Here is a 121,896-nt window from a genome sequence, read left to right on the forward strand (position 1 = left end):
CCAAGAAGCCTCCGCCGCCAGGGACTGCTCCGTGCCTGCGGCGGGCGGGGAAGGCGCAGAGCAGGAGGCTGCTGCAGCCTGCAGCAGAGCAGCGATGGGGTTTCACCGCCCACGGCGTGGGTGAAATGGGTCAGCACGCAGCGGGATGCAGGCAGGTCTGCAACGGCAGAACGTAGGCCAGCCTCAGAGCTTCCCAGTAACCCTGACTCGTCCAGTTTGGTGTTGCTAAAGGAATGCCCAGCATTGCTGCAAAAAAAGGACAGCATAGAAAGGCACTAGATTTATGGACAAGATGATCATGAGTGGAAGGGCTGACATGGAAGAAACGCCAAGAAAGCAATCCTGTCTTCAGCAGCACTGGTGAGAACTGTACATCTGGCTTCGCCTCCTGCTTCCCTGCAACGTAGCCCTGCACAGGCGGAGGGCGGCTGTCAGAGCAGGGAAAGGACAGGGCACTGCCTGTGCGCTGCTATGGCTGCCTCCCAGCTAAGGGGAGGTCTCTGGCTGCAGCCAGGTGCTCTGGCTTCATAAGCAGAGGTACCACGTACCCGAAACTGAGAGACATCTGCCACAGGGCTGACTCTTCTGCAGAAAGGAGAACACTTGAGAGGGATGAGAAAATTAAACAAAAGGGGCTGGTGGTCAAAATAAGAGGTGCTCCAGGTGGGGTCTCACCAGAGCAGAGCAGAGGGGCAGAATCACCTCCCCCGCCCTGCTGGCCAAGCTTCTTTTGATGCAGCCCAGGATACGGTTGGCTTTCTGGGCTGTGAGAGCACATTGCCGGCTCATGTCCAGTTTTTCATCCACCAATACCCCAAGCCGTTCTCCTCAGGGCTGCTCTCAATCCCTTCATCCCCCAGCCTGTATTGATACCAGGGGTTGCCCTGACCCATGTGCAGGACCTTGCACTTGTCCTTGTTGAACCTCATGAGGTTCACATGGGCCCACTTCTCAAGCTTGTCCAGGTCCCTCTGGATGGCTTCCCATCCCTCAGGTGTGTCACTGCACCACTCAGCTTGGTGTCATCTGCAAACTTGCTGAGGGTGCACTCGATCCCGCTATGTCATTGAGGAAGATATCAAACAGCATTGGCCCCAGTACGGACCCCTGAGGGACACCACTTGTCACTGATCTCCATCTGGACATTGAGCCATTGACCACTACCCTCTGGATGCGACCATCCAGCCAATTCCTTATCCACCGAACAGTCCACCCATCAAATCTGTATCCTTCCAATTTAGAGAGGAGGATATTGTGGGGGACTGTGTCAAAGGCTATACAGAAGTCCAGACAGATGACATCCATCCAAGGGTTTGTAGAAAGATGATATCTTTCACTAAACCAACTAATACCTTGGAAAAACCAGCTAAGCCTCTATCTCAGCTTGGTCTGAAAGAGTATTTCATCCTTTTCTATGTAATAAACGCAGCCTGTTGCATCTTTCCGAGACAGCAGGACCCCAGCATTGGCCTTACTTGTGGTAAGGCTGAAGAATTAGTTAAATTTTTCCTCCAATTTTTCCAAAAAAGAAAAAGATGAACAGTTTCAGAATAAGACTAGTGTTTCAGAACTCATTAAGATTCTTCAAAAATTTTATTAAAAGCTTAAACAATAGTACTGCAGTAATTTTCTCATAATAGTACCTCCAAGAGCTTTCCTGAACACCTACTTTTCTTAGCATACGTTTGGACCTTCCAGTACACTTGAACATATATATACAAAAGAGACCTGATGCTTAAAGTTTTTGTAGGATCAAGGATGTATCAGCACATACCATTGACATTTAAAGTTTCTTTATACTTCTACTCTCCCACAAAAACGAGAGTAGTTCACATCAGTAAAGCAAATGACAAAATCCCTCAGTTCCTGCAAAAACCACAGCACTTTCAATCCCTTAAGTCTGAGTTTGGGAAGGCTTTTGAAATCTAATTCCTCACATGCAGCACAGATCAGACTGTCAGGATCAGCTTCCTGTTTTCTTCTCAGCCCTTCTCCTTGTAGTCAAATGAAGAAAGTGATTTGCTTTTGTAATCCTGGGTATTATTAGTATTCTGAAGCACAACTCAGGTGTTTTTCTTTAGAATCAGAAGAGGAGTCAAAACAGTTTTAGGGAAGATTTTCCTTTCCGTTTCTCAGAGCTGTGTCGTTTGGGAGGGGAGAGAACAATGGAGGGAAATGGGTATGGAACTTGGAGAGGACCAATGACTATAACTTATAACAACGTAAAGCTATCCTATCCCTCTCTAGCAAGTCAGCTTTTGTGAAAATCACAAATCCATGTCTTAACTGATATGTATTGGCACGCCCTTCCACAGAAAGTCTGAACTAGTGCTTATAGGCAGAGTGTCTTTTGTGTGTCATTCAGGAAACGTTTTATCAGCTTTGCCGTTTCAAGGTTAGTTTTAAGCTCCCTGAACATACCAGGGCAGGCATCAGGTGCCAAGAAAAAAAGAAGTCGGGAATTAAAGATAGAAACCAAGGACGTTATGCTGACTTATAAATGCCTTTCTCGTCACGACTGTACAGCTTGGGTCGCCTTCTAATAATAAATGAGATGCAGACAACATACAAAATATATAGAAATGGAAGCAGACACAGAGATACAGAAAGGCTTCCACACAAGGAAAGATTAAATAAGCTCAAACTTCTCAAGGAGGAAGAGAGATGACTGATGTCTGAGGTTTATAAAATCATGAGTGAACAGGGTGGTGAACGGAGGATGAGTACTTGCTGGTTTTCATAATGCAAGAATTCAGTGTCAACCAGGGGGACAACCCAAAAAGTTATTGTGTAAAAAAAGGTATAAGCAGATTTGGGAACTCACTGCCATAGGATGTTTTTGATGGCAAAAGGATAAATTGTTTCAGAAATGAGCAGATGAATTGAAGGAAGAGAGCTGTGTTGGCTTTTAAGTGCAAGTGTGGATGCAGCATCTGGCTCAGAAGTCCCTAAATGACTAGCTGACGACAGCCAGCAGGGAATCCTCAGGGAAATAAGGTTAGAAATAGAGCAAATATACAGTCATCCCTATATTATTCATTGCTGGCCTCTGTCAGAGGCTGATCCTAGACTCTTTATCAAGGATTGCAGTTTTCATATTCTTGTATTAGCACGTAGAGAAAGGGAACAAAGCTGTGTACCTCTTCTTGTTTCTGGGAGGTTCCTACAGAAAGTCCGTCTTGGCCTGGAGGTTTGTATAACTGATTTTAGTCTTGTTCGTTCTAGCTGTCTCTGAAGATCTGGAAAACTGACATATCAGAGAAAAGAAATCAGATTAGTAGATGATGTAATTCATTTTGATAACTGTAAATTATCTGCCGATACACATGTAACACCACTACAGCATAACTACCTGTAGGACACACTGAAATTACTTAGTGTCTGATACTGCGTAATGCTCTTCAGGATCCAGATACCTCTTTACTCAATTTATTTCTGTAAAATACACCAAAAAGAGCCAATCAAGGTAACAATCCAGCTGAAAGGCTAGACATCCCTACAGCACAAAGCAAGCAGAAATGGTTGGTTTCTGGCCATTCATCTACCTTGCCTCCTTCCTTTAAAATCCCTGTAAGAATTCTATTTTTTTTATTTAAAAAAAAAAAAAAAAACCAAAACCTAAACCATCACCAGTTAGATTTTATTTTCAGGCCACCTTCAGCTAGTGTGTTCAGCAGAAGAAACAACATTTTGCTTAGTGTTTGCCATTCATTAAGAGTGGACCTTGGTATCATCAGCACAAAGCAAATAGCACAAACCCTCCCTTTCCTATTGTTTCTTTTAAAAGGGACTTTTTGAGGAATCCATTTTAATAGCCTTACTATAAATGCATCACTTGGTGAAGGTACTTGGAAGTAGTGCCCTTTACAACAGATACACTTGACTACTATCTGATCACGCATCTTGATGCGGCTAACAAAAGCCAGGAGAGCTCTTAAAGGTACCTGTGGCACAACACATCCCTCTCCACCCACCCCATAGATCTGCCACAGAGTCGCTGAATGGACCAGGGAACCTAAACTTGAAATTTTTAGTGTCTTCCCCACATCCTCCACCCCCAGGATTTTTTCTCTGAATGCCCACTGAATAACCTGGAGGAAGACACATGTATTGTGGTTTCCCATCTTCGCAGCAAAGTGAAATTCCCTTTGGTTAACCACCTGCTAGCTGTCTAACATGGCATTTGCTTCACAGTTAACCTTAACCAAAAGGCACACGGGCACCACAGCCGTGTTCGGCTCCCAAAACTCCACCGCTGGAGATTTTTACTTTTGAAAATCCGGGGACTTTGCATCTATTTGCTTGAGAGAAGGAGTCGCTTCCTGCAGTTCTTTGAGCATGCCCTCCCCACCCCCCTGTTTTACCCGTGTACTTTTGACCATGACCACGCAGAAGGACAGAACATTCACTTCCTTCTCCGGCCCGCTGAAATTCCCTGATTTCACCACGCGCAGCACGCTGCGGCGCCCGAGGACGCGGCGCAGGAAGCCGAGAAGCTCGCGTCTTAACGAGAGCCAGAGGACAACACAGCTGCCTGGGAAAGCATAATAGCCACTTCAATTTATTGAAGCAAGTTTTGCAAGTAGCCATGACCGAGGGCACATGCATACGCACAGGGACAAGCAGATTTATCATGAAGCCTGGAGTGACAGCTAGAACAAATGTTTACTGCCACAGCTACAAAGTTTTCCTAGAACATTGTGGTTTTAAACTTTTCATGTCACAAAGACTTGCTGCAATAGGGAACACTCACCACATCCAGCTTAACTTCTATTTGACCAGCGGTTTTCAAACCATCCCAGGAATGAAACAGCAGCATTAGAGTCCCATTAGTCACTGCAATACCATAATGCCTCTATGTGACTTAAAGTGGAACATATTTTCTGCCTATAATAAATAGGTTAAAAAAGTCCTCCCAGAAGTTAGAAGAGAATTACCTCAGGTGACCTATCTGAGTATTGACCCGGTGAAACTACCAATAACATCAGGAACTGAAATCCTGAAATTAGGGCTGAGGAAACCTTTTTTTTTTTTTTATTTAAACAACTTTAAACACATCCGCATAGTGCATCAGAAGAGCAGGAGTGAGTCTTGAGGTGTCCACCTTTAAAGCAAACTACCAGCCACACAAACCTCATGCAGAAGTGTCAACTGCCTGTGTTATTACCCTGCTACCTACCGCTGAGCAGCTCTGCTCATGTCTGCTCAGAGCAACCAGAAACAAAATCACAGCAGCATTACTGGGAACTGCAAACACAGAGAGTCATATACAGCTCTTCATTCCCAGAATATAAAGCCCGCCTCTGGAAGTGCTCCAAAGAGCATCTCTAAACGCACCAGGCAACATGCCGTTGCAGGGGCAGTTTCATTCATTCATTCAGAGAGCTAACCAAGCCCTCTCCTCTCCCCAGCCTCCTCTGACGATACAGGAACAGGAGAGGACTTCTCACATTTCCTGGACAGGAACATGGAAACGTCACTCAAATCCAGTCGTGAGATAGGAGTGCTGATGTCCAAAATAAAATCCCTGCACGTTAAAGGTTGTTACAAAACCGTCAGCGTTCAAGTAACCCCAAAGGGCTGGCGTCACTCTGAATAACCAAGAGGACCCAGAAGCAATGTGGAAATTCCATCCTTAAGTCATCGACTGTGACATCCTCCGGCAGTTTTCATCACTGGTACCTCACATCAAAAAAAAAAAAAAAAAAAAAAAAGAAAAAAGAAATCTTTCATCTCGCAGTGTGGCCTCTTTTATGGCTTGTTTCTTGAACTGTTACGTGTGCAGGTTTTTTCTGGTTCAGCGTGCAGCCAGAGGGCCAAGAGCTTTTTTTTTTTTTTCAAGCAGATTTATAATTCTTCTGGGTTTTCCCCCCTGTCTCCCCATCCAGCGACTGAATTATGTACCTGTGGTCAGAGCTGCTGCATACCAGACGTTATCTCGCAGTCATGCGGCTAGTCCGCCACATCGCACAGCCATGTGGGTTGTGTCACCCCTCCTGAACAGGCTCCTGGTGCTGCTTGTCCCCCCTCCGTGACCAGGGGACTGCTTTTCCAAAACAATGCAGGACCACATACAGCAGAGGTATGAACCATGAAGAGGCTTCAGATGTTTCTATGAACAGGTTGATGGTATGAGCCATGAACCAAGAACAAGCTTCAGATCATCTTCCTGAGATCATCTTCAGATCATTTTTCCAAGCCCCAGAGACAGAGGTGTGAAGGCTTTAGAGATGCAGGACAGCACTGAAGCAATGCATGGACAAAAGAAAGACCACAGCTGCTACGTTCACTACATCAAATCACCCTTCTTCCCCACAAATCTTTCTCCTGCCCCAGGATGCTCCACATACTTTTAAACTGTTTCCTTTTTCACTCCGGCACGAGCCACCAGTCCAAGACAGAGATGTACATGGTAACAACCATCAACCCTGCAAAAACTCAAAGGGAAGGATGAGGGAGAGAAAAAAAGAAAAGACCATGTGTTATCTCTCCTTACATGCATCATAGCACTTAGGCTTCTTCACCCCATAAGTGTTAAATCCAACTGGTTTTGGTCCCTTTCCTTGCCAGCAGAAGAGAGGACGAGACTTTGGAGCTTGTGGAAGACGCTGACTGATAACTGCGGTGGAGACCACAGAGCAGGCATGACATACGGGTGAGCTCCCACCTGCACCCCTGGTGACACGAGGGAGAAGGGAGGCTGCAGTCGATGCATGCAGAGAACGCCCATCTCCAAACCTGCCCCAGCCCTCAAGCGCTGAGGGCTGAGAAGGGTCCTCCAGGTCAGCGAGGTCTGCCCATGGGCTTACCGCTTATTACTGCTCATTTCTGGCTCGTGAAGGCAAACTGAACAACCACCCCATCTGAGATTCTGCCTGCAACAAGCACCAGCAGGGCAGCTGTAGGATCGGCAACCATGCCATACCCATGCAGCTTCTTTCCCATCTCCTGGGAAAGAGAGGGGAAAAAAGTTGTGCTTCAAGGAAGGTATGGACAAACACAGAAAAGACACTGCAGGAGAGGAAAAAAAAAACCAAACCCTTAATGCAAATATAATTTATTCAGCATGCTACAAAAAGATGCAGTATAGTGACCAGACCTAAAGAGATTATAAGAAAGGTATTATTTATTATAGGAAATAAATACTCATTTAAAAAGGGTAGACAAAGTCATTTCTTATGTGGTCAACCAACACTAGAAGCAGAATTTGGCCTTCCACTAACTTGTTACAAATCTTGACAATAAAGGAGAGAGGTGGAATTAGTTCAGACAATGAACTGCGAAAGCTGGATAAATCAGAGGAAAGTTGGAAAATTCAGATAAACTTGAGAATTCTGAGAAGACCAAATTAAACAAAAGGAACGGCACAGGAAGAAAGCCTTCCAGTGGATGAGCTGGAGTGTCACGCAAACCCACCGTTTCTTATTTTATCTACAAGGCCTCATTGTTTTATCAGAAAAAGTTACGTTATTGTTCTATGAGGATGTTGTCATTTCTGTGGAAATATTCCTGGATGTGAGAGAGAAAACAGGAACAGCTTCAGGTGCTTGTTTACTTCTAGACAAGACAGGGTCAAGACTCTTCCACATAAATTCCAAGTTTCAGTTCTGACTCGCTGCTATCTTACTATGGTACCTCCTTTGGGTTTTGTTCAAATGATTCCTTGTACCATGAAATGGAGCTAATGAGTGATTACCATCCTTTAACAGCCCAAAAACTGAATACGACACAACTTGTGATTTTTTTTCATGCTCATAAAATAGGCTATGGCACAGGGAAAACACAGAATTTTGTTTCTCCTGATCCCATGGAGAGTTACCACTTAACAGCAGTGATACACATCTTTTTGCTAAAAAGTAGCATTTAAAACTAACTGAGTTCAATCAAATAACACCATTATTGAGATGGATATCTTCAGTGATCTTTTGTTTGTGCTCAGTACATGACTAGCCAATATAACAGCATTATCTAAAATCAGAGACAGCATGTTGAAAGAACGCTTGACAGGTAGCACTACCTTTTAGCAGAAAAAACCCAAACCCAACCATAAAGGCTTGTGGAGGACAAAGATGAATAGAGAATGCAACTACGGATAACCGGCAGACGCCCCAAGCAGGGCATCGCTAGTGTAACTGAAGGAATCTCTGATTCTGTACTGATGCTAAGTGAGCTTACATCTTAGTAAAAATGAAAAGCCATCAGGCATAGGAAAGAGAAGGATCGTGATGGCAGGCAACAAATGGCAAGTGCAAAAAGGTTCCAACTGGTGTCTGAATTTTCAACCGCTCTAGTCAAAACCCAGCATGACCTCGACACATGACCCCTTCAGCGCACACACAACCTGGAAAGGAACTCCTGCTGTTTTGAAGTGCACTGTGATGAAGGTAGAAGCACTGTCCCTCCTCCCCTCACCCCAGCAAAAAAAAAAACCACCCCCAAGCCCTAGGAGGAATGGATATGAGCCTAACGAGTGCTGGCCCTTTGAGGAAGAGTCAGTGGAACGTCTTGGGATTTCCTACCCAGCGTGTGCATTCCCATTGCAAAGCAGTGAAATTCTTAGGGCTGTGAAACTGTGCCACCTATGTGATCTTTCAGACAGTTTTGGGGAGGGGGGGTAAATGTGATAATTCTGTTGCTGTGGTTTGGTTAAAGATGGTTTCCTGTGAGGCTGGGCCTATAGCATAAAAATTTCAAAAGAGAGAGAGAGAGAGAAAAAAAAAAAAAAAAAAGGACTGACAAGCAAGCTACACGCAAGCTTAGACTCTCCAGGAAACCACAAAATAACCCCTCTGAAGACTGCAGAAAGTGCTATTTCTGTGCCTCTATCATCTTTTAAGGAGACAAGAGTGGAGGAGGAAGGGCTAGAGAAGAGCTGAGCAAGAAACCAGAGCTGAACGTGTGCTGAATGAACGTAGGCACGAAGGAAAGAACAACTGGGGAATGCCAAACCCTACTGAAGTCAATGGGAATTTCATCAGCAGCTTCATGGAGCTGGGGCTGCACCCAAAGATGAAAATCCTTCTAGACAGGAACAAAGACAGACACCCACTGTCAGCATGGGAGCCGTGCATGGGAATGCCCCTGTCGAGATGAGCAAGCTACACATGAACGGTGGGCTGGAATTACCGAGCTGGCTAGAGCTATTGCAAGGTTAAGCCACCACAACCAGACCGTGGTTGAGGGATGCTGATATTCTAAGCAGGTCTTCTGCATAGCAGGGAAGACAAATGAGGTGTGGAAATTGTTAGCGGGATACCGTTTGCACATCATTAGCAGTACTAGCCTTCACCACAAGGGTTTGGAAACCTCATGGTCAAGAGCAGAGGTTAGCGTCAACGCTGCCTGCAGCCGAGGTGCTCTGTCTTTGCTCCCACTCAAAAGCTGTAATTGAGAAACACACAGCTTGCAGAAATAAAGCAGGGGTATGGTTCGTCTGCTTCATTCGGTTTTAACACTTAAAACTGGGAAACATTTCAAAAGAGATCAGCTAGAAGAACGAAAGCATTTATATCAAATTAATAGCTCTTAAATGACAATGAACTGATCTTCCCCTCTGCCGTGCCTCATGGCTCAAATTCATTTTCTAGCAGTGAAAAAACACAGAACGCTGCATTCATTAGGCTGAACTCCAGCTTTACATTACACTTGCGCTGCTGGAAACCACAAGCACCTAACAAGCTTCAAATTATGATTGCTCTGCTAAGAACTGGAGCAGAATCAAACACTAAAAATCGAGAAATATCGTTTGGTTGAAAGACCTTCATCCTACCAAGGCAAAACAGTGCTTTGCAGGAAATTATGAGACAGTTTTTCCCCATACTACCACTTTTCAAAATATTAAGTGAGAAAAGCTCACTTAAATATTAAAATCAAAATATTAAGTGAGAAAGTCTTCTGTAGCAGGTGACAAATCTATCCTGTAAGAAATGAAGCACAGAGCATTTTTCAGCATAATTAACACATTTCTTAAACATGTTTTGAACATTATAGTTTTTCAATCAAGTGACAGATCCTGATTGTAGTTCCAAATATATTCACGTTTTGCATTTGAATCGTATGAAATTTTTTAAAACTTGTATTTGCAACTGTATTACAGTAGCAAGGTAAAGTTTGCTTTTAAAACAATCTTTTGTTCCAAGTGAAACAATAAAGCTATGGGGGGAAAGGAGGAAAAGTACCAAAAGTAACAGGAAAACCCTTCTTAGAAATAACGATTAGCCCATACTAACACACACAGATATGCCACTTGCTTGATGCATGAGCAACTTGTGTGTTTCACTATCGCTACAAAATCATTTAGTCCATATTTAAATGGGTCTCTGGTTTGAAGACGGAGAGGATCCCATGGACAAGGCAGAAGTGCTCCAGGCTCTGACAGTGACTTACTGTATTGCTTTCAGCGAGTCATTTGACTCTGCAGTTTACCCTCCTGATGACCTTACAAATGCCATGCGTGCCCTCAGCATGAATGCGTATATGAAAAGTGCAACCTAAGTGCAAAATAATCTTATCAGAGCACTTTTTTTTGGTACTTGTTTACTAGCATGAACTACAGTGAAAGGTTATTAGGGTTGCAAGTATAAGCACACTCAAAGTTAAGAAATGACTCTCTCCAGCAAAGCACCAGTTCAGCTCCTTTGCATACATACTATGGCTGCGTATTTATGATGATATCATCAAGAGGAGACTCTTGTTTCACTGAAAGTGTAAGTGGACTTAGCTGGGGGCAAGACCACTGCAGCGAAGGAGACATCGGTACACCAGGCATTCTCTACACGGAGGCATGAGGCATGCTGCAGAGAAATAAGAAATCCTAAGGCAAGTCCTTCCTCCCTTGCTGGTACTCCCTGCCTTTCATCTCCTCAAATATAGCAGCTCTGTATTTGCTTCAACGGAGGATGAGCTGAACCAAGGCTGAAGCTCAGGTGTATTGTGCCTGCAGCAGAGAGGCCGTCCGAGTTTGGGCTGCCTCTTTATTCCTTCAGCCTTCCACTGTGGCTCAGGCCTGCTTTCCACGGCACGGATACGCTCTCTGGCAGCTGTGTTTCCTTCCCCACCGAGGGGGGACATAAGAGAGGACAAAGCAGCAGGGTGCCGAGAGGCGAGGCCATTCCTCTGGGCACCTCCTCAGAGACCGATGCGCCAGGAGCGGAGATATGCAGCTGATGCACCAGGGGCTCAGAGCGGAGGGTGAAGTGGAGGGGGGATAAAGCTTAACTTAGCAGTGGGTGCAGAAGGGTAAACACACACGGGAGACTGCATGGAGCCAGAGCTTGCTTTGACAGACCTTGGTATTTGAAGTTACTTGGGACCAAATACCCTGTTACTGCAATATGGTCACCTTTAATTTACATGATGACTTGTTAGATGATGTTTTAAGGACCCCACAAGTGGGAAGAAGCCAGAAGTTTGATAAAACATGAAAAAGCATTAATCAAAGAGGAGGAAAGGAAACAACAATTGTTTGTGTGTAAAGTCTTGGTGCCTGTATTGAACATGGGACAAGCAGACAAGGACAGAGTGGTCATTACATAGCAGATCAGAAAATGAAGTTACCCAAAACACTACTCTGGTAATCTTTCACAACAGAAACAAGAAAAACACATTACTATGATTTCATCAAAACATACATGCCCTCAGATAAGTGGTAAGCTGAGGAAGTTACAGGAAGAGATTCTTGTACTGTCAAAGCATGTGAAAAGGTCTACTCCTTGAAAAGGAATCCACTAGTAACAGGCTCTTTCCATCTTCCCATCTGTCTAGTGACAGGCTGCATGCAGTAAAATGACACAGCAAGGCACTCCATCCCAAGGTTTTACAGCTGCCATCACTCTCCAGTCTGCTTCGTTGCAATGTTTTCGCCACAACCAAGCCCTGCAAGACGCAGTCCCCTGGCTATAGGCAGGTACAGTAAAGGAGAGCTTAAAACTGAGCAATCTGGTCACAGCAGCTGTATAGTGCATGGAACACAGCACAGCTATAGGTATGACAAAGTAGACAATTACTGTGCTATAGAAGCACAGAGTTCAAAATATGTTACAGAACATGGAGACATCTCTTGAGTTTTAGCCAGCATAAGAGAAATCCATTTGACAGTGGACAGAAATTTTTTTTTTTTTTTTGGGGGGGGGGGCGGGGGAGGGACACATACACGGACAACGACACACGGACAGGACACGGACACACGACGCCACAATGACTGACTAGTTTCTCTTTTGAAAGAGTCTCTCAAATTATGTATAGCAGAACCCTCTCGGAGAAAGGCCAGAGAGAAGTTACTGAGATACTACAGCCATTGAGCACATCTTAACTTCCACAGCTATGGAGAAGTGCTCAGGGGAAGTGTGCACTGAGCTCCTAGCAATTGTTCTAGGACAGTTCCTCTTCAGATAGTCAGGGCACAATTTAGGAGCTATCACAGCCTGGGTGGAATTCACCTGAAGAACCCTGGACATGAAAAAAATGACATCTGATCATCAATAGTTGTGCACATCTGAGCAGAGATGAGGATGTGGGAGGAGGGAACTGCAGTCTTCCAGCTTCTGAGAAGAGGAGGAGGAAGTACGGGCCCGACACCAGCCGATTCTGCTCCCTTACACTGGAGAGTTCTTCCTCACTGGGGGCTAATTCTCTAATCCCCTGTGGGACAGTCAGAGTCCACCATATGGAAAAACATTGAAGAAAAGCAAAATCTGCTTGAAGAAGGCTGAACAGAGGTTATCACAGACAGAACATACACGTACACACGTTTGTGCAAGTCTATTAAGTAGGTGAAAGAATGTATTAAACGTAAAGTTGTCTGGGATTTAGCATATTTGCAAACTGTCTTAAACAATGCCCAAACCATCAGAGGTAGACCAGAGTCATTCGACAGGTACACAAACCCGCCCCATGTCATAGAAGTTGCATGCAAAACAGCCAGATGAGAAATGCCTGTATCGCTATGTGCTCACTCACCTGATCCTGGAAAGGTTTTTTCCCAGGAGGTAACAGTTCCTGGGAGCAACATTCTTGGCATTTCCTACACAAGCAGAGCAGCTCCTGTTCTTCACAAAAAGATCAACACTGTGACACCAGAACCAGTTCCATGGAAAAGGAAAACTAAGGCACAAATAGTAGCCAGTGTCCCTAATCTTTTTCCGAGACTCTCACCCTCCCACTCTCAAGGTGTATCACAGAGGGCCTCTCAGAAGGGCCTGTACACAAACAAATGCTGCAAAACAAGAAATTGGAAGTCCCTGTGCAGACACAAAGCTATATCATCTCAAGGATTAGAGATGCAATGGGATGGTTTACATGACTGCAGTGCTGTGGTGGATGGATGGATGATGGCTCTTCAGGAAGATAAAAAGAAAAACAGAGAGCTTGGGGCTGTGCTCTATGCAAAGAAATTACCCGAACATGCAGAGCTCTGCAAAGCAATAGGTGACAAACTGGTCAAAAGCTTATGGGTCAGGACAAGAGAGGAGGCCAATGAATGTAATAGTGTGATAGGTGTCTGCTACAGACCGCCAAAATCGAGAGAAAGTGGATGAAATCATCCATAATCATCTGGGAGAAGCCTTTTGATTGCAGGCCCTGTTTCTCCCTCCAGTTTTCACCACCACAGTATCTGCTGGGAGGGGAACAAGGAAGGGTGCAAGCAATCCAAGACACCAATCTTGGAGGACAACTTTTTGAAAAAACTGATAGACAGGTAAATTTGGAGAGGCACTCTGCTCAATCGGCTACTCATTAATCAAGATGAACTAGTTAAAGCTGTGAAGATTGATCACAGCCTTGGCTGCAGCAATCATAAGATGGCAATACAAAAATCCTGAAAGAAGTGAGGTAGGCAGGTAGCTGAATATAGATCTTGAACTTTGGAAGAGCAAATCTAGGCTTGTTCAGGGAACTGGTAAGGCAGAATCCCATCGGAGGCTGAGGCAAAGGGACCTAGGAGGGACGGCTGGCCTCCAAGAACAACCACTCAAAGCAGAACAGCCCGTTCTGGTGTGCAGGAAGTCAAGCAAACCTGGCAGGGGGCCAGCTCTGCCCAAGGGGGAACTCCTGACTGAGCTCAAACACTTAAAGGAAGTGTTCGGGAGGTGGAAGTGGGGACAGGCTGTTTAGGAGGAATATGGAGACAACGCCTGAGCACACAGGAGGATAGGAAAGTAAAAGCTTGGCTGGAGTTGAAACACAGAAGGGGTGCAGAAAGCAACAAGTATCTCAGTAGCAAGGAAAATGTTGGTCCATCAACAAAGGGCACAAAAAAAGGCCAAGGTATAAAACATCTACCTGACTGGGAAGGTCTGCTCTCAGACCTCCCTGAGGTAGTGGCAGAGTCTGTGCAAGTGAAGCATGACCCAGACTAGAGAACAAGTGGATTAGGGACCACTTCAGCAAATTAGACATCATGAAAGACAGAAGAAGGCTGGACTAGATGACCTGCAAAGGTCCCTTCAACCTGAACTAGTCTTGATTATAAATTCCCAGTGATCACCATAAACTCTTGCTATCTAAAGAAAAGTCAAGGCAAGAGTGTCATCTCAGCCTATCATCTTAACCACAGCTGTGACAAAGCTAAAAAGCTGCTATATTTAAAGACAGAAGACATATAACAATGCATACTAGAAACCGTCATTTTGAGTTCACTAACAGTTCTCATCCATATACACTATACTGTCAGATGCTGACATCCCTAGAGTTATGTTTTCAGACACCAATATCTCAGCCTCTAAACCATATCGAAAAAGCTTTTAGCATCATTGCTTCCCCCTATTACCAAGGGGTTGACATCAGAGATTGGTAGCTGAATATTTAATCCTATAATACTCCAATATTAAAAAGCCCCCAAGCCCTTACAGCAAGCACACCCATTGCTTCAGCAGTAAACTCATTTAGGGTGTGTGCTGGCTTTGGCTGGGATAGAGTTAATTTTCTTCACAGTAGCTACTATGGGGCTGCGTTTTGGATTTGTGCTGGAAAAAGTGTTGATAACACAGGGATGTTTTCATTACTGCTGAGCGGTGCTTACACAGAGTCAAGGCCTTTTCTGCTCCTCACCCCACCCCACCAGCGAGGAGGCTGGGGGTGCACAAGAAGCTGGGAGGGGACACGGCTGGGACAGCTGACCCCAGCTGACCAAAGGGCTATTCCATACCATACGACATCATGCTCAGCATAGAAAGCTGGGGGAAGAAGGAAGGGTTGGGGGGGACACATTCAGAGTGCTTGCATTTGTTTTCCCAAGTAACCGTTTCGCATGATGGAGCCCTGCTTTCCTGGATATGGCTGAACACCTGCCTGCTGATGGGAAGGAGGGAATGAATTCCTTGTTTTGCTTTGCTTGTGTGCGCAGCTTTTGCTTATTAAACTGTCTTCATCTCAACCCACGAGTTTTCTCACTTTTACTCTTCCGATTCTCTCCCCCATCCCACTGTGGGGAGAATGAGTGAGCGGCTGTGCGGTGCTTAGCTGCTGGCTGGGGTTAAACCACGACAGTCCTTTTTGGCGCCCAAGGTGAGGCTCAAAGGGTTCAAGATAATGACAGATTTAATTGAAATGTGCTAGATTGAATTTATAGCTGTTATTGCTGGTCAGCTATTAACTGACAGGCTTCTGTGCTTGCCATAGGACTTGCTTGCCTTCCTGTATATTAGAGTCTAGTGCTCATTAGTGGCTGCTTTTTGCTTTCGCTGCTTGCTGTGCTGCTTATCATCTTACTGTGCTGTGCCTGGGAACATTCTGATAACAGCAATGGCCATGTGCCTGGGCTGGCAGATGGCCAGGGCATCGCTGCTGTTTCTGTGCTGCTGTACTGGACAGGCTGGAACTCCAGTGTGAACTGGAGTCAAAGGGACTGTGACCTGTGGATGAGTCCATGCCGGAGCAGGACACCCCAAAGTGTCTGTGGCCATGGATAAGCACATGCCAGAGCAGGTACATCTTGAGGCATCTGTGGCCATGGTTGTCTGTGCCGCAGCAGCTATACCTCTGAAGGGATTGTGGCTGAAGAATAAGTCCATGCTGGAGAAGGTACACCTCGAAGCATCTGTGGATAAGTCCATGCTGCAGCAGGTACACCTTGAAGCATCAGTGGCTGTGCATGTGGTCATGCTGGAGCACCTCAAAGCATGTGGCCACAGATAAGCCCACAACAGAGCAGGTACAATGCTGGAGAGACTGCAGCCATGGGCAAGGCCATGTTGGAGCAGGCTTACTTCTGAAGGGACCATGGCTGTGGTAAGACCACACTGGAGCAGGTCTATCTCTGAAGGCATTGTGGCCCATGGAGAAGGCCATGCTAGAACAGGCGCACCTCAAAGTGGCTGTGGCTGTGGATAAGCCTATGCCGCAGCAGGAATGCCCCTGGAGAGACTGTGGCGCATAGATAAGGCTCCACTTGGAGCAGGTAAACCCCTAAGGGACCGCAGTCTGTGGATAAGTCCAGGCTGGAGCAGGGGCAAGGGGAGGAGTCCATTGCAGTGTTAAACCCTATGGTCTGGTCCAAAGGGGCCAGGGGTGGAGATTGCAACAGAAATACCTTTAAATTGTTATAACCTGGGATTTGAGTTGCATGTTGTGGCAACTACTATAGCAGGAACCACCTGAACCAATGGAGGAGAAGCCTTCCAAGAAGCAGTGCAAGTGCAGCAGTGACCTGATATGAGCTGGCTTTGGTGCTCAGTAACTCCATGCAACACACCACCTCTCCTGTCCTGAGTGACCACCATAACAGATGGAGCCCAAAGTCATGGACTAAATGAACATTTATGGACATTTTACAGGGGTGGTCCATAGACTAAGGGAATGATATCTGTGTATTATAGCAAGAGATGGGAGGGGGGGGTGGTATTGGATAGTGTGGGACCTGAGCATGACGTAAATCGTATGGAATAAGGGGTGGAGAATGTGCTGGCTTTGGCTGGGATAGAGTTAATTTTCTTCACAGTAGCTACTATGGGGCTGCGTTTTGGATTTGTGCTGGAAAAAGTGTTGATAACACAGGGATGTTTTCATTACTGCTGAGCGGTGCTTACACAGAGTCAAGGCCTTTTCTGCTCCTCACCCCACCCCACCAGCGAGGAGGCTGGGGGTGCACAAGAAGCTGGGAGGGGACACGGCTGGGACAGCTGACCCCAACTGACCAAAGGGCTATTCCGTACCATATGATGTCATGCTCAGTATAGAAAGCTGGGGGAAGAAGGAAGGGTTGGGGGGGACACATTCAGAGTGCTTGCATTTGTTTTCCCAAGTAACCGTTTCGCATGATGGAGCCCTGCTTTCCTGGATATGGCTGAACACCTGCCTGCTGATGGGAAGGAGGGAATGAATTCCTTGTTTTGCTTTGCTTGTGTGCGCAGCTTTTGCTTATTAAACTGTCTTCATCTCAACCCACGAGTTTTCTCACTTTTACTCTTCCGATTCTCTCCCCCGTCCCACCGTGGGGGGAGCGAGTGAGTGACTGTGTGGTGCTTAGTTGCCAGCTGGGGTTAAACCACGACAGGATGGAAAAGGCACCAGCAACTTCTATGTGGAAGATGCCCTATCCTGCTGTTTGTGTTTGCTAGCTTCTCCAAGAGTATCTGAGCTCCCTTTAAGTCTGGTCTGTAGGATGCAATTGCTAATGTATTAAGAAACCTCTCCCAGGGGTCATCAGTATCCTGCTGCATTGTCAAGTGGCATTATTTTGATGTAACGTCAAAGCAGCCATTAGAGCAAAATATGGAAAAAAAAGCCCCTACAGGGCCACCATCCAGAACTACTTGAACCACAGTAATAACCAATTTGAAGGAGCTAGTCTGTAAATACAGACAGGGATGTTAGCTCTGCAAAGAGAACAAACCAGACAAATATTAGGAAAATGAGTAAAACATGAGTATGCCATCAGTTGTCTCTAAAGGCCCCTTCACTGAACCATCAGCCAGATAATGATGAATTTGGAACATGTAAAAGAAGTTATCTTGCAAACACAGAAAGCAACCATTCTAATTATTATTTTTAAACAAAGCGAGGTGAAGCAATAAAGCAAGGCTGCTGCACCAATCAAATAGCAAGTACACACTTAGTCCCAGGGCTACAGCAGGAGGGAGCTGAGCTGGAACAGCCCGTGCCTTCAGACAATGGAAGCTTTTAAAGTTCAAGCCTTTTTCAGACCCTTCTTAGAGGCTGAAACATTCTCAGCTGAGCACACACACACATAGATGCTCGCTTTAATGAACTGAAAGTGTCGACTTCCCATTGGTGCGTCAGATGGACTTTTTCTCAAGCAGTGGAAACAATTGTCTAGGCAGCACTTGCGTGGGGCTGCAGATACCACTGAGCTGCTAAAGTACCTTTTGTAATAAAATTGAAACTATGAGGAGAGACCATTCATTCTTTACCTCTGAATCAGGAAGTCCACTCATTCAAGCAATCATCGGCTCATGTAGCAAAACACGTAACATTCACACCATCCCCGCCGCTCCTCCTCCAAACAGTAACTCACAAAAAGCTGCTCAGAGGCTTCCTCAAGCCCACCAGGAAAATCAGCGGGGGCTTTTTGTAGGTACAGCTTATGGTAGTCTAAGGTCAACAGCTAATTTCAGCCAGGGAAAGCCCATTGCCATTTATTTATTATTTCCTTAATGTAACTTACTCAGAGTGAGTAGGTTAAAAAGGGAAAGGCCTGAGGCAACCATGATGTAGCCAAAATGAAACAAAGCTCCTCATCAACAAAACCAGCCTGAGACAATATTAACAAACACATCACACCACATGCCAGAGCTAATACACTATTCCACCACGAACAAACACTACCATTGCAAAGCTTGCACCATTATTGTCACATGGTGGAACAACCTGCTGCAAGAACATGGTGTCTACCTCAAGGCTGATGTAAACCAGGTGCTTCACCATCCAATGTTCAGCATTTGAAATACCTTATATGAATAAAAATTGTCATGAAAAGCTGCTTACTGCAGTCCTTAGAAACAGGAGATCTGGATCCTGTTCTGCCATCACCCCCATCCTTCAGTTCCTCAGGAACTGAGGTAAGACCTAGCTTACTAGAAGCACCACCAAATGGTCTGAGGTATCTAAAGGTACTACAGAGGTTGAGCAGCAGTCCAAGACACATGGAAAATGGAGTCCTTCCTCCTCTACCACTGTCACAGGGGTGGGTGGGGAACCATGTAAGAAGAAGCAGGAAAAGACAGTGGGGGTTTTAAACAAAGCAGGGAGGGAAGATACTTAAAGAAAATGGAAAATTGGGAATCACAGTGCTGTTTCACTTGCAAATTCTTGAAATGCATGGGTTAATCCCCACTCTTTCCCCAGAACTTGCTTAGAAGCCATGAGATTGCTTTTACCAATACAGACAGAAAGCTTAGAGACATGAAAAATGAGCCTAAAGGCTAGAAAATAAATTAACAATAATGATAAATAAAATGTCAATTTATTACAACCAATAAATCAATGAACAGATTGCCCAGAGAGGTTACACTCTCTGTTCTAAAAGGTTTCCAAGGCCAAATGGGATAAAGACCCAAGTAACCCAGTCTGATCTCAAAGCTGACCCTGCTTAGAGCAGGAGGTTGGACTGGAGATTTTCATAAGTCCCTTCCGACCTGAAGTATCCTGTCCTGCGTTCCCGTTCTGCAGCCTTCCCGGATGCGGCCTCTGATTAAAGAGACTATCAAACTCTTCAAGCCTGGCAATACAGACATGTTCATGTGCAGCCTTCATAACTAAAATTCCCCTTGCAGGCTTTCCAGCCTTACAATATTAAAGAGAGGAAGTCATTAACCCTCCTGGCCCAGTAAAATGGAAACATTAACTCTGTGATCATCTATTGCCAAGTAGTGCAGCTGCTTTGAGAGAGCACCAGAGAGAGCTGGGCAACAGCCCTGGAGGTGGCACAGGGAAGATGCTTGAGAGCATCTAAATGGATGCCCAGGCTATAGCATGTGTGTTAGACTTCACTACCCCACCAGATTTCAGGGCTCACTAGAAACCACAATCACCATGAAAATCGCAGCCCATACTTCACGTCTGTAACCGGGCTGGTGTATGAGTGCAGCAGGCAGGGATGTGGCATCTTGCAACAGACATGGCCGGAGCCCATCTCCTTGAAGTGTCAAACCAGACTGAGTCATACAGAATTGAGTCAAGTTCAAAATTTGAAAGGGAAGCCAAAACCCCTGCAAAATGCCGGTTTCCTGATTATCGGTGGCCAGCCCTCCGCTGGGTGCAGCCTTTCCCCGACTGCCACCTCGTGTCTCCCGAAAGCCCTGCCAGCAGAGGCGGGATGCTGCACCAGGAGTCCTCTCTAGAGCTACCAGTCTTCACTGGTCTGTGCTAAACATTCGTTTTCTTAATTAACACAGGGAGAAGTGCAATTAAAATTTCAGCCAAACTCTTAAAATGTATCTCTGTTTCTGTCACCTGTTTTTCTCATCTGTTCCTCCTGGCTAGCAGCACCCCTGGCTAATTGCCTTAAGGAACCAGATAGAATTTATAGCACTCTTTGATGCCCCATTGGTTGTCCCATTTATTTTGACAGGAATAGCATCAAACTGCATTTGCAGCGTTATTGTTACCTGAAAATTCACCACTTTTTTCCCCGCCTGGAGAGTGCAGCTGCTAAGTTCTGCTCAAAGAATCCATTTGTCCTTCGAGGTATGTCCACTGAGAACCATGCATGGGGTAACAGGGACAAAGAACTGGAAATTATTTAAAATTTTGATAAAATTTAAGACATTCCTGATGCTGATCCCTAAACATGAAAAAGCATCTAGTGTTGGCAATGGAAAACAGCAGGGGAAGATAACAGTGAACATAAAAGGGAAGCTCGCTTGGCCACGAAGCATGTGAACTTCTGTACTGGCCACACCACTCTCACTATGGCCAAAGCATTTCCTTTCCTGGGCGGCTTCTCCAACAAGGGACTGCCAGAATGCTACTATAAAAGGGAGCAGAAGTATTTCAGCAACTCATCCTAGAGGAAAAAAAGCAGGACATAAGCTCCACACTCCAAAAGGACAGGATCCACACAAATTATTTTTGTTTCCAACAGGTGAAATTCAGATCTACTGTTTTGAAACCTTGGTTTCCAATGTAACCAAAGCTTCTGCCTTGGTTACACAGACAAAACGCAAACCAAATTGCACCTAAGTGAACATTACCTTGAAAAGCCACTTTAACCTTTCAGGTTGGCCTTTGGGTCTCATCACCACTAAAAAAGTTACAGCTTTTGCAATCCCGACAAGTCCACTTTGGCTGAAACACAGCAACTGATATGTTTTAATCTTCTGCACGGCTTAGGGTAACTCTTAAGTGATCTAAAAGTATCACACACTCCTTACAGAAATCTAGCATCCAGTATCCTGCCTTGCTGGTTAAAGGGAAGATTATTTTCTCACCTGAAGACCACAACACTGGAAAACTACTGTTGGTTTTTTTTTTTTTTTTTTAAAACAAAGTGTCAAATTTCATAGTGAATTCTCAATAAAAAGCTTTAAGAGGCAACTTTTCATTCTATTGGAATAAAGCTATCCCACCAGACCAAGATGCTTAAGCACACTTGGCCAAGCTCTTTGCATACACCTGGTCTCCTTTCCCTGCGTTTGCACAGCAGGAGACGATTTCAACTCTCTCTACACTTCTCGGCAGGAAATGGCAGATTTAGTAGCTGAATTAGACAAACCCATTCTGAGCTGATCATTGGAAATTGCACTCCCATGCAAATGAGTACATCTGCTATGAGACAAGGATCCTCACTCAATGCAAAACTTGCTGCTGCTGCTGAAAGCTCTCAGTTTCTTTCTATTAGCAAAAGTAAGGTGAACAAAATAAGTCACGTGCTTTCCTGGAAATTCATTTCTAGTGGGTAGAAACCATCGCCATTCTACACAGCAGACAATCACTGCTGGAGATCCCATTTATAGCATAGCTGAACTACATGAGGTCCTGCACCTTTAGAGTTTCTTAAGCACTAAACATGTAAGCCAGCTGATTCACTTCCTCACACACAGGATGGTGATACTGCACCAGGTAGCCAGTCATGCAATACTGATCTCGGAATGTATTCTACACCATTAATTAGTATTTAACGTTCCCATCGCTTCACTTAATAGCTGCTGCTAAACTTCTGCGTGACACCTTTCAGATGAAAATTCCCCCCATACGCCTGTTCCACGCTCTAAAGACCAAGCACCCTTCAAGGGTATAAAAGAAGTATTTAATAATGACTAAGCCATCTTTCAGAAGTACAAAAGTGATACTTGGTTTTAGGGTCACTTCACAGTTCCTATTCCCACATGGAGATGTGGTCACATGTGATGGATAACAGCAACCAGATTAACCTGATACCCTGACATGGTAAGACAAAAGACAAATTTACTAAAGCCAGGAGCAAAAGGGAAAACCAACCCATAGAAAACTGAGCACTAAGGGTCTGGACTGCAATCTGGCCACAGCTGTGAGGTACATGCTTCCTGACTTATGAGAATCTACCAAGAGAGGTTACAACAGACCAGGAAATCCACAGCTCCTATCCATCTCAGCAATTGCCTCCTTCAGCACAGGACATGCTGTTACTGTGCCAGGAATGAATGAGCTAAGAAACAAACACCAGAGCCCTCCTCTTTCTCTCATCCAATGCTGTTTAGACAACAATGAGGAGTTTTACTTCACTCTGACCCCACCGAGCTTACTCACAACATGGTCTGACTACAGCACGGGGCACTCCATCCGTTTTCAGCCACGCAGCTGTCCACACACGATAAGAAACACTACAGTGTGATGTTGGCATTTCAGGCGTGCATGAGATAACAGTTTAACTGAACAAACTAAAACCCATAGTATTAATTCCTAAGTTCTGCTGTCAAAAAGCCTCAGGAGAACATTACCACTTACACAACCCAATCGCTCCTCAGGTATTTCCACAGCCACCAGGTCTGTAGGAGCAAGATAGATCAAGGAGATGGTCTGGGAGGCGGTGTGAGTAAACAGATGAAGAAGAGAACATTTAGTGCAAAAATTGCCACTAAGCAAGAGACTAGTGCTTCACAGTGCTTTTCCTCTTTTTTATCCAGTGATGGTTCTTCTATAAATCCTCAGGACAATCCTCAAGACAGGCTTGTAATTCAGCCACAGACTCAGGCCTCTGGATAACTGGGTTCAGTTTCCAACTCTGTTTCAGACTTGCACTGTAGCTGGGGCAAAGCTGCTTCATCTCTGTGCAGATGCTTCTTATGTAAAATGGAGTAAAGTTGTAGTTGCCTCACATCTTTTCTGCCTCATCTATTGCAGTTGTACACCAGTGTGGGACACCAGTGTCAGCTTGGAGACATCTTTACCACAGTTCAGATATTCATGAGCAACGCTCCTAAGGAAAGACCAATTCTCCGTGCAGTGATGAGCTACTGAGTTACGTGGATAACAACAAACCAGAAATACTGTCAGCAGGTTAAGGCAAAAGCTATTTAAGAAAGTAAGTGGATTAAATCAGAGTCCTTTACCAAAAGAAAGTAACACATTTCCAAAGAGTTGTAGAACACAAAAGCTTGCACTAAAGATTTACAATCTTCTTTTACATACTTTACAAATCAAGTTAAAATGCAAAAACGAATTGCTAAAGACCTTAGGATGAAGAAGAAAAATACCTTTAAAAAAAAAAAGTATTAAAAATAGCTCTTTTTTTTTCCTTCTTCATTTACCCACAGCTACTAATTTTGGTTATCATACAAGATACAATGACTGAAGTTGTGCAGAGCACAACACTTGCTCAGCATGGTCATGAAATCACACATCTAAAGTTTAGGCCTATAAAAATGTTACCATAACAAATAAACAAAAAAAAAAATTAAAGAGGAAGTGGATTTTAAGAAGTCATCTATGTGCAACATTTAAGCCTTACACATTTAAAATGTTACCATTTTAGACCACTGCACATTAAAATAGGGCATGCACATTTACACACAACTAACATGCTTGGTTTTCATACTTATGCTGCATTATCTCCTGCAATCTAACATACAGAATGCATTCCAGGCTATACCCAAAAAGAATAAGGTTTTGTAGTGGTTTTTTTTTTCCTCCCAGTCATTTCAAAACACTATCACTTCCACAATTTCTCAACCAGCTGCGCTGTTTCCTCATTGGGCTACTTTTGTTTGGGTGATTCGGTATTACAGCAACATTCAAAGATTGCTTAAGTTGCCAACGGCTAAACATTACAAAGTGTCAATTGGCATCAAAACCAATTCCAGAGTACAGATGATAATCTCCCAGTTTAAATATATCCTTTCTTTGTTGTTGTTGTTTTTTAATTATAAAAAGAAACTGGGCAATAAGCAAAATCAGCCAGCCAGCCTAGAGATTGTAATCTAAAACGGTATTTGGGTTCCAGTTCTTTTTAATAAATGCTTCTCCCACATCATCATACCAAGTCATGCTGACATATTGCTGGTGAGAAAAGGGAACCGGCAGCAGGTCATGCCAGACCTTATCTGTCCCTGCACCACATCATTTAAAGGATTGCAACCCAAGGACAAACATACCTTTGTATGGGTAATGACTTCAACATTTTAAGACTTCTCTTCCATGTTTAGTCTACTTGCATGCATCACACAGATTACCATGTCCTAATTCAAGGCATTGCCAAAATCTAGATCTCTGCCAATGCCCCTGACTCCTACACCTAAGATGTTCCAAGGCATGCAGAGATGATGCTTCTATTGCACAAGTCTAGATCAGTGTCCAAAAAAGGCACCTGCATGAAGAAAGAGAAAAACGATCAGGCTATACTGGCTAACATTGACAAAAGCAAGAGATTGAAAGTTCAGACCACATGAGAACATGCCAACTCTCTCCTGTAACTCAGCTGTGACCAGTTTGAATTGCCCAGTTGTTAAGATGGGTTAAAAATGGATTTCAGAAGAGGGGTTACCATAATGATCACAATTGGTGGTCTTTGAATGAACAGAAATGAAGAAATATTTTGGAAAAGAGTAACAGTTCTGATGTGGCAAGATGGTTGTTTCTCACACAGCATAATCAGTACACTGACCTGCATAATTCTTGCATTTCCACTTGTTCACCTCACTATCTAGCATTATGTCCCCAGCTGTAGGCTCAGCAGAGATTTCAGAAACATCTGAAACCTCTTATGACTTTACATGTGCATTTACGTAACTCTTTCACCAGTGCCCAACTACCAATTACATTTTTCTAACACTTTACGAAGCAGCAAAACACAGCACGGAGAAGCTGAGTGACGTACTTACAACTTTCTCTGGCAGGTTGCTCGATGAACTGCTTTGCTAGGTGTTAAACAACATGAGTAAGTATGAATTAGGGGTAACACATCACGTAACAGACTTAAGCCTTTTACCTTACAATTCTGTTCTTACCCACTCAGTTTATCTTCACCAACATTTTGCCAGCTCCTCCCAGAATTACACTTGAAGACCACAGGCAGTCCCAGAATTTTTTTTTTTTTTAATAAAAAAAAGAACAGTCAATACACAATTTCATGCCTCTTGACTCGAAGAGCATAAGTCATGATACAGAAAGGATAGGATTTTCTGCAAGAAAGCCTTCAGAAAGTTTCCCACCTGGTAAAATATGTAAAGTATGAGCAATGTAAATGACACCAAGGCTCAGAGGCAGCTGAGGAGGATGAATGACAAACAATTTCACTATGGACCACAAAATGGCTTGGGCAAGTGACATGCACCACAGCTACATTACTGAAAAGGTTCATTAATTCTTTAAATGGACTTTTCAGACATGCACTCCGAGTCTAGGAAGGAAAGAGACATTACCTTTTAAAGCTTCTAAGATAGACTGATGGCACAGAAAGGAATAAGTAGAAGCCACATATAAGATACATGATAGCAAACCGCATTTTAATTACTCTCTTCAAATGGAAAAGTTTGTTTACTTTTTAACTAGAAGACAAAGACTTTATCTGCAGACTGTTACAGAAAGTAAGAATATACCCAATTAAGAAATCCAAGAGGTGACCTTGCATGAAAGGATAAAGGCAACTGTTATTGTTGCTACATTAGATACTAGTGTACTAGGGCACTCTCTCTTCCCCTCCCACTTTCAAGAAACAGTTCCAGCAATCACATCTGTCACAGTCAGCAAGACTACACAACTATCTCGAGGCTTCCAGCCTCGAGAATTCACTCACTAGAGCAAAGAGTTCATACCTTGATACAATCAACATATGCAAGTGAAGAGGCTGATGTAATGTTACTTAAAACTTGTCTTTCCATGTTAGTCTGTTAAAATTGTCCCAAGAAGACCTCAACTTAATAGAAAACAAACCAACCAAAAAACCCCTGAAAACCTCAACTTAACTGCCCTTAGTAATACCGTAGAATCCATTTAGTGGTCAAGCAGACAAAAACTTGTACAAGGTCTTGAAGACAGATGGCATGAGACAAGGTATATATGTTCAAATATCTGACTTCAAGTGACTTGATTCCTGCTTTTTTTCCATTTTGTAATAAGAGGGCTTTGCTGATTATGTATTTCCAGTTAATATGGAACCACTCTCCCATGAGCTGATGCAGATGAGTGGTTTGCAGCACGAAGTCTGTTGAAGCAACAGCAGGCAGCAACGCTCATCTGGTCTCATGAGTTCAGCATTCCAACTTTTCCGCTCTAGATCCTGGATTCAAATCTTGTATTTCAGCCACAAGCAAAAGAACCTTAGACAACATCATGCTGCTTGCATGCCAAAAAAAAAACCAACCAAAACCAAACCCCCAAACCAGCGCAAAACATTGTACTAACTTGATTTGAGTCAATACCCTGTTTAAAGGAAACTGAATCGGAAAACAAGTCTAGACATCTTTCCCTCAGAAAAATCAAACTTGTATAAGCTGGTTGAGTGACATACTTGGTGTGGAATGCATGCTAGTTTATGCAATAAGTGACATAATCATCTGTGAGTACATCAGTATAGATTTTCATTTATTCTTCCATGTAATACTAGACGCCACTTTTTCTTCACAGGTATTACTTCTGCCCACTGCCTCCTCTCTTCATAGATGGCAAGGTGGACATAAGTATTATTTGCAGCAAAAAGATTACCTTCACATATGCTCCTTGCCAGTTAACAAATCTGAAATTGTCAGCTTAGGGGTATTACAGCATTGTGAAAGAGATGTTGGTTTTACTTTTCTGTTCAGCTTCCAGAAAATCTGGTGAAGAAAATGGAGGTAAAGAGTTGACATGAGATTCCCGGATGCTCATCACTGGCGGAGGTTTGTCTCTGGGTGATTTCTAGAAAAGAACTGTCCAGTAGATCCCTCTTGACACATTGTGTCTATGCAGATCTGTGGATTGCTGTACTTCTGCAACACAGATGTACTGGAAGGAAAATTTAGTTTAAACAAACATCCAGACTACATACAGTTCCCTCTCCTGGCAACTTTGCCTAAAGAGCCACTAATAAAACTACATATTTCTGACCAAATAATACCTGGTGAAACAGCAATGTTAAAGGCTACGGACTTGTGACTGAAGTGTGAAAACATGCTTCAAGCCATCCTAAAACAAAGACATTCAGACTAATAGAGTTTGGTTTTTTTTTTGTTTTGTTTTTTTTTTTGTTGTTTGGGTTTTTTTTGTTTTTTGTTTGTTTGTTTTTTGTTTTTGTTTTTTTAAATCATTAAGAAAAATGTATCAGAGAAGTCACAATCAATATATACCTTCTCCCCTTTTGTTTTATGTCTTCTACAGAGATAGAAATTGGACACCATCCACTTTAAAATCCCATTTATACCTATCATCTTTATAAGCAAACCAGTAAAAACCCAAGAGTACAGTTACGGGAAAACACAGGCTTACCTGGCATGTTTTTCAACAGTTTACGTAGATCTGGAGTGCATCAGTAGGTAGTTTCTTCCACATCTCTAAGCACCGCGCTGGGAGAGGCCCAACTGTGCAGCTAAAAGAAGCAGCAAAGCTGAAACTAAACAGAGATCTGTGAAGAATAGAAATGAGGCCCAAAGATTTGGTATTGTTACTTCTCTGTTCAGTGGGGGAAACAGAAGAGAAGAGAAAAACATCCTCCTTTCAATGACAGTTCACTTACATCAGCTGCCTGTAGCAGCAGTACGAGATACAACATTTTTATGATTATTTAACATTTTCAGTTAATGATGAATGGGGTAAACAGAGGGACAAGTTGTTGGCAATTAGGAAGGCATTTAAAATTTGTAAACTGGAATTTTTTTGAAAAGTTCTTTCTGATGGACAGGAAGAGGAAGGGAGACATCCCAAATCAACACTTCTGTGACTTCACCTCAGAGAATTCCCCTACCAAAAGTTTGAGTCTTCAGATTTCCTGGAGGTTTAAACACAGAGAAAGAGCCAAAGACAACAAAGATACTACACACTTAATCTTGCTCAGATGTATGTTACAACATAGCAAACAGGTTTTTGGGTTTTGTTTGGTTTTTTTTTTTTTTTTAGAACAGCTTCTTCCATTACAAGTTTCACACCTTCATTTGTACTGAGAAATGTTTGAAATAGTGAACATTAGTGTAAACGTTTACCCCAGTAAACATTAAGCACTAATTTCTCCATCACGATACAACAGGATCCACACTAAAGTAAAGGTGAGCCAACCTTTCACTGAAACAGAAAGTAACTTGCAAAGCCTTTTTGAGTAGCAATAAGCGCACCGAACGCCTACGCACTCAACAGTCGCTATGTGAATTAATTTTTAACACATCAATCTTCTTCTCAGGCTATGGTGAGATTTGTGTTGCCAGCATGCTGAACCTCAGCTACACAGTTTTAAGTACCAATGACACCACACCAAAAAAGCATACTGAAGACTTTTGAACTCTCAGTTACATTACCTCAGAAAGCAGCAATAAGTGAATGCCAAGCAGAGATGAGACATCCCTGTGTAAAGAGCTGTCTTAGAGCACCCAATATCAACACTGATCAAGATACAAACGTTTTGTGCAATTATGCCCTCTTCCATTAAGGAAATGCCTGAAAAACTACCACACACTCAGATTCAGCAGCACTGATATCAGCAGACAGGCCTAAAGTAGATATGCCACCAGTCACCTCCAGAGCTTAGATATTCATCTTTCCTACAGGTTGAGTAAGGAATAGGGGGACAAGTTACACTACAGTTATCAAAGTAGCCCACTGTCAAAGGTGGAAGTTTTCCCCCTTCCAATTCTCATGAAGAACTCAAATGTACTCAGTCATGACGGAGGTCTCGTCTACTCGAAGTTACCTTTGAACGTGTTTTATCTGGATTGAACGCACCTGAACTACACAAATACCGGTGCAGAACATTTGTGCTTCCAACAGGAAGTTATAGTGTTGCACCTAAACAGACTTCACATCGCTACTTATTTAAGCGGTAAGAAACTCGCTCATAATTCAGCAAAGCCCTAATACAACCATTTAATTAATGGAGTAACAGTAACTAACTCATTTGCCCAAGGCCACAAAAGTGGTAGAATTGATGCCAGAACTTTCAAATCTCCTGGCTCCCAGACTGGTGCATGCTTATCTTCACTTAATTATGAATTTAGAAAAATGCAACTCGCCTTTAAGTTCTCATCAAGGTGCAACAACAGCAGATGCATGGAGACCCTTCTTCATGTTTTCTGTGTAGTGTATGGAATCATATCAGTTGTATTGATATACCATGATGGAGCATAAGGCAAGTATCTTTGAAGGATATTACAAACACATACATGTACTCCTCAAATGCAAAAGGACTTCTTCTGTTGTCTTAACCCAGGATTCCAAAATAAAGAGAAGCACATCATATTCATGTATCACTCTTCGAACAGCTTTGTTAGTAGAGATTAAAGCTGACCTTCTTCCCCATTTACTAGTGAAAACAAATGCTATGAAATGAGTTTTCTAGCATCATTAAACATATCAGTACTTTCAAAGCGTTCCTACTCTAGAGAAGCTGGGATCTGCACCAATATTTGCTAACGTGACAGCAACCAGTTTTTCCATCCCATGCCTCAATTTGAGCTCACTGACGTAGAATTACTAGTGATGACATACACTGCCACCTTGTGTTACGGTTTAGAACTGAAAAAGCCTGAAAAGTTGGATTTCACACAAACATCCAGCTTCAGCTGTTTTAACAGCCTTTTTTCTTTCCACAACCACTGTCCCACATGAGCAGCCTCTCCACTTTTACATAACTAAGATCTAACTCAGGCTGCAACACATGTAAGCCTCCATGATCTCAAGAAACAAAGTTCATTCTTCTCCACTAACTGATGCAGGTACTTTCAACAGTACATAGCTTTGCAGAGACAGTTCGCGCTAAGTGGCATAGATACTACCTTTTAGGTTTGAGATGCTCTTTCTCCAGCACGAGCAAATAAATACATACGTTACAATACTGCATTGACAAAAAAAGGAGGCTAAGCTATTAATCCCTTCCTCAGCCTAAACCTGAAGAAGAGTAATAGTTGTCCCCTTTACGTCCCCAGACTATGTTTTTAAACCAGGTATTGTGTCATTCCCTCCTGTACAAGGGGAGACTGAGGGCTCATTGACCTACAATGGCTGGGTACAAGCTGAGCAACTATATTCTGTACCAGCAGCACACACTGGGATAGGAGCTCCAGGGCCAACAAGATGGACGTGAAGTTGTAGATATCTCAGCGGTCTGTAGCCAGCCCAATCCTCCTGCTACACCTGGGCCTCACAGGGGACATGGAAGCAATCATCCATTAAACCATCCCAAGTCCAAAGCCAAGTGTAATTACACTGTGTCTTGCAAAGCAGTCCCAAGCCCAGTGGGTGTATCAGAGAAAAATATATGTTAACAGCTAGAAGAAAGAAAAATGTGGAGTGGTTCTGAAAAAGGACGTTAGTGGACTTTGAAGGCATATTGTCCTTCTAAATACATGCTGAATGGAAGTCCTATTTTCTTAAAAAAAAAAAAAAAAAAAAAAGGAAGACTGCCTTATAGTTTGGGTAGGTATGGTCATCTAAAGGTAAAAAGAAAGCTTTTGTTGTCTCTATTCTGAATAAATAGCACAGTATCAGAAAAACTTCTACAAGTGCAATATCTTTACACAGATCAAAGTCCTAAATTACCAGTTTTCTTCCATGCCAGGCAATACTATGCAACCTGTAAAACATTATTATGTGGTTAACTGTTTACCTGATAGTAGCATTGAGCCTACCTACTTAATTTCTGCACTGACATTAAATTTGAAATTTTTGTATTACCTCGTTTCTCACAAATTACCTATCGAAATAGAAGCATTACAGTAATTCACAGAATTCACAAACTAAATTGTAGCATTCAGCAGGAGTCTTTCTTGCTCTAGCAGATAGCAGTTTTTCTCATCAGGTGAGCTGGCAAACAAGTGTTCATAAAGGAATATGCTAAAGTTAAGTAGCATTCACTGACCAATTCTGACACAAGATGAAATTTAGTTTAGAAGACCATTATTTTTTTGGTATGTTTCTTTCTTCCCTTCCCCCACCCAAGCAGAAAAAAGCAAGAGACAAGTCTTCTGCCATACTAATGTATTCCATCTTTCAAAAAGAAAGACATGATTTTAATATTACTTAACAATATGTTAAAAAAGTAGCCAGTTAGGCTTCAGTGTTAATACAATTATACACTCTATAACAGATTTGATAGTGTGAGTACTGTTCTTTTTTAAATTTTCTCATTCTGCAAGTATTCTTACACAAGCTGGCTACAAGTCAGGAAAAAAAAAATCAAAACACAAATAGCGTAACTTGTACACTCTTAAACAGTAGATTGTGAAAGAACTGAGGAAATACTTGTCCCATAAGAGCCTCTTTTTCATGAAGTCATGTCAGGAGAATTCTGGAGCAGATGAAAGCACAACTGACTAGGTCCATTCCTTTGTCAGGAGTCAGAATGACAAAACATAGCTAGATGCAGAAGTGACAGGAGCCACTGCAGATGATGCAAACTAGTATTTTTGGCCTCCACCCAAGCCTAAGCAATTTAAAGTCTTTGAGGCCAAGGCATTCAGAAGGAGATGGAAAAGAGCTATTGTTCCAACTCCAACGGCATACAGCTACAATCAAGTAAGTCTCACTCACAGACTACAAGCACACAAGCTAACAAATTCAGGTAGAAAGTGGCAATTTTTCAGTCCGCAAGAATTATCAGGCCAAAGGGTTCAGTGCAGATCCACACAGCACTGGGGACAAGGCAAGGCAGCACTGGCTCAAGACCAGATAAGCTCTCAGCACAGCAGGACAGGTAAGTGGAGTTGTCGTTCATTGATTCCTGCAGGGTTCCCTCCCCATATTGTGTCATTTCAATGTGCAGCAAAGGTGGTTTTTTTCAAGCTAAAATTGGACCAGTTGATGGACAGTCTCTGCCTTGTCTGTCTGGCAGAATCCAAGCAGAATCTGAAAAGAAAAAAGCGATAAAGTAAAACCAATATACTTAAAATCAAACTAGAGGTGTTACCCTCTTTTGAAGAGAAGCTCTTATTCAGAAAGACAAAACCTCTTAAAAAAATCATACCTAAAGAAATCACTTGTCCATCACTCAAATACATCATAAACCAGTTACTTTACACACCACCGCATTATCGAGAGTAAGTGAATGAAGTAGCAAAGAACACTTGTGTATTTAGCAGCACAGAAGCTAGCTGAATGTTAACTAAAAACAGAGCTGACATTGTATTTACCAAAAACCTTGTAACAGCAAGAACGAGCGGTAGGTAATGTGTAAAGCAGAAACACCAATAGCATGGGACACTGCGGCTTCTCTTCTGAATATAGCAAAGTTATGTTTAAGACAAAGACCTAGGGAAAGGAGGTTTGGTTATAATACAGCAGATAAGTAGCCCATATGCCTGCAAAAAGCACCTTCAGAACAAAAATCCACTTATTCACTTTCACTGAACCCAATTTATGGAAGAACTTTTGAAAAAAGTTGGCATGTGCAGTGACAGTTAATTCACGCTGAAGTCCTTTACTCAGGCAAGGTGTAGCTTGTTTAGGCCAAAGGCTGCATGACAGCATCAAGGTAGTGCATGCCCCTCTCTGGAAGGCTATACAGCCTCCGTAACAACTGAAAGCCAAAAAAGGGGAGCAGACAGCAGGAGTGAAACAGAAAGGCACAGAGGAAGGTTCGAAGAACTAAACTCATTTGTTCTTTCTATGCTAAAGTTAGAAGTAGCTTGCAAAATTAATTCTGAAGTCAGGGTGTAATTAATGTATCCATCTATTATGCCACCACAAAGCAAGAAGAAAAGATGATGAATTAACAAACCATCAGTAAAAAGCATGAATTCAGTCAGCCTGTGCAACTCATTGCCATGAAGGGTTATTAAAACAAGCAATGTTGCTAGCCTTCTAAATATTATGTTGGAAATCATCAAATTATAGAAAACATGCATTAAAGGTGTCTTCACGGCATTAGAGTAGCTGTTTTTCTCCCCTAGAATAGCACCTATCAGGGCATTTCAGACACCTTTTCTAAACAGGTATACATAAAAAAATTGGACGGTTACACACACTTCCTAACAGGTGACAGTAAAAGAGTAGATTACACCAATTACTGAATTGATTATAAAACAGTACAGTTAAAAGTTTTAAATCTTCATTTGGAATCACATTTGACAAGTTTATCTCCAAACTTCAGCTGCACTTCCACAAATATAAGACACTGCTTCATTCGTCCTATTGAGAGTAGAGAGCTAATGAAAAGAACTTTCCTTTTTCTTGCTACAGATACTGCAAACTTGAAGGAAACTAAGAATATTCTATGAAACACATAACAAAGGCTTATGCTATACCAACACTAGCTAATATATGCCACATTTCACCTATAAAACCTACATTTTGAAAAAGTCCTTTAATTGGCATGATTCAAAAATAATTTTTAAGAATAGAGAGTATTTTTGTATGTACTTTTGAAAATTTCATCTTCTAAGTATATTGTAACCCCATAAATAATCACAGAAATATGCATTTTGTATAGTAATAATAAGCAGCACAGAAAAGCAGTGGTACTCTGTCCTTTGCAAGCCCCAGACATACATTACATCCCAGGCACACAGACTATCAAAACTATATAAATCTAGGGAAGAACTTGAAATCCATACTGAAAGCCCTTTCTTTAAAACACCCACCCTTCAAACAAATAGCTTTAATTGTTTTGTGAAATACTACTGTTGATTCCTAAATTATTCAATTGTAGGAAACTGATTTATTCGTAACATTTCAGATTTGGCTATCATGATGAAAGGCTTACTAGATGTATTCATGGGAAACTAGCACACCCAGCCACCATTAAAGAACACAAATTGGAAGAGATTTCAGTATTACGGAAGAACACGTGCTACATTATTTAAACATGTGCTGTCTGCTCATATTTGAGGAATTTAAAAGGCAACTAATGTGATGCATAAATGCCAAAAGCAACCAAAATGCACAGACGAAAAAAGTTTCATGAGCACAGGTTCATATTATTCTTTTACTGTCACTGCGCTAGCATAAGCATCCCCTCTCTACGATTGGCATAAGCGGATATACCACAGTCGCACCATCTCTACTCCATGTACAGTATAAAATTCATAGACTCATACAACCGTTTAGGTTGGAAAAGACCCTTAACATCATCGAACCCAACCATTAACCTATCACTGCCAAGTCCACCACTAAACGATGTCCTCAAGCACCACGTCTACCCGCCTTTTAAATACCTCCAGGGATGGGGACTCAACCACTTCCCTGGGCAGCCTGTGCCAGTGCCTGACTGCCCTTTCGGTGAAGGAGTTTTTCCTAATATCCAACCTAAACCTCCCCTGGCGCAGCCTGAGGCCGTTTCCTCTCATCCTATCGCCTGTTACTTGGGAGAAGAGACCGACCCCCACCTCGCTACAGCCTCCTTTCAGGTAGCTGTAGAGAGCAATAAGGTCTCCCCTCAGCCTCCTCTTCTCCAGGCTAAACAACCCCAGCTCCCTCAGCCGCTCCTCCTAAGACTTGTGCTCCAGACCCTTCACCACCTTCGTTGCCCTCCTCTGGACACACTCCAGCACCTCCATGTCCTTCTTGTAGTGAGGGGCCCAAAACTGAACACAGTACTCGAGGTGTGGCCTCACCAGTGCCCAGTACAGGGGCACGATCACCTCCCTGGTCCTGCTGGCCACACTATTCCTGATACAAGCCAGAATGCCATTGGCCTTCTTGGCCACCTGCGCACACTGCTGGCTCATGTTCAGGCGGCTGTCAACCAACACCCCCAGGTCCTTTTCCGCCAGGCAGCTCTCCAGCCACTCCTCCCCCAGCCTGTAGCGTTGCATGGGGTTGTTGTGACCCAAGTGCAGGACCTGGCACTGAGCCTTGTTGAATTCCCAGCTAATAGCTCCTATAAACAAGGCAGAAAACATCATGAACAAACCTTTTTGAAGTATCTGTTCTGAAATTTAAAACCAAGTTTTATTTCTTCAACACTTAACACCTAACATAGAATTTTTTAATGTATTTTTTTAAACACTAATCAGTACTTGGTCTGTGTGGATAAGAAAAGAAATATTCATGCAAACTTTACTTATAGAAAAAAATGCTAACTGAGGATATTCTGGAAGCCTTGATGAGAATCTGGGGGACACATAAATGATTCTGGCACTCATTTCTGTATTTGTGCTACTCAGCTATGATCTGTGCCCATAAATCTACAGCTTTGGTGATTGTTACAGTATTCAGAATGTCAGCTCTAACAGGATTTGCTATGTTACAACACGGGCTTTTCTAGTAGGAGTTAGTTTTTAAGTTGTGGGTTGGTTTTTTTTGTTTTTAAACCACAGCATATGGGAAGAATCACAACAGCTTCTGCGTATCCCTACGCGTAGGGATTACAGCACTTTACCTTTTAAAATACTCCACTTCTCGCTCTGTTTCATCCATTTCCACGCTGTCTAAGTCGATGTCTTTGGGTAGAAACACATCATCTACAAAGGAAAAAGTATGATACTATGTTAGATTCCATGGGGAAGGGGGCAAGGAGAGAGGAAGAAGCTTGAAGAAGCTGCATTAAAGGTATTTTTGGAGAACTGCCTGAACTTTGTAGACTATTGGTTATTTATGTTTAAGGTGAATTAATACAGACTTATTAGAAAGACGCTTCTTAAAAACACTGTACTAGTACCTCTGCTTAGCCTTTAAGGAGTTACACTGGGAACAAGGAAGAGATGAATCAACAGTAAATTCACTGATCGCATGGGTTGCAAAAGATGCCATAAACCTGGGATACACGAGGGGTCAAATTATACAAAGGGCTCAATGAATCAGACAGTGAATGAATAACGTGTGACTGCCTGAAATTTGTTGGCCTTACTACTAAAGAGTTTTAAAACTCTTTTAAAAATGGTATTTATAAAGATAAATATTTCAAGAATTCTGGGTTTGTGGAGCTGCTGTACTCCGTTTGGGACATGATCATCAGGCTATGTCTGCAAGAGTCTCTAAGGCATGCTACCTACAGTCAGGAATTTTTTTTTAAAATGTTTTTTAACATTTTAATATGGCCTGAATTTAGGCCTCAGCTATAGCGACAAAGTCTCTTTAACGTCTGTTGGTATATCGTACTGTCTTCAGTGTATGGTTCTCTCTTGTACTTTAAAAAAATGCTTCAGAAAGTATAAATTTTTGTAGAAACCAGTTTGAGCATTTTCCTCTTAAAGTCTCCTTTCTTACTACATATATATTTCAATCCCATTTCTGAAGCAGCTTCAGAACCCGTTCCAAAAAGGGCGAGACAAAGAAAACAACCAAAACCACTGCGTACACATCAGGACTCTCTAGAACCCTTGAGATTACGAGAACAAGCAACTCTCTTCTAAAGGCATTCCTGGTAGTTCAGAAGTTGCACGTCTTTGCCATGCAACTTACTTCTGAAGAACCAGAAAGCCCTATAAACACAGGGCTTCCCTATACTCCTAGTTTTCTTCAGCCTCTTCACAACAAGGAGTTAAAATACCCTGCCACAATAAATTTCTTTAAGAAACAGAGATCAGCAATAATGTTCACTGCCTTAACACTTCATTTTAAAACTTGGTTAAAAAAACCCCAAACTTTGTTACCCTCTTTTCTTGTTCTTTCAATTACCGTAGTTACAGTTTTTTTTCTTAGTGCTTTTTTTGTGCCTTTGCTAATTTGGTACCTCAACCCTATGTCTTTAAGAAATTACAGCTAAATGAAAAATTGTATATTACAGTATCTTTCTTGCAGTTCTAAAGTCAGAACTACTCAAAGTGGCGATCCAGTCGGGATCCAGTCCAGCACAATTATCTCTTCATAAATTCAGAAACATGTCCCTGTGTTTTCTCACATTTAAACATCGGTGTTCAAAAATTGTAACTATACTTGATTTAAGCAGTAGAAAACAATGGTGAGGGGCAGGGAACGCAGGAAGCTACCTAAATTCTCATACAGCAAACACACTCCACCTCCCCACCCCCCCTTCAACAGTTTCTCCTTCAAATGTCTCCAGTCTTCTCTTTCTGCTCCTAATTCTAGAGTTTTGTCTTATTGCAGTGACTGGAGTACATTCTTCTCAGTAAATTAAAAAAACAAAACAAAACAAAACAAAACACACCACAACACAGTATGCACAAGAACTAAGGTATCGGAGAAAAGGGTTCAATGCTGTATTGCTGCTTGACTGACACGGAATGGAAACATTGAACATAAGAAGAGTTAAAAAGAAAGACTGGTGGGCTGAGTCAGCCTAACCATGAAACCACAAAAACAAAGTTGGGCTCTACACCTAGCACTTGCAACAACCAGGAATTTGGCTTACACTGTTGTCACAAAGCTTAATAAATGTAAGTATTCTGAAACACAAGTATTCTGAAGCACTGGCAGAGACTGCCAAAGGATTAAGGTCTCATATCGTGATGTGCTTACCAGACAGAAAGGCAGCGAGAACTGCAATATTAAGTCATTCTGGTGAACAGACATTTAATTTATGCACCATTACCACTCAGCTACTGGGTGATCTCAGGGGAATGACCAGGTGCTCTGAGCAGACAGATGTCTGTACCGCAGAACTGCCATCCCAACTGGCAGTCCCAGTAGGGACCAAGCACGCGCAGGAACAAACTGGTGCCCAGGAATGGCAGTTAGATTAGTGTGCTGACAAAGCCAACCGGCTAGCACTCTATGTGTTTCTCAGCTCTGGTATTAGCTGTTAGATGTTTTCAGAAAAAACAAAAAAACTACGTTGGGAAGAAAATTATCCAAGTGCAACTTGTTTGAGTTGACTGAATCTTCTATGGTCTTATTATTTCTATCAGATAAATAAAAAAAAAAACAACCTGTTTACTAGCACAAACTAATATTCATGTGGAGAAAACACTCAATATTATCAACTAATTAACATCCCACTGTAAGTTTCACTCTGGCAAATAAAAAATAGTAAATTAGTTTTTATATTTACTTCAGCTGTAATGTAATTAATATACAAAAGGAATTATTTCCACTGACAAAATGTGTATTTATGCAGGAATGATCATTCTTTGGCTGCAGAAACCTCTTATTTTCCTTGCCTAAAGAGTAAGACCAACTTTAGACTATAGTCTTAATGCTGTATGAGAAACAGCCTTCCTTTTAAAGAAGTTCAAAATGGATTTCAGCATACTATTGAATTATTTTAAATATTTTTTTAAGTATGATAGGCTTTACAGAAGAAACTGGCTTTCTTAACTGAAAAAAAAAAAAAACCCAAACCATACAAAACCAGCAGCATATGCTAGTTTATTCATTCTTTAAAGTATCCTACACCTCTTTACTAAAACTACATGCATCTCCTAATTGTTATAATTACAATTACTTGAGTTTCCCTGACACCAGTTTTTCTGTTTCTCTAATTTACATTGGCAGGAATGACTAAAGATAAAGATATCAAACTTCTGTATTTAAATGGTAACAATAAAAAACAACCCAAGTTCTTCAACTTTCTTATACACTTACCAATGGAATTGTTGACTTTGTCCCCTTTTTTCTTCTTGTTCTTCTTGTTCTTGCCTTTTGGTTGAGGAGAATCTGCAAGTATTAGCTTATTATTTTGTTGCTGTTCACTTGGTGAAGGGGATTCACTTGTTACAGGTGCTTTCTCTTCCTTTACATGGTTCAACTGTTTTTTGTTGTTATTGTTTAATTTCTTCTCCTCTTTTTTAGGTTCTGCAAGTGTTGGGACCTCTGCTGCTTTTGCTTTGGATTCTATTTGGTTTCTGGTTTTAGTCTGAATCTCAGCTGCTTTGGGGGATTCAACAGGCTTTTTCACTTGTTCAGCACACGGTTTGTTTATCTGCTTTAGTTTCTGCTTGCTGTTTCCTTCTTTATGTTGATGCATAATATCAAGCAGAAAAGAGAGGGGTTCATGCTGCTTTACACTTCCCTCTTTCTGATAAAGCAGCTTTGAGTCTCTAGTGTTTACAGGATTGGACAGTTCACAGCCTGTCTCCGAAACCGGCCTCTGTTCTGTATGATTCACGTGTCTTGACAGGGAACCGGAGGAGGTTTCTATCTTTTCTGATTGCTCAAGTGTACCATTCTGAATGTCTTCGGGTGCGTTTGGGACAGATTCCTTCACTGCCTGGCAGTTTCGGGTAAGCATGTCCACCTTCTGACAGTCTTTACTTGTTCGTTCTTTCTTCTTTTTCTTTACAGCCCGCAACTGCTGAAGTTCTTGAAGCCGTTGTAATTCTTGTTTCAGCCTCTCTTCTTCTTCTTCCTCTCGCCGCCTCTGTTCCTCAAGCAACTGGTGATGCTCCCTCTCCCTGGCTTCTGCTTCAAGTCGAGCTTTTTCTTCAAGCTACAAAATAACAACAGGCTTATTGAAAGTGACAAATATTTTGGAAATTAGAGTTTTATGGGTTATTACTACTTTTCTCTATGAATGTTACAAATCCTAGAATATTAACATATAAACATCCTTAATCCAGAAGCCTGTGCAGCAAGCAAATAAATATTTATACAAAAGCTGCACATTAAAGTACATTAAAATCCTTTCTATATTTCTATTTTCCATGTTTCTGTAACATATTTGACTGTTGTTAATACCAACTGTTGATCTTCTCTTTGCTACTAACTCCATATCAAAGTTTTCTACAGGCACAAAAACCTGCTGCGAACAAAACAGTCAGCTTCATTCTCAACATCTGCTTGTATTGCTAAGATAACTCAGGTTTGCATCATGTTGCATCGTTTACCCATTCTCTTGCTATCGAAGCAGAGTCACTGTTTCCGTGTTCATGAACATTAAGAAAAGCAATCATTAAAAACATTTTACAGCAGAACACTAAGCACATTAAAGCTACATTAAGAGTTGTCAAAAATAATAAGGATGGTAAAGTTTTCTGTTGTCAGCCATAAGTTCATTAACCACATGAAACAAAGATGCAAGGGATTTTTTCCAGCCATTACTGCAAATGCCTAAAACTTTGCTGTGCAGCATTGATCTTGCATCATTAGCAAAATGAAAGAAAGTCGTACACTGAGAACAATCATGTCCATTTATTTTCTTGTACATTTAGAAGTGCCTGTATGGGATTCCTTTTTCATAGTTACAGAACTCATGCAAAAAACCCTATGAGTATCCTCCACTTCTTAGGCTCAAACTGCATTGCAAGAGCAAAAAGAACTTTGCAAAGTAGATTTTATTTATAAATAACTCACTAAGCCCTCAAGTTGCTGAATAGTGCTACAACGTGAACATAAAGAGTGTAACTTGTGAACATCAGGTCCTCCAAACCCATGGAAGCATTTAAAGAATACAGAATTAGTGCCAGCAAGCAAATCCACAAACAAGAAATATTTAGTGTGGTCACACAATGTGCTTACCAGAATTCAAAAACATTCAGCAATGAATCTCATTGCACCTTCAACTTTATACCTAAGGCTGATACTTGAACTGCAGTAAGAAAAGCCAATTTCCTGCTTGTTCAACTTAAAAAAAAAAAAAAGTATTTCCTCTATTAACTCAGCAAATATTGTTTTCAAAAAGTAATTTCACTGTTACACTTTATAGAGTTTTTTTTTAGAAATGTTTTTGCCAATTTCCATTTGAAAGCAACCTGTAATTTTTTCTTCCCCACCCCCTCTCTTCAGCTTGCCACTTCACCCCAGCCTGGGACAGCCCTTCCTGTCATCATGTGGCACAGCGCTTAACCTCCTTCAATCATGACAGCAAGGTGCCCAGTTCAATCATTCTAAAAATATGAAATCTTGACTTTACCACTGTCATAAAAACACTGACCTCATGTTTCCTGGCTTCCTACAGAGATACTTTAGCATAACCATTATCCCAACAAAGAAACACTGGTTTTCTAACTTCCCCGAATTTTAAATGTCAATTCTACAAAACAATCAAATTCTTAATATTTCTGACACTTAGAAATAGCTTTCTACAGTGTAGGAAATTCCAATATAAAGCTGACTTGCAACAAAACACATGACAATGACATTGTGGGGAATCTTCCCAGTCTACTACATAACTCCTCAGGCAGCATCAGACCAGGTACGCTAGCTACGTATATACAAACAGGCAGTGTACCACAAACTACACAGAAAACAATTATACCATTATAATAGAGTCAGTATACAGTGGTATACTTACAGAGAGTGCACAGATTCAAAAACATGAGGTCTAGGATAAACATACTTTTATGTCTTACCTTTCTTTGCTTATGTCTGGCTCGCTTGGCTGCCCGAGAACTGCTTACTGGTTTGGTTTCAGAGCTGTTTATAAATTGTAGCAAGTCTTCCACCTTTCGGTGGTCAACAACACTTTCCCTTTCAGAGATCTGATCTGGTTTCTTCGGCTGTTCCTCTTTCCTTTTTGTTAGACGTAAACGAAGCTTTTCTCGCATCTCTGCGTAATTTCTACTGGTTGGTGCAGCTGGAGGCTGAAGGACATGAGACAAAAATTTAGTGACTAAATGTAAATACTTCACTGACTAAATACTTTTGTGATTTTGAAATTTTAGAGACCTTCAAATAACTTGGAAGGTCCAAACCTGAATATCAAACTTTTTATTGTTTGTATGCGTACCTAAAGCTGTATTTAGCAGGCAAACAGACGTGTCAGACTTGGTGCTAGCTTGTGAACAGTATTTTCCAACTGAAAGAATGACTGATCTTGCAGAAGAATGCACAAGTGAGAAGACAAAGAAATGCTTTTAAAAGCAAGAAAGGAGATTCCCATATTCTCTTGTGATCGGTATACCACATTTGAAAATTTGAAAGCAGCACACATTTGCTGCCGTTTCCATTTTCTAAGGAGGCTGTTTCAGAGTTTGGGCTACGTGGGCCTCTGGGCTGTAACTGTGAAGGCTTGATTACCCTGCACTGAAGCGTGCCAGCATACCTCCAGCAGAGCTGCATCATTAACTTGTTAACACGGCTGCAAGTTGAATCCTTGCGTCACGTTTCGTATCTGTATTCCTATCCACTGCTCCTGCCTCTCAACTCCTCATTCCTCCTCCCCTGCTGCTGCCTTACCCCCTCCCCTCCTGCACCAGATCGGGTGCCCATCTGCTTGGAGCTACACCACTTCAACTCATTAAACCAGCAAAACAAAGCCTATTAACTTAAAAATCCTGTAGCGTTCTGCCACTTCAGCAAAATGAGTAACTTACTGTGCAATCAGATGACTATCAAAGACAGATCAATCATGGACATGGTGGGAACATGCAATGAGAAACAGGATCTCCTCCCTGCCCCTTTCAGGCACAGGGCAGGGGCTTTTAATTCACTTCAAGCCCTAAGCTGAAACTGCATCTGATCAAATACGTGGCCCATAAACTGAGCTTTTATTTCAAATAAGAAACAATGCTAGAGACTCAAATTGTACTAGTTAACTGATTATTAAAACAGACTATACACAGATTTACAAATGAGGCCAGCAGGAAAATGAAATTTTAATTTAAGAAAAAAGTTAAGAAAGTTAATTAAAAAAATTAATAAAATTTAAAATTTTTAAAAAAGCTTTTAGCATTTCATTTGTGCAAATGAAAAGATACGATTACAAGAATTCACTAGACGTGTTACTGGTATGAAGTTAACTTAATGATGCTTCAAAGTGTTAAGTATTAAAATAAAGAACATAAGGGAAAAGATTTTGTATAACCTGCATGCTTTAGAACTTCATAATTTCTTCAAAACACCCTTTGAATACAAATACAAGTCAGTGCCTATCAAAATGCACCAGTAAAGAAAATTGTTTGCAATACTGAAAGCAGGGAAAATGCAGTTTGGGTTTTCCTTGATAAAAGTGTAATTTAAACTTGCACTGCCTAAGTTCTAGGTAAGAAAATTTTTTTTTCTTTTGTCTTTTTTTTTTTGTTTGTTTTTGTTTTTGTTTCTTTAAAATCAAGTTAAAGTGAATACTTTGAGAATTGCTATTTTTACAGATGGGAGAATAGCTCATAAATTGCCACAATAATTTAAAAAAATATCCTATATTAAGTGTACTTCTACCTAAACTCACCACATTATTTATAGTGCATGAATTTTGTACAGTTATTTAAATGGCTCAGTGCCATCAAATGCTCAATGCAGTTTCAGTCAAACAGTGTAACTATTACCCAAGTCAGTTGCTTCCTAAATCTTTTAGTCATTTATATTGCTCTTAACAAGAAAGGTTTGTTTCAATTCTTCATTTCAAAGAGGAAAATTACTTTCTAACCATGTTCCTTTTACTACTTCTCTTGAGTGAGCTCCAATGCCACCCCCTTAGTTGCAGTCTGCTAAATCATATGCAATGAATGATGAGTAAGTGACAAAAAAGCAAATTAAAAAAAAATAAAATCCAACAACTTACTCCTCCATGGCCGAAGAACTCACAGTAACAGCAGTCACAGTATTTTCCTTCCTTCTGATTTGTGGATGTTGAGGTACTGGAGCTATGCTCTGAACAGCTGTCTTCGTCTTGGCTCTCCTCTCCGTCATACTGTTGATGATCATACGTGTTACTGTTCTCACAGCGATGGCCCTCACAATCAGGATCACTATGTTAAATTAAGAAAAAGCTTATAAAAACTCTAGATATTTGAAAAAAACCCATATACATATAAACATATATATGTACATCTACCAGAAGCAATGACTCTCAAACTGGGATATCAGCCACCAGTGATGCAGCAAATCCTAAAGCCTTCATCCAGTAGCTTTCAAATAGAGATGCTCAAAACCAAGCAGCAAGTTAAGATGATACCTGGGAAAGTGATTTATGAGAGACTCATTTAGTGACTCACTGAACAAGCAGCCTAGAGAACGAGTTTTGGAACTGTTCTTCCTGCCTTTAAACAGGTAAAATGGTTTCAGAAATAGTGATTTTAGCTTTTTAAAATGGAATGGTTTTGAAATGCTGCCCATCTCATCACTTGTGGTCTGAAGAGAGCTGTGCAGTTGCAAAGTACTCAACGTATTTCTAAAACCCCCTGGTTTTACACAGATTTTCAAACTCTTGACTTAAAAAATTCAAGGTCAGCTAAAACCAAAATGTTCTCATTACCCTGCTCGCACCTTTATTTTCAAGGGGAAATACTAGCATGTCACTTCAATAAGCAGGTACGTAGCAGTGTATTCCCTCCAGAGCTCTGCATAACTGTGCACCCAACATATCTACTGTCCAGTTCTTCTACAACTGATGTGATCTTGCTTCAAATGTAAAAAGCATTAAAAAAAATCCACTCATCTAGCATTAATATTTCTTTGCTCTTTTATTAGAAAGGTGAAAACAGGCCATAATCTGTCTTATCTGAAAAATATATGTGAATGTTCTTTCTAACCTCACTTCCTGCCCCACACCCCCAATAAATTTTTCAAGAATTACTGACCAGGACAGACTGAAAAATTGTTCAACTTCAGTTCACAAAAAGGCATGCAAAACTGTTGCACATAGCAGGAGATACTGCCAGTCAGTGCAAACATCCTGACTAGTCGGTTTGAGCAGCCTTGGCAGCACTGTTTCTTGCCTGTTGAAAATTAGCATTACAGTGCCCAGCAGCACGGTGGGATAGCATGTGCTAGGGGTAACAGATACAATTCTATAGAAATCAAGGCTTCATTAGTTCTGTCGCTCAGTCGCTAGATTGAAAGACTAGAGCATAAAGCAGTTTTTCCCATTATAGCACATCACCAACTCACAGACTGCAATAGCTGTTTCTGGGTTCTCTCCCAGTTCATTCCTTACAAACTAAAATTACTTTATCATATTAGCACCTGGAGATGATGATAAAAGTTGGATTTCTATTGCATTAAACAGCCTATATTCAGTTCTCTCCCTGCACTAGGTAAGAAAGTTTCTTTACAAAATTGCAAAAATTTCTCGAGCACGAAAGAACAGTTACTTATTTTGTGGTATCATCAATCAAACCTCAGCACAGGAAGGACATGGACCTGTTGGAGAGGGTCCAGAGGAGGGCACAAAAATGATCAGAGGGCTGGAACACCTCTGCTGTGAGGAAAGGCTGAGAGAGCTGGGGTTGTTCAGCCTGGAGAAGAGAAGGCTGCGGGGAGACCTTATTGTGGCCTTTCAGTACTTAAAGAGGGCCTATAAGAAAGATGGGGACAGACTTTTTAGCAGGGCCTGTTGCGATAGGACAAGGGATAATGGTTTTAAACTAAAAGAGGGTAGATTCAGACTGGATATAAGGAAGACATTTTTTACAATGAGGGTGATGAAACACTGGAAGAGGTTGCCCAGAGAGGCAGCAGATGGCCCATCCTTGGAAACATTCAAGGCCAGGCTGGATGGGGCTCTAAGCAACCTGATCTATTTGTAGATGTCCCTGCTCATTGCAGGGCGGATGGACTAGATGACCTTTAAAGGCCCCTTCCATCCCAAAGCATTCTATGATTCTATGAAACCAGTTGATAGCAGAAATAAGGGCATTTTTAGAAGCACTTCTGGTATGCAGTTATCTAACTCTGCCTAAATCTCACATCTTCTGAAAACTACTGCAGTCGCCAGTAGTTTTCATACTACATTCATACCAACCATGACCACAGCCCTACAGGTCACAGAGTACTTAGAGCAACGACTCAACTGCTTTTCTGTTATGCCTGTGCTCTTCAGACATATCAAAGAGTTGGCATCGTTGTCAGTCTGCCACAATACGTAACACTACCAGAAGACAGCTCCACCAAACTCCTCCCAACCTCCAAGGCCTTTGAAAATCTTCAGAAATCAGAACATCCTTCCACACTACAACCACTGTATAAATGGTGGGACTGACACCTAAGAAGTCTTAAGTGCAGTCAGGAGAATGTGTTACTATGTGGCAGCTTTCAAGACTATGTATGACCTTTTTTATAGTTTGAGCTAAATCTGTCTACACAGTCCTTAAGTTTTCACAGCTTTTCATTCCTGCTTGCCACGTAATGCCAAAATGACAGAAAACAGATACATTATAAAACAGGTTTGTGTGTCAGCAGCAGCAATCACTACTGACAATGACAGAGTAAGAAAGAATACAGCTTGACTTATTTACCCCAGGCCACGTTTCTAAAAGTGAGCAAACATTTCTTTTTAAGCCTCTAAACTCAGTAATTAGATTCTGCAATGGAAATCATATCTGTAAAGTCTCACACCAAGTTACGTACTAAGCATCAGAACTCAGTCTCATTTGCTGAACACACAGACAGCTCTTCTTTCACGCTACAACCATTGGCAAAGGAGAGGAGTTATCTATATTTTAATTCCTCTTTCTACTTTAAAAAAGAACGACAACAATAACAAACTTACCTGCAGACACTGGGTGGGGCACTTACAGAGCTGTCTGTGGTTGAAGTGGGAGGTGCAACTGTAGTAGGACAAAGACCTGAATGAGGATCCACAAATCCAGGGGCTGTTGCAGCAGTTTTGGGGAAAGAAGGAGCGGCGAGATTTGGAAGATGTGGTGTAGAGGCTGGAGACAGTGCAGCAGGAGACAGTGAAGGAAGGGATGCTAAACTGGTAGGACTATTTCGTGGTGCAACTGGTGCAGAATGTCTATGGTCCTCTTTATTAATATTGTGGAACACTTCACCTAAATTGGGGAAAAAAAGAAACCACTTACAATTAAAAATAATCAATAAATCTCCATTAACTACCTAAGCAATCATGCAAAGTGCTGGATGTTCTCAGCTTCTGCAAAAATGGGGTAGTATTTCAATACCTTTCTATTCAGTCCTAAACTCAAACATCACAGTCTTTTACAAAGTTCTTTAATCTAGGAGTACAGAGACTACAACTCAAGAGTAGTAAGAACAGTGATTAAGGAAAATCATCAAGATACATAATATTACTAAAATAAACATATAAGTTTATGGTTAGCTACATGTACTTGAGTCAGTTAGTAAGCTGTACGTGAATTACAAATCCTTACCTATCGATGAAGGTCTCTTGGATGATACTTTGAATTGGTTGCTGCTTGACTGCACTGTAGTAGCTGTGCAGGAGACAGAAGAAGTGGCAGAAGAGGTTGCCATGACAACTTTATTAGCTTCCATAAAGGCATCCTGGAAATTGTACAGACATTTCTTCTTTGCAGCATTTTTTTTCTCTTTGCTGTCAGTAACTGCTGTCGCTTCATTGCTAGATGTAGTAGGAAGTGCTTCGGGTCTTATTTCTGAGAGTGCTGGTGCTAATATATCACTCCCTTCAATTGAAACACACATAGTAATTAAGAATCACAAAATTACAGAATTGTCTTTATGGCAGTTGGAATTAAACATGCAATAATTTAGATGCAGACAAGCAAGGATATATTGTTAGTGTTGGCTTGGTAGGATTAGTGAAGTGATCCTCCTCTCCCCCTCCATCCCCCTCAAATAATATAGCTGTAACAAAAAGTGCTAAGAAGTCTCAGAGCAGAAGTCACAAACCTTAAAGTTACAATTTTAAGAACACTACTGTGTGTTAACAAGTGGTAAGGATGCTACTGACACCTTTATCCACTTATAGTTTAAAAATTAAAATTGGACACCATTTTACATGCTAAGAACAGAAGTTTCAATATCTGAAGTCCAGGTTAGCCATGCAACAATTATAAGCAGGAACAACATATCCTTCTATCAATATAACATCATAAATCTTATCTTTGCTTATTGATAATTCCAGCTAACTACAGTAACACCTTTGCAACAGACCTTCCACACAAGCTTGCCACTAACCATCTGTTAGAACAGCTACCCATAACTACATTTGTAAAGGGATGAGCTATGCTACTAGGGAAGTTTTCTGGAGGTTTTTTAGTGCCTTTCTTTTTACATATCACTGTAGTAGCTTGACACAAGTTAGCAGCAGATCAGTCTGAAAAAAGCCAACACACAAAACCAAGCTTCCTTTTTTATACAAGTCAAACAAAATTAAAACGGCATTTTAATATTTGCTATGATTTGAAGGGAAAAATATGTATCTAGATATGTTATTTCTCTTCTATTCTCTTTCACTTTAACCATTAGTATTTCCAAAGGCTTCCTGGCTTAAATTAATCTTTTGCTTGATTTATGCCTGTCTTTTTGAATGACAATGCAGTTTTCTCTGCGCATTATAAGAAGTAGGCTGTACTGCTATGTCACCACTGCCCTTTACGACCTTGTAGAAAAAGAACAGGCCTTTGTGGCAGAAGACCAAAAGTTATTTAAGTTTTCCCTTAATTCCCACTTCTTTGCAACCCTAAACTTCTGAAGGCAAAAATACCTCTACAATGACCACAGGTGAAAGAGTGTGCTATTCTTTTGCCTTTAGCATCATCTCCCCAGTACATAAGAATTTATTTTTCAACTTTTGGCCCCACTGGAGTAGAAATGGCAGCAAATCTCTGCCAAAATCCTGTCTTATAAAACCATGATGATGAAACATACCACTCCTGGAAAAAAGTGCTACACTTAATTTCAAAACATAAGGCTTTTAACTAGTCAGTGTGAAGTAGTAACAAACCCTCACCAGGAATTGTATCAGGCAAAAACGTAGCAGGATTCCAGTTCTTGTCATTCATCATCTCTGATCCCCAAAGACTTATAAATTTAGAGCTATTCCAATCTGGAGTGCTCCCAAAACAGCTTGGATAAATATGATCTTGGAGAGATGCATTGAATACTTGATGCTTGTTTGTATGATTCTGAACTGGAGCTGGCGGTAATGCCTACAAAAATAAAGAGTATTTTCCTCATTAATATTCTGTTTGCTCACACAGTCAACTCCAACAGCAATATTCAAATCATAGTGTTTCAATTGTGAAAGGCATTATAAAAAGCATAATATATTTCCCAGAATGACAAAAAGACTGGTTTGTTGATTTTTAATGAAGATAATATATTACACAGATTGTATGTATATATTTTATAATCACAAGCATTGCTTTTAGATTCAGCTAACTGATGAATACAAGAAAGCATTCTCCAGAAGTACTTGGGTTCATATATATTGGTAGGCCCTCGTTTTTAATTAAAAACAGTATTTTTATGAATGTAGAACTTGTTAGGAATTATTACCTTTCAAAGCCCAAGCTGCCAAAACCAATCCTCTGTGACATGATAATCATTACCACATTAGACAATTGTGATAAAGGGACTACAAACACTTCAGGATTGAAAGTAAGTGCAGTAGAAAAAGAAATAAAACACTTATTATTTGAAAATGTAATTTTAAAGTTAAATGTATTCTTCTGCTTTTTTCATCTCCAAGTATTAACAGGTTCCCGACTTAAAACTTAACAAACAAGGAATACACCCTTTTATTCTAAGAAGCAACTGGGGGAAAAAGGGAATACACAATTTTTCTTGTTTTATAGAGGCAAGTTGTTCTGGCTCACCCCGTTTCTTCTAGCTCAAGTTGTTTATTCACATTCTAAAGTGTAACTTTCTCCCAGAGACCTTGTATAATGCAAGATTATGTTCAATTACTGTCACCTTTAAAAAAGCCAAGGAAAAGTGAACTTGTTCTAATTTTGCACTAGATTTGATGCAATGAAAAGCTATGCAGAAGTAGATATAGATATTGAAAACATCAGCCAAGTCCAATGACATTTCAGGCATGAAAGTCTAAACACTTGTGGCCAAGCAAACTACTTATATACCCAGTCCCCTTTTACTACATAGAAGTATTTTCACCATCTGATTAATGGTGAAGGTGGGAGGGGCTGGAATACCCTGCGTAGAAGTAAACTCGTATACACGGGTACAAAGAAACACTTCACAGGGCAGAACAGCCTATTCATGATGAACCAAGCCCAATCCAGCAGGGCTTATTAGTTCATTGACTACCAGCTCTGCTTAATTCAGCTGGCTCTTCGAAGGCAAAAGCTCCCTAAAGCTTCAGCTTCCACATATGTCTTTCTAGCTCCAGCATAACATAAATACATGGAGCCCAGCTAGTTCAGGTGCTGTGCCAGAGCTAATGGATGTGGCCTGCATTACAAAGCCACTCAGCGCTAGCAGCCTGCTGCTCTGCACGGGGCTTCTGGTGTAGCCGTGAGAACACACTGCAGATCTTCCACTACACAAGGGTCTTCTGAAAGGAAAGACAGCAGAGATCAGGGACGGGAGCTCAAGTAGATAGATGGGAGCTTGAGTAGACTGCTATAAAGGATGTAAAAAGAGCTCTGGAAGGATGGCAGAAGGTGGGGTACAACGATTAGGGGTTTCAGAAGAACAGCAGTGGGCTGTTGAGAAATGGCAGGCTGGCACACTGCAGTTCAGGAACTGGTGCACTGCAACAAAGATAAGGAAGGGACACCGATAAGACAGGAAAAAACAAAGGGGATGTTAAGAAGGACGGTAAGAGTAATAGTCATCTTAGTGAACTAATCTACTCTCCTTGCAACCACAGGATCACGGGACCAGATGAAAGGGAGATGACAGAAGCATGTACCTAATGACAAAGGCTCTGCCCCTTTCAGCAGCACCCACAGTTTGACTGATTTAAATACTATGTGAAACAACACCACATTAATAGTAATTGTTGCTTTTGACTCATACTTCTGAAAAGCAGTCACCTGGTCCCAATCCTTGTTCCATATCTTTCTCTTGTTTATTATTTACAAGTTTTAGGTCAAAAGAATTTTGCAGAACCTGCAAAAAAACAAGTTCCTTCAAAGCACAAAACCACTTAAAAATAGACTCCCATGCCTCAATTATCTAAAAAAAAAAAAAAATTAAATCACTAGTATTTTGAACTAGAAACCTCGGGACATTATTGCCAAAATGGAATATTAAATTTTGACTTTCAATATATAGGAAATGAAGATTTAATTAGTCCTATGACACTGACTAAAGCCCCATTACTGTTTCCACCACTGAAGACTCATTTGACTCTACATTCTTTCTAATCACAGTAAGGAAATTATCAGTCTTCCTGACAAAAGCTACCCTTAGCCCTGCTGTATGAACCTTCCACCAGTTCTGAATCTGTCCTATTCCTTATCCCTCACTATTCCCTCCAAAAGGACTACTATAAACAGACCACAATTTAAAGCAACTTTTATGGCTCCATTGATACTCAGTCATGCTGGTTTATACAGGCATACAGTATTTTTCCTGGGACCCAGATGCATCCATCTCCTTCATCAGGCTTACCTTATTGTGTGTAAAGGGAGAGGCTGTATACAAGGTGGGATGGATAAGTGGACGAGGCAGATGAGGAATTGTATGCAATGGTATGTGTCCATGGATGTGAGGATAAAGATGAAGTGCAGGATGTGCAGGTTTTTCAGGATTCATAAACTGGTGGCCAGCAGGCAAGCGTCCAGTTGCAAGTGCAGAGGCTGTTAGACCTGAGGCTTCTTGTTTGCAAACATGACATTCACAAGCATTTGGACCTTGGTCAGCCTGTAAGAAAATAAAATTTTAAAAAAATTTTTTTTCCAATCTACTCGACAGACAATAAAATCAGCTATTTCCCCCATCCTTTTTTCTTAGTAATCATTAGTATTATTTCATTTTGCATATATCGATTAATATTTTCAGAGTATTCGCAGAATTCTTTAATCTAATACCAATGGAAAAGCCTTGTAGTGAAGTGAAAGCACATAGTTAAGAAAAGAATGCCCTGAAAATTGACAGCATTTCCTACTGTACAGATATTCAATGTCCACTATCAGTGATAGCAAGTGAGATACTGATACAAATAATCAAGAACAAACAGGAATAGGAACTTTGACAGCATTTGATCATTACTAGGCAATTAATTACCCCACTATAAAAAAAAATCAAATTGTATGATTATTTTTCACAATTTTCAAAGCATATGCAAAAACAGTATGTGTAGAAAGTAGTAATAAGGGTTGATCAGCTGATGAAGTTGGAAGTAGTCCTGAGCTGCATTAGGCAGAGCACTGCCAGCATGTCAAGGGAGGTGATCTTTCCACTCTGCTCAGCACTGGTGAGACACATCTGAGTGCTGGATCCAGTTTTAGGCTCCCCAGTACAAGAGAGACATGGACATACTGTAGTGAGTCCAGTGAAGGACCACAAAGATGATTTAGGCCTTGGAGCATCAGTCATATAAGGAGAGGCTGAGAGAGCTGGGACTCTTCAGCCTCAAGAGAGAAGACTCAGGGGGATGCAAGCAGTGTGTGTTCCCTGACTGGGCGGGGAAGAGGAGGGAGGACAGAGCCAGACTCCTCTCAGTGGTACCCCATGAAAGGACAAGAGGAAATTGGCACAGACTGAAATACAGACATTCCACTCAAGCTTAAAGCGTTTATTTGTGAGAGTGGTTGAACACTGGAACGTTACCCATAGCAGTTCTGGAGCCTCCATCCTTGGAGATACTCAAAAACGCACCAGACGCAGTGCTGAGCAACCTTGTCTAGATGACCTTGCTTTGAGCAGGAGGGCTGGACTAGGCTATCTGCAGATGTCCCTTCCAAACTCAACTATTCTGTGATTGTGTGAAGCAGACATTTCTCATGAAACATTTCATAATCGCATCAACCATGAGAAACCCATGCCTTTTACTGATCTCAAGGTATCTGTTGTCTCAAAAGGATTCAAGACTTTGGAAGAAAAGCAGCCCAGGAAAGAGGAGGTCCATTTCCCTCTCTCAGCTCAGTACTTTTTCCTGCCACTGTCACCTGACATTTCACTGGAAGATAATTTTACCAGAAGCAATACCAGGAACACTTCCCAACTGCTATTTTTGCCAGCAATGTGGCAGTACACATTCTTCCAAAAAGCAACATTAGCTAACTTAACTCTCTAGAAAAGAATTGACAGGTGGTATTCTTCAATATGCCTTCCTCTCAGAAACAAATAACTCATTATCACTTAAAAGCATTACAGCCTTTGACAAAAGGTATATTTTAACAACCAAAGATTTCATAAACCAAAGACAATGATTGAAGTAATTAGGTGTATACAGAAGAAAAAAGAACTTTCTCATAAAAAAATTAGTATTATCAAGAAACCAATACTAATCTACTAACAAATGAAAATGGAAAAAAAGATGTCAAACAGTATGGTGAGATTCAAAAACCAATTCTGACCAACTGTTGGGTACTGACCATGAAAAGGAATCCAAAGAGGAATAAAGATACAGAGTAAACGAGCAACCCCAACAGATAACGCCAAAAAATCTCAAATGCACATGTACCAGTGAAATCAATCACTTGAATGCAGCGTTACAAGGTAGATACTCAGCTCTGATTAGAAAAATCAGATTAAAAAAAGTCATTAAGAGTTCCTCAGAATAATTCTGAGAAAATTCTTTTTCCTCAAAGAAAACAAAAAGAGAAAGGTTAAATCTGCCTTTTTGTCCTGCATTTTAGTTTGCTTCCCTAAGGCAAGAATGTTTACATAATCTCATTTGATTTTCCACAACAAATGCTGAATCTGTTCACCAGTTTCAAACTAGTTTGACAGAGGTCTCATCCCATATAATTATTACACCATCGGTCAGCCACACACAGAAAAAAATCTCAACATACTTGCTGAAAGAAAAGCAGCTTAATACTCAACACATGAGAAAATACTTCCAGTGGAAGGCCTTACAAACATCCTAACCACAGGGGAACATCTAATGGGAGCTCCCACCTGACTGTCTTCTAAGCTTTCAGAGGTGCCCCCTCTGATGTGAATTCTTTTGTACAATAAGCAATAAAAGCAACCAGTACGTTCTCTCTCAAAGCAGCGAGCCCGTGTTGTAGCTGCAGGGTAATTCAGATTAAAAGCCACAGAGTCACAAAGACAAGTCCATTGGATGCTTTGCTTTGGTGCTCAGCTGTTAAACCAAACACAACTACCTGCTGAGCAGATACTCCAGGCTTCATTCTCTGGGTGGTTTGGTGACCTTACGATAAAACGCTTAAATAATCTTAAACTATTAAAAAAAAAAATAAAAAAATCACCAACTACCCCAAGACCCATGCCATAAGTCATGCAATGGATTTAACTACAGAGGGTTTCAATGGAGAAAGTTAGTCCTTAGATGTAATATTAAGAAGCACCTGTTAACTAAGTACTTGCATAATTTCCCCTTCTCCCCCAAATTATTTTCAAATAACATTAACATTTGGGAAAGAACAAGCTCAAACTTCCAACCAGAAATGCTTCTTAGTTTCTGTTTCTCATTCATTCAGGCAGGAATAAATTTTTTTCCCCTTTTAGTGAAGCCACCTTCAATATAACTAACATATTTCAGGTTTTGACTATGGGAAGATAATAGCCATGACAATCAGCTGAAAAATATTTTAGGTATCATACCTGCCTACTGATAACTTAATACATTAAAAGTTAAATATTTAATTGAAGATGTGAATGCATTGTCATTCAAGCAGCCACATTTCAGAAGTTAATTTACTAAAAGGGTTTCTTTTAGATTACGATACCTGCTGACTGGGGTAAGAAGGTGGTGGACTATCCATTTTCGCTTCATCTTTCCTTAATGCCCTTTTTCCTAGAGACATTTCCTCCTTTTGAGTCCCTGGTGGTTCACCACTGCTCTCCCCATCTGCTTCTTCATCATCTGCTTCTGAGGAACTGCTGCTAGTACTGCTCACCTGAGGAGACTGGACAACATTAACTCATTAACACAGGGGCAAAGGACAGGCCTTCCCCCAGCGAGCATAGATGCGACACTGTAAATGCTGTACCTCATCTTTCAACGCCATGTTTTCACCTCCACCGTTTAGCTCACTGTGAATTCCATTCATGTTGGCTACCACCTCTGCATCGTCGTAATTATTCAGTGGGTAGATATCAGCAAATTTTGCTGATAATGGCGCAACATCTTCATCATCACTACCACTGAGGGGAAAAGAGGCTTAGATAAATCACAGTGCTTGGTAACCTCAGTTATTGTGAAAGCAGGTAGAACACCAAAATGAAATAAAGTTGAGGGCATCACTTGTATAAATGTTCCAATTAGGAGTCAAAGGATTGCTTTCCAAGTTGTTTAACTGAACTTATTTTTCAAGCAAGTAAAATCAAGCAACTTGACGTATAATCCTACTGAATATAGTAGGTGCATGCCTGAACGACAGACTGGATCAAAAATAAGATTCCCTGCTATTTCTGTGTAAAATATTTTTCCACCACTGTTTTCTGACCAAGAATCTATCAAATTAGTAATGACAGGATATGGATGACCTTTAATTTGATGAAAAAAGCCTTATGGCAATGATTTCCTTCACAGAAAGTGTGAAGTGGAAAAAAGTACAATATAAAATTCAAGTTTTTCCATACATTACATATCAAACCAGTAACAGTAAGTAGGGAACATTGAACACATCACAGTAACTCAAATTTCTCAATAGCAATTAGCTCCTAGACAACCCCACGTCTACGTGCTTTTCAGAATCTGCTCTAAAATACTTAATGGAAATTTTTTCCATACAGACAGCTAGTAAAAGAACATGAATGTCTAATTACCCGCTCCAGGGAAGTGTTGCAAAGATTGGTTAGTTCACGTTTCTACAGCAATCCAGAGCTCTTAAAAGAGCTCTTAAACTGTGCACTTTATCTTTTTTGCATTCCATGAGATACTGCGCCAAAATTTAATTACATGATGGCACCATTAGGCATATCTCAAATGTGCAATGAGGAAATAAAACACAGCAGATATTACAAGACATAAAATGGACCTTCCCCAAGGAGCAGTAGTATTTCCCTAAAAATAGGCTTCTTGCAGTAAATAATACTTGGATTCAACTGAACTAGCTTCTGAAGAGACAAATTGAACAATTTTGGACATTTCAGCACTAAAACTAAATGAGAGTTTACAGAAATTGCAAACCACACGTTTAAGAATATGTAGCTAAACATACCACCACATAATCTGTTTTCAAGCGCTCCCCAAATGGGTTCAGAAACTAAAGTCCTGTTACGGAAGATTAAACCATTGATGGTAGTAGGTGAAAAGATAAACATTTAAAGGAAATTGAACTTAGTGAAGTGATATTCATCAGAAACATCCCACACATCTGCATTGCCCTCATTCATCACACCGTATTAGCACAGAATGCTAATGCCAATTCCCTTGACTGTACTAACAAGAGGTATTTCATTAGTGTTCCCACCAGTACTGAAGTCAGATTTTTTTTAAATATTCCTTTAGAATATCACATGACAGAGGAGACTGCTGGTTAGCTGTACCCTAACCACATACAGAAGCCAGCCTGCCAATCAGTTTTAACCCCTCACAATTATGGAAGGGGCAGAAGCCTACCATTAGACTAACACCTCAAATCTAATGGTCATTGTGATCTGAATAAAAGAAAGGGTGGCAGATACTTCTGACAGGGTCAATTTTTCATGCAAGCCTCGAGTTAACACAACTTCAACAATCCTAAAAGCCTCCTAATAAAGGCTTTTTTGGAACTAAACTGATGCATATGAAATGACCATCCCTCAAAGAAAAGATCACCAGTTTCCTTGCCCAGTCTAAGAAAATGTGACATTTTAAAATGATACTCTAAAGTAGATCAGTATTTGATGTCCTTGTAGTCTCAAAGCTAGAAAGTACATACTACACACACTTCTAGTAACACTGTTAAGTCAACATCTTCAGAAATTTTTAAGAACTTTACAGGATTTTTTTTTTTTTTTTAAATTTATGTTTGCACAACATACAGCACTGGACTTGTGGTCTGCTGAATACAGTACCATTATTAAATAATTTTCTGTGGCAAAACTAGCATCACATAATGATAGTCAGCCAATGCAACTCACCTGCTTAAGTTCAAGTACAAAATTTTAAAACAGGAAAAAGAACTTACAAAGTTGGTGCAGAACCGTTATCTGCGAGGATCAGTCTGGGATGTTGCTGAATTGTAATAGGCGAGCTGGAACCTGATCCTGAACTTGCTGAAGACATACTGGGTGGGCGGATCTCAGATAGATAATCCGGAGCAGAATCAATTTGTAGTGGTAACTGGTTAATGTGGATATCATCCGTTATAGGAGAATCCATGATGCCACACGTTAAAATGTGTGAAAGGCTGCAGTCATCGCAAGTACATCTGTTCAAGAGTTAAGATTACAGATTTTTATGACCTTGTTGAAGCAGCATTCATTTAAAGTAACTACACTCTTTGTTCCAACAGTGTATTTCCTTTTTCCTTGAACAAGAAATTAATGATTTATTATGATTTCATATTAAAAACGTCAGCTCACCTTCTTCTATAATTACAGTTGGGACAGTCAGGCATGCTCAAACGTGATGACAGCATGTGTCTCATTGTGTCTGTGAAGTTGTTCTCCCCAGCTAGTGCTTTCTTGTTATTAAGCTGAAGTAAATTATAAAGGCAGTGTTTTAGTAGTGCAAGTCTTTCCATTAACAATTCAATGGCACATCATGACTAACAAATTACATCATCAAAAAGGGTTCTTTGGGCAAAATATTTTAAAAGCAGAACAGTTCAGAATAATTTCATGAAGGTGGTGTTTTGATCATGAGTGAAAAAAGGAAGACGTTCAAAGTTACAAACAACAAACATTTGGCACTGAAACTCTTCAAAGAAAGTATGTTTCTACTACGAAACAGCGAAGTGTCCAAGTATATCTCCTTGGCTCATTTGTACGTGCATCCTGCATGGCATTTCTGCTGACGCACTCTGCACTTGAGCAGTTCTTGTCTTGTTTCATGGTATGCACAAAAGGACACTGCTGACAAATGGAGAGAGAATGCAAACTCACCCTTAGCTTGCAAAAAGGAATTAGGACTAATTCTGTAGTCACAATGGGATAGATTCAAGGAATGAAGTAGCTGCTCAAAACAGGACTTTACTACATTAGTGAAAAAACACAATCCAAATAACCTCCACCTGGCAGAGGCCTAATCCTGAAAGCACCTAATTTCATCAGATACCCACAGACCTTAGGTTAAACAAGCATGTGCCTAAGCTTCCACTTCTATAGATGCCCAGACCTGATCCTTACCTAAGAAGCCATGGGCTTACAGCTCACTTAAGCCCAATTAGGATACAGGAAAGAGAGGATTCTTTCTCAAGTCCTCTGAGGAGCCCTGTATACCAGATGTTCCAAAGACATGGTTAACACAGGCTTATGTTCCTTATAGGAAAAAGTACTTACTGATGACTGCTTTAAATTTATTAAAAGGTACTGTCATACTTTCTCCTTCTCCAGCTTATGACCAACATTTCTTTCTGCACAGTGGTACAGGAACAGAGAGGTTCCCCAGCCAGTCTTGACTCTAGCCGAGTCACACTGTGCTCTTATGGAAAGCACAATACATACTTGAACACTTCTAGGCTACAGAAGAAAGTATTGTGTCTTAAACAGCAAATAGTTTTATAATAAGGTACTAACTTCTATTGGCCCTTCTCTGGCTACAGTTTGAAAAAGACAGATAGTTCTGCTCAGCCTTTTCCCCACAAAACAGATGTAGGAGCCATCTCCAGAGTCATAACAGATGCAATCGCCTGCCCTGCTACCATGGTTCACCCTCCCCAGCTCTGCACACACAAGGGAATCTGTTAAACTCTTGAACACAATATTCCTTATCACGTACATCAAGGCAGCTCCACGCTCAATGTACTGGCTGTTTTGGATCCCACTCTAAGGCATCAAAAATTCCCCTTTTACTGTATAAAGAATTTTAACACCTGGTATTCAATCTTAAGACTATGTACTTATGTTTTTACCTTGTAGTAACTGAGATTACATACTATTACTTATTCTTCTTAGATCTTGCTTTCTTGTATTTTAGTTGACCAAATTTCACGCCTATCATAGTTGCAGAATTAGATCATATAGAACTAGTATAATATACTACACTCACGTGTTTGCATCTTACAAATATACATGAAGCATTAGTGTAACTTAGTATGGTATAAAAAAAAAATCCTACCTGCTCTTCAATAAAACGCCTCTGTTTAAAAAATTCCCAGTCTTCCTTTAGCATGCGTTGTTTTGTTTTCATTGCCATCTAAAACAGAATTTAAGGAAAACTCATTGATTCAATCATAGAAATCTTACGCTGTGGTCAATTGGTCTATCAGTTGCATTAAAGCTAGCTTGTCTAAACTATTTTGAAAGTACTTACATACTTAGTCAATACGAAGTGTATTTTATTTGCTAATCATTTGATTTGAGTCACTTACTTACACATAAGATTTTATATTCATTTAGGCTATTTTTCAGTCTGATTTTTCCACTGTTATTCCTTATGTTAGTATTTCTTTTCATTACATATCTTCATAGCATTTTCAATAAAATGTGGCATTAAGTCCTCAACATCTCAGATCCACTAAAATCCATTAAAATCTGGAGATACAGGACTTTTGGCAAGGCCTCAACACAGGCTCAAGTGCAAACTCTGTTGTACCACATGTGGAACTAACCACCCAATCAAAAAGTAAAAAAAAAAAAAATTAGAAGAGTAAACAGAATTAAGTATGATCTAGACTAACACTATTTACCACTTTTATTCCTCAATGTATTTCATGCCCGTGATTTATCTAAAGCTGGAAGAATATTTTATAATTACTCGTCCCTGAATCACCTCACCATAAATGCACACAGAGCCCCCGAAGCTTTTTGTACACAAATGACATTTTTCTGATTTAGTAAATAACTTGACTCTGACAGAATGCAAAAGCTTCCATGAACTTTAACACAGCAAAACACAAGAACAAAACTTCTACTCTTGTACCTTACATTTTAAAAGCACTAGTTCATCAGTGAGGAAAAAACAACTATCTAGGTGTTGTGGTTTAACCCGGCAGGCAGCTGAACACTACACAGCCGTTCACTCACTCCCCCTCAGTGGGATGGGGGAGCGAATTGGAAAAAAAAAAAAAGGTAAAACTCATGGGCTGAGATAAAAACAATTTAATAGGACAGAAAAGGAAGGGAAAATAATAATAGTGATGATAAAAGAATATACAAACCAAGTGATGCACAATGCAATCGCTAATGACCCGCTGACTGATGCCCAAGCCAGTTCCCAAGCAGTGACCAACACCCCCCAGATTTTTTTTGTTCAGCATGACATCATATGGTATGGAACATCCCTTTGGCCAGTTGGGGTCAGCTGTCCTGGTTGTGTCCCCTCCCAGCTTCTTGTGCACCTCCAGCCTCCTCGCTAGCAGGGCAGTATGAGAAGCTGAAAAGTCCCTGGCTTAGTGTAAGCAGTGCTCAGCAACATCTAAAACATCAGTGTGTCATCAACATTATTCTCATCCTAAATGCAAAACACAGCAGTATACCAGCTACTAGGAAGAAAAGTAACTCTATCCTAGCCAAAATCGGGACCCTACGTTATCTGTTACAGTTCTCCTTTTCATTTACTGAATTAATAAAAACAAAAATCTACCACCTTATAGAATACAACAAATTGCTTCATAAAGATATGTTAGTGAGCCAAAGCCCAGTAGGTTATACCACTAGCAATCTTTTTTTTTTTTCTTCAAAAGCATGCCTCCAGAAATTCATACTTGATCAAAAGTTTAAGGTCTTGCTATTAACCTAAGTGTATTATTGCTATTATCATTATTTAGCTTGGGAAAACGAAATTCTAAGCTGGGGATTTGAAAAAGTATTAAGCGGTAAAGTTTTGCCAAATGAATTTTTGAAACAATCAGCAGCACGTAATTCTAATTATTACTTTGGATTTTGATTTCCCTTGCTCCAGTGAGGTTACATTAACACCAAAAGAGTTTATTATGCATGTGTGTTTTTTTAAAAACAATAGCATGTATGAAATATTCTTGAACCCTTGGTACCATTTCTTAGACACATTAAAAGGTACTGCGGCCAAAAACATCAGAGATTTCATCCTGGCTGTACTACCAGCTTCTGAGCACCCTGGAGCTATATTTAAACACCACAATACTCACTGGTTTTAGGTGCCCTGCCACCTAGCTGAATGCTTACCATCAAAGACAGGCACCTACATTCGCTATACATTACAAGAGATGACTTTAATGCCAAAGAATAAAGTTTAAAACAGCCAGTGCATTAACCGGGAGCTGCCTACTCAAGCCTGCCAAGAAACTGTCAAAGAAAACAGCATGGTTTAAGTCTTGATACTCTTGAGTATTAATGAGAACAGGGGCTGAAGATGAAGTTTTCCTACTTCCAACTTTGCAGCCTTTCCAATATCCCATGTCTGCAAGTATCTTAAGTTATTAATTCCATAAATAATAGGAAATCACTTCTCTCCCCTCTTTCTTTTCCCCAATGAATATTTATTTCAGCAGAGCAAAGCAGCTGCAATACAAACCACATGATTCATGCCCAAGAATTCTGCTAGGGAGTGGGAGATAAATTCAAATGCCATCAGAAGGAAAAAAATTTATACTTCACTCTTGCACATCTGCAATGAATGTGCTACCACTGCTCCCCAATGGAGAAGAGAGGTCCACTACCACCCTCTTCCTTCCTCCCTATTTTTGAGGCTAAAAAGTATTTGAGATTCATCAGAGAAGACATGGTAAAGTGAGACAGGCAGGTGAACCAGTATTTTCCCATTCTGAAATAGATTTAATCATGAAACAAACCCAGCAGTTTGGTCAGAACTGACACATACCACTAGATAACTTGTGACAACTCTGATGTTCATACATACATCACAGGAGGCTTGTTGCTTCCAAATTTTAAACTCTGTATCAAATGCAAATAGCACATTTGAGCATCCCAAATTCCACCTGTGAATCTAATCTATTTTCCTAGCCTGTTTCACTAGAAATAATAAAAATAACTCCTCTTATCACAAACTCTCAGCACCCAAAAATAGCAAGTGTTTCAATTATTTATACAACTGCCATAAAGACAAAAAACATTTATGCCCATACAATACTATTTTTTCTATTAAGTTGACAAGGACTGTAAAAAAATCACACACGAATATGGAGAGACAAGCAAGAAGCTCTCCTTGGGCTCTTGTGGAGCTGGGCAAAGGCATTGTTGTATTTCTTTCTTCTGTGGGAGCCAGCAGCAGAAAAAAGGAAACGCTTTCACACAATGTACCTATAACTATCAAGCCATTACTTATGGGAATGATCCAGATATATTTAGGACCTCCCAAGTTAAATGTAGTCTAAATTTGGTACAGAAACAGGATCTGGAGGTACAGGCTGCATACATTTAAACTCTACTGTATGCCAGATACCCTAAACATCTTCCTCAGACTTTAACATGTGATGAATACAGGTGCTGATACGAATGAATCCTTATTCTAAGTTTTATCACAGCGTACACACATGGTATAGCATTGTATTAAGTTACATGTCTGTGTATGACAGCTGTCTTACACAGTCTTTAAAAAAAAAAAAGTAGCATTTATATTGCTTTCAAAAGCTATTCACCTTTTTTCCCAAGAACAAGTAACATAACATACCACAGTGGAGGGTCCACTAATTATCTCTGCTGATGCCCTGTCTAAGATTTTGGGTATGGTTCCACAGTAGATAAATGAAGACCATTCTTAAGTTCTCTTCTGTGGTGGTCTGCGCGTTCTAACCTTTGATACGCTGCCAATAAAACCTCACAATTTTGTTAAGCCAAGAGGCAGCAAATAACGAACATGCATTTGCTGTTAAGATCCACAGTTGCCATAGTAGCCGGGCTTCCTGATTTCTACCTTATGGAAAAAAATATCACTGCAAATTCAGGTAAGATGGTCATACTGAATGATGTATTTTTGATCAAGAGAGTATAACCACAGGTTATCACCAACATGGGGTTTAAGGTGAGATTGTGAAGATGATTTTTCTACATATAAATACCAATAAAAATATCAATATCTCCTTTAAAATTTGATGGCTTAAGTTTTAGAATTGTTTCCCCTACACACTCCCCTAGCAGGTTTTTTTTGTCTTTAGGAAATAAGAAGTCATCATATTAAGTTTCCCCAAATCGGAGAAGGGTTTCTGTTTGTATCAGGATACAGGCTTCACTGAGCAGATAAAAAAATGCTTTAAGATAGTACTTGTGGCAGTTGCATGGTCACTTGACACAGTGAAATATAGAAAAATCAGTTAAGAGCTGATTTTGAAGTGGTGCAGATCAACCAGTCAGAAGCCTGATATGAATGCAATTCTACAGGAATTCCACCTTATGGAAAAATAAGTGATGATGAGAAGTGAACTGGGCATCCTTTCCTACTGGAGAAGCAGTATCATACGGCCACAACACTCTGACACCACGGGGAAAATGACTTCTAGTAGCACAAAATGTGAGATGATGAAATTTTACTGAGCTGCCATCAAACACTTAGGTGCACAAAAGTAGCTACACCAAAAGGAAACTCTGTAACTGATAGCCCACAGATGCAGACCTCAAATATAGAACAATCTCTAAAAATAAAATTATTTATGTCCTGTCTCCATCTTGAAGGTACTAGAATTAATGATAAAAGTTCACTTAAATCTTTATCACAGGGAGCAGCTTCTGAAGGACATTTACAGTGTACTATAAGACTTTAAAATATGTTTGTTATCTATAGGAGTAACATAGCATTACTAAATCTCAAATTGGATCCCCATATTCCTAATTCTCACAAAACTTCAAAATATAAGAAAAGTTCTATAAAACTCTGTATTTTCAATTATTTCAAGGCATATTCTTTCTTCTAGTATACTTAAGATTGAACTAAACAATATTCAAAGCCTTATCCTGAGGTGTTTTAAAAAAAAATTCAAGCCCTTTGAAGATGAGACAAAAATCACATGAGCAATTTTCGGAGAGTATAAACAATCACTTGCAAAATAAACAGCTATTTTTCCGCAAATTAAGCTCTTGACAATGTAGGAGTCAGCACAACGTGATTATTTTCTGAAATGTAGCACAAACTCAGAAGAATCAGCTGTCAGAACATATACTAATTAAAAAAGGATAACTTCAGAGGTCTCAAATATTTATGTAGGGAGACTCTGGAGTTCCAGTTTTGACAGTTGGACAAAGGTCATCATCACACTATGCACGTAGTTTTTTAAAAGCAATCTCTTCCTCTGAATTTCATTTAATGCAATTATTATTTTGGAAGCTTAGGGGGTTTTGTGGGGTGGTGGGGTTTTTTTCCTTTTCCTAGTGACATCTACAAAAGAAAGTTTCAGATTACTGTGCTATGGGTAATTTACAGGCTAAAGTCATTCAAAAACGTTCAAAGACCATCTCTAAACCATGGCACAACAATCTACTTCAACAATTTGAAGATGTTCCTGTACAATCACCATTAGGTATTGGTATATCAGTGTTCTTTTCTATTCTGAAAGACTGACATCAATAAAAAAAGCTACATTTTGTTGCTTCAAAGCTCTGGATAAAAATACCAAAGAAACCCTTCACTGGAGGTACAACCTTGCATGGGCTGCTCCCTACATAAATCAGTCTTGAGACTATTTACATGAGTCTTACCTGTTCATCAACATAATCATCTATTCTTTTCTGGCATTCAAGCCACGCTTCAGCAACTTGACCCATTTCCTGTTCCAGCTGATGATACCTTTGTAGTAAGGTACTATACATATCTTCACTACAGGAATCGTGTGTTGTTCCAAGCCTAAAAGTTCAAAATAGCACTTGTTATAGAAGAGACATTTCGTTGAAAAACCATGCTTTTAAAGTTCTGCCAGCCAAAAAAGTGTTGTTAAAGTGCAGTTATTGATACACCTAGGCCCACATAACTGCTTGTATCCCAAAACTGAGTATTTTTAGTCATTTTTCAAAAAATATCCAACAACTGCTTGTTCCAATGTTCTGTAACCGACAATAGCAAGAATGTGGGAAGTGTAACATTTCTAGAGCCTCCTTCCTTGCTGGTTCATCAGAACTCCCATAATCAATGCTGAAAAGATTACTATACAAGTTGGAGTTCCAGCTGGGAGAACTGCTGTAGAATGAGGCCAGTGATAGGCCAGTGATAGATAATTTGGTTGCATGCAGTTATCTACTATCACTCGAGCAGCATCTAGTTAAAAATGTGGTTATGCTGTTCACCGATGACTGTCTCTGTAAGGAGCCCCAGAAACAGGAGACAGATTTACCTTCCTTTCTACTACTACATTTTTGTACAGCAAATTCTTTCCAAAAAAAAAAAAAAAAAAAAAAAAAATCTATTAGAGCACATCATCACAATGATTCTTAAGTAAATAAGCAAACTCACGAAATTTTGACTTCAGAAATAAATAAAAAGACAAAATTCTATTCAGTAATGTGTGTTTAAAGCACATTGAATTGTAATGACCTGTAAATTGACACAAATAAACTGAAGCTTTTCAACATTGCTCCTACTCAGTAATTAAGAGGAAACTGGTTGGTAGTTAATTAGGCACAGAGGTTGCGCGGTGAGTCAAAGCCAGTACGAAAAAACAAAATTCAAGCATCTCTAAACTTGACAGTTAAGCCCAGTTCCACCATTTCAGGGAGGTTTGCTATAGATTTCCATTGCGACAGGATGCTAACCCAACCTAAGAAGTACATAGTCCTGCCTATCATCTGGCAAAGAACTGAGCCCTTAATTTTAAAGTGGCAATTAATTATAATGAAGAGCTGAGCAAACAGACAACTCAGTAAGCATGAAGTTACAGCTGTTAGCATGACTTTGCCAATAAATTCAAGTTTGTTTTATTTTGTTGTTTTTGTCCAGAACCTGCAACACAACCGCTTTAGAAGGGTGCATAAGCAATTCTGCACATTCAAATCTTGGGAAGGTCATGCTTGGTAGCTTACAAAAAGCAATTTAAAGGGATACAGTGACTTTAGGATACAACACTTTCTCACATCAGTACAAACACTGTCAATTCCTGTTACTAGATCACAATTTACTACTTTTCTTGAAGCCCGTGATTCTGGTGTTATGCAGTTATGTAAAATTCTGATCCCTACTGTACAGAAGTCAAGAATTTGTTCTCATAACCACTGCTGAGTAGTACTGTTCTTTCAAACACTAGTTGTGCATGAAATCTTTTTTAAATACTCTCTCAAGTCAGAAGCAAAAGAAGTTCATTTTTAAAAATTTAGATTAGCAATGCAATGGCATTTACACTTTCAATTTTTATTGTGATTCTTGAGTAAAGGATAGCACGCTACTAGTAAATACACTTTCACTCCCAAGACAAGTATAAAGCAACAGTCTAGGTAATATTTCAGCCCTGTAAACAGAGGTGGAATATATTCCTGGACTGCAGTAAAAAAACATAATAAAAAGCATCACACATACGTAAAACTTAACAAGAATTGCTTACTTTACAGTAACTGAATCTTCCAAGGCATACTTGTTGACACAGATCCTCCTGTATGCCTGCATATCTTGATCAGGAACCCAGAACGTTTTGGCCAACAGCATTTAACTGAAGCTGCGCGTATACCCTGAACACTGTCCCATCCCATACAGGGAAAGCAAAGAGGACAGAAAAGCCCCAGGACAGAAAAGTCCCAGGTATCAGTTAGTTACTTCATTACCAAACCCCAATAAAGCAGTCCATTGAATGCAGGAAGCATGACATTAGCTGCATGTAATCAAAAGCATCTTAACCCAAGAAAGATATTTAAGAAACCTTTCATATAGACACCTTTGTCAGGAAGCACTAGTCACCTATGAAAGGACCGGATTTCCTTAAATACTGATTATGAAAATACAGCCTTATGAAATGCTGTGTCTGATCTAGAAACCCTGCCGATTAATTACCTCTTGGTAAGCACATGGACAGCTCTTACAGCTGGTCTGCAGATTGTTCACCTGAGTGTGCCCCCTAAACAAACCAGAGGTGTTGACTAGGTAGCAGAACAAGATACAACACAGTAAGACCCTGGTAGTTTACCCTGAGTTGATGACCAGTCCTGTGAAATACTGACACAGCTGATCTCATATGAGCCAGTAGCCTCCATCCCCACAAGACTGCTACGTTTAGACCTCCCTAAGTGAACATCTTTTCTAGTCTGACATCTGATAAGCATCCTTGGAACTAATCACAGCACACCAACTATATATTTTGAAAAAGCCAGAGATACACAAAAGATTTAGTGATTTAAATAAGGGATGAGAGAAAGGGTGAGCACCCAAAACGTAAGTGAAGCCGAGATGCTCAAACACCATTTCACATTTCTTCAGGAAGAGAAAACAGTGAGGCCAATGCTCTTTTGCAAAGCAGCTTTGGCAACACCTTCTCTACTGCATGCAAATGATTCTCTACTGACCAAATGATCAGGGGACGAGGCTGATCCCTGCTTCTCCATGTGAGACCTCTCTGAGGGAACATTCCTCCACCAATTCCCAATAGAAGGCAGATTATCCTCCAGAAAAATTTCTCAGGAAAGGCTACCCAATTCTCTTACTTCAAGACCCAGAGAACTCAGCAGTAAAATCCTGGGAGTCCATGAAAACAGAAGCAATCTATGTCTACCAAAAAAACCCAAGATATACACCATATAAACTAGAAACCATGGAACAGGAAGCTTGTGCTGAACCTCTCCTTTCAAAAGGCTCATGTGAACCAATCTAGGTCAAACCACAGTTTATATGAAACACCCTTAACGCTATCTAACAAACACAGATGTACTGGAAAAGAAATTGCTGCAGGAAGAGATTCTGACTTCATCATATTTAAGCCTTGAAGGTAGCTGTCACTACAGTGAAGTTCTGCAGAGAAACACCTTCTGTTGCTCAGACTTTAATTGCAGTAGCACTTGAGAACAACAGGTAAATTAAAACAATCCAATGCTTTTGTCAAGAAATGACTATAAGCTTCACTAAGACCATTCTCATCTCTGCAGATGAAGGCAACAAACAGTCTTGATACAGCCAGGACTGCTGGGGTAAGAGATGCAGAGAAGCCTTGTCAGAAAGCATGGAGGTGACTGAGGGATACAATGTCAGTGACAGTGATACTGGGAAGTCAAATGCAGATCACTGGGAAAATATGCAATTGAACAACATACTGTTGAACATCGCAACAGAATTACCTGCCTTGAGGAAAAAAACAAACAAACAAAAAACTGCTTTCAATACCAACCCAGTTTCATGTAAACCAATTAGACAAGTTATTCTGAGGGACCTTAGACTTCTTGCTGAGCCCAGTGACAATTAAGCTTTCTTGCCTTTTCTTGCTTTCCTTTCTAGCATCTACTAGCAAAAGGAGAACTCATCAGAAATTTCTTTATTCACTGTGAGCAACATATCTTGTGACAGACTTAATCAAACTGCTCTTGTAGCATGGGAAAATACCCACGACAATACCTTTAAAACACATGTATACAGAGCATAAATGTCTCTTCATCAGAAACAAGACTGAGGTCAACACAACCCATCCATGACTGTACTTTAAAAACGTTCAGACTTAGGATAAAGAATAATTTTTCTATGAATTACTACCTCTTCCCAAAAAACCCCAAACACTTTGCAGGTACACAAACTAGAAGCAGAGCAACCTTGCTAACAAAATATACATTCTAAAGGCATAGGAAATGCAATATGCCATCAGACCTATAAGCACATAGCAAAGGATTTTGTTTCTTTTGCATTCTCCAATGAAAAGATTGCTTAAAACTCCAAATTAAGTTAGTTGTGCACTGTGGGAAGCATGAAGGCATTGAGACTGTAATTTGCTTGTAGAGCTGTAAAGACAGTAGCAATGCCTGATGACAAGTGAAAACAGTACTATTCAGTCAGACCATCAGCATTTTCATAGGATGCTGTCATTTTACTAGGTAACCTACAAGTAAGCACGTTAGGGTAGTAATTCTTCTGACAAGCAAGTTATGACAGCAACCTGCTCAATCAACAATGCTGTTTTCAAGACAGATCAACAAGGATTTTTACCTATTAAACTAGAAGCAGCAGAGAATTTTCTTTTGTAGACGCTGTGGCTGCAAACACGGGTTTTGATTTCTCCTTTAAATTACAAAAGAAAAGTTAAACTCTACCTTAGCTGTGACACCAACGTTGGCAAGCTATTCTGCAGGAGTGGCTCAGAAAATACCAGATTTTCAAACAGATGCTTATTGTGCAATTCCCATGTCACCTGAAATTTCTTCAAATGTTCATTTTCCTATAATGAAAAAACAACCAGAAATAAGCCAGGGTTGGGGGCGGGAGGGGAGTTTCTGTCCGAGGCAAGAATTTTTTTTTTTATCTATCTTCCAACCTACAGGCTGGATTATCCAGCTCAGATCTTAACCAGTTTTAATACCCAGAAACTCAGAATTTAAGTAATTCTTTAATGACTTAAATAACCATAGCTTCATTCCTTGTTTTTCTAAATTGTCATGGATTAGGAAAAAAAAAAAAAAAACACAAAAAAAAAAACCACAAAAAAAACAAAAAAAACCAGACTATGTTGTTGAAAGCTTCCATTCATTTCTGCACTGAAAGATGTCTTTTATGATCTGAACCAGTGATTCTCAGATTTTCTTGTAAAACAATTGTCTATCTCTGATTATTTTTCAGTTCTTTGAACTTATCTAGTAGCAGACATATATGATGGCAAGCTATAATCTTTATTCAAAACTGACATAAATCAAGTAAACAGTTCTCTCCAAGTCCAGCTTCAAAAATGAAGTTTTCTAAATAGACAAGAGACTAACAGCTTACTTCTCTAGTAAGCAGAGTGTTTTTCTATTTGAGGTTATTTAACACATAATTGTATATAATTTTCAAGGTCTAAAACTGAAATCTATTATTATCAAAACGTAAGAAAAGATAGGTGTAATATTTTTCCAAGTCAGTAAGTTTTCCCACATATAGCCAGCAGTACACAGGTTTTCTATACCAGGACTCCCACACACAGCAAAATTAAATCAAGCGTTCTGGTTATCAGATCAGCAAGTGAGCCCTATGCACTATAACCTTGAGGACCCAGAAATACCAGAATACTCTGGAATTTCAAAGTTTTGTTAAGCATAGTGGGTTAAAAAAAACCAAATACATATTTATATCAGACCTAAACACAAGGCTATCAGCATTAAAAAAAAAAAAATCAGGTTTGGAGTTATATTATTATTTAAGAAGGGTGGGTGGGTTTTTTTGAGTTGAACAAGACACATGTACCCTTTCACTTGGAATATTATGTCTTCAGAATATATAAAATGTCTGTAAATTGCTAATAATTTCTCAAGAGTCACTGAGAAAGGTTGATTTCCTAAGCCATTTCCACATTACACTGTGAACAAAACAGTCAACACTTATCTACAAAATCTTGTATATCAGACTGCACAGTGTACGATATTTCTCACAAAGAAACACCAGGTAAGTTTTCCCTTCTAGTCTGCTATACCGTGTACTCGAGGACTCTTTTGTACTGACCACAGTCTTTCCAGCTTGCTCTCAGTATAATCTGTCATTCCCTGCTCTTGAGCTTCGCTAGTTAGCTGGATTCCTCTGCAAGGAAGGACAACTGTTCCTAATTTCATTGAGAAATTAGTTCCTCACAGGTGGAGGTTTCAAGACATTATATGCCTCTGTACAGGATGCTACATGCAAAGGTTTTACCTTTAAAAGGAAGGCTGCACTAAGTTTAGAGATCTTGACTGCCTTTTATGTATTTCAGCTGAAAAGATTCTTTCTTCCATAGTGCACCAGTATCTTGAGAGAAAACAACCATGCACACTGAAAACGCTAGTGACCCTAGTACCTATAGTGAAAGCTGTGACATACTACTCCATTTAATGAAAAGGTTATTTAATAAATCTGAGAAGATTAAATCTGAGAACAAGAGACAGTATCCTACATTCTCACATTTCAGTTTCTGAATGTCGCAGCTTAGTAAAAAAGTTTTCGGTACTCACTGCGCTGCAGAAGGAAAAGGACAAGAAAACTCTGGGGTATTTTGTGTTTTCTTATGCTTTGTTTTTTAAAAAGAGAATAGGAATTGTATTTTACTCTGAATTTTGTCAGAAAAGGGGTAGATTAGGGAGTTCAAGCATCTTCTGTCTCTTCATGGCCACTATAGAATCATAGAATTAAGGTTGGAAAAGACCTCTAAGATCATTGAGTCCAACCGTTAACCCAGCACTGCCAAGTCCACCACTAAACCATGTCCTCAAACACCACGCCTACCCGGCTTTTAAATACCTCCAGGGATGGGGACTCAACCACTTCCCTGGGCAGCCTGTCCCAATGCCTGACTGCCCTTTCAGGGAAGAAACTTCTCCTAATATCCAACCTAAACTTCCCCTGGTGCAACTTGAGGCCATTTCCTCTCATCCTATCGCTTGTTACTGGGGAGAAGAGACCGACCCCCACCTCACTACAGCCTCCTTTCAGGTAGCTGTAGAGAGCAATAAGGTCTCCCCTCAGCCTCCTCTTCTCCAGGCTAAACAACCCCAGTTCCCTCAGCCGCTCCTCATGAGACTTGTGCTCCAGACCCTTCACCACCTTCGTTGCCCTTCTCTGGCCACGCTCCAGCACCTTGATGTCCTTCTTGTAGTGAGGGGCCCAAAACCGAACACAGCACTCGAGGTGCAGCCTCACCAGTGCCCAGTACAGGGGCACTCTCACCTCCCTGGTCCTGCTGGCCACACTATTCCTGATACAAGCCAGAATGCCATTGGCCTTCTTGGCCACCTGGGCACACTGCTGGCTCATGTTCAGGCAGCTGTCAACCAACACCCCCAGGTCATCTCAATCTCTCCTACCTGCTAAGTTTTCATAATTACTAGGTCACAATAATTACCAAGGGGAAAAAAAAAATATTAAAAGATTATTTTCTGATCAGCTATGTAATTCTGGCACGAATGGGTTCATTATTGGCATATCTACTTTGAGAAAGCTAACATTTGTACTGTAATCCATCTGCTTTTCAGCTGAACAAATTTCTAAAGTTCCAATGCAAATCAACCTGAAGAGCAATCTTCTCCCAAGCACCTTGTTAGAGACTTGATGACTATTTAAAAGCAGCCAATAAACTGGAGATGACAGTGACCTCACATCTGTATCTAAGTGATAAAGCTGGGGAAAACAATACAGACAAACAGCAAATACAGAACATTGACAACAGAAAAAAACATCACGTATGCTCAAGTTTCTGAATAGAAACATCTTCCTGCTTTGCCAATTCAATTTTACTAACAGCCCTACCTCAGTAATGACACTCTGCTTCCCCTCCATTTTATATCCTCCTCACTTGTGGCCATTGTAGTCTTGTTACTGCTTATTCTTTTCTTCTCATTAGACACCTACTGTCACTTTCAGCTAATTGGCAATAAAACCCAAATTTACCAGTTTATCCACTTTCTTTTTTTGCTTGCGCAATCTTTACACAAGAAAAGGGATGTACAGGATAAGGACATTAACAAAGGATGTATAGGAAAGAATTATTAACAAAACAGGATTAATAACCTTCTCAGCCCTTAAACAAAGAGAATTACAGAATTTGTTTACTGTATTACTCATGAGGGACAGTTACTCAAGAAGAGATTTCTAAGGCTATTGCTCATTTTCTACCTGACAATATAATCCCAAGTCTAACAACACAATTAGTTGACAAAAAAAAGCATTTAAGAAAGAACTAGAACTTTAGAAATAATAAATAACATAGCAGATTAATTCAAAGGCAAGAGATCATCTTTTCAAGTAGCCATTCTTGCTTATAAGTGAAAAAGAGAAATTGAACATAGAAGCAATCTAAGTTAGTGCTAAACATAAAAGTTTGTGTCCTTTAAACATGGTTTGTCAAGAGACCATTAAAGATTAACAGAGAAGTTTTTCAAACATTTTCAAAGGCATTACCTAAAATTTTGTAGATCTGCTTAAAGATTCATTTCAGAGTAAGTGCCATAAACAGCATTCCACTTTTTTCTTTACAAACAAAAGGTAATTTCATCAATTCACTGTAAGAGATGCCTAATCTACATTTCTGAAGAATTGAATTTGCATGTTCAGAATATCCCTGTCTCCAAGCATGCACAGACAAAACCCCTGACATTTTACAAACCACAGAAGACAGTCGAAAGAGCCCAGAACAGCTCTGCTAGCATTACCCCTAGCAAGCAGAAGCATATAGGTCATTTTATCATTCTTACCAGCGTAACTAGAAAGGCGCTGATTGTACACGCTGCCTGACAGAGTGCACTGTATTCTTCAAGTAGGAGTGAGATGAACTGATGTGCCTGTGGTGGCCCTTGTATTGCTAATGTTGATGCAACTTTAGATCCCAGTGACAAGTGTCTCAGCAGACGAACCTTCATTTCAAGCACATATTCTCTAGCTTGCTGTTCCAACCGTTGGTAAAGCTGATATGGATCTCTTTCACAAAGCCTGTATTTTTAGAATATTTGTGACCAAAAAGAAAAAAGCATGTAATCAACAATTTCTACTTTCCTAAAAATATTTACCAGTTACCATCGTCATCATCATCAAAAAGAAACAATGGCTAGGGTTTACAGAACTACCTTAAATCTGGGAGAACACAGTCCAGTTCCCTACTTTTACACTGTGGAACTGAGCTCCTGGGTAGCTTTAGGACTAGGATGCTTGCATACCTGAGGAACAAATTAATTTAGGACCTCATACTAATATGTGAGCTAAAAAAACCTTTACTCAATTTGCATACAACCCTACAGACACTTAAGACTTTTCAGAGAAGCTTCCTTACAACTTCTCCATGTTCTTATATACAGCCCTAACAAATGTCCCAGTTGGAACGGCCAGACCTAGGTCTGATTAACATCCTTGTAAAAGGACAGGCGTTTACTGCAAGCCATTGATACTAACCGGATGGGACTCGGTGACTGCTCTGGGGGGCCCTTTTGTTGTTGAGCTGAACTGAAAGAAGACATTTCATACAACTACCAAACTTTTAAGACACTCATTCATGAAACTCCTTCTCACCTTAACATTGAGAGTTTCTTACCCTAAGTTGCAGATTTTCTGTACAAGAACATTTTTTGCACCTTTTATTAAAGCTGTGCCACTGCATAGCAGAGGTGTGGGATTCACAGGGCCACAAAGAATGTCCTTCAAGGAACATGACTTCGGACACTCTACTATAGTAGTGCCTAAGCTGCAATCATTACAAATGATTGGGGTGGGGGTTTTTTTTGTTTGTTTGTTTGTTTTGGGGTTTTTTTGGGTTTTTTTTTGTTTTTTTTTTTTTTGTTTGTTTTTTTGTTTGGTTTTTTTGTTTTGTTTTGTTTTGTTTTTGTTTTTTTTAAATCCAGAATAGGGACCAGACTTTGGGACTCATTCCAGGGAAGCACACTAACACTGAAGCTCCAGAACCATACCGCCCTCCATGCACTCTATTCAGCTACTCAATACCTGCAAGACTTGTCCCTGTAAGACACAGCTTCAAAGAGGGTCAGGGCTTCCTGCTAAGGACAGCATACAGCAGGCTAGGTCTGATACTCTCCTGCTAGTGAGACATGGGTTTAACCACCTCACGCAGAAGAAAAGCGAACACGATGGCTGCTTTGAAGCACTTTAGAGTGAAACCGTACTATTTAAAAGTCCTGTGCATGGAGTTTAAGCACTTGCCTCAGGTTCTTTACAGCACAGGGAGGTAGGGAAGAAGAAAGGGATTAGATAAGTACTTAAGAGTCAGATGAATAAAAGTCTGCTGCCATCTAGTCCCTGCTCTTCCCTTATCACTCACAAAATAGAGTACTATCATATTGCCATGAAGTGCTCCCAACATACAATAGGGACAGTACTTGGCACCGCAACTTATTTTCAAGTAAGAAGATCAGACAGTCTGTTTCTTGCCAGCTGTGTCTAACAGAGCTGAGCATGGAATTAGGAATTTCTGCCTTTTAAACACAGATTTACTTGGCCGCCGTATGATCTTTGGCATGCTACCTACATGGTTTGTTTGGGGGTTTTTGGTTTTGTTTGGTTGGTTTTGTTTATTTGCTTTGGTTTTACACTTTCAATACCTACATTGACTGGCTTTGTTAAAAAATTTTGCATGACATTAGTACCACAGACTGGACACACTGGTGTCTGCTCAAACACAGTATCCCAATTTTATTTCGTACTTTGGAGACCATAAGTGAAAAATACTCATATTGACACTTAATGTTTCCTTCTTTGAGATCCTGTTTCTGTGTTTATATTTTAATAATCTCTCTCAAAAGTGAAAAACAGTTCTAGAGAAATCAAAGCTCCTACATACATAAGAACGGTACACAGCATGTGTTCCAATTTCCAAAATTTTTCCATTAGAGAAACTGCATAAAAATTAACAACCATTCTAGCTGCGATTCAGTTTTAGTTACCTACACACTATGCAATACTTAAGCATCTTTGATTTCAAAACCTACGCTGCATGTTTTGATCACTTAAATAAACAGTGTGACTAATAGGGAGGCATGCTATATTACTCTACATTTACACAACTCATGTTCAAAACCAAACACTCAGTTTTTATATATCATAAGTGCAATAAGCTTATTTAATTATCTATTAAGGCTGATTCAGGAGTATAGTCATATAAAGAGCAATGCCCTATAGTCTTTCAAAAGCTTCTTTAGCTTCAATTAAAAACTCCACATAAGAACTACAGTTTGTCAGACTAGTCAGACCTTCATATATTAAGTACGTACAGAACCAAGGAGAGCAACTATTCCTGGAGCACACATTCAGTTAGACAGAAACTGAGACGAACCTCCTGGAGCTCTTTAAAGACAGCCACACTATTCTCAAAAGGAAAAAGCCCACAACTGAGGATCTCATTAAGTACATCTTCAACTTCACACCTAGAAAAGTTATAATTTCGACTTCTGAAGTGAGAAAGAAGTTCTCAGAATCTGCCTCATCTAGTGATTAATGGCCAATATTACTTTTTTTTTTTAAAAAAAACGTGTCTTCTACAACTACAGCAAGATGCAAGCACTATTATAACTCAGGTTAGTTCGCCAAGGTAAGATTTTTCACATGGGGCAATTCAAACTAAACAGTGTCTTATTAATAATAATAATCTCAAGGTCTTTTGAAGAATAAGACCCCATAATTATACAATAATATTCTTATTGCAAACAGCATACAAATTTAATAGCTTCCCATGCATTCAATCTAGCTTTTAAAAATCCTGCATAGAATAGACTGTTCTGACTTTTCATTCTAGTGGAGAGGTAATCATTCCAAGCAACCAGACTTGCAGATGGTAAATAACGTTCTATTAAAAAGCAATATTCCAAACTACTTTAAAATGAACTTAAAAAATCCTCTTAGCAATTAATAGGTATTTTTCAAAGTGCTATACCTATCCACCAGCTCTTTCATTCCTTCTTTATCTGGTACCAAAGATTGGTCTTGGTCATCTGCCAAAGGGGTCCCAGCTTGGCGATATATACACCGAACCATGTATCTTACTTCTGACCAGTAATTTTGAAGCTGCTGAGGTTCACGTTCAGGCTCTGCTGAATTTTCTCTGCAAATAATGACAAAAATGATTACTCTCTATTTGTGCATCGCATGGGTGTATTGATTCCTACTATGCTGAAGATGCTCTTCGGGAAAAACAACAAACATCTGAAAACACCTAAAATAAAGTACATGCCTAAAATAAAGTATAAAATTGGATAAAAGCTGCCATCCATAAGTTACTGTTATTGTCAGATAGCCTGTTTAAACAGTTTAAGCGTACACCAACAAATAAGCTGCCACACTGCCGACAGTCTGACTACGGGCACCATGCTACTGAGTTTGAATTCAGTTCTTACCTGCGCTCATTACAGGCCTCACAGTTGCATGCTATATCTGAAGGAGAGGAATTGCTAAGATCTGCAGCAGGCACCGTCTGCGCACCAACAGTTATTCTTCCTCCTCCTACAGATTCCTGCTGTGATCCACTGTTTCCAAGAGGCATGTGCAAAAGGAAATCTTGGCTCTGAAAAGAAAAAACACAGGTAGCCTTCAGTTTGTAAGGCAGAAGACTGAAACGTTAATAGGTAGGCAAATATTAATGTGGCAATTCTTAGTGCTGAATGTATTTTGGGAGGACACTCAACCAGGCACAAAGAATTTACCTTCAAAAAGCCTAATAAATGCAAGATATGGACTGAGAAAACCAATGATATAAATACAGTTTCATTTCTAATAACAAAGTATGTTGGTTATAATTATCACCTTTATGTACTCCAGCATAAACAATGAACTAAGCTAAAGGAAGGCTTGCATCATCCATGATGAATCATAATCTAGTAACATCTCTTCAGTCTCTATTTGACAGTATGTTTGACTTTTGTAGTTCAACAATCCCTTCTAGCAAAAAGCATAAAATCTCCTTGTTTATAGCACCCAGACATACTACTTCACAGTAATGGATGTTAGAAAGCTGCTGTCACTGGGAATGGATGCTGCCTCCTGTGTACAGTGCTGCTCAGTACTAGCAGATGACACAAACCTCTCTCCCAAGGCTGCTGGTATTTTGGTCTCCTGTTTCTCTCCCTTCTCTGAGCTCCAGCCTCAGTACATACCATGCTTCCCTCCTGCACCCTCCCCAGGTTGCCACCAGCTTTCTGTGGCACCGGGCAGAGACCTCTCCCACATCAGGAGCACGATGGAAGGGGGTTTTCTGTGCTTCACCCCAGATCCTGGAGCAGGATGCAGACACAGCTCAAAACAAACCTGCATGCATTTGCTGCCAACAGCAAGACCAGCTACCGGGGATGGTGCTGAGGCAAACCAAGCTAGGTAACAAGAGCAACAGCAGCCTGAACACAGGAGCATCTACAGCAAACCACTTATACTCTGGCTTGCAGTGACTGATAACAGTCACTCTTCTTTAGCCCATTTTGGTTTTCTTCCCTAGCTGGTTTCTCTAATTTGACTAGCCACCTAATCAATTTAGTTGCTTTTTTAAGTCAAGCTTCCCAATTTGTAAAATCCTTTTGCTGTTTGCTTTTAAAAATTCCTCTTTAAATAAGAAAACAGTTGCCAAATTAAAAAAATATGGTCAATTTTTATTTTACCTGCAGTATCTATAACTTAGCAAAACATTTAGGAAGCAAATACTGCCTTCATTGCACTTGTAGGACACTTATTCTTTACTAGTTCATTAAACAGAGCTTAAATATGTCAAAAATTCTGACTCAACTGAACAATGTTCTTCAGTCTTGCTATGCTTTGAACTCTCTAGGATGTTTTTACCATCAGACTACCAGTGTAATTCCCTGAGATGTAATCTCCTTTGATTAATTTTACTAACCCTTGTTAACAGCAAGAATATCAGTAAAGATTAGTTGTATACCAGTGACATACTCTTAGATTTTCCTTAGAAAAACTATGTTAACTGTGCTTTTAACATAAGCTTAACAACATATGCTATACAAAGACAATTTTTCTTCACACTGATTTATTTACCAAAATAAAAATCTGTATGTGCCTATGGGCATGTGCACAGTCTGTTAGCTCTCTACAGGGAGATGTCAGCTGGAATCTATAGTGATTCCAGTTACTGGAAGTGTGGGGCTTCCCAGATCAGTTGTGAAGATTTGGTTCTGCAGTACAGCATCATAGTTTACTTCTAATGGCATTTTGCTGGACCTATAAATGAACTACTGCTATCTTTCTGCTACGTTGAGCACAGCTCTTAAGTGAGGTTGAATTCTCATTTGTACATATATTTTAACACTCCATTTAGTAAATAATCACAACTTGAAATATTAGCACCATGTATTAAATCAGTGTTTGCAGTGCTACAACAAAGAATAAGAAAATGTTACATGCATACTATGCAAAGTTGTGCTTCTTTATTAAAAAAATACAGGAAAGAAAAGACAACAAGAGTCAGACACATGCAGGAAAGTGGCAGTGCAAGTGCAGTGACTCAAGAACACTACTGAAAGAACAAGGAGAATTCAGGTAGTTTACCTCACAAAGGAGGGAAAGTACACATGAGCAGACAGGGAATAGAAAAAAGGTTTCGTGATTAAAATTACATCGGTAAGAGCAAAAGAAACAGGATTTAAGTAAAGGATAAAGCATGAGAACCAATAAATTGAAAAGCCAAAAAAACAGCAAGAAACAAATCCAAGCCTTGCTCTACTCAAAAATCTAAAACTCAGAATCAGAACTCCTCATTTTTGGAACAACTTGCCTGTTCAGTTTAGCTCACAGGAAAACCAACTCAAAATCTCCTAAAATACTTTTTAAGCACTTACAGTTTAAGTGGTTCCAAAGCACAAAGCAGCCTTCAGCCCATAACAACATACCTTCTTAGTCTACTCAATTAAAGTACTTCAACTTACCACAAGAGATTGCTCTATTGTAGCATGCCTTTCCTCCTTTTCGACTGTTCGTCGACAGTCTGGACACACCCACAGTGGAAGATGCAGCATATTGTTTGCTTTTGGAGATGTGGAAAGTGCTGTTTTGCTAGAATTTTTTATTCCGCTCTCTGAAAGCGAAGTATCTTTTCGTTCACTTCTACAAAGAAGACAATGCTCGCCAGTTGTATATGGTGCCCTTTGGCCCAAGCCAAAGGTAAACGGTGTCTAGAAATAAATGTTTTGACAGATAACTGGTTATTCACAGAATACATTCCAGAAAAACTTATTCTGAGATTAAAAAAACAAACAAACAAACCAAAAACAAACAAAAAACCCAAACCATACCAAAGCATATTTTAACAGTCATCATTAAATGGTGAATATTTGGAGTGTCCCAAGATCAAACACAGCAGTGTTAATATCCATGTGACAAACAGTTCTGATTATGAATACACTCCTATTTAAAAAGTAAGGTTTTCAGGGAGCATGGACTACAGCCTTCCTCTCTAAAATAATTCAGCCTAGATGCAATAATCTAGTAAGTAAGATAAGAAAGAGATAGTACAATTCCTTTTACTGTTGTCATTCTTAGAGATAAAAAGGAAAATAACTGCTCTTTGAAGTTTTGCGTCACCTCCTTTTTCAACAATAACTGAAACAAAGACACTTTCAGCTAAGCTTGTTACAAAATAAAAGCTTAACTTCGGTTTAACAAAACCAATCAGTAGGGTCTTAAAATCCACTATCAGCTATTGAATAAAGTAGACTTGGTAACTTAGGAGGACAGAGGCAGTTCAAAACTTACTTTCTCTTCCAGGATGCTACTGTGCATGAAATTATGGTTCAAACATCAGATGCTGACTATTCACCAAGACTGATACTCAAAAACATGTCAAGCAGCACAAGCCAAACAGAACCCAACTTTACAAGACATAAGCGAAGTTATAATGAATGGAACAAAATCTCTTGTAAAGGCAGAATCACAGATTTGTCTGATTACATGACAGCTACTAGCTCTGCCTTAATTAGCAAGATCTTCTATATAAGCCTCAAAACAGTTAAATTCTTTCCCAAAGGAAAGGCAAAATTTAAATAAGTCATTCAAGCAAAGCATTCCTCTAGATACTGCTCCAACCTCAATACTAACAAAAATACTGTTTTAAAGATCCTGTAGGGCTGAACCGCACTAGCACAGGTGAAAAGTTCTTCAGGGCAAAGGACTAGTTGAAGCTGTAACACAATTCACTAACTCTCTTCTTGTCTTCATAGCAACAACAAATCCATTCCCTATTGCAGACATCTGAAGAAAAACAGCACAGCATTACAAGCTCTGATTTTTGTGTTCTTTGCATTTATAAAACTGACAGACGCAGCAATATGGAAAGAAAAACTGAGAATTCTAGACATCCAAAAACAGACACTGAATTCATCACCACAAGTATCTTCTTATCTTTCAGAAGTTCACAAGAAATTTAAGTTAATGGATTTAGCAAGAACAGCTAATCTCTTTACTCACTGAAGCCACTTCAAGAATTCACACCTAAGCACTAAGGCAAGAAAAAGAACACAATTTCTCCAGGTGTCTACTGTAGGTTTTCAGAAAACATTCTCAGGAGGGAAGACTCGCTCTACCCTCTGAAAGTCTGGAACCATCCCCTAACTGGCTCTACAAGCACAAACAGATTTCTCAGGTTAGGCATTGCTCTTGGCTGACCTGCGCTCAACTGCAGATCTTACTAATGCCTAAAAACCCTGCATGCAGGAGGCCATGGCTGCTCATCCTCTTAGCCCCAAAAGTTTCTTTGTTAAAATAATCTCTTTTTTACGCCAGATTAAGTCTCTGTTGGAATGACAATGACATCTTTATAACTACTGCAGGCAAATCATTATGAACATCATCTGCAGGACATCTTCTAACAAGCATAAGAACCAGAGGACAAAAATGTAAAACTCCAGAAGTTAAGACAACCTGACACTTACTCTTTTCCAAAGGTAAGGGTCGTGGCAAACATATCCCAGCCATGCTGCAAGGACTTCTAAAAGTTAACACTTGTGTGTGTAATTTGCTTAAAGTTGCAACATGATCATTAAAAAAGCAATGGCAAATACAGCAGGAACAATAATCTTAATTCTGGCCACTTCACAGACTCAGTAAAACTATAACAATCTCCCAACTGGGCCTGTATTTATGACAGATATGAAGTTCAAATGAAAGCACTTGGTTCCTAGAGCACAATGCAAATCAATTGTTAAGAATGAAATTTGGTTAGAAATAAACGGCTTAGAAATTTGACAGTTAGAACCTTGACAAAATCTAGACCATAAGCATCTCAGTTTCCTGTTATGGCTCTGTCATACCAAAATGAAGCTATGAATTTCAGTTTCTTATTTATTTTAAAGATGATGCAGTAACTGTTCATGTGACCATTTCAACAACAGCAGTAAATTCTTCCTGGGTTAGATGAGCTTGCAATTAGGTCACGTATACATTTGTGTGTGTGTGTGTCTTCTTCAGAGTAATCAGAGCAAAGTGTACATTTTGAGGAAAGCAAGATATTTTTCCACTAGTCAAGCTTCCAAAAAAAAAAAAAAAGTGTGATGCATCTCTGTAAGAAAATACCCAGTCTCACTTTCTCTCAGAAACATGTTCAGATATAACATTCATAAATGAAAGCTGGAAGTAGGACAAGCTGGAACAGAAATAACTGCACTTCTGCTATGTATTTAGATTTATTTCCAAGAATAACTTTATTACCATAAAAACTGCGTAGATTTTTTTTTTTACATCTATGTTCAATTTCAAGCTTATTATTATAATAAAATTTTACTTTAGAAATAGTAGCTTTCCCTTCTTTTTCAAGCTTGAACAGCGAAGTCATCAGAAACTGACCCCATTAGCCAAGTCCCAATCTCAGAGATGTAGGTCCTTCTGAAGAGTTTTCTCTAGCACATTTAATTCTGTTTAATAAATAATTCTGCTATCATATGCACCCACAAAATTTGGCTGCACGTACCTGAGAAACACCTGTGAATTCTGATCCAACAGAACTGTCTGTAAACTGTGTACCATTTAGCGAAACCTGGAAAAAATTAATAGTACATTGGTTACAATAGTTGAGTTTAATGCTGAAAAGAGCATTAAAAAAATTAAACAACAAACCCTTCCTCTGCATCTGAGGGCTGATAAAACAGCTTTTGAAACCTAAATGATTGTTTGACTGCAGAGATGGAAAATCCCTTTTCTTTTGTAAAAATAGTTCTACAGATGCAAAAGTTTACAATTTATGTATTTAAACTTCTGCACTATAGCTGTTCTATTAGCAATGCAACTCTGAGATGGAAGAATTGATACAGGAAAAAAAGAAAAGTCATAAGCAAAATGACATTTTTCCTTCTGTATTTGATTGTTTGCACTTAGCTTTTAAACTTCTATTGTGAATTGAGACAATTACCAAAGATTCTTGCCTTTTGAAAGTTGAATACAATGCTGCTCAGAAAAATATGCAGTGTTAACCAGGAAGACTCTTCCACAACAAGCCTCCAACTGGCATTCAACTATTCTGCTGCAGAAGCCTTCCTCCTGCCCCAGGTTATAATTCATATAGAAGAGATCTCCGAGAGGTTTCTGTACCTTGGTTTCTCCACAAGTGTTACAGAGACTACTACACTAGATATCAAAGAAGTGCCTTTCACAAGCCCCAAGTGTTTTCATACAGCATTATTTGAGGACACTAAAACAAGAGTAAAGCTAAGACAGCATACAAATTCAAGTCAGCGACAATGAAGAACCCTAGATCATAATGACTTGAAGAAAAGGCATTTGATTTTTAAAAAAAATGGGAAAGGGGAAATAAAGTAAGCCAATTTTTTTAGTCTTTATTTTCCCTCTTCTTGAGCACTGGTTTATCTCTTGAACTTCAGATATAATTTACCTCATGCCACCTTTCACATGCTCTTGCTAACCTCTTCTTGCTCTCCAGTTTTGCACCTGCTATTATTGCCTGATACTAATATTTCTAAGACTGCTCTAAAGACCACAATAAAACCCCGCCTGTTTAACGTAGGAACCGCCACATCTTGTGTGTTGGATTTACAGAGCTCAGAAAATATTTTTACCCTGCTACCAAACCAGGAACTCAAACTAGAGCCTCCTCCAGTACAAAGGAGCGTCCTTCAGCTTTATACATCCACAGGATTACAGACTGCTTGGTTTATAGAGCCAGCACGATTACTGCAAAGCCATTGTCTTCAGCCGGATTTTTCAAAGGCAAAGTAGAGGATAAATCACAATCTTCAAATCATCGCTAGAGAAGATACAAATAAGAAACCACACAATTTCACTTACATACCCTATGCTAACTTTCAAGAGTATGTATTTAAGAAAAAACCCTCATAAGCAAGTCAAGCATCTCAGACTGAAAACCATGGGAGCAAAAATGCTGATGTAGAACAAGTTCTCTATTTTTATTCAGCCACTTTCCAAAAAGTGGAAAAAACAAAAGGTCTTTTGAATTAAAGAAAGTAGTCTTCACCAAGAAAAGAAATCCTCCAGTATTGGAGGTCCACTGGTTCTATGCATTCAAGAACAAAGAAACCAATAAGAAATTTTAGAATGAAATTGGTACCTGCAGCTCAAAAAAGAAAAAAAAAATTATTGGAGAAAATTCAAAGAACACAAATTTATCCAAAACCATTACCTATTCATTAAGGGAGTACATTTACCTCCTTTACATTCAAGACAGTGATAACAAGAAATGCATGAGCTGTCACATTTAAACATGAAGATGTTGAGTGACCAAGCTGAAGGCAGTCAGAAATGTTACAAAAGCAAAGACAAAAACAGTGGGAGGCTTTTGTCATGCACTAAATGTCACAGGATGCCAAGACAAAATACTGAACATCAGGAATGAGTCCTTCACGGACCTAGTTGTCATGCTACTAACAAAAGAAAAGGGATCTCTTGATCATAAGCACTGTGCAGAATTTCGTTCAAAATATTAGTGCAGAATTTAGAAGTGACCTAAATATCTGCAGGAGGAACAAACACCTAGGAATTTAAAGAAAGGAATTAGACAAATAGGAGGAACCTTAAAGAGAATCATCAAAAATTAAATGTCTGTAGATAGTGAGATTTAAGATGTATGTGAGGTTTAGAGCAAATTAAAAATCACAAAAAGGACTTAAGAGGGGCGAATAACAACATGACAAGCAAGGAAAGGAGATGGCTAAATAGCATATTAGAGAAAACATTAGAGGAATCTTGCAGAAATTGTTCAAATGGGGCTCAAACAATAGCAAGCTAAAAACAGACAGAGAGGAAAAAAATATGAGACAGTCTCACAAATAATTTAAGGAAGTGAAGAAAAAGTATAAAAACTACAACTAAATCCTTTTTCAAGTCACACGAGGAGCAAGAAGGAGTAAGTAGCCTGTCAGGATCTGTAAGGCTAAAGTAAACAAATAGACGCATTAAAAAATGCTCAAACAAGCTAAGGTCATGGCAGAAACACCAGATTTAATTTTCGCATCTTCATGTTCACTATGGAGGAGTTGTTTAAAAGATACTCTCCCGGTGAAAGGCTTCTTTATGGAAGATGCATTAGAGGATCTGTTTGAAAGCAAAGCACTGCTAGAAAAAAGTAGTATGGAGCAACTGGATAACTCAAAAATTAGCAAACCACCAAGAGTGGATGACATTCAGCCAAGAGTCCTAAAGAAGCTCAAGGATGTTACAGTTGCACTAATAATTTCAGTATGTTAATCCTTTCTTGAAGTATACTTCACCAGCACTAGAGGAGCAGAAAATTATTTTTAAAAATTATTTATTTATTAAGCTTTCAAAGCAGATCTAGGAAACTGCTGTTATCCAAAGTCTGTAGCAACAAAGGGCCCAAGATGACAACGTTAACTAATAGCACTAAATTCTTCATGTTACTAAAGAGACTGGAGAATGGCAGAAGGACCTTACAAGATCCAGTTACTGGGCCATATGTTGACAGATATAATTCTCTGTGCAGAGATTTAAAGTAGAAGTGACAAGCTAGACAGCTGTCTCTTCTGGACAACCCTAACTGTTGGGGTTTTTTTAATTAAAGAAAACTTATTTTTACAGTCCTGAGTATCCTTTTAAATGACTTTAAAGTTTTGTATTTTAAAAACCTATTTTGTGAAGGTAAGTGCCAGAAGGAAAGCTGGCATGGATCAGGAACATGGGAATCTGTGCATGCACTCGTCACCATAATGGAAAGGGGGGGGGAAGGCAGAATCTTCCTGTTCTTTCCATAAATGTTAGTTACAATGGAAAAGAAGTTACTGTTTTTCTTGCAAGCTGCTGTCACATTAATACACTCTAAAACGTTAATTTTCTCGAGAATACGGCATACACCATCTTGGCACAGTGTAATTCATACCAGAAAGTATGAAGAGAGTGAGAACCACAGCTTAAACAATACTCCTTGATTTCACCTGAATGACCCTGAAGAACCAGTTGAGCAGTTCGAACGCAAGCACTCAAAGACTGCCATAATTTGCTCTAATAGCCTGTCACAATCAAAATCAGACCTTCAGTGGCTGAATGACATATTACTAGACAACACACCCCCATCTTTCTCGCAGTTGAAGCCTGGTGAAGTCACACAAACATCATGAAAGTGAGAGTGATGCAACGTCTCAGGAGAGCTCAGGAAAAGAAAAGCACAGGAAGAAAATTTAGATTTGACTTATTGTCACTGAACCCTAAAGAGTTCAACAGAAATGTGATGCTCAAAAAAAAAAAAAAAATGCAGGATTTAATCAAATTCCTCCTGGGGGAAAACAACTAGAAAATACTGCACTGATTTTCTCATGCGCATTAGGAAAGATATAGACTAGGAAAAAAAACAAAAAACAACAACAAAAAAAACAGTGTTACCAAGAGACAATTAGGGCCACACTTTATTCTACAAGGTCCTAATATAACAAAGGTATTCCTGTGGTGGATTGACCCTGGCTGGACGCCAGGTGCCCACCAAAGCCGCTCTCTCACTCCCCCTCCTCAGCTGGACAGGGGAGAGAAAATACAACAAAAGGCTCGTGGGTCGAGATAAGGACAGGGAGAGATCAGTCGCCAATTACCGTCGTGGGCAAAACAGACTCCACTTGGGGAAATTAATTTAGTTTGTTACCAATCAAAATCAGAGTAGGGTAATGAGAAATAAACCTAAATCTTAAAACACCTTCCCCCCACCCCTCCCTTCTTCCCAGGATCAACTTCGCTCCCCATTTCTCTACCTCCTCCCCCTGAGCAGTGCAGGGGGACGGGGAATGGGGGTTGCGGTCAGTTGATCGCACCTTGTCTCTGCCGCTCCTTCCTCCTCAGGGAAGGACTCCTCACACTCCTCCCCTGCTCCAGCCTGGGGTCCCTCCCATGGCAGACAGTAGAATCATAGAATTGTTAAGGTTGGAAAAGACCCTTAAGATCATCGAGTCCAACCGTTAACCTAGCACTGCCAAGTCCACCACTAAACCATGTCCTCAAGCACCATGTCTACCCGGCTTTTAAATACCTCCAGGGATGGGGACTCCACCACTTCCCTGGGCAGCCTGTGCCAGTGCCTGACTGCCCTTTCGGTGAAGAAGTTTTTCCTAATATCTAACCTAAACTTGCCCTGGCGCAGCTTGAGGCCATTTCCTCTTGTCCTATCACTTGTTACTAGGGAGAAGAGACCGACCCCCACCTCGCTACAGCCTCCTTTCAGGTAGTTGTAGAGAGCAAACTTCTCCAGCCTGAGTCCTTCCCACGGGCTGCAGTTTTTCACGAGCTGCTCCAGCGTGGGTCCCTTCCACGGGGCGCAGTCCTTCAGGAACAGACTGCTCCAGCGTGGGTCCCCCGCGGGGTCACAAGTCCTGCCAGCAAACCTGCTCCAGCCCGGGCTCCTCTCTCCACTGGTCCACAGGTCCTGCCAGGAGCCTGCTCCAGCACAAGCTTCCCACAAGGTCACAGCCTCCTTTGGGCATCCACCTGCTCTGGTGTGGGATCCTCCAGGGCTGCAGGTGGATCTCTGCTCCACTGTGGACCTCCATGGGCTGCAGGGGGACAGCCTGCCTCACCATGGGCTTCACCACGGGCTGCGGGGGAAGCTTTGCTCCAGTGCCTGGAGCACCTCCTCCCTCTCCTTCTTCACTGACCTTGGTGTCTGCAGGGTTGGTCCTCTCACATATTCCCACTCCTCTCTCCTGCTGCAATTGCACAGGGTTTGTTCCCCTCACCTCCCCCCCCCCCCCATTCTTAAATCTGTTATCCCAGAGGTGCTACCACCACCACTGATGGGCTCGTCCTTGGCCAGTAGCGGGTTCGTCTTGGAGCCGGCTGGCATTGGCTCTATCAGACACAGGGGAAGCTTCCAGCACCTTCTCACAGAAGCCACCCCTGTAGCCCCCCCCGCTACCAAAACCTTGCCACACAAACCCAATACAATTCCATACCACTTGAATTAATTCCCTTATTTTCATATAGGGAGGTGAAAAATGAAGTTTGTTTCAACATCTGAAACAACACATTTTCTGTAAGCTTCTGAGTAACACTAAAGAAACCTACTGCACTTAACCCTGGCTACCCCCCCAAAACCCATCAAGATGTCTCATCTGTGTCACTTGCTCTCCTGCCTACGCTTCTTGTGCCAAAACCCGTCTGCCACAGCTGTTCTGTGCTAAGCCTTCTCTCGGGCGCTTTCAGTCAGCGAGCACACTACGACACTGCTCCGCAGCTTCCCATAGCAGCTCTGCCTCGCTTCCCATCGCTGTCGCTCAATGCCACTTGGGAGGCAGCAGTCTCAAGTCGCACTTGCTGGTGAAGACCTCCCTCCCCGCAGCCCAAGTGAAGCTTTGACTTGGGTGCTCTCCAGTCACAGGCAGAGCTGTTCCTCTCCTCTTCCAGGCACAGCTAAATCAGTCACAGAACTGCTGCTGGCAGATAAGTGATGCTCACAAAATCCTAAGTGATTTTCAGATACGAAGAAAGACTTCTTTATGCCTTCAGTTCAAGAGATAGGAAACAATCTGATTTCAGTAAGTGAAAATTTAGGATGCTTCCTCCCTAACCCCAACTGATTTAAGGATAAGCCATTAGTGGAAGCCAAATGCACGGATGAGGGGAAAGAATGATGATAAATGCATGAGAGAGAGGTTCAATAGTAGGTAGAAAAAAAAATCTGATGCAGGACATCTCTGGACTGGTAAAACCTGGAAAGGCACATGGGAGGAGGATTATCCTACACACACATGCTGTAGAGCTCTTCTCCATTCATCTAGTACCACACACCGTCAGACAGGACAGCGTGCTGGCCAGACCTCTAGCACAGAAAGGTTCTGGGGTTTGTTTGCTTTAAACATTGCTCCTGAACATTGTCAGTGGTGACCGTAGTCTCTGCAGTAACAATAGCCTTCGCAGAAGGTATGGTACAGCACTGAAGAGATGTTATGTAAAAACCAGCAGTAAACCATCAACACTTATCCCCTCCTTAATCCTTTTTTAAGGCCACATTATACCTAGTTAACATCTGGTACAGCCCAGTTTTTCAGAGGGAGAGCAAACAAACAGATTTACTTGGCAGTGTCATCACTCTTACCTATGTGATTTCATGTATTTCAACATTATGATTATTTTTCACGTGCTGTACTTTAAGAAATCCATGAACATTTTTTAAGGTATTGGAAGTACCCATCCAAGAGATTAAGCAAAGTACTGTCTGGTTTCTCACAGAAAAGGTTGTCTTCACTACACCCTGGACAGACCAGTTCCATGCACCACATGAAAGTGAGGACAAACTCTCCCACCAAAATAGCGTAAACCCTGCAAGATATCAAACTACTGCAAAAACAACGCAAAACAGAGCATACGCCTAACAAAGCAGAATATTACCTGCACTACAGAAAAACAGTGTATTCCATCATTTTTTCATGATGGTAGTTGTTGTTAAGGGTGGTCTAACACTGAAAGAAACAGCCCACGGAGGTCTTGGAATCAGATGAATGATCACCCAGAACTATATTCAGGGATCCTCTTGGAGAGGATGACCACATTACTACTGCAGCTACAGGAATATTTATGGTCCATATCGACATGGCCAAGAAACGCAGAAGTGCCCCCTGACACAGCGTGCCTGGGCCCGCTGCACTCAGCGAGGGGCGGCTGGGCTGGCCCAAGGTGACTCATGGTCCCTGTCCATGGTCATGAAAGTCTGATGCCAAAGCAGTAGGTGAACAGGAAATTTTTCTAACAGAAGGTAAGATAGAAGTCTAAAGACTTCTTATTTTTCACTGTTAAATAACCCCCAAAAGTACTAGAGGTTTTGCAGTAAGAGGACATGCCCTTTTAGAAAACCATACTAAAATCATATTTTAAAAGAGATTAAACACAAGAGTTTTCTTCCTAGCACTGGAGAATGGAGAATGCGAAAGTAACATGCCCAACAACAGGCAGGAAAATAATCAGCAATACACAACACACTTCCAGGTTCACTGGCACAACAACATTCAAGAAACTCAAGCAGCTATCACAGTTTATGATTATTGTTTTAGAGTTTTGACATCGGTTATACAAAATTTAATTCCAAAGAGCTTTTAAAAGCAACAGCTTGGGAATTGGTAAATGTTTGATCGGCAACAGTGAAAAGTTTGGAGGTTCCTACTTCCAAACATAGTCATGGTTTGGTGTGATGTAGTGACACTGAACAGAATGCAGTTATACTTACACACTTGCTTGCCAGGGAGTCTCAGTATTACAGGAGACACACTGACAGAAAAAGTAATTCTTGATTAGCTGCAAACATCACCAACAAGGAAAGCTGTGAAGGTTTCCTACACAAAAGGATCCTTGTTTTCACTAAGGATGCCAAAGTACCAAATAGAAACCAGAGAAGGCAAAGACAAGGTGATAATAATTAAAATTCAAATATCCATATTAACGCAACCAACAATTGATCTGGCCAATTGATTAATTTTGCAGACTATTAATCCAGCTACTGGACTACATGCAATTTCAGAGAATCTTTAAATCTTTATGTCAATTAACAGGGATATAGAAAAGTGGAGACGGCAGAAGAACAAGCATTCCAAGGAGTGTCACGAAGCTTTTGTGACTCTCTTGATATCCAAAATTTGACATACAAAATCTGAATATTACTCTCAAATACAAATAAAATACCTTTTAGATCTGAAATAATTAAGTAGCAGGAGAAAGAGAAGTTGCCAGAAGTTGAGCAACAGCCAAGAGTAAAGCATTAGTGAAAAACCTGGCAGAGGCTCAGGATGGCAGAAAGCACTGCACATCAATACAGCTAACGTGTTGACTCAACCCTTACTTACGCTGGTATCTAATACACAGCACATTTATGTGCAATAGCCATCATACTTAACAGAAATCATTCACATCCTACCAGAGAGCTGTCAGATATATAACCTTACCATACTGTTCTGAAGTAGAAATAAGCCAAAACTCCACTCGACAGCCAAGGAGCTAAGCACGACGTGACTGCACACCCCCCTCCTGGTCAAAGGGGACTTTTGTGGAAGCAGATTTGCTGCAGAACACCATGGTAGCTGTGAGAGGTATCAGCTAGTGATGATAACCAACTGCATGTTACTAAAACTGATTTATGTATGATCTTGTGTATATACACATTTGGATAGGGCAGGTTGGAAATCTTGTGACTGTAAAGCACATTAGTCCATCGTGTCATGCTCCCTCCATCATGCTTAGCCAGCGGGAATTATGTACTCAGGGGCTAACCACAGGAAATAATCTATGAAGGGGGAAGGAGGAAGAGAGACAATGCTGGCACCAGGAAGCGATGACTCATCGAACTTGAGAATTCACACTCATTTTGTTTGTAAAGACAAGCGAAAGACAGGAAAATGCCGAGCAGATAACACCAGTGTTGTGCTGAATTACAAACCTCAATACTTGTTTAAGGAGCTAACAAGGCTGTTGTCAAGTAGGTCACTCATTCAGCCCTCCAAAAGGTGAAGTATGATATTACTTCATATTAGGAACAACATATGAAGATAAATCTATTAAAAGTTTTTAAGATGTATTTGGCAATAGACAGTTATCACATTAATCCAAAATTAGGTACTCACTATCCAAGCATCTCCACAGAAAATACTTAGGAGCAAAATGGCTTCCCGTGCTACTGCTAAAATACACTTTGCAAGATCCCAGGTAAATTTCTTTTAAGCCAATATAACAAATGGTTTTCTTGCTTGTAATTTCCTGGGAAATGCTCATTATTCATACACAATCAACATTATGAGACTTCAATAATTTTAGTGACACTTCCATTGGAATTTTAATCTTTTTAATGTAATAACATTGACTTTTCAGCATTTTCTTTATTAGGAAAAATTACACCATTACAGAATTTGAGTAACCTGCAAGACAGATTCTCTGAAGGCTTCCCTTTATCAACAAGTCATATTATTAAAACTTATCACTTGGTTTTAAGTAAACATAACGCTGTATTTCCATAGCTTAGTAAAAGCTACTCCTAAAATAAATTTTTGATGTCAAACAAGCTGACAAGCTGAGGACGGGAAGGCTTAATCTAGAAAGCTCAATCTACCTTGCATAGAGATAACGAAGCAAGTTTACTGTGAATGACTCAAAACCCCAACATAATTATTCCTCTCCCCACACCCCCAAGATCCCAAACCTGATTTGCTTCTTTTCCAGCAGTGAAATCCCTTAGGACCTTTGATACTAAGTCAAAATGTCACACGAGTTTTCAGCAGAAACTGAAATTATTTCAAAGGAAATACTTTTTCCAGTTGAAGCCTTTATCATTATAGGTGTTTAGTCTAGAGAGAAGAATTATAGAAAGTGTTATATAGAAGAATTATAGAAAGCAGGCATATACTGGACTTGTTTGAAAAGACCAATATTTTCTTGTTTAGCAAAAGTTATGAGTTAAGAGTGAGGTTGGGGGGGGAGGGGGGGGGGAAGCTGTCCCCATCTCATCCATTTTGGGAGATACCCTAAAACAGAACTGAGATGACAAGTCTCTACTACCTCCTGCTAAAACTCAAGTCTAAGTCACTTGGCCAACAAGACCTTGTGCCAAAGAATTTTTATAAGATGTAACTATTTACAGGCTCATCACAGGGGTGGCGGGGAGTGGAGTGGGGGGTAAGTTACCTATACACGGCTGTTTTTCAGCACAAGGCATAATATTAGTTGGAGAAAGTTAAAGGCATTTTTTCCTCCATGGTTTCAAAAAGTGCTGGTCATGCACTGTTAGCATCTGCCAGATCAAATACACGGATAACTTTAAAAAGTCAGTGCAAAAAGTATACATAATCAAGGTTTTGTTTTGTTTTCAGTATGACCAGACACACACAAAAGCCTCAAAAATAGAGCAGGGAGGAAGGAAATCAGACAGCACCGAACAATACAGAATAGGAAGAAAACCAGTCTTCTTTCTACTTCTAGTTCTTTAACAACTTGGGTCTTCTGAAAATAGGTAGAAGCAACGCTTCTGGTGGATTTACACAGAACTGATTATTTACCTGCTGCATCTTTTTTTCCTTTGGGTCCTCAGAGCCAAGATATAACAACTCTACTGTAGCACAGTAATCAGAATAGACTAAAGTCTAAACAGCTACTTAAATTCACAAACCCTTCGAACCTTGATAGACAAAAAGCTATACTCAGAAACACAGCCATCTTAAATGAAATGAGCTACACTGCAAATAAAGGTGCCTGAAACTATCCTGGGAAAGTTTTTTTTCAGTAGTACCTCAAAGAGACAACTTTGAAGTAGTACTTTCAAAAGAACATAGATATTGTTATTCTGTAATGAATTTTAAGGGAGCAACATCTATATTCTGTGCCCTTCTTCCCACGCATTCTTCAATAGCACACTCAATTCTTCTTTTAGCTGAATCAATCTAAAATACATCCTTCAGGAAATGAGTACCTGTTAGGAAATAAGGGGTTCAAAGGTTATAGTGCCACAATATGAAAATGTTAGCACACACAAAAAAGCTATGATCTCTACAGGAACTAGAAAGCATTCATAAACCAAAATTAAAAAGATAAAACTCCGATCTGTATCCCATTATAACACAGAATGATCTACAATCATTTAACTTTAACTGGAAGTTAAAGCAAGGTTATACTCAAAGAAGAGGTTTTTCATCTATTTTTTTCTATTAAACAAGGACAAATGACTTCCTTGGACATTAATTTGAATGATGCAGACTTAAACTATTCATTCCATGAAACTTACAGATGGGTATATTCATTCCTACCTCAACCACTGCAATAAAATTCCCCCCCCCCTTTTTTTTTTTAGAGAAGTCTGATGTGACAACTAATCACTACCAAATAATACACTAAGAAAAAAAAAAATACACAGTTGCTTTGTAGAATGAAGTGGCCAGATTCTACCAGAAGTCCTGCTGTGCTCTGTAGACACTAAGTTGAATTCCACCACCAAAAACAAACCTACATAAGCTGTACTTAAGAAAAATATCTAAGCACTGCCTGGCACATGATCTCATGAAATTTGTATTAACAAAGGCCAAAGACCTTCCTGAATTAATTCCTGTTTGGGTGCTTTTCCCAGAAGATATGATCTAGCATAATCCCTATTTAAAGATTGCAAGTAGCAAATCATCTAAACCAGAATTCATCTGGGCTCAGAATCAATTAGCAAATTTCATTATTTTTGTTCACTCTCCGTCATCGCTTTTCTTCTGTTATGTATTCAGATGCTTCTATTTAATAAGCCATGTATTCGTTACCTTCTGAGAAGCTGGGGAGAGTTAGAAAACAGGCCCTTGGAAGTCAGGAACACAGACAATTAGCATGATCCTTCCTACTAGGTAGCCACAAGAACTGGTATTCAGGAAGAAATCCCTGCTGGATACCAAATAACCTCCCTACTCCTCCATTTGATACCATTGTGAATAGATTAAAGTACTAGATTAGTACTTGTGAATAGATTAAATGCCCATTGTGAATAAATTAAAGTACTAGATTAAATGCTAGTCTTTTTTTTTAACACACAAAAATATTGTACAGCTGGGCACAAGCCATCAGCACAGCCACCCCAAAGGTCAATCTATCTGTCTAGGTAAGTCACATGAAATTTGGCAACACTTGCATGAATACTGTTTGTTTGTAGCATATGAACCAATACTGGTTTTCCTCAATCAGCTGAGAGCTCTTACTATCCCTTTTCAAGTCATTATATCCTCCGGAAGCTTTATCAATGAAATTTCACGTTTTCTTCCAAGCCAACACAAAAAAGGTTAACAGCATTACCACAATCCCCTGTAACCCGCTAGCAATATACCCATTTACAATTAGTAAAACTGATGGTTTTCCAGGACAAAAAGCTGTAAAGTCCACGTTATCTGGGAACAAAAATACTCCTATTGCATTCAAAAGCGAACAAGCTGAAGTCACCCTTACTTTTTGAAAGGCACTAAACACTAGATGCAGGGCTACCCCAACCCTGAAGATAAAACTCCCCAGCCGTCCCTGTGGCCCTGCATACATTCATTCTCAAGCAAGACGTACGCTTCCAAGCAACGGTTATTAATGCCATAGTGAACCTGCACTGACTGAAGTCTCTGGTGGTTAATGGTTAATTGCCTTCCAGCGGAGAAGGATCGCTACAGGAGAAAGCAACAGATCCCTGATGCCATGAAAAGTGCCTATGCTTGCAAGTCCCATCTTGTCTTCTTATCTTCCTTTGAACCTAAAACCCTCCGTCTCATCTTACAAAAAACTGAAAGTGTCAGAATCACAATTTATACCATGCTTAAATCTATAAACACATACTAGAAAAATATATATCATCTACCATACTGAAATTCACACTGTATTGCAATAAATGAAAGATATTGCCCTTGGGCAGGGTGGGGGGGAATAGAAGCCTAAAGCTGCACTTTTATACAACTGTCAAACTTCACTTTGTAAACTACAGCATCACTATTTGTACAAATGGGCAGCCTCAGCTGATGAGCCATTTCCTCATAGCATCATAAACAGAGGAAAAATTAACTTCCAGAATAAAACAAAACATTAATTTTGGTCATTAAAAAAAAAAATCCTATATTTAAGCTTAAAAGGGGGAAGAGTAAGTTAAAACGGGATTTAGCACAGAAATATTACAGCTTACTTAGCATACTAAAACAGTGACATTTCAGTAAAGAAATGGTGAAGACAGGAAGAATCAAAGCCCTACATTTTGAAGCAAAAAATTAAATACAAATCAGAAGGCTGCAAACCATAACATAAGTTTGTGCTCATCTTCTTTATAATTGTATCTTCATTTTTCGCTTGGAGAAAAATGTTTTTAAACAGAACGAAACCCAACAAACTACAATAAGTACAAGGCTCTCATCTCTTAAATTGTGTGTAACCAAGAAACTACAGCATGCTTATATTTGTGCAACCAGTTCCTTGGCTTAATAAGACCATTTATTCAGATTAAAGCCAGCAGAGCAATTAGTTTCCTTATCTTCTTCGTATTTTGCATTGCATCCATCTGAGGTACTGCATGTAAATTGAAAAATACGTTATTAGAAATTGGTTATTTTTTCAGAAGTATCACTGTGCAGATGCATATTTAATGATTTGTATTGATAATTCTGTAACTTCTTCCCTTTCATCTTATTCAAATAATTATTCATACTTTACATTTCCAATTATCAGAATTTTTCAATCCCCAGCTCCAAATCAAATCATTTCACATTGTAAAGGAATATTAAAAAAAGTCAGAGACACTGACAAGTGTCTCATGCTGTATTTGCAACCCAACATCCTTTCTGAGATTAATTCTCCATCAAGATTTGAAAGCGAATAGGGAGAGGATTTGGTTATACCAAAGGCTTATGCTCATCCCTAAGACTGTGAAAACCAAACATGATTCCAAGATGCATCGCACTGTTTTCAAGAGACACCAGAAAGTATTATTGCTGTTTCACAGCCCTCTGGAGGAGACCTCATTTGGTCAACCACCTTCAAGAAACGACTCACTGCAATAGACACAGTGACAGCCAAACAGGGCTGTCAGCAAGAGGCCTGGTTCGTTTAGCTTAGCGAAGCAGTGAAGTTTGCTCTGTGAATGCACTGGGGGTGGCGGAAGACAAGAATTAAACTGAGGACAGGGAAAGCAGAGTAAAATGTCCTGGAAGACATTCAAACCGAAGTAAAAGACTATCAGTCACAATACGAAGGATGTGAAGCAGACCTGAAGATAAGGATAGTGAAGATCTATTTCAAATGAAGTTGAATCAGTTAATGAAAGGTATTTTAGGATATTTCTACAGATAAGCAGTACCAAAAAAATGCCCAGATCCCTTCATATTTGTATCACCATTCACATGAAAAACCTTTTCAGTTGCCCAAATATATTTGCAACTCAATTATAATATATGAGCTGTCTTTGTCTTCTGGGTGTTTTTTTTAAATTCTATTTGTCACAGGGGAAATGAAGGAAAATTTGCCTACAGTAGTTTTTATAAGGCTCTTGTATAACTTTTAATACTGCATTTAAAAAAAAAAAAGCAGAAAAAATTAGTATTTTAAGTTTTGTGTAAAGGTATGGACAATTGGTAAAATGAAGCAAACTTGAAAACCTGAAACTAAATTAAAAATCAAATTTAATATTAAGCCATAAGGGGAGGAGGAGGAAATCATGTCTTTTAGTGGCTGAAGCATAGTAATTAATTAAATTTAGAGAGTTTTCTGCACAGCATTAAATGCTATTTCCTAATTGACAAGTGAAATGGCAGCAGGTATACAAAATAACAGAATTAATTTAAGCACGGACAAGCTTAGACTTGAGTGAAAAAAAGACTTGGGTCTGTAATACCCAGATGTGCAGCAACCAAGAACCCATGCTCTCCAGGGGAAAATGGGAGGGAAGAAGATTTTGTTTTAATTACACACATCTCAAATTCTTTATAACATATCCCACATGCAATACTTCCCTTCTTTGTAGCCAAATATGACACAGCAGAACAGAGCCAATCCACCTCCTACCAGGATTCTGCCTTTCCTGTACTAGAAAAATGTTCAACATTTTTCCAGCAATTATGCAGCCACATGTGCTAAAAAAAAAAAAATAATACCAAAAGCTAATAATGAAGATGATTCAAGCATTTCTTTTTCCCAGTACAATGGCCAAAAGTGTTCTGAGCAGGTAGTTAAAATGCCCCAAAATTCTCTCAACTAGCCCTGACAGGTAACAACCATGCATATACATTTTTTTCCTGGTAGACAGTTGTTAGAGATTGAATCTCTTGTTTATACTTCAATCCTGAACAGAAATATGTAAAATTAATAGGATTATGCAAAACAAAAAAACCCCAAAACGTGCCAGCACTTTCCCTAAGAACACTAAGAAGCATTTATCTACAGGCAAGTTTAAGATGCATAAGACAACATTTAGGAATTAATTACTTGACTATGTAGCCTCAATGATCCAACTGTAGATGCTCTACTCCAGGAATTATGTTACAAGAAAATGACCTCACCTGGTAACCTGTAAAGGGTTAAACATACTCACTCTTGACAGCAAAATGCCCTAAAATATTAAGTAAAGCCTTGCATGGGAGAGGGCATTTTCAGAAGGATCCACCAAATACAAGTTCTAAAACTAGCCGTGTTTTTCCCATAACAGAGAAAGAGAACTGTCAGGCAAATTGCATATGCTGTACTCTGTCATGACACAGACAATACAAGGCAGAGAAATAATTCTCCAGTTCTAAGCCCCTTCAATTCTGCAAAAATCAGCATCAATAAGAAGCAGAGTCCTAGTTTAACAGCTAGGCTTAAGAGCAAACAGCAAAATTATGGGTGAAGCTGCAGCAAGTAAGCTTTAACATCAGAACTGCATTCAAAGGTTATGTTTCTAAGAAACCACTACAAAGTTAGTAAAACCACAAGTTAGGCTAATATCCGTAGCAGATTACCTTGCACTTCATTATCCCCAAACTGCCCAGCTCTAGATGTCCACTGCACATTCATACATCACATCACGTATTAAATTTCTTATAGCCACATGACATACACTACCGAAACATAACACATGGTGTGCTTCAACTACCACTATGGGAGGGACCAGAAATTTACTGAATTAACTGAGGAAATATGTAAAGCTTGAAGTCCTTTGACCGAAGCATCTGATTTACTGCTGCAACTTAAGAAGCAGAGATCAGAGCGTCTAGAGGAGTCTATGCATCTACCCCTCTCCAAAAGGCAAGGCTGCTAATAGCAGGAAGCCAACCATGATCCCAACGAACATAACTGGAAGGAAAAGGAAAGCGGCATCTCCAAAACTCTCATCTCAAATGTTCCCTGACCCAAAGATGCAAGGGTTATAGCCAGATAGTGAGCAAACCCAAGCCCTGGACTGGATTTGCAGGAACAGTTGCTTGTATTTCCTATACTGAGGAAGATCACAAGGAAAACATCCAGTCCAGTAAACTCCTCATTACAGATTGTCTTAGAAAGTGGTTTTGGGGGTTTGGGTGTGGGTTTTGGTTTTAGGGGGCGAGGCATTAAGGAGTAGCAGGAGGCAGCTGAGCTGAGACATCTCTGATGGTGATATCTTTAAGGTGACCTATGAAGACACTGCCAAAGGCAGCTAAATAGCTGTATCAGAGAAAGAGCCAGAGAGAACAAGCTGTCTGCTGGCCCCACCTAGGGCTGCATACTGCTCCAGTTGTTCTCTGCCTCCTTCAGACCCAAGAAAACAAAAGTGGTTGTCTGGAGAAACTCCTAAGAGGAGCAGAAATCACATATATCAGGTCTAACCAACAGGCAGATGTACACCACCTTGAAGGTGTCGCAGTAAGCCCTTCAATGTTCATTCATCACACCAACTCCTGGTTATGGCTGCATATCCACATGGGTACTAGCTATGCTGCTAACAATGACCAAGATTGAATAAGAAGCTCCCAATCAGCCCTCCATATCCTAACGCTGTCAGGAACAAACTCATCCTGCAGACAACCCCACGTGTTTGAAAATGCTATCACAGCACAGCTTTGGCTTCTCTGATCGTGCGACGAGGTTCCATGTGCTGGTAGGTGAGAATGTAGAAGATTTCAAGGAATTAACACACAAAAGCAGCTCTTCCTGCTTTAACTTGAGTGAAGAATATTTTACACTAGGATCACGAGGAAAACATCAGAAGTCCAAAGATGATACACCAGGGCAACCTGAACAAGAGCCTAAAAGTAAGAACAAGTAATTACTGACACAAAGTTCGTAAGAAACAAGCAACCAATCCGTCAGTCTTAGAGGTACGCATACTAATGTATGAAGAATAAGAAGAGGAGCTAGAATTCTGGGAATGTGATCAAGACTATGATCTACTCCCTAAGAGTCCATTCCCAGCTGGAATACTAACAGAAAGAAGATACAGTCAGTTCATAGAAAAAACAAAACAACCAAAACAAACAAATCTAAGTGCTCAGGAGTGTTACGCTCTATATCTAAAGGATGTAAGCATCACAGAGAGAGGTATCTTGGAAGTCTACAAATAATAAAAGGAGGAAAGCACATGAGTGCTATCAAGGTGCAAGCTTACTACAGACCACCAAAAATGGTGGACAGCCAAATGATACCTTTTCTGAGCAGGTACAAGAGTGAAGAAGAGCATAGGGCTTCTTGTTACAAGGAGAGATTAAGAACCTAGGCACCTACTGGGACGGAACATAGCAGTACTCCAGCAAGAGTTCAAGGAACTTACTTACTTTTTTAAAACATAGAAAGCAACTAGACTCTTTCTTTAGCTGTAGCCAGCAAGAAAGAAGCGGTTGACAGTAGACAATGAGAGACAGTTTCGTTGGAAGTGAACCGTCAAGTCAATGGTTACTGAAGAGGGAAAGGAAGAACCGCAAGAGACAGATTTAACACCACTAAATAAGAGCGCTCAGAAGGCAAGTCTAAGGGAGGGAAGAGCTAATTCTCAAATGACACAATAGATACAAACAAATTCAAGAAAACCAAGCACAGCAAGAGAATAGAAAACATAGCAAGAGAATAATGACTCAAAAAAAGCACACAGAAAGGGAATAACAAGCATAACAATGGCAACAGAATACAGGGGACAAATCGAAAAGGCTAAAGGCACAAAATGAAATAATTCTCACAAAACAGCTTGAGGCTACTAAGAAATTCTATCAGTACACTACCACTAATAAGAGAATTTGTCCATTACTGAATGAAGAGGGAAAACAGATTAGTGAAGAACAAGTCCTCACTAAAGACATCAACTACAAGCAGGTGACTAGCACAATTAGCACAAATAAACGGGTAAAAATACCTATGCAGAGTCGGTCTATTATCGGAAATAGCCATACTTGCATTTTTTTCCAAGTTGGCTACATCTGATAACATTCAACCAAGTTTCTCAGGAAATCCTCCGAGCCATCTCAAAATCAATAATCCTACCTTTGAAAACTCATGGAGGATGCCTGAGATATCAGAAGCTTAAAAAAACGTGAACTACATAAATCCTTTCTTTAAAGCAAATAAACAACCTCACTCCCTCCCTCTCCCCCCCAAAAAACCAACAAAACCAAACCCAAAAACGAAAAACAGAGGGAGAGAAAAGGGATGGTGAAGGGCAGAAACACCTGAGGAATTATATTGGCTTGTCTTCAGTTCCCAGAGAAGTTAGTTAAATATATTCAAACAAGTCTTTTTAAGCACTTAGATGATATAGAGAGGAGGAACAGCCACCTTGGTTTTGTCGAAAACGAGCCCTATCAAACCAGTACAACTTTCTTCCATGACAGAGTTACACAGGGGAGAAACAATAAAAGCCATGACTTACTTGATTAATGTTTGTGACAGTCTTAATTACTGAGACTTTCTCATAGCCAAACTAAAAAGCAAGATCTTGATAGAATTACCATGCATTTCCAAATAGGCATAGGTGAGTACATGCAAAAGAGGAGTCAACAAGGTCAGACTGTTGGAAAAAAGCTAATGCTACCTTGGGATGTATAGCTTATGTGACACATGACATAATCCTTCCACCTAATACTGCTCCAGTAAGTCTCAGAGGGACAACTGCAGCTCATTCTGAACACAGGTCTTCAAGCCAGACAGGAACAGCTGTAGAAAACCCACAAGAGAACAACTACCAGACATAGACAATATTACCTGCCAGGAAAGGCTGAAAGAACTGGGGACACCAAGCTTACTGATCAGAATACTGAGGGGAAGAAGCATCAGTTCTCTGTATCCACAGCAAACAGATCAAGCAATAAAATGTTTGAATTGCAGCAAGGGAGATTTCTATGCAATAGAAAATTCACAGCGAAGTATTTAAGGACAAAGATAGGCTGCTTGGTGAGGTTGTGCAGTCTCCCTCAACAAGGTCACTTTAAGAGCAGGTTAGACAAAGAAGTGATGGAAGTATAATCAGTGCTGTCTCCACTGGCCAGAAGATGGATAAATGAATGAGATAAAAACAAGGCTGGAATGAAACTTTAAGTCAAGATTTTATAGCACTGATAAGAGATTCTGGAATATTACATTCAGCTCTGGTATCAAACTTAAGGAGATAGTTGAAAAGTATAGAAAGAACCAAAGAATTACCTGAGAGCCAGTGCACATGCTTAGAATAATTGAGAGTCCAACGAGTTTTAATTACGAAAAAGGAAGTTGAGGGGTAATTCTGTCACAGTAAACAAGTACCTTCACAAGAATAAAACATCAGGTTCTAATGGGCTCTTTAAAAGGAAAAATCCCCAAACCCACACCCAGGAACCATGGCCTATTCAGCAAGGATACCTTTGTAACAGAATGAAATTACAGATAGGTGTTTCAGTAAGATTGTAGCAAAGTATTTTTGCACACAGTAATCAGCTATTTCAGATGAGCAGCAAGCCTGGCTACTTGGCTAGCATGAGATTTAAAACGTAAAGTAAACATAGTTAAATTAGCATGGTTATGAGCAGTACTCTAAAAGATGGCTGCTTGGATTTATGTCTGCTTCCTAGAGTGCAATTACAAAAAAAAAAGAAAAAAAAAAAAGAAGAAAAAAAGAACCCCCCCCCCAAAAAAACAAGAAAAAGTTCAAAACAAAAAAAACAATGTTAAAGAAAATGAATTGTATTTTTCAGACAAATCACCCACCTTTTAATATGTATCAAGGTAGATAATTACCAATACTGTAGTCCATTAATATTTTAAAAGAAGATAAAAAGCTCTGTGATCAGCAGAGTCTACCCAAGACAATTCACAAAGGGAAAAACCAGGGGGGCCCCCAAGCCCGCCTTCCCTGGTAGCCGCCCAGCTCCCGAGACTCCGCAGCGCTTGGCCTGCCTGCCCGCTCGGTGCCTGCTCGACAGTTTCCCAAACGCACGCTCTCCGTCATGAATTTACAACCAGTAAAAGTGTGATTAGGAAGATGGAAAAAAAGACAGCCTAATTAGAAGGATAAATCCACACGCTAGCAGTGGGACACATACCCATCCTTTTTGCCTTCCCCACCCCTATTTTCTGGCGTTACAGTGGAGTTGTAAGCCTATCCAATCTAATTTCCTTTCAAGAAGGCCAACTAGATCAGGACGCCTGACCACAAAGAGGGCTGGCCCTCCAGAAAGAGGAGCTACAGTCATCCTCCCTGTTCACTCGTGTCAATGAAATTTTGCTTAAGAGGAACTGTAGAATCACAACAACATATTGGAGGGGCAGATGCAACAGGTACCAGAAAGACATCTTCTTTCAGTGATCCTCTCATGGTTTAACAAAAGGGATTCGTGCTCCACTAAACCCCAGTAAACCCCGCTAAGCAGAGACACCTACAAAAGAAATAACCATCAGATGTAACACCTCCCTGACCACGTACTAACACTTATTAATAGATTATTCCTATACTTATCCAAACTCTCTCATGTCATAGACAGCCCCCCTACAAAATACCTGTTTTGGTGAAAAAGATTAAGACAAGGACACTAAAAATTTAGTAGTCATAAATACAAAGCCTTAAAAGCATCAATAAAGGGAGACTCTATTGCATCCACTTTTTTTTGCTGGTCATGAGTTAATACAAACACTAAAAAAACCCCTTTGCATGTAACTTCGAAAAGTTAAATTACTCAAGTAAACTATACAAAAGAATATATTTGTGGCAGAAGTGTCAGAGATAGGACAATACAAGCAAAATAAAACAGTGAAGACTAACTTCCTGCTATTAAAAAAAAAGGAAATACATGAGTCACAAAGCAACCATAGAAAATTCTTTTCTCATCAGAAGAATTCATCCCTAAGTTGGGAAAACAATTAAAATGTAAATATACATTTGGGAAAGATTTTTTAGTATTAGGGCAATACCTCATTGAGCAAGTATCTTCATATTGTAACATTGCACGCTATGTACCAGCCATTTTGCCAAGCCAAGACTTCATGGAAAAAGCTAATGATAGGGATGTCGACTTTCTCAGGATTATTGTAATTATTAACAGGTTTGGGAGTAACTTTCTTTAACAGGTGTTTTTTTTGTTTTTTGTTTTTGGTTTTGGTTTGTGTGTTTTTTGTGTGTGTGTGTGTTTTGTTTTTTTTTTGTTTGTTTGTTTTGTTTTTTTTTTTTTTTAGTGTCTTCAGTATAAGGGAGGTCTAACGCTGGTTAGGATCCTCTAGGCTTTAACAGAAAATAGACAAGGACTACCACAGACTTCGGCAGCTTAGCTGTCAAATCGTCAGAAATACCTTATTGACTGAGAGGACGAGCCAATCTCAGCAACAGGTAACATCATTAGCTGCAACCTGCTGACTTCAGTTTGTTTCAGAACTGGCTTCACATTTAGACAAATACTCATTTCTATGTCCCTAGTCAAAGCCACAAAGGCAAGCACACATTCAGACTTCTATTTGAAAGCTCTACTTGTACTTAAGGAATAAATTCCCACAGGCCATTACTAGTAATGTTTTAACAAATTCCTGGGGACCAGAACAATCCCCTAAACCTTACACAACCACTAGATTTTTCACCTGATTAAAAATGAAAACATAGGCTCAGAATGACTTAAAAAATTGACAAAATAAGATTCCTCTTCTTTCTTACTCTGAAGACGTAAGATACAGCCATCAAATTTTAAAAAAAATGCAAGAAGCAGTCTAAATAATATTCAAAGTATGCATGATTAAGTGTCATGATTTCCCCATAATTCTGAAAGCAGTAAGCTAGGTCACCAATGACAGCACTTCCGAAAACATTAAATAATAATTAATATTTAACTTAGTTACTATGCAATGTTCCTCAGTACAAAGTTCCTCCTCCTCCTCCTCCTACATAAGGTTTCAAATTTATAGCTAGTGGAGAATACTGTACAAGTATGGTAGCCTGTTTTCAGGACAGAAAAAAATCATTGTAATTTTTTTTCCATTGAAAGCGTAAGAATCTTTTTTTAAAGCAATGTATATCTGAAAATTATGGAAGTTTAATTTTGTCCACTTTCATTCCTGTGGTTCAGACTCTTAGCCAGCTATGACACTAAAAGAAAAATCCAGTCAGCTTCAGGCTGCTGCTGCAAGCTGTCTCAAATCACAGCAGACACCAGTACAATTCCCTGCAGACTCCCTGAAAAGAAGCGGAGAATGACAGTATAGTGGAGATGAATCTTGGGAGTAGCCAGGAAAAAGAAGTAAAGATAAAATAAAGATGATCACACAGATAAAACTGCAAAGTTTCTTCTGACAGTAAAGGAGTGTTCTATCTCTTGCTGAGTGACAAAATAAAACCTTAATTTATCTGAAGCCTATTCCAGTGAAGATCTGGATTTCAACTACACGTTCTCTACTGCCGCATAGGTAAGTTATGGCCATTAAAATAAAGTGGTGAAAAACTTCTAGTGAACCTCAGCTAAACCACTAACTTACCATCTGTTGTGGCAGCAGCTTATTGAAGATAAGCAGCCTGGAAGCATTATGGCAATTAAGAAATCTTTTGGTCATTAACTCCACACCAATTAAACACTAAAGGCTGGCGAAACTGTACTGTGGCTCAGAACTGGTTTTTAAGGCAAACTCTTCTGTTCCCAAAGACTGGTTTCTCTATGAGACCCACTGTGGTGAAGAACCTTTGAACATCTACTCAGGCACTTCTTTGCCCATCAGCAGCCCTAACACATATGTACGTGTTCTCCTAATCCAAAAAAACCATACATGCACACATACGAAGTATTTACTTCATGCCTACACTTACATAGCAACATTATTAATCCACATTCAAAAATGCCATGTTTTAAAAAGCTTGGATACATGCACACACATGTATGAGCATGCACACACACATTCTCACTCACGCATCTGTCCATGAAAGTGTCTCTGGGCTTGCGTCAACATTAGTGTTATCCAAATTCAGAGCCTCACATCCATCTTTGTGAAATACTCCCTACAACAAGTTCGAAATAGTCAACCATTGGGTTTAACATGGTTATAGAATTTGAAAGAGGTTCCGTAACTTCTTGTAATATTCACAAACTAACCAAAGTCTGCCTATGAAAGCATGTTAACTCAAGGTATTCTGAAATCCCACTGTTAGTTTGTTGCACCTAGATCAATGGAAAAAAAAACACTTAATATTTGAAAACAGCTGAACTACCCTTGTGTACAATTCCATGGTAGCACCACCTTCCTAGCTTTGGAAGAGTTCTGCTCTGAGAGCTACAGCTACTATTTCTGCACATGGGGGGGGGGAAGAAAAAAACAAAAAACCAAACCAAACCAAAACAAAAACCCACCAGAAAATAAGCTTTGGCTCTCAAAAAAAAAATCACCTTAGTTTAAAAGCAAAATTACTTTAGTCCCAAAATACAGAAGAAATTTAAAAGTTCGCAGTGCCCATAGTTAGTGCACTGACTCCAACCACATCAGCATACAGCTGTTTGCACTAGTTCTCCCTCTTTGAAAAAAGCCTCAAAGAGAAGAAGCGGTGGCAGAGCGCATTCAAGTCCAGCACCCCTGCCTAAAGCCACTTCTTTTGTCTGTAAGGAGCTGTCATTGATGCAGTCTGACAGCACAAAGCTTAAAGCAGAACAGGAGTCGAGGTAGAGCCTTATAGCACTTTGCAGAACATTACGTGTACATTACATTTAATACAGTTTCCAACAAATTTCAGCACTACACACAATGAGATATGGCCTAATAAAGAAATAAATAGATTTTAAAGAGTCATGGCTTGCATTAATAGACTTCTTCCAGAAGCAGGATTCAATTGACAGCCTTCTTTTCTTTCCCTCACCTTACAATGCTGAGATAATTAAGTTTATTTTAGATGTCACTAAAAGCCTATGAAGGACATGACCAAAACTTATTAGTCAAGTTTAAAAAAAAAAAATTGGTTACATAATGTCATGCGCAGTTAATACGTTCAAGAGTCTTTCTTTCATGAACTCACTTCCCATTTCAAAAGGCTAAGCATATTTCATGTAACATCAATAATGTTTGCTCTTTTACAGCTCTTTCTCTCCTTATCCACATTAACTCTTCTCCTACATCATCCAAGGGGAAAGATAAAGACATTTTAGTCTTATTCTATCCTTCCAACGACCCCATCCTCATTCACTAACCACAGACTTCTCTTAACTTACCAGATCTGTAACAGCCACCTGTTTCTTCTGACAGATGGGGAGAGCAAAAGTAGACCAAAAAAGACCAGTCCCTGAGAAAGCAATATTTTGCTACATACAAAGTATATCGAGATGCTGTTTCCGGGTCTTGTTCAGACTTCAGTCTAGTTGGTCAATATCCAGGTTTACAGCTCCTAAATAGCTGGTGGCGGCACAAAAGAACGTTTGATGGACATGGCTGAGCACTAACTCTGAGTTACTATGCACCAGCTCTGGCAGAAGCTAGACAGCCATGCTAGCACACAGCTGTGCCAAGTCCACCTGAGAGGCAGATGACTACCACGAATCCAGATCATATACTATCTTAGATGACCAATTTTAGATGAAAGCTGGCTCAGGAGATGGATGGTCCTAACACATAGGCCATATGTATTATGCCATATGCATTTCCCCCCCTTCCCAATAACTTTGAGTGTTATAACTAAATGAGATTCCCATTACTGTAAACCTCCTTCAGCTTCTGGTGCTGTAGAGGAACATGCCTACTACTCTACCGTTCACTCTCCAATACCCTCTTTGGAGAATAATCTCAGCGGTTACTTCTGCGATGCTTGCAGATTTCCTAAAATAGGTGAGTGAGACCTTAAGGGGGAGGGAAAAAGGAAGCTACACTAAAACACCTCTCACAATTATTTCTCTGTTGTCCACAGCAGTCTAAGTACTAAAAGCCTTAGCATAGACTTAAGTTGCCAGTGTTTACATTCTTAATTCAGAAAACTACAGATAGTTATGGGCCCATGGAGCCCTTTACATTTTCATAGGACAACTACTGGATTTAATTACTATCACTAACATATCAATCACATAATATTTAATAAACAGATATCAATCACTAGAGTTTTATATGCTGGTGACGCATGTATTTATAGACAATCTTTAGAAAGCTTACCTCTTCAGCATATTCACAAATTTGGGACATAAACCAACCACTGCCCAATTATCTACACTGCTTGGTTTTGCTTTAATTTTTAAGCAGAGAAGCCATTATTTCCAAAAAGAGCAACAATTGACTTATGGATCAAAGTGAGCAAAGCTGACATTGCAACACAAGCCATGACTCAACTAACACTTTTGATAGTGTAGGCATAATTAATATCTAGAAGAATAAAGATAGGCATCTGAAAATTTAGATCTAGAACAGTGAAGTCCCCCAGGCTGCCAGCCGGACACTTCTATCCAGCCTACTACCTTTCCCTGGAAAAGACAAGGAACAGCTATTTAGAGCAGCAAACACTGCCCCGACAGCTGATCACATCCTCCATCTGTTCGCAACTCAACACAGACCACTGAACTGCTGCCAAAACAGTGAAAAAAAAAAAAAATCCAGCAGCTTTTTCTAAGAGCAACTGCCATCCATGTACACTCCCAGAAATTAGTCCTTGCTGCTTATTGTGGCACAGGGCTCCTGGCTCCTCCTGCACCACCAGCAATTCACCTCCCACAGCCACGTTCTAAGATGAGTAAAGATGAGAACATAAGAGAAGCCCTAAAGGCCAGATGCCATGGCTGACAAGTCTGCTCTAGATCAAGGCAGTCCAAAGCTCCAGACTTCAAAATAATGACTTTTGTAACCCTGTAAAAACTTAGCTATTTAGCTGGATGGTGATGGTGTCATGTTTTTGAAGTTCCTTCAGAAGCAAACACTTGAGAAAGTTACTACAAATCAGTTCAACAGATCAATGCGTTAAAGGAGGACTATTGTAAAGATCTACTGTGCATGAGGACTTAACTTTGTGACATTCCGCCATAAGTAACACTACGGAGGCATATGCAACCTATTCTGTTTTATTTCTCTAGGCTTGAGAAGAGACTATGCATAGCAATATGTCACAGAAGTACACAGAGCTTTTCTTCGGAGAAATGTACAGCAGAGTCAAGCTTTTGTTTCCTCCCTGTAAATGAGCAAACCTCCCCTTTCAGGTTTAGGAAATGACCTAGGGGGTCAGTCCTCTCAACCCTTTTTGAGCTCCAGCTTTGTTTGGGGTTTTTTTTGTTTGTTTGTTTGTTTTTTCTTTTTTTTTTTTTTTTAAAGGAAGAAGCCATAACTGAATAAGCAAGTAGAGGCTAAGCACGGCTTCCTACAGAGATTTTCCATACTATCCAAATTTGGGCACTCAGTTTGTACCAAAGTCCCTCAAGGATTCCTTTAACAAAGAGTGGAGAGAGATGGCCACTCTACAGAGTGATGCAGAAGAGGAGTGCCTCCCTCTCAGATGCCTGAGCATGTTCTGTCATTACTAGGAATTTTGAGATGGAGAGAACTACATTTGTGGCTTGTGCAACAGAAGGTAAGTCGATTATTTAAGAACATGGTTAAAGTTCACACTCCAAGAAAGGTTTTCTCCAGCACTATCACTGGTCCAACATGAACAACTTCAGTTCAACAGCCTCAAACAGGCTCTTGGGCAACCCCATTAATTTTTCCCCTAAAATCCACTGCGTAAAATAGTGCTCAGACTAACTTCTGCACCACTAAAGCAGTTGTACATTCTAAATAAAAAAAAAGAAACTATATAGAAAAGATATAAAAAAAGAAAATATATACTTCAGGAAAATTACTATGTTGCTCGGACCTATCTTTAATACTATTTCTGGTGTGTTTCCTCACACAGCTAGGAGGTGAAGGTCAATAATGTCATAGGCTGCCTTGAATTTTTACAATATAAAATTAAGTAATTCTCATGTCAAAAAAATAATGGCATATTTATTTTATTGCATTCTCAGACAGGCCTCAATTTGGGCAGTTCCCATAATAATATTAAGAGCCGCATCATAACTGTCATTTCCCAGTTGAACTCTCTTCATTTGCAGCACAAGAAATTTGGAACAAGTAGATTAAGATATTAGCAGAGAGAGAACTGAACTACAGCATTCTTCTATTCATTTAACTCAAATTTTTCCTTTCATTTTAATTATCCTAGGAAAATTTCACATATGGAAATCTATTTCTCAAAACAGAGCAGTCCAAAGCTACCTCGGTCGCTATGAAACTAAAAAAGTTACCACAAGAAAGGAAAACGTAGGAACTGTTTTCATTACCTTAATAAAAGAGGATATATGACCTCCTTTCCCACCAGCAAAGGAGACCCAAAAAATATTAAATCTTCTTTGATTACCCAGATCCATATAAACCTGGAACATTGCCTAGCAAATCCATGAAGCCCAGTACATCCTAAGCAAAGCAAGTTTATTTCCCAGTTATTTCTCCTAATAACTTCTCCACAACATATCTTCAGCAGACCTGTATTTGTTAAGGACCACCCTCACCACACATACGTCAGGGACTAAACATTATTCTCGTACTCACCAAACACCACCAAATTGAATTTCCACATCCACTTGGCTCTCCTTACCAGGCAAGGAAAAGAGAGTAAGCCTGGATCCCTTCCTTACACAGACTGTAAAGGAGAAAGCACCTGAGGGCTCCCCTCAAAATGCGATACCACCACAAAAGGTTAAATGCCATAACCAAGAAAAGAATGTGATATTAAATACCTAAATGAAGCTTGTTTGGGATCAAAAAAAAAAAAATTGCAGGACAAGAATTCTCAATATTCTCATCAATATGCACCTATTTCAGAACTAACTTTTCATATTAAACTAGTTCCAAATTAAATCAACAAGGTTTCATTTCCCAGTCAGGAAAACAAAAGTTTGGAGGGGAAGGGAGTCACTATGGTTTTTAGAGTAAAAGGTTTCTCTCTCTCAATCTCTCTCAACCATTGTGCAACCAATACAGCAAGAAAAAAAAAAAAATCCTTTGCCTTCACACCCAGAATCAAGTGTCTCCTAACAAAGCCATAGGAGGATACTTAACTAGTACAGATTAGACACTGCTGAACCAGATGCCATTTTTTTGGACACACTTTCCACATGTTTCATTTAACAATTCACAACCAATTATTCTCATTATCAATTGACCATGATACAGCAGGTGCAGGAGGTGGGGGAGAAATGGAGCGCTCAGGGATTGGATATACGTCAAGGTCATGAGTACACACAGGCACACACTTCCCAGGAGCAGTATTCCAAGATCTGAATGAACCACTAACACATGTGCCTGTGGTCTCAGATCTATTAGCTGAAAAATGCCGTAACTGATCATGGGAAGAAGCTAAAAAAGAGCTATTAATGTGAATGTTAGGCAACCATTAAGCTTGTTTTAAAGTTTGAAGTGTTCTAGTTAGATTCATTTAAGTCACAATAGATTCTCTTTCTATATCAGCAAGTTAACTCAGCCATACCACCTAAACCCAATTCTAATAGTTTCATCTCATTCTGTTACATCTCCTTTTATTAAAAAAAACAACAAAAAAACCACAAACAAACAACAACAAAAAAAAACAAACAAAACAAGCAGAGCATAAGCTCTTCAGTGCAGGGACTGAATGCCTATTTAAAAAAAAAAAAAAAAAAAATTGAACTGCATTTAGTCAGAGGAACAACTGTGCTACCAGACTGTCAAAAAGACTTATTTTTCATCAAGTAAGTGTTATGAGTGTTTAGAACTACCTGCTTCCTCAGCCTGAAGAGTAAGAGTTACAATACTATTCTGTTTATTGGAATTTATCTAGTTTACCTGAGCCTTGACAAAAATGGGCCAAAATAAGTTTGCTTTTGGAGGGGAGGAGCCTTACATAAAAGTACAAAAGCTAGCTGTTTGCTGAACTTCTGAGTTTCTGACAAAGCTCCTCTTTTGTATACTATTTCTTTTGAATGTCTGAATCATGAAGGGGAAAGAGAGAAAAGGGAAAGTCTCAAACAACAAATCAAGCACAGATATCAGTAAAATGCAAGGAACGACAAAACTGCTGGAAAAATTCGTCTAAAAGGTGACAATGTATGGTCTGCTATGTAGAGAATACCTGTTTAAAAAGCAGTATCTCATAATAAAGGAACAGTCCAGTGAAATATTTTATGAAAATTCTAAAACAGCTCTCAAATGTAAGAAGTTTTAATACATTACCACACTTGACAGATAAACAATATTTTGAAAAATGCAAGTGAGAGAATTGTAAAATGGCTACTAAATTATTCCCCTTAATAATACAAGATCAGTCAGGCCTGTAACAAACTACTGCTGTAGCTGATCAACCACTGACATACAACTCTTCACTCCAAAGTACCCGAACATATTAAGGAACAGACAATTTTACTAAACTCTATCTATGAGTTATGCAGAGGTTGACAAAGATAATCAAATGCATCTCACAGCATCAATAATCCAACAGTCAGTCAAAAATTTATAGGATCAAATTATGCTGGCCTGATGCAATGCATTACTGAATTTAAAAAAAAAAAAAAAACAAAAACAAACACACACACAGGAAGCAAGATCTATTTCTTTAAATATATACATTAAACTTCAAAATATTTTATTTTCTAGTTACAAATTACTGTTATTTATCAGATACTTGACTCTTCGCTCCATAACATTGGTGTAAACAGCTCGGTAAGGAAAAAACACGTAACTGCTAGGGAAGTCCTGCAGCAGCACCACACAACTAAATGACTTTGTTTCCAATTCCAGTTAAAGTCGACACAGTTACAAGTTTCCAAACCTGAGATACTCCCTTGCACTGAAACACTGCCAAAGCATCCTTAATTTCACTATCATTCTAAAACATCTGACAGCACTAGAGAGGATGAATTCGGATGCTATCAAGCATGTGCATGGGGCAATGTCGCTTCCAGGAAGATTCCATTAGGAATGCCCACTTGCATCCCAGAACAAGACTTAGCATGTACTCTGATGCAGAATTTAGCCTACAGTGTTAAAAAAAAAAACCTCCAGATAAGATGTATAAAAACCTCAATTAAAATATATTTGTTAGCTCTAACAGGCTTAGCTAGAATTTCAATACTGGCACATGTGCTTTTAGTTTCAACCATAAATATAGACGTTGTAAAACTCTGTTCAACCTGTTTTATAAAGCATGTTGAAAGTATACCTCATTCTGAACAATTACTGACACACAAGAACACGAAGCACACATAGGGTGATTCCTTAAACATCTTGTTTCACCCTATATTTTAGACAAGTTTTGGAAGAAGCATCTAATAGAACATTAGCAGAAGGATGTGCCCACCACATCCAGAATGGATGCCCTAAAACCAGGGAAGTGACGAAAGCTGGAAACAGAAAGCATGCTAACAAGCAGAAAACATGCTGTGCAGCAAATATGAAATGCTGGGGGGGGTGGGGGGTTATATTTTATATATTTTCAGAGATTAAACATTCAAGTTTGTCCAGCAGAGAACTGGCTGATGATTTCTCTTACCCACTAATGGGAACTTTACAATAGTCTGTGTAAGATGAAAGTAAAGCAACTCGGGGTTACTACTTTACAGCTATCAGTGCATTGCTTACTGTCTAGCCCGCCAAAACAAATATTGCACCTCATTTAGAAGTGATCAGTCATGTAAAATACACAGTTTTCTTTCTCAACTTCATCCAGAAATAACATATGCTAGTCTTTCACTCAAAGAACGAAGTCTTGTTTTGACCATGTACCCTTAACTAGCAAATTATTAACCATTAAGGAGATTGCATTTTCATGTAAGTAATAGTCGTGTAATGATGCTTTACGATTTCATCTTTGCTTTCATCTTTGAATCAAGATTATCAGTTAACTTTTAATTACTGGCAATTTTCATATGTTGCCACCATTGGAAAGGTATTACAAATGTCAAGAAAAAGGTCACTGAAGCCAGTATGGAGGAAGTAACACCAACTTTAAAGGAGTATTATAGAGTATAAGCATTTACCTTTCAGAAACTGAGCACAGGGATTTATCTATCCTCAAAACCTAATTCTAATATGCTTACTGTTTGAGTAAATAAGGTCTATGTTGCTGGTTTATTCTAGCTTAACTAACTGATCTATTTAACCAACCTAATTCCCCGTTTGTCCATCAGTCTTCAGAATCACTTGTACCACACTGTTAAGTGAAATGGAAATATTTAACAAATTGCATACATATCTAAGAGTACAAGCAAAAAAGATCGACTAAGGCAAAGTTACAAATATATTCAAAATAACATGTTGTGCATAGTTATAAGAGCATGAATAATACATCACTACAAGTAACATACAGAAGTATATTCCCAGAAATTTAGTGCTGAAATACCGTATTTAATTTTGAAGATAAGACTTATGCTTTCCAAGTGAAGACTCCTGAAGACTGAGAAATTTTATTAGGAACTACCTAGTCTGAAAGAAAGAAGAAACATGAAGTAGGAAGACTAGCAGTAATATTCCCCTTTTAAGATGAATTTCAGAAAAAGATCTGATACAGTGCGATTAGATTGGACCCAAAGTCCTAGACTACACATAATCACAAGATACAAACATATCAAAATATCAGGGATAGTGGAGCCTTCGCTATTTGAATCACATCCACGTCCCATTCTGCATATCACTCCACTGCCTGTTTTATTTCCCTTGGCATTATCATGTTTATTCCAACAATACCTAGGAACCTGTGCCTGGAACAGCTTGCAATCTAAGATGTAAAACAAAACAAGATGCATCTCCCTGCTAGAGGTTTAACTAGAACAGAGTTTAGTGATGACTTGCAAAGTTACAAATAAAAACTTGCACACCTCTTCGCCATCATGCACATCATTCTTCTGGCTATCTAAATCATGTAAGGGCTACTGTCCCAAAAGGAAATTATGCCTGAAATAAGTCTCAGATTACAACAGATGTACAGAAATCGTTAATCTAAAGCACTGTGGATTTTGGGTCACCAAGTATGAGTGCAAAAAGACAAGTTTTAAGGGGGGGGGAAGTAGTTAATCTACAATCATCATATTGCTTGTTAACCTAGCAAAATAGATGGGCACAAAATTACACGGAGAACAAAAAACCCCATTTGTTACACCATGGTATTTTGGACACCCTACATCACAAAAGCCATTTCTTCTATTTCCCCCTCACGTGCACAACAAGTTTATGAGAGTGAGAGAGGAAACGCAGCAGGCTGCACGACATACACATGGAAGTCTGAAGATGCTGTCAGCAGGAAATGCTGATACCTAAATAATATGATACCTAAACGCAAGCTTTGTGTAGATAACAAAAAATTTGAGGTAACCTTTATGAGAGAAAGGGCAGTAAACTTATTTACTCTTTTGTCACTTGAGCCAGTAGGATACCTTTCTAAAGGCCTAATCCTTGAGCAATTTTTCTGGAAAAAAAAAAAAGACCAATTAAGCCACATAATCTGTTCCCAATAAATTTCACCATATTATGAAATAATGCAACAGATCTAAATTATTCTGAGGCACCAGAGTGCAAACCACAGCCCAAGCTACAATGAACCTCCTATGCTTAACGAAGTTGTCTGCTGCAAAAAGGGCAAAAATATTAATGGAAAAAAATACACACAAAGGTCCATTTTTGCTTTTTCAAGGCCTGCCCGCCTATTTCTTACAGCTCCTCCGTTAAGGTGGGGCCCGAGTGCGAAGACCCCCGAGGATGGGGGCCCCGGAGCTGCCTTCTGCCGGGATTTCAGGAGAAACCCCGGGACGCCGCGGCCCCGAGCAGCCTGCGCTGCCCTTCCCCCACAAAGGGTGGGGAGCCGGGGACACTGCCCAGCCCCACCGCCCCGCCACGCAGGGCAGCGCCGCGGCCCCCCGCCGCTGCCAGGGGCCCGGCGCTCCCTTCCCCCGCCCCGCCGAGGCCCCGGGGCCCGCACCCGCCGAAAAGGGCAGGAGGAGAGGGCGGATGGCGCGGCGGCAGCTCCCCCCCCCCGCCCCGGCTGCCAGCGCCGCCCGCCCGGGTGGGTGTGTGCCGGGCCCGCCGCAGCGGGATGTCACCGCCGCCCGCCCTGGCCCCCCCCTCACCTCGCCGTGTCCCGCCGCGGCCCCGCTGCCGCCGCCCAGGGCTCCGTTGCCGGCGGCCGTCGCCGGCGCTGTCAGCAGGCCGCCCACCGCGCTCGGCGAGGCGGCGGCCGCCTGGGTCGCAGCCCGCAGAGGGGCCGCTCCCGCCGCCGCCCCGGCCTTGCCCAGGCCTCCGGCGCCGCCGCCGCCGCTGGGTCCCGGCCCGCCGGTGCTGCTGAGGCCTCCGCCCCGCTTGTTCTTCCGCCGCTTGGCTCCGCGCTTGGCGTCGGCCGGACTCATCGTGCCTGACACCCGGGCAAGGGAGGAGGGAGCGGGGGGGAGGAGGAGGAGGAGGAGGAGAAGGAGGAGGAGGGGAAGGGGCGCAGGGCCGCCGGGAGCGCCCGGGAGCGGAGGGGACGGGCAGGGCCGGGGCACGGGCCACCCCGGGCGCCGAGGAGCGGAGCGCACCGACTGTCACGGCAACGGGGACTCCCTCGGCCCCAGCGCCGCTGACCAGAGTTACCGTCCAATATGGCGGACACAAGGGGAAAGTGATCCCCCTTTACGTCGGGGGGCTCCCCCTTGCGCTGACGGGAACCCGCCCCGCGGGGCACGCTGGGATGCGTAGTTCCCGCGCGGCTCCGCAACGCGTCGTTGAGGGGAACGGCGGACTACAACTCCCGGCGTGCACTGCGAGGCCCGCCTGGGCGCGGCCGGCGAGCTCCTCCGTCCCCGCGGTGGCCGCTGGGAGTTGTAGTCCTCCCCGCCGCCGTTCGCCCCGCCGGCCGACGTTGCCACCCCGGTCAAGGGACTACACCGCCCCCCAGCAGCCGGCGAGCACCACGTGATGCGCGCCCCCGCGTCTTAAAGGGGCCGCAGGCTCCCGGTCGCTTCGGGAGGGGGGGTGAGGCGACAGGGGCCGCGGTCCCTCAGAGAGGCGGGTGGGCTGCGGCCCCTTCCGCGGGGCGAGCCCCGCGGAAGGGGCCGCAGCCCACCCGCCTCTCTGAGAGAACATAGCCCCTTGACAGCCGACTGCTTCGACGTCGTGTGTTGCTCGCTGCCACCGGCTTTGTGGGGCCTTCGTCCCCCATAAACGCCGCCGTCCCCAAATCCCGCGAAGGGCAGGCTGAAAATGGCGGTCACACCCCTCAGGCCGGTGGCTGAGGGCTCCGCGCTCCCCTTGAAGAGCCCCGAGGGCCTTTGCTCGTGAGGCAAGTAGGCCTTGGCCGTGGGGCTCCTCACTCCTGAGGTGCCGGCCGCTGGGTGAGGCCGAAGGAGGCTCTCCTGCAGCCGAACTCCATCAACGGCGGCAGCCGGGCCGTTCCTCCTACCACCATCGCCTGCCCGCGGATTATAAACCGCTGCCGCAATCGCCAGCGTTTCCCCAGGCTGTTCTCCGCAACGCATGGGCCCGGGGAAGATGAAATGCTGTAGCGCTGGGTTTTGACGTGACTGGGCGGCGTGATGTAAAAATAATAGATACGAGCACATTAAACCTAGCGATAACTTATGGCGGCGGTATAAAATCTCATTGCAGCATTAAAATTTTGATGGCGTTGCGTGGTAGTGATGGTGGGTTAGAGTATAGCTCAGGGGCACCGGCATATTTGCCTTTCATTCACTGATGACCATATGCACCGAAAAGGTCACGGAAAAGACAGCTCAGGAGTTTGGGGAGGGAAATGGAAGAAGGTGCTAATTTCAGCGTGTCCTGATGAGTGGTTGGCAGCTCCAGCAGAAGCTGCCATCCATGCTGAAGCTGTTCCAGCGTTACTTTGCCTCGGTGCACACGGAGGAGCTTTGCATGTACACGCAGGCAGCTGTGAAACCAGGAGAACATGTTTGTTTGTTCTGTGGTCTAGTAAATGGTGAGTTTTTTGGGGCAGGGCCCCAGTCTCCATAAACGCGTTCAATGCTCAGCACGCACAGCGCTGCATGAACAGCAAATAGCAGTGGCAAGAGTAGGGGCTATACAAAACTCACGCAATTGTATGCAGCCTTTTGCCACAAACAAATAAATTCTCAGCCTTGCAGTATAAATTCAAAGTTGACTTCCTGTGACATCTCTTCTTAATATATGGCATTATTTTCAGAGCTAACATCTTTCACTTGAAATGGTGACACATCTTATTTCAGTCTCATATAGGGCCATCTTTATCTTCCTTTCAGAATTATATTTTTACTTGGCCCCTGTTCATTTAACACCATGCTTCTGAAAGAAAGATTACAGCTCTGTCAGTCTCTCTATCCCCTATGTATTACAGATAAAACGCATTATTATGAGAAACTATTATAGTAAAATCACTCAACCGTACAGGAGCTAAAGTAATACTACTTAGTCTGACATTACAGCATTTAATTCCCATACTCTCATTATAGAAACATAAATGTTTTCCTTTTACACTTCAGAAAATAAGCGCCATCCAGATGATTTTTTTTAAATCCAATTTTCAATATTGAAGAAAATTCACAGTGTGGGACAGTAAGTTTTTACAAACTGTGCAGGTCAGGGTCTTTTTTGAAACCTGCAGGTAAATACTAGTGCTCAGGGAAATGAAGTACTTTTATGGTTTTGAACTGAACTCTGCTACCACACCTTGTTTTTAACTTACAATTAGCTGCGGAGCCAGTAGGTTGTTTTAGAAATGAATTCGCTACTTTGGTGGTAGATTTGAACGTTTGTATGAACCAGAGCAAAAGGGAGAGGAAATTAATTTGAATGCTGTGAAGACCTACAACTAAGTTTCTTGCCCTTACTTGAATCAAATTACTTAAAATGTACCACCTCATCCCTAAGAAAATAAACTCAGTCATTTGAACAAACTAACTTTCATTTACCTCATTGTTAATTTCCAGTGTGGCATTGCACTTCAAAATCCTTTGGGGGGAAAAATTATTTATACTCTGAAAATTTTTCAAATTTTCCAGGAATGACATTTATAAAAACTCGCTGCATAAACAGTGCAGATCACTGCAGTGCTTTCCCATGCTCTTCCTTTGAACCAGCCCAGTTTCAGCAGCGTTGTAGTTTTCTCCGTGAGCCATAAAGTCAATAAAAGGCTGTATGGAGAGTTGTGCAGGTCACAGTTACCTCCGAGTTCTGCCTTCAAGATGTGGAGGTGGCTGGGAAAATTCAGTGTGGTTTTACTGCTTCGCTGGAATATTTGCGCTGGTCTCCCATTGCACACACAAAGATATAAGGCATCTATACACAGAACTGTCGTTATAACTTCAAGTAAAAAACAAGAGATCTGCTAATCGTTACTGTTCTTGAAATAATAGTCTCTGTGCCAGGGAGGTTAAAATTTATGGTTTCTTTAGTTTCAAGGGGTTCTTAATTACACATTTAGTTCCCAATTCTGCAAGTGCTACTTGGTGACATTAGTAATAGACTGAAGTCAAAGGAGCAACTCAGATGCAAGGCAGCCCCGAGAAGACTTTAAAGTTGTCCTGTTCCCCACCATTCTGTAATTACCCCGATTCACAGAACTCTTCTTTTATTTACATTTCCAAAACTTACTTTGGGGTCCTGGTTTGCTCTCCATTTTTCCCATATTGCTACAGTTTTACCGAGGACCTGGGGCTTTTCACTGATGTTAACATTATACAACTCAAGCAATTTGTCAATGTAATTATTCTGCAACTAGCACTAATTTGTCTTTGCTGTCCAACAAGCTGTCATTTTAATAGCAAGTTCATTTTTCTAAAAGGCTTCTCTACAGGAGAGTGAACAGCAATGTGTGTGGGTATAGGGAAGGATGTATTTACACTTAAGTGAAAACACTTAGAAAATACTGAGCCCAGGCACTTCACCTCATGTGAGTGTTGGCAGGGGCTGTGGCATCAGAGGTCTGTGCTGTTCAGCTCCAGAGGCTGTTCTGTCTTTTCCCCAGGTTGGGTTAAGAGGACCTACTGTACTGGACCTTGCCACAGCACGGCATGAGGACAAGATGGGGCTCTTCCAGCCTTGCATTTCTGTCACTTTGATTTAAGGATCATCGTAAGGGTGAGAGACCCCCTCCGTAACCCACGTACCAAACTCACATCCCACCAGTCTTCGGGAAAGCACCTGGAGGTGACCGAGGTCTCACAGAAGAGCTCTGTCTGTGGTCACACAGCGATAGTATCATGATTACAAACTAGCACATAGATCACTAAAGCAGCATTACAGCATATATCTACACTGAGCACCTTTTAATCAGCTTACCTGCATTTCTCGTACCCAATGCCAGAGTACCTGAGCTCCTTCGACGTACAATGGATATTGACAGCAAGTTCCTGGATGGCCTTCATGGAGTCCTAGGCACTGCTTCCTTTTCAAAGAAAGAAAATGTTCTCAGGATAAGATTATCGATTTATTTGCTTCGATTGAGAGAGTTTTTGGTTGCTTGATGGGACTAAATGGAAGAATGATGCAAGCAACCTTGTTCTTCTAGCAAGGCTTTCTGTAAAGCAAAGGACTGCAGGTTTTCCTTTGGATGGCCAAATTCAGTTTCACCTGATCTCCTCTGGAATTTGTTTCACAGCCAGATGTCTCAGCTGAGGAAACTTTATCTAATGCTGAAGAGGTTTAAAGTAAAATAAAAGGAGTCTCACATGTTGTATAATAAAATTTCATTTCAGGAGCTTTATGACCTCTTTGGCTTTATGGTTATTGGCTTTTTTCTAGACAGTCTTCACTGGTCCTTAAACAATGTGTTCTTTAAAGCCATAAGCACAGCAGTCTTGCAGAAAGCCAGAGTTGCTCCAGAGCATCCGCCATGGAGAACAACATCCCAGGGAAACCTTGACGTGGTACTTGCTGTAGCTGAGAAGATGTGTGATTCCTGGGTTCTTGTTCACAGTGCCAGCGCTGAAAGACTCCTGCGTAGTGCTGAACTTACTTATAAGCCATAAATGCAGAAGCAGAAGAGCAAGAAAATTATTTTTTTTCCTCCCAAATATCTCAGTAAATAAACTGAACAAATGTGTGTTTCTTACAACGGGAATGCTAGAATGTGTAGACCTACTGAACTGATCTTAATTCAGCAAGTTTTTCCCAATATTCCTTTGATTCTCACCTTTCCCCCCCCTCAGAGTAAACTTTTTCTAGCCTATTCTGGAGAATGTCTTCTGAAACATAACCTGCATTTTATAAAGCATTGCTTAATTCTGGCCACTGAAATATGGGTTATGGCGTGTAATGTTGCTCTCCGCGAGCCGACATTTTCCATAATGAAATATGGGGCCTTTTGGCATTAAAAAGCCGCATTGCTGTCCCTTGCTGCCTATCGAAACAGTTACAAAGAAACATGTTGCACGTCGTTACTAAGACCACAGATCAGCTGTACTGGTTCCAGTTTTCCTAACAAGAGCATGAGATGCACCTGCACGCAGGACATGGTGTACCCGCAGGTTGCTGGCACGCAGCTGGACGCTGTCCTACCAGCAGTACCAGCAGCAGTTCCAAACGAAGCAGAGCAGCTCAGGCAAGACTGCCCTCAGATGCTTTCAAACCCTTGAAATAAAGTATACGGGGAATGAAGTTTAGTCTCTCAGAGTTTTGAAAGAAAATCCAATTTCCACCTTTCAGCCTAGGTGTTAACCTACACATTCAGAGCTTTGCTGGTGTGCTGGGGGAGTGAAGAGGATATTTCCATAGTGTGATCTTCTCTATTTGCAGAGTCCCCATGCAGCAGGAAAATACAGCAGCAGTTTCCTTGCTCACCGTTTCCAGTCCTGCCTGCCCAGCCAGCTCCCGCTGAAGGCCTCGAGGAGCCCAGGCTCTCCGCTCCCTCTGAAGGCCACAGTCACCGGGGATGTTCACTTCCTCTGCCTTTTCCTTCCATC

The 121,896-nt window shown here is 40.5% G+C and overlaps 1 protein-coding gene and 1 long non-coding RNA gene across 5 annotated transcripts in view; both read right to left on the reverse strand.

Moving 5' to 3' along the window:
• Nucleotides 1-3,237, reverse strand: part of LOC309592569 — a 6,105-nt gene extending 2,868 nt beyond the window's left edge. The window contains exon 1 of the long non-coding RNA XR_014228636.1: nucleotides 3,141-3,237. This is a non-coding gene — a long non-coding RNA (uncharacterized lncRNA). The remainder of the gene's footprint in view (nucleotides 1-3,140) is intronic.
• A 27,941-nt stretch (nucleotides 3,238-31,178) lies between these two features.
• FAM193A (family with sequence similarity 193 member A) lies at nucleotides 31,179-116,629 on the reverse strand. 4 transcript variants are annotated; one of them, XM_082314921.1, is made up of 22 exons: nucleotides 116,092-116,629; nucleotides 82,611-82,676; nucleotides 79,576-79,821; nucleotides 77,047-77,213; nucleotides 76,587-76,754; nucleotides 73,408-73,642; nucleotides 69,313-69,437; nucleotides 64,807-64,951; nucleotides 59,297-59,374; nucleotides 57,601-57,713; nucleotides 57,204-57,446; nucleotides 55,080-55,233; nucleotides 54,816-54,995; nucleotides 51,565-51,816; nucleotides 48,935-49,133; nucleotides 47,373-47,645; nucleotides 46,751-47,033; nucleotides 43,823-44,009; nucleotides 41,676-41,906; nucleotides 38,971-39,814; nucleotides 35,867-35,948; nucleotides 31,180-32,394 (listed from the first exon to the last, which is right to left on the reverse strand). In XM_082314921.1, exons 1-22 carry the CDS (start codon nucleotides 116,365-116,367, stop codon nucleotides 32,301-32,303), a joined length of 4,641 nt encoding a protein of 1,546 aa, XP_082171047.1. In that variant the 5' UTR covers nucleotides 116,368-116,629; the 3' UTR covers nucleotides 31,180-32,300. The 4 variants fall into 4 exon arrangements, with proteins under 4 accessions (XP_082171049.1, XP_082171047.1, XP_082171048.1 ...); XM_082314922.1 differs by lacking the exon at nucleotides 59,297-59,374; XM_082314924.1 differs by lacking the exons at nucleotides 31,180-32,394; nucleotides 35,867-35,948 and adding an exon at nucleotides 40,843-40,947 and having other exon boundaries at nucleotides 39,735-39,814.
• Between the last annotated feature and the right edge of the window lie 5,267 nt (nucleotides 116,630-121,896).

The sequence above is a fragment of the Platalea leucorodia genome (genome assembly GCF_965183815.1).
Source record: "Platalea leucorodia genome assembly, chromosome: 6".
NCBI lineage: Eukaryota > Metazoa > Chordata > Aves > Pelecaniformes > Threskiornithidae > Platalea > Platalea leucorodia.

Bases quoted from the DNA above. Each gene is read 5' to 3' on its own strand.
- FAM193A (XM_082314921.1), bottom strand. From the start codon at position 116,367: ATGAGTCCGGCCGACGCCAAGCGCGGAGCCAAGCGGCGGAAGAACAAG. The intron at 54,996-55,079 runs GTACAGCATTTA...AATGTTGTCCAG, and splicing joins ACATGGCGTTGAAAGATGAG to TCTCCTCAGGTGAGCAGTAC. The intron at 51,817-54,815 runs GTATCGTAATCT...ATTTTCTTACAG, and splicing joins CTTCTTACCCCAGTCAGCAG to GCTGACCAAGGTCCAAATGC.